This window comes from Peromyscus californicus, unplaced genomic scaffold (genome assembly GCF_007827085.1).
Source record: "Peromyscus californicus insignis strain IS unplaced genomic scaffold, ASM782708v3 Scaffold_9__1_contigs__length_137607984, whole genome shotgun sequence".
In the NCBI taxonomy this organism is placed as follows: domain Eukaryota; kingdom Metazoa; phylum Chordata; class Mammalia; order Rodentia; family Cricetidae; genus Peromyscus; species Peromyscus californicus.
In genome coordinates this window covers 10,023,039-10,167,217 of record NW_026294617.1, presented here as the reverse complement: position 1 = coordinate 10,167,217, position 144,179 = coordinate 10,023,039, and the positions used below count along the sequence as shown (strand labels likewise).

Here is a 144,179-nt window from a genome sequence, read left to right as displayed (position 1 = left end):
GGCCAACTATGAGCCAAATGCTTTCATTTGATAAGGGGGAGGGGCCAGTGTCACATTTCTTATCCTGGGAGGTAGATCTGTGAGCTTGCTTTTAGGTTTTTTGTTTTTGTTTTTGTTTTGTAGTAAGCATAACTATGCACATGGAACATTCTTTTGAAGACAGGGTTCTGTGCATCCCAGGCTGGCCTCAGACTCACTATGGAGCTGAGATTGACCTTGAACTCATGATCCCCTTGCATTTACCTCCCAAGTGCTGAGGTTGTAGATATATACCACCATACCTGGTTTATACAATGCTAGGTATTGAACTCCAGGTTTCAGGCATGCTGGACAAGCACTGTACCAACCGAGCTACATTCCCGGTCCAAGAATGGTCGCCTTTAAGAGTAATGCCCCACACTTGGTATTTGCCACTGGTTGCCTAGAAAGCTAGTATCTAACTAGAAATAGAGCTAAAGTTTCTTTGTCATTGCTGTTCCTGTTTTGGTTTGTTGGTTTTTTGAGACGGGATTTCTCCATGTAGCCCTGGCTGTCCTGGAACTCACTCTGTAGACCAGACTGGCCTTGAACCCAGAGACCTGCCCACCTCTGCCTCCGCAGTGCTGGGATGAAAGGTACGAGCCACCCTGCCCAGCAGGATTAAAGTTTTTTAATCAGAAACCTAAATTTTTGCATACAGCTGGGGCACCTGCATCACCAACAGCCCTCAGGCTCTGTTTGCACGCTCCTCAGCTCTCAGACCTCCTTCCCACCCACCTGTGTGGCACCAACATTTTTCTCTGGTAAACTATAGACCTTTTCCTCTCCTTGGCAGCTACCCTTGACATAGTAATTCTCCTTACTGCTCCTGACACCGCTCTTCCTCATGTGGCTTTCCAGCCTTGTCACCGACCTTGGGCAGTCAGGATTCCTCAGTGGCACTTTGTCATGTGGCTCTTCCTCATGTGGCTTTCCAGCCTTGTCACCGACCTTGGGCAGCCAGGATTCCTCAGCAGCACTTTGTCACTCGACTCTTTTAAGTTTTGCAGAATCATCTCCATCCCACTTACACCCTCCATCCCCTCGAAAAGGAACTTGGAATAGTTTCTCAAGGACTGCCTAGATGGTATGTGAAGGACACCAGTTTGGGCTACTAAAAGGAACCCGTTCCCACAGCTGAAATGAAATCTCTGCCTTCTGGGGCTCCCCTCCCTCCTAGTCATCTTGCTTGGACATACTGCACTTCCCAGCTTGATCTACCATTTTATCCCAGCATCCTACGGAGAATTTGATCAAAAGAGAACCACAGCATATAAACCAGCCACACCTGCACATTTTATTACAAGTATGTTGTTTGCTTGATTCAGATGGGGAAGAACGGTGGGAAATGAAGAGCCATAGGAAAGCTGTCCTCACAGTCCAGCTCCTCTGCTGCCATGGGCTCCTTTCCAGTTGGTGCAAGAAGAGATCTGGGGCCTGTGTTTGCTTTTCTTGGCATCTTCAGAGCTGATGTCTGTAGCTGAAGACACTGGGGCCATTGCCAGAAGCCCTGCTGGAGCTGGGACTATGTGATTCCAGGTTCTACGATCTCATCTGCTCGCCACGATGGGGAACATTTTGATCTTGGCAGACACGCTCATGCCGGCACTCCAAATCCACCAGTTTCTTCTCCCTACTGCTCAGACCCCAAGCAGAGCAGCAGAGTGACCTCGGACACACAGAAGTGGGCAGCAACACCATCTCTGGAATTCCCCGTGTCTCCCTAGGGAACTTGTCACCGTGGACACAAACATGATTATAAACTGCTTGTGACCTGGCAGCACATTAACACACGCCCGTGAGGGGAAAGAAGAGCAAAACTTCCTCTCCTGGTAGCTGGCTCCACTGTCCTGCCCACTTCAGACCCAAGGAAGTAAAGGTTTCAGCTGTGCAGACGAGCCTAGCTGAACAAAGCAAAACAAAATCCTGAAGGTACAGTGTTCTTGTATTTACAGCCAAGAGCCTTGATCTATGTACATGTCTGTACTCTGGCCTGCTCTCTCTCCTGTCTCTGACACTCTTGTTTTGGATGTTTCTGCTATGCCTTACTTTTCCTCAGAACCTTGTTTTATTGTTTATCCGATTCCCATTGACTTCTTCCCCACTGCCCATTTTCATAACTGGCACTGGCTGCATAAAGTTTCCAAACTGTCTTTGATGAGAACAGACAGGAGGTATTTCTGAAAGAATAAGAACATAGATCTTTGAGGGTGGTCTTCTTCTGTAACTAAGAAAAGAAGAGTTATATTTCAGAGCATGGAGGCGGCAGCTTGCACGACATCCTTGCTTGTTTTAGTGTGCATAGTCCTTAAAGGATTCTGAGATCTTACCTCCTCATCATTATTCCTCCAGTTGCTAGTCCTCACCTTCTGTGCCATGATGAGACTGGCACCGCTATGTGGTAACTGAAGACTTCAGAAGACTTGGAACAAACCTGTCAAGAGACACCAGACCTAGCTGTGTTCTGGAACTTTCCACCTCTCGGTTGAGAGCTTCAGGGTTTTTTGTTTGTTTATTTTCACTTCTTTTTTATTTAAAATTGTCCTAAATAGGTATGTCTTCACATGGCTTAAATTCAAAAGTATGGGGCTGGAAAGACAGCTCAGTGGCTACAGCTTCTGCTGCTCCTACAGAGGACCTGGGTTTGGTTCCCATCACCCACATGGCAGTTCACAACCATCTAGAACTCCATTTCCAGGGGAGCCAGCGCCCTCTTCTGACCTCTGCTGGCAGCAGGCATGCATGTGGTATAGACAAGCACTCATACACATAAAATAAAAAGAAATCCAAAATGCATCAAAAGATATATTAAACAATCCCGTTACCCTGGCTCCCCCATCAAGTTTCCTGGGTGTTTTCATTCTACTTGTCTGTAAGTTTTCTTTGCTACAAAGCAAATTACCACAAATTTAGTGGCTACAAAGCAAATTACCACAAATTTAGTGGCTTAAAACATGCATGTTATCTCATAGTTTTTACAAGCCAGAAGTCTGAGCAATGTTACTGGTTTTCTGTTTAAGGCATCCCAAAGCTGAAATCTTGGCACCGGGTGGGTCCTCTCCCAAGCTCCCAGGTGCTGTGTGTGGAGGACTAAAGTGAGATCCTTGGGGCTTTTTGTTTGTCTGTTCTGTTGACTGCTTCATTAGTTACTCCCAGAGGCTACCCAAGACACAGAGCTGTCTCCATATGCAAGTTGACAAAAGGGCTATTCTCTTTTTTTCTAGCTCAGCAGGACAGCATCATATTGGCTGGTCCCACTCATACTCAAGGAGAGATCATACAAGGAATAGAATTCTGCTAGCAAGCTCCACTGATGTTGGGCTAGCTACAAGCCCAGAATGTACCACTTCTTGCTGTGGATTGGTCTGTATGTCAAATTGCTCTGATTGGTCAATAAATAAAACACTGATTGGCCAGTGGCCAGGCAGGAAGTATAGGCGGGACTAACAGAGAGGAGAACAGAGAAAACAGGAAGGCAGAGGGAGTCACTGCCAGCCGCCGCCATGACAAGCAGCATGTGAAGATGCTGGTAAGCCACGAGCCACGTGGCAAGGTATAGATTTATGGAAATGGATTAATTTAAGCTGTAAGAACAGTTAGCAAGAAGCCTGCCACGGCCATACAGTTTGTAAGCAATGTAAGTCTGTGTTTACTTGGTTGGGTCTGAGTGGCTGTGGGACTGGCAGGTGAGAGAGATTTGCCCTGACTGTGGGCCAGGCAGGAAAGCTCTAGCTACAACTTCTCCTTGAAACAATGGCACAGGCAATAACCTCCCTGTCTTGATTAACCACAGCAGTGTACACAGTCTTTGTACCCCTCACAGACTCTCAGTCCTTCATTACGTTGATATATTACTCTACCACTCCCTGACTGGTGGCCATTCGGATACAACCTGGTCTTTGCCCTACTATATAAAGTCATCCTATCATGCAAAGTGTTGAATAATCATTTCTTTTTCTGGGTCAAAGAAATTCACTGCGTATGAGCTCGCTTTTTGGAGCCCATTACCTACAGTGGGATGCCTTGCTCAACCTTGATGCAGCGGGGAGGGGCTTGGTACTGCCTCAACTGAATGTCTCAGGCATTGCTGATTCCCCATGGGAGCCCTTACCCTTTTGGAGGAGGGGATGAGGGGTGGGTTGGGGGAGAAGGCTGGAGGGGAGCGGGAGGAGAGATGAGAGGGGGATCTGTGGCTGGTATGTAAAATGTATAAAAAAAATTTCTTAAATGAAAAAATTCACTGCATAAATTCCTCTTTATGGAAATGGCATCACTTTGTTCCCCTTTCTCCCAAAAATTTTAGCACAGTTTTCATCTTTTGAGTCTTTCTTTGTGTGAATGAGGTTGTAGGACTTGAATAATTGAAGAGAAAAGTCATACTTCTTGTTCTGTGGACTGTTCATGTTCTTTGCTGATTCATGTTGATTTGTTGATATCCTCTCAATTTCTAGAAGCAGCTAGTCCTTTTTTTGTCTTGTTTTGTTTTGTTTCTTGAGACAGGGTTTCTCTGTGTAGCTTTGCGCCTTTCCTGGATCTCGCTCTGTAGTCCAGGCTGACCTTGAACTCACAGAGATCCGCCTGGCTCTGCCTTCCAAGTGCTGGGATTAAAGGCATGCGCCACCACCGCCTGGCCCCAGCTAGTCCTTTTTGTGATGAAAAAGAAATGTCAAATAATTTCCCAGTTTGTCCCTGTCTTTTGACTTCTAATGTTGTTTTTGCTATAAAGAAATTTCTCAAACATGCAATTGAATTTGATGATTTTTATCACCTTTGCATTTTGAACTACAGACTCAATTGTTTTTAAGGAGAGCTACCATGTTGTTGCTGTTGTTGCTGCTGCTGTTGTTGTTGCTGTTGTTGTTGTTGTTGTTGCTGTTGCTGTTGTTGTTGTTGTTGTTGCTGTTGTTGTTGTTGCTGTTGTTGTTGCTGTTGTTGCTGTTGTTGTTGTTGTTGCTGTTGCTGTTGTTGTTGTTGTTGCTGTTGCTGTTGTTGTTGCTGTTGCTGTTGCTGTTGTTGTTGCTGTTGTTGTTGCTGTTGTTGCTGTTGTTGCTGTTGTTGTTGTTGTTGCTGTTGCTGTTGTTGTTGCTGTTGTTGCTGTTGTTGCTGTTGTTGCTGCTGTTGTTGCTGCTGCTGTTTGCTTGTTCATCTTCTTGTGTCAGCAGTTTCTTTCTTTCCTTCTTTCTTTTTTGTTTTGTTGTCTTGTTTTCAAGATAGTGTTTCTCTGCATATCCCTGGCTTTCCAGGAACTCTTTCTGTAGACCAGGCTGGCTTTGGAGCGAGAGAGGCATGCGCCACCACACCTGGCCAGTTTCATTTTTTATATTTGAATCTTGGTGCCCTTGGAACTCAAGGTTTTAATCTAAAACTCCCACTTTCAAATCTCTTCCATCAGTAATGTTTTACTTCTTGGGAAAAGAGAGGAATAATGGTCACTGGAAGGCAGTGTAGAGAAGACCAGGAAGAGTTGTGGGTGCTGCTCTGCAGCATGGCTCAAAGTGTGGTTAGCGGGGCCGTGTGGATCCAGTGTCTGGCAGCATGCATATCAACAGCCAGACACTCGGATGGGCTGAACTTGAAGAACTCAATAACCAGGCAATGTGCAGTGAGAATGGGGGGATGAGTCACCGGTTTCCAAGCTGGCACTGTCTGCGGCTGGGCTGTTCGTCAGTACTGTGGAACGAACCTGGGGCCTCGAGCATGCTAGGGAAGCACTCTGGCAACCCTCTATGCTCCTATTTTTGAGAAAGATCCTCCTTGTCAGCAGAGGCTACAAAACTTTTACACCCTGGGGTCCTCTGGTTCTTTCCGAGTCTTCGTGAATAACCTCAATATTCTTTGAATCTTCAAGTTTTAAATATAGTAACATGTGCTTTCGCTAAACCATTTGTAAGATGTGAAAAATGCACAAACTTGTGTGATCACTGCAGCACTCATGCTACAGAATAGGCTGACAAGTCCTGAAACTCTCTCTCCAACTGCTGTTAGTACTTTTCAAAGCAGAACATCCATCTGCTCTTCACCCCAGAGCTTTGCCTGCTCCAGAATTATGTCATGCACATGGAATCCTGCTGCTGTGGTCTGTGTTTCTGTCCTCCCCATTCATGTGCTGAAATCTGACCCCCAGTGTGTTTGTGTTAAGAGGTGGGAACATGGGGAGGTGGTTAAGTCACAAGTGCAGAGAATTTGCATGTAGGATTAGGGTTCTGATAAAAGAGGCCCCAGGGCCTGCAAAGCAGCTCTGCAGGTAAAGGTGCTCATTGTCAGGCCAGATGGCCTAAGTCCCATCCTTGGTACCCACCTGGTGGAAGGAGAGAAGATGCTCCTACAGTGCTCCTCTGACTTTCAGAGGCAGGCCATGGCAGGCACACATGTGAGCGCACACACACATACCACATATACGCACACGGTAAATAAAAATGTAATAAAAGAAAACAAGTCCTGGAAGAGGTTCCCTCCTCTTACTGTGTGAGAACGCACACTGGTCATCATCTATGAGAAACCAACCTTCAGTGAACACTGATCTGCTCACACCTGGAACGTGGACTCCCCAGTCTCCTAAGCTGTGTGTATTAAATTTACATTGTTTATAAATTACTCCATTTAAGCTACTGTGTTATAGTCGCCCTCAGCCACCTACCGTACAGCCTTTTGGGTCTGGCTTCTGTCGCTCTACACAATGCTCTGGAGACCCATTCATGCTGATACCTGTAAAACAAGATCATCTTTTTCCTTCTACAGTATAGGGTGCTATTAGGTGGGTGTGTCGCTGTTTGTGCAGGCTGACGGTATTTAAGATGTTTCCAGTGACTGCAACATACAGAGCCTCTCTCTCTCTCTCTCTCTCTCTCTCTCTCTCTCTCTCTCTCTGTGTGTGTGTGTGTGTGTGTGTGTGTGTGTGTGTGTGTGTGTGTGTGTGTGTGTGTGTGTTCAGAGTTAGTTAGATATATACCAATATATGTCTCCTTTTTAGACAGAGTCCCGCTGTTCCACGCAGGCTGGCCTGGAACTCATGATATTCCTGCCTTTACCTTCCAAGTGCTAAGTTATAGGTGTAAGCAGCCACACCCAGCTTTCTTGCTTTCTCTCCTTTCTTTTCTCTATTTTCTCTCCCTTCCCTTCTCTTTCATTTTTCTTTCCTTTTTTAAAAAGACAATTAATACATTTTTTCACTGCTAGTAAAACACACAGTTGATTTTTCAAGATGTGTTTTTACATGTTTTGTACTAACTAAACTTACTTAGTTCTAGTGGCTTTTATAGATGCCTTCTTTTTTTTCAGATTTTGGAAATTATTTAATTGTGTGAATACGTGTCTGTCTGGTGGGGGGGGGGTGTTGCACACATGTATGTGGCTCCTGAGGAGGCCACCAGAGGGCGGCAGACCTCCTGAAGCTGATGGTAGTAAGGCGCCCTACAGTGTGCTGTGAATTAAACACCTGTCCTCTGCAAAAGTGTGTTCTCGTAACCACTGAGTCATCTCGCCAGCCTGCCTTCAAACCTCCTATGGAGACAATCATCTATTAGTAGAAACAGTCTCATTTCTTCCTCTCTTGCCATGCTTTAGCATCTTCTCCTTGCTCGCTGGGTAAGTTGGATGAAAGTGGATAGTCTGTTCTTCCTCGCCCCAGAAAACACTGTTCTATCATGAAGTGGAATGCTAACCGCAGGACTTTTGTAGATCCATGTAATAATGCTAAGTGGGTCACTTCTGTGCCCTGCTGGAGTACACTATAGCCTGGAACTGAGGACTGAGTAAACTCTGTCCCCTCAGTGCTCTTGTAAGCATGTTTTTTCACAGCAAAAGGAAAAACTGAAACACTTACTCAGTATAGAAAATTCTAGCATATACCAGAATTTCTACCACAATAGACACTCTGGCAAATATGGGTCTTCCAAATGGGTCTGAGCTTTTCCAAATGGGTCTTCCTCATCTGTTAATTTGTTCAGATGATTTTTATTCTTTAAGAGGTTATATGTAGTGGGTCACACTGAGTTTGGGATGCTGAACCTTCCTTTTGTTCCTGGTACAAACCCTACTTTATGATACATTGTCTTTTTATATGTTGCTAGATTCAATACTCTCTTATCTAGTGTTCCTGATGTTGGTAATAAGTGATTGTCTTAGTCATTGTGGGTCAAGAGTGGTGAAGGGTGGAGATTTTACACTGCTACCATGCTGAGATGTGAGGCATCCACAGCATTGTGGATCCCACTAGAAGACAAACATCTTTCTAATTCAGAGATGAAGTTCAGTTATCATTCACAAAAATAGCAGATGACCAAGCCCAGCTTTTAGCAGCAGTGTCCGGGATCTAGATTCCTATGAGACAATGCAAAGGGGTGATGACACCTGAGATTGTCAGCAATTGTCTTAAGGAGAGAAACACTATGCTTAGGCTCCAGAATCTTTCTATTGAATGAGTATCTTAGTTTTTCTCCTGTTGCTGTTGATAAAATACTCTAACAAAAAACAACTTAAAGGAGAAATGTCTGGTTCAGCTCACAGTTTCAGGCTGTAGTTCACCAGACAGGGAAGTCACAGAAGCAAGAGCTTGAGACAGCTGTCACATCACATCTGCAGACGAGAAGCAAGCAGTGGTGATTGTGCTAATTCTCAGTTCACGCTCTCTATTGCACGTAGTCTGAACGGTCCTGCCAGCATTAAAACAGGGCTTCCCACACCAATTATAATTAAGATCCCCCCCGTCCTCAGAGGTCCATCTCCTAGGTAATTGTAGATTCTGTCAAGTTGACACCATCCATGACAGCGAGTGTGTTCTTCCTTTGCTCCACATAGACATCATCTCGGTCACGGCAGACGGTAAGGATGCCTGGCCTCTGCTTCAGAAGGAAATGCTATCTTCCAAGGATGTGTGTTGACACTGAAGGAAGGTCCGTAACAAAGCATAGTTGGTGTCCTACTCAAAAGCCTCACAGAGCATAAGTCAGCACTTCTCTAGCATGCCTGAGAGCCTGGGTTCAATGCCCAGAACCTCAAAAAAGAAATAGGGAAGTGAACCATCCCCCATATAATTTTCTAATTCTCTGTCTAGAAATTTAGAAATTATATTAATCATTTCAAAACAATGGTTCAATTTGTGTTGCTTTAGTCTAATTTTTTTCTGCTTTTTGAGATGAGGTTTCATATCTAGCTCAGGCTGACCTAGGATTCACTGTGAAGCAGGCTATCCTTGAATTTGCTGCAATGCCCCAGACTACTAAGTTCTGGCGTTATAGGCATGTGCCACCATTCCCAGACGGATTTTTACTTTTTTCCTCTTTTGTAGTTTCATAATGGAATATCACTACTCACCTCTTTCACGAGAGATGAAACCAAGGCCAGGAAAGGGATCTTGAACTAGGGCTCATGATGTATTTACTTGATGTCCATATTTCACTAACTTGCAGACATGACACCTATATTCAAAAGCATCCCCACCACTTCGCGGTGTAGTGGCTTTCAAGTGAGGGCATGAATGAGTAATTACCTCAGTGGCAACAAGACAGAACTAGACATGTTGCACTCCAAAGTCTGTTCACAAAGGTAGTGTTTGGCCCTGGAATAAAGTCCTGATTACACTTGTTAGTACAGGAAGAAAATGGGGAACAGAAGCAAAAGAAGAGAGATAAGAAGCAAGAGATTTGGGGTGGAGTAAATAGATGAAAGAGTTATTTGCTGCAAGTTCTTTTGTCTCATAATCCTCCTACAGCCCCCTGGTGTTATGATTCACAAAAAGAAAAGTGAATGCGTTTGTCCAAATTTACACTGGGTAGACCTGAGCCACACAGCAAATGAAAAAAAGGATATGAGGTAGAGGAAGGGGTTGGGGGAAGGAAACCACCACCAAGGACATTTGAAAAGTCATATGGAAACCTACTATTTTATAAGGTACACACACACACACACACACACACACACACACACACACACACACACTGAACTGTAGTCACCCTACACAGGGGATAATGGTCCTCCAGAAGCCATAGGTTTCCAAATGGAAAGGGGAGGCATCTCACAGTTGGAACTGGGCTTTCCATTTGGAAACTTATGGTGAGGGTTTTCCTGGGATGATTTAAAGGGAAGATTGGGGATGATTATAAGCAAAGCACATTATGTGCATGTGTTTAGTAGTTAATAAAATATTACTTTATAATTGATAAAATTAACAAAATATTATTTTTTAAAAAAGGAAATGTGGTGTAATAGGAAAATGTGGCTGAGAAGTCAAGAGACATGGATTTGCCACTTACTAAATTTGCACCATTTCTCAGGCTATGGCACAGGAATTACAGCATGCTGAGGAAGACTTCATGTGGAAGCAGGGCCCAGGCGTAGCACACAGGGGTAGCACAGACCCTAAAATCACAAGCACCACCAAGGGCATTCTTGCTATTTTAAAAATGATTGTGCCTGCCAGGCGGTGGTGGCGCACGCCTTTAATCCCAGCACTTGGAAGGCAGAGCCAGGCAGATCTCTGTAAGTTCGAGGCCAGCCTGGGCTACCAAGTGAGTTCCAGGAAAAGGCGCAAAGCTACACAGAGAAACCCTGTCTCGAAAAAAAAAAATGCGTGTGCTTGTATATTTGTATACTTCTACTTATATAATACACTTGTATGTCTTCTGAGAATTGAATAACCAAATCATCTTTTACACTTTTTACTTATTTACCTTGTGTGTGTGTGTGTGAGGTGGGGGGGGCATGACCATGCCACCACATGAATGTGGAGGTCAGAGGAAAACTTAAGGGAGTTGGTACTCTCCTTCTACCATGCTTTTCCCTGGAATCTCACTCAGGCCATAAGACCTGGTGGCAAATGCCTTTACCTCCTGAGCCATTTTGGTGACTGTGAATTGTCTGATGCTCTTATGTATCATGGATATTAATGCTTGTCAGATGGACAGATCACGTCATTTCCTTCCATTCCCAGGTTGTCTTTTCACACTGGTGATTGTCTCCTTTGTGTTGCAGAAGCTTTTGAGTTCCATAGAATCCCATTAGGCTATTTTCACCTTTAATGTCTGTATTTTAGGGTCTCATCTAAAACATCTTTGTCTACACCAGTGTCTTGAAGTGTTTCTTCTAATAGTTTAATAGCTACAGGTTTTCTATGTGGGTTTTCCATCTGCAAGCTCAGTGATTTCTCAAGGATAAAATCATAAGGTAGGATCATCAAATATACCCAAAGCATCTCTAAGAGAACCAAATCATTTATGGGCAGTGACTTCTCTCATGCTTCAAACCTTTGCAACTGTAGAGCTCCTATTTCTTGTCTGTCTTTTCAGAACCCCTTAAGTTTTGAAGGAAGAGTAAAAGCCACAATCTAGAAGAACTACAAGCTAACAGCCATGGTTCAAGTATCCAACCTTGCTATCCAGCCTAGGGGAATGCATTTTCAAACACTTCCCATCTTTTGCCCTACTTATAAGGTCAATAGGAAAAGAATTCCACAAACTAACTGGGAAAACAATAAAGTTTTATTTTTCTATCAATAAATTTATAATAACTTTGATTAATATAAATATATTAATATCAAATTTAATGAAGATAAAACAACTCTGACCCAATGGCAACTGTCTAAAAATACAAAATAAAGCATAAGAATAGGATATCAGCTTGCATTCAACCTAGAACTATTCCCATTTCTTATCGATTGTGTGACCTTGGATCAGTTACTCCTATTGATAAGTCTTCCTTCCCAATATGGGAAAAGCAGCGGCTATGTTGCAGTTTGTTTAGTAACAGGTGACTATGAAGCCAAAATAGAATTACATCATTTTCCCCTTTCCGTTTCTTCCTCTGCACTCCACTCATCTATCTATCATCTGTCTGTCTGTCTATCTCTATCTCCTGCTACCTCCCCACCTCTCAGGGCCTCTTTTTAATTTTGTTATACACAAACACACATACACACATATATTGATATATATGGGGATGTATATACACATATTCCAAAATATATAAATATAACTTACACTGTCTGTATTATGTCACTTGTATGTATACGACTTGGGGCTGACCGTTTGGTATTGAACAACCAAGTAGGACTCTTCCTTGCAGAAGACTATTTTCGACTGCTCTCCCATCCCGGAGTTGCCTGTAGTTCTTTGCCTAGGGTTGGGACCCTGTGCCATTTCCCCCATTCATGTCACCATGTCTGCTGCTGTTGATCTCATTCAGGACTTGTTTAAGAAGCCATATTGTTGAGACTTCCTGGGTACAGCTTCCCTAACATTTCTGGGGGATGCAATCTCAGAGCAGACATCTTGGTCCTCTGGCTCTTACAGTCTTTCTACTCTCCTCTTCTACTGTGTCCCCTGAGCTGTAAATGCAAGAGTTGTGTTGTAGATGCAGCAATTGGAGTTGGGCACCACACAACCACTTATTATCTGCATTTTGATCAGCTGTGGTTTTCTGAAGTGGTTGGAACTCTTAAAAAGAGAAGCTTCTTTGTTGAGGAAGTGTACACATTGAAGAGCTACACTTATCTGTGGGCATAAGGATACGTATTGAGAATGCAATTAAAAATTATTCTGGTTTCGTAAAGTGGCAGTTGTGGGTTCTCCTCTAAGATTCACGACCTCACTCACTTTGGGCAATGGGCTGTTTCCAGTACCAGGTGTAATTTCCCTCTTGTTGAGTGGGCCTCAAGTCCAACTAGAGAGCTGTTGGTTACCCCTAAGATGTGAGTGCCATTACTGCACCCCTAGAGTTATTACACCATGCTTGTTATTGTTATAGTTCCACAGGCATTGTCTTAGTCAGGGTTTCTATTGCTGTGGTGAAACACCATGACCAAAAGCACCTTGGGGAAATGGGTTTATTTTGGCTTACACTTCTACACTGTAGTCCATCAATGAAGAATCTAAGACAAGAACTCAAGCTGGCCTGGAACCTGGAGCAAGGGCTGATGCAGAGGCCATGGAGGGGTGTTGTTTACCGACTTGCTCATCTTGGCTTTCTCAGCCTGCTTTCTTGTATAACCCAGAACACCAGCCCAGGAAAGGCACTGACCACAATGGGCTGGTCCCTCCCCCATCAGTAACTAATTTAAAAAATGCCCTACAGCCTGACCTTGTAGAAGCATTTTCTCAATTGACATTCCCTCAATTTCACATAACTTTAGCTTATATACAGTTAATGTAAAACTATACAGGACAGTTATCACAGCTGGGTAGGACTATTGGTTGCTTCTCTCCCTTGAAAGCTTACATGTTCCCTGCAGAAGGATTTCTTAAAACCCTGTCACCTATGACAGAAAAAAAAACTTCCTTTTTAATAACAGTTTTCCCATTTCAGTAGCCTTATCCATTAGAACAGACTGAGGGTGTCTGAAAGGACCTGAACATAGCAATGCAGAAAAGTTTGTCTGTAGTTGGCGATGAGCACTTGATGTCACTTACCATGATTGTTTAATTATTCCAGCCATGCTGTGTTGTTGCTGTACTGGGGTCACTGGAAAACTCAATCCTGTGGTACTTGGGATACAGAACATCTTCTGCTGATGGAAGTCTGTACCCTGTGGAAATGTTTTAATGGGGTCCTTGAAGCGTGTCCTAAGAAATGCTGTCAACATGTATTCTTCCTTGTCAGGCCTTTATTTTGTCAGGAATCTCTAGAGTTCTGTATTTCTGCCTGTGGTTTACCACCATGTCTCTTGTCTGCTCTCAAAGCTGGTATAGCTATGTTCAACAAAGCAGAGGTGGCCGACTTAGGGAGGAGCATCATCAACACTGCCTCTTGAGAGAAATTTCCCATCAGATAAATCACTAACACAGTCATCGTGTTCTGACATGCAGCAGTCACATCCTTACTACCTGATCATTCACTTGGAAAAAAAACAGTCAGTAGAGAGGGCAAAAGGGAGTATCCAATCAGCCATGTGGTGATGCTGTGGAGTTAATTGTAAAGCCCTAGCAGGGAGAATTTCAAAAGAAGAAAAGGATGACAGTAAAAAGCACAACTTACTCAGAACTCATACTGCAGGATGATTTTTTTAAATGACCAAAACATCTTTGACTCTAGTAAAAGATGACATAATCATCTAAGAATCCATAGCTGAGCCAGGCACAATGGAAGCATCATTTTGTAGCAAGCCCAGGACAGAGGCTAACAAGAACACTTGTGCATTAGTTCCATTTTACTGTTTATTATACGTCAGAATGCTCCTACAGAGGGCAAAAGTAGGAAACCCATCAAATTACAAATGAATATATTCTTGGCCTATCAATTATATGCACTTCCTGCAGATACACTCACATATGGGCAAATGACTCAAAGCAGATTGTTGAAACATTCTTTAAAATAGAAGATTAGCTAGAGCCAGGGGCAGTGGTGACATTAAAGCAAGTGAAGAAAAATGCAAGGGAAATAGAATTTACATTATATTGTGCATCCATGTGCAGTGCATATTTACAAAGGAATTGAGGCGAGTTCTCAAACATGACTCTGCTACCTGAATACCTTATCACTGATTCAAATTTGTCACACAACCAACAGGTACTACAACCAAGTGATTCATGTGCTGTGGGATGTCTTTCTGTATGCTGTGAATATATGTTGTTCCCATTGGTTAATAAATTAGCTGCTTTGGCATATGGCAAGGCAGCTTAGAGACAGGTGGGAAATCCAAGGAAAAAGAAAAGATGAAAGGCAGAGTCTAGGCAGACACCAGCACCACCAGGAGAAGCAAGACGTGAAAGTACCAGTAAACCACAGCCACGTGGCAACTTATAGATAAATAGAAATAAATGGGTTAAGTTATAAGATCTAGCTAGCAAGAAACCTGAGGCATTAGGCCATACAGTTTGTAAGTAATATAAGCCTCTGTGTGTTTACTTGGGTCTGAGTGGCTGTGGGACTGGGTGGGACCAGAGAAACCTTCCGACTACATTCATGTTTTCACATAAAGAAATACTATACAGGGAAACAATTGCACATTTGCAGGAAAAGGTGGCACAACGATGTCATTGGTCTTCTGCCATTGAAGAAATGTCATGAATTGCTCCACGAAGAAAAGTTACAAGCTGAATGTCACTTTAGCCTAGTGATGAAGGATTCTGAAGTAAGCCCAACCTACACTGGAACCACTGCATGGATGGCACAGTGACTTTCTTCATAAAAGGGACTTTCCTATCATACAATGGATTCTTCCTTGTAGGGTTTGTTTGTATATAAATGGATTAACACAGACTTCTGCTTAAGCTTGATGGGTGAATTCTACTTCCATTTTTAATTGTCTCTTCAATAAATGTTTCTTTCTATATTCAAATAGATATGCATGCTAAGAAAGAATACAAAAATAAGAATCCAAGATCTATAAGGAAAAGGGGGTACCTCTGAGGAACAGTTTGTGGGAGATGAAAATCATTCTCCTGGTCAAACACATCTCAGTGAAATAACTCAGTCCAAGACTCTGAGAACTTGGTGGATTCTTGCACCAATCCCTTATGAGTCTGCAAATATTTCAGAAGGGGATTAATTTACTAATTATTAATACTTAGCATTGCACATTGAAAAAATGCTAGTTTCATAAAGAGAGTTGGAGTTCATCATAAATAACTGTCTCCAGAGAAATACAGAAAGACAAAAAAAAACTGTTCTGCACAAAAAAAGAACCAGGACTTGTGGGTTTAGGACAATTGCTGTGGGATGTCTTTCTGTATGCTGTGAAAATATGCTGTTCCCATTGGTTAATAAATAAAGCTACATTGGCCTATGGCAGAGCAGGATGGAGCCAGGAGGGAAAATCCAAGAGAGGTAGTGAGAGAAGAAATGTGTGGAAGAGACACCAGCTGCTGCCCAAGGAGCAGCAAGATGCCAGCAGACCGGTAACACCAAGGCCACATGGCAACTTATAGATTAAAAGAAATGGGTTAAGTTATAAGAGCTAGCTAGCAAGAAATTTGGGCCATAGGCCATCCAGTTCATGATTAATATAAGCTTCTGTGTGTTTACTTGGGTCTGAGCAGCTCTGGGACCAGGCAGGACACAGGAAAATTTCTGACTACATTTTGGTGCCCAGATGTGGTAGCAAGAATTTCCACCCAAAACCTGAGAAAGCTTTAAAAAAAAAAAGATTCTAAAACAGAGCTAAAAACAGCTTCCTAATTGTGTCTCTCAGGCAGTGACACAAAGACACTGCAGCATTTGGGCTTGACCTACATACAACATGGCAGATTCCTGCCACAGTACACAAGGTTTCTCCAAGCCATGCAGCACACTGAATGGTGGGTTTAGCATTTACTCATACAGACAAAAAGGGTTTATAGGCCAGCTGCATGCTACCTGGTGGCAGCATGGACCCCAGAGTTGACAGGAAAGCATGACTCTCCTGGGTACCCCCACCATGTTGGGAAGCTGAAGTGGGTAGAGTCAGCAGCCAAAGCTGACTAGCCACATAGTTTAGCAGTTTAAAATCTCTCCTGGTCAGAGAAAGATCATAGATTCACAATAACACAGATTCAGATGGAATAAAAACAGTTTACAATGTATTTAAAAACGTATGTAGGCTTAAAAGAGAGAGAAAAGGAGCATAGATAGTTATATAAAGAAATAGTTTTAAAAAATAAAGTCTTTAAAGAGACAGTAAAGATATATATTTAAAAAAAGCCACGTAAAGATGGAAATCACACAGAGAGTCTGGAGTATATTATCTTTGGGATTTTTAACTGGAGAGAGACATTTGATTATAAAGGCTGCTGAGTTAAACCAATATATATATAATTTTTAAAGATATCTTGACTTCAAAATTTGTGTCATAGCATGTGTTGCTTTGGAAAAGAGAGTCTGCTTTTGTTTCCACAGAAGATAAGAACCTGTGGATTCCTTCCAGATTAATATGGCTCCATCAGGGAAGACCCCCTGAGAGGTCTCCAGATGATCCAACATCCAAAATAGCTTCAAGACAACTAGCTCAGAGAATACAGTCTCACAGACTACTCCAGTCAGAATTTGACCATAATCTTAAAATTTTCTTTGTGTCTCCATAAGACTACCAGCACCCGCAATCAGCAGGAAGTAGCCTAGAAAACTATACCCACATTCCTAAAAAATGAATTATGGATGTTTGTCTTTGTTTAGGGGGTTGATTACAAATTGTTATTGGTCATAGTCAATATCTTTCTAAAAGAAAAAAGGGAAATATGATATAGAAATATATGATATAGATATGATAGAATGGAAGGGTAGATTATTGAATCTACTTTTACAGAGCAACAACTTGTTTAAAATTTTTTACATTGCTATGGATTTTAGTTTGTTGATACAAATTTAAAGTTAATTTTGTTATACTATATATATTTCTACTCTTGTTTAAGGTATTATGTTTATGCAACTCATTTAAAATTGTAATGTACAATTAAGAAATACAGATTAATAATTAGTCATCTATGATAATCACACTTATAGTCATATTAAGTTTTCTAGGTATATATAGATATATTTCAGTTAGGTAGATAATCTTCAAACACTTCAAAGACCTACAGAATATGGCATTTAAAATGTTTTAAAAACTAGGCTTTTCTGGACAATGAGATATGTCTGCTCCTAGCAGCACCAATTACTTCAAGGAGGATGATGGGCATTGAAGAAACTCATTATGGAGTTTGCTTTGTTTGTGGCAAAAGTTAACCACTGGGCAAAAAAGTGCCCTTGTGTTGACTGATTGACAATATATTATATAAACTGGACATGCAGGACCCATAGGAAAGTGACCACTAAACTTTGCAAGATGAGATGGTCCTTCAGGTTCCTGCTTCACAGAGGAGACTGCCAGACATTCTGCGAGACCCAGGGAGAAGCACTAAAAATTCCAGGCCTATGGCTGATGTGGAGGGGAGCTTGCAATCTTAAGATCTTAGATCCACACTCACCTTTGGAAAGTTGAAGCCATAAAACTAGATGAAGAGTAAAGGCTGTTGTGCAACAAGATAGATGTGCTATTAAAAAAATCCAAGCCATTTCCTATGATGAGAATCATGTAGACATACATGAACACCAAGGGTGTCCTTAGTGGGTCTCAGTGCATTCAGCTATAGGCATCTTAATATGATGAAAGAAATGAAATTTGAGATTTTGCCTAAAGTAAGATATGTTATAAATAGTAAAGGCAAAATGACCAATGATCCTAAAAGTAAGTACCCTTGAGCTCTGAAACCAATTGCCTCACAGGAAACAATGAGAGAAACACACCTTTCCTCTATAGAAAACAGCCACACAGAAAGACCGAAAATAATTCCCTTCATTTAACTATAAACCCATCAAAACTTCATGGGATATGATCACTTCACTTATGTAGTACCTATGTTTAGTAGATTATGCATTCTGTTACCTTCTCAGAATTTCATGAGTTCTTAGTCAGAAACTTAAAAAATCAATGTAAACCTTCAGAATTCTAAAGAGTTTTGTATAGAAATTAACAGTTGCCAACACCAGCAGATCTAGAAATAGATCCAATCTTATTCCTCCTTGAAATTCCAAAACATTTACTCTTGAGGCTGTAGAGATGGCTTAACAGTTAAAAATGCTTACTGCTCTTGAATAGGATCCAAGTTTGATTTCTAGCCCCTATGAGGGACAGCTCACAACTGCCTGTAACTCCAGCTCCAAGGGATCTAATGTGCTCCTCTGGCCTCCTAAAACACTGAACACACACACATACACACACACACACACACACACACACACACACACACACACACACACACACACTTAAAATTAAAATTAAAAATAAAAAAAATATTTAAGGTTGGAGAGACAGCTCTGCTGTGTGAAGTTCTGTATGTTAAATATGTTGCTCTGATTGATTAATAAATAAAACACTGGTTGGCCAGTAGCCAGGCAGGAAGTATAGGTGGGACAAGCAGAGAGGAGAATGCTGGGAGGTGGAAGGCTGAGGTGGAGAGACACTGACAGCTGCTGCCATGATAAGGGAGATGTAAGGTACCGGTAAGCCACAAGCCATGTGGCAAAGTATAGATGAATAGAAATGGGTTGATTTAAGATACAAGAACAGCTAGCAAGAAGCCTGCCAGAGCCATACAGTTTATAAGTAATATAAGTCTCTGTGTGTTTACTTGGTTGGGTCTGAGTGGCTGCGGGACTGGCGGGTGAGAGAGATTTGTCCTGACCTTGGGCCAGGCAGGAAAACTCTAGCTACAGAGCTCAGTGGTTAAATGAACTTTTTGCTCTTCCAAAGGACCCAGGTTCAATTCTCAGAACTCATGTGGTGACTTGCACCATCTGTAACTCCAGTTCTAGAGAACTCAACAATGTCTTCTGGCCTCTTGGGTCACTAACCACAGACATACATGCAGGCCAAACATCCATACACATAAAATTAAATTTAAAAAATTAAAATATTTTAAAACATTTATCCTTAAAATCTAGCTATTTAACATAAACCATTTTGTCCTTTAAAATGAACCCAAAATGAATATAGTCATATTTATTGGTTCTGAGAGTCTGATTATCAACTACAGAAAGAGAGGAATGAGAAATGATCCAGCATCATTTGCATTAAACGCCTTTGAAGTCTTAATCAGCATGATGTCATGGAAACTGTGTTAATTTGATAACATCGGTTATGACCCACCTCTTCTTTTCATTTGTATTTTGTGTATAGTTTGAAATTCGGTAGGTCCCCTGTCCACCCACACTCTCAGCATCCCTCCAGGAAGCCACTGCCTGTCTACAATGCAGTGGAAGTTTTCTGTTTTTATGGACTTGAAAACATTTATATCTCTTCAATCAAAATTTTAAAGATGAGATCACTGATACACAAACCATTTTCACCTTCAATTTGCAATGTTAAATGGACCAATTTCACTCTCCTGGGTTCCAGGGAGAAAAAAATCAAATCCTACAGCTATTGGAGTAATTGCAGTTTTTGCTACAGGTGAACAGATATTGCCATCTACTGTTGAGAAAAATAATGGTCGAGCCAAAAGGTTTCAGCCTTATTGAAGTTTTAGACATATTATACAATTAAAATGAGAGAAAATAGCTCAACATAGTCAGTTTCTTCTCATTTGTATGGACATTTAGTATTCATAAAGTAATTTGAGAATAAAACATAATAGAATATGTAGTAAATGAGGAGAGCTTGCCCTTAAAATCAGAAAAAATGTATGGGTAACTATTCTTACTTTTGATTAAATATTGAAAGCAAATCACGTTTTATTGGTTTCCATCTGGCTCACCATATTTATTACTACAGCATAGGAAAAGAAATGTGCTGGGCTAGGCCTGGTGTCGCACACCTGCAATCCCAGCACTCGGGAGGAGGAGCCAGAGGATCTCTGTGAGTTCAAGGCCAACCTTTTGTATAGTAAATTCCAGGATAGGCAGGGTTCCACTATAAACCTGTCTCCCTCTCCCCCAAAAATATAAGTAGTATTTCTCTTTTTAAAATAGTATAACTTCATTTAAAATAAAAATGTAACTTCACACAGGTCAATTTATTTTCTATTTTTTCTCATAAAACCCACTGGAAGTGCATATGACAAATGTAATTTAATTTTATATTCACTTATGAATTTGTTTTACTGAGAAAAATAAGATCGTTATCACTTAGCCTTTGTTAGACCTCTAACAATACACACTAAGCTCAAATACAAAGGAAACCACTGTAGAAAAAACAAAAGCTGCCATAAAAGTAACCCATCCAAGTCAGAGAATCCAGCCACATTCCATGTCTGCTGCTAGTCAAGGGAGATGGAGTTCTGAGCCCTCAGATCAATCAACGTGAAGAGCAGCCTGTCCATACTCGGAAGGCGGTATTGAGCTGGAGGAATGGTTCAGTGGTTGAAGTTCAGTTGATGTGGCACATCAAAAAGCATTTTCCCCTTTAAAGAATATTTATTAAACTCTGTCAGCAGCCAAACATATCTCCATTTTTAATTTTCTATTTATTATTCTTATCAGTGTGTATTTTTATTATTGGTTTGTGGGGGTGGGTGGGGGTGGGTGTACGTGTGTGTCTGTATGTCTGTGTGTCTGTGTTTGCCCACATGCCTATTATTCACTAGGTATCCAGGGGCATTTCATGGTTGCTGTTGGATGAAGAGACATTTTCTTCAGTAGTGTAGCCCCTGGTAAGCCGCCCACAGGCCTGTAAACAGCCCTAGTGGAACTCTAGGGTCCCATACACATGGCATAATTAGCTTCTTTACATACACATGTATACACTACCCCCAGTGCTCAGCCTGATTTCTGTACTTGGCACCACACACCACAAAACTTAAAGATCTCTTTTCCTCACACATATCCACACAGGGCCTTGCTTTGTACAATCCATGCATCACACATTGCATTTGTCTCTGTCTTCTAGGAGGGAGCTGACACCAGAAATGGAGTGATCTGTGACCTCTGATCGGTCAAATGCACTTCAGTGGATGACCTCACACCCACGGGTACATAGACAGAATGAACTGAAGTGAGTTGTTTTTAAAAAGAGAAGATGAGCTGGGCAGTGGTGGTGCACGTCTTTAATTCCAGCACTCAGGAGGCAGAGGCAGGGAATTTCTGTGAGTTTGAGGCTAGCCTGGGCTACAGAGTGAGTTCTAGGAAAGGTGCAAAGCTACACAGAGAAACCCTGACTCAAAAAAACTAAAAATTAATAAATAAATAAATAAAAAGAGAAGATGAAATTATGATGGGTGTTGGGTGTGAATCTGGGAGGAATTCCAGGGAAAGGTGGGGGATATGGTCAAACTACACTGTATACGTGTATGAAATTCTCAAAGAATTAATAAAAAATTATAATTTTAAAATTTTATCATCTTAACTATGTTAAGTATACAGGTCAGTGGAATTAAGTACATTCACCTTGTTGTGATATAATTTCCTAAGGATTATTTCTTGTAAAAAAGGAAGAACTTCTTGATGAAAAAGAAAATTTCAATTAATTAATGAAAATACTATATTTAAAGAAAATATGTGTCCTAAACATCAACTGTGTGCCAGGTTTTCACATGCATCAGAAATACAATTAAAAAGAAATCACGTCCAGGACACAGCTCAGTGTAGAGTGCTTGCATAGCGTGTGCAAGGCTTGAGCCCGTCCCGTCCCGTGAGAAGAAAAGCAGCCATCCTCCCAGGAGCTTCACAGTCCAGAGGTCAGCAAGCCTCACAGCTGGATCTGAAAAACAAGTTAGAAGTTCTGTGATAGAAGGAAGGTTGCTCTGTAAAATAAAAGGTGACAAACTGGTTTCTGCTTAGAGGGACATAGCAAGAACCTTGGAATAGGCCAGGCGGTGGTGGCGCACGCCTTTAATCCCAGCACTCGGGAGGCAGAGCCAGGCGGATCTCTGTGAGTTCGAGGCCAGCCTGGTCTGCAGAGTGAGTTCCAGGAAAAGGCGCAAAGCTACACAGAGAAACCCTGTCTCAAAAAAAAAAAAAAAAGAACCTAGGAAGGTGTGGTGACAGAAAACCGAATAGCTCCTGATTGGCGGGGAAAGGATGTTTTCTTAGACCCTCGGGTCAGTGACGAATGTCACATGCTCAGTGGGCACCAGCCACAGAGTCTGCTGAGAAGTATCATGCAGAGCTGTCTGGGCCATCTATGCCTGGTGTCACACAGGGAAGGCAGCCCACAAAGGAGGCAGAAGGGAGCTAGTGCAGGCCACACTAGAGGAACTGACACAAGGTGGAGGCCGAGAAGATGTGGAACACAGAAAAACGGACAGACACCACAAGGCAGTGACATGGACAGGATGGACCACACGGCTCAGAGAAGAGGCAGAAGGAAAGACAGAGTCTAACATTGCCTGGTCTCCAGAAGAGTAACAAGATGGGCTGAGGAAGGGACGATAGAGACGGAGATGAGAAAGTAAAGCTTTTTTACTTTTCGTTAGTTCTTTGAGTTTCATACAATGTGTTTTGATCATCTCTACCACTTCCTCCAACTTTTCCCAGATACACGCCTACACCCATCTTTCCCAACCCACATAACTCCGTGTCCTCCGCTACCTTTTCCAGACCAATTTGTACTGCCCAGATAGTCTGAGCTGTGTGGTCTTCCACAGGAGTATGATCAGCTTATCATGGGCTACTCGCTTAGAGAGAACTGTCTCTCCCTCCTCAACAGCTAACAACTGCCAATGACTTCACAGCTAGAGGTGGAATTGTATGCCCAACTCCCTCTCCATGCTGAGACTCGGTCTGGCTTGGCCTTGGCCAGGTCTTTTACAGGCTGGCCCAAACACTCTGAGTTCATATGTGCAGCTGCCCTGGATGAAACTTTTTTTTTTTTAAATCTTTTACTCATCAGGATTTTTTGATCCTTCTAAGATTTAACTATTCCAGGTTGTGTGTCATCTGCACTTTTCTAATAAAGTTTTTACCATTCAAAAACTCTTTTTGAAATACTTAACAGATTCATAGGAAGTTGCAAGGATAACAGAGCAGTTCCATGTACTCTTTGCCTAGTTTTCTTAGATAACTATAGTCCAACGTCAAAACCAAGAAATTCACATAGTGTGTGTGTGTGTGTGTTTCTTTGTCTTGTCATGTTGTGTAGACTTGTATAATCAACAGTGAAATTAAGACATAAGACTATTTCATCTACCCCTCCATAGTTAATTCTTTATCTTTCTTCACCAAACTTACCCCTGACAACCACTGATCTGTCCTTCATCTCAAGAATTTTCTCATTTTAAAAATATCACATCAATAGGATCATATGGAATGCAATCTTGTGTAACTAGCTTGTTTCATATTTGATCACATAGACCAGTGGTTCTCAACTTTCCCAATGCTGCGACTTTTTAACACAGTTCCTCGTGTTGTGGTGACCCCACCAAAAAATTATTTTTATTGCTACTTCATAACTGTAATTTTTCTATTGTTATGAATGATAATGTAAATATCTGTGTTTTCTGAAGGCCTTGGGTGACCCCTGTGAAAGTTCTTCCACCACCAAAGGGTCGCGACCCACAGGTTGAAAACCACTGATGTAGCTCAATTAGAAACAAGCTAAGATGTATCCACATTATTAGACACTGTGTCAAGTTCAGTCTTCTTTATTCCAAGTAATATTTTAAGGAATGAATACAACATAGCTTGATTCATCACTGACCCACTAAGGGACGTTTTGGTTGTCCTCAGTTTTGGGATGTTAAAAAATAAAGCTGCTTCCCTATTTGCAGATGACATGATAGTATACTTGAGCGACCCCAAAGATTCCACCAAGGAACCGATACAGCTTATAAACACCTTCAGCAACATAGCAGGATACAAGATCAACTCAAAAAAATCAGTAGCCCTCCTATATACAATGGACAAAGAAGCGGAGAAGGAAATCAGAGATACATCACCCTTTACTATAGCCACAAATGACATAAAATACCTTGGGGTAACACTAACCAAGCAAGTGAAGGACCTATATGACAAGAACTTTAAGTCCCTGAAAAAAGAAATTGAAGAAGATGTCAGAAAATGGAAAGATCTCCCATGCTCATGGATAGGCAGGACTAACATAGTAAAAATGGCAATCTTACCAAAAGCAATCTACAGATTCAATGCAATCCCCATCAAAATACCAACACAATTCTTCACAGACCTGGAAAGAATAATACTCAACTTCATATGGAAAAACAAAAAACCCAGGATAGCCAAAGGAATCCTGTACAATAACACAACTTCTGGAGGCATCACGATCCCTGACTTCAAGCTCTACTATAGAGCTACAGTAATAAAAACAGCTTGGTACTGGCATAAAAACCGACATGTGGACCAATGGAATCGAATTGAAGACCCTGACATTAATCCGCACACCTATGAACATATAATTTTTGACAAAGAAGCCAAAAGTGCACAATGGAAAAAAGAAAGCATCTTCAACAAATGGTGCTGGCAAAACTGGATATCAACATGTAGAAGGCTGCAAATAGATCCATATCTATCACCATGCACAAAACTTAAGTCCAAGTGGATCAAGGACCTCAACATAAATCCAGCTACTCTGAACCTGCTAGAAGAGAAAGTAGGAAGTAGTCTTGAACGCATTGGCATAGGAGACTACTTCCTAAATAGAACACCAGTAGCACAGACTCTGAGAGAAACAATCAATCAATGGGACCTCTTGAAACTGAGAAGCTTTTGTAGAGCAAAGGATATGGTCAACAAGGCAAAGCGACAGCCTACAGAATGGGAAAAGATCTTCACCAACCCCACATCTGACAGAGGACTGATATCCAGAATATATAAGGAATTCAAGAAATTAGACATCAAAATGCCCAACAGTCCACTTAAGAAATGGGCTATACAAACACCCTAATTGTTGTGCTAGAAACCTCATCCAACTACTGAGGGATCTGGATGCAGAGATCCATGACTAGGCCCTGGGTGGATCTCTGGGAGTCCAATTAACGAGAATGAGGAGGGTTTATATGAGCGAGAATTGTTGAGACCAAGGTTGGATAAAGCACAGGGACAAATAGCCAAAGGAATGGAAACACATGAACTATGAACCAATGCCTGAGGGGTCCCCACTGGATCGTTTCCCTCCGAATGGGTGAGACAGTTGATTGGCTTGATCTGTTTGGGAGGCATCCAGGCAGTGGGACCAGATCTTGTGCTCATTGCATGAGTTGGCTGTTTGAAACCTGGGGCCTATGCAGGATTGTTTGGCTCGGCCTGGGAGGAGGGGACTAGACCTACCTGGACTGAGTCTACCAGGTTGACCTCAGTCTGTGGGGAAGGCTTTGCCCTGGAGGAGATGGGAATGGGGGGGGGGCGTTGGGGGGAAGGTGAGGGGGACGGGAGGGGGGAGAACAAGGGAATCCGTGACCGATATGTAGAACTGAATTGTATTGCAAAATAAATTAAAATAAATTAAAAAAAAAAAAAAAAAAAAAAAGAAATGGGCTATAGAACTAAACAGAGAATTCTCAACAGAGGAAACTCAAATGGCCGAAAGACATTTAAGGAATTGCTCAACATCCCTAATCATCAGGGAAATGCAAATCAAAACAACTCTGAGATACCACCTTATGCCTGTCAGAATGGCTAAGATCAAAAACACTGAAGACACCTTATGCTGGAGAGGATGTGGAGCTAGGGGAACTCTCCTCCACTGCTGGTGGGAATGCAAGCTTGTACAACCACTTTGGAAATCAATATGGCGCTTTCTTAGAAAATTGGGAATCAATCTCCCCCAAGATCCAGCTATACCACTCTTGGGCATATACCCAAGAAATGCTCAACCACACCATAAGAGCACTTGTTCAGCTATGTTCATATCAGCATTGTTTGTAATAGCCAGAACATGGAAACAACCCAGATGCCCTTCAACTGAAGAATGGATAAACAAAATGTGGTACATATACACAATGGAATACTACTCAGCAGAGAAAAACAATGGCATCATGAGGTTTGCAGACAAATGGATGGATCTAGAAAAAATCATCCTGAGTGAGGTAACCCAGACTCAGAAAGACAAACATGGTATGTACTCACTCATAGCAGGATACTAGACATGAAACAAGGATGACTTGTCTGCTACTCACATCACCAGGGAGGCTACCTGGAAAACAGGACCCCAAGAAAGACACAGGGATCGCCCAATGACAGAGAAATGGAAGGAGATCTACATGAATAGCCTGGACATGAGTGGGGGTAATGAAAGGCGAGGGTTGAGGGAAAGAGAGCTTGGGGGAGCGGGAGATCCCAGCTGGATCAAGAACAGAGAGGGAGAACAAGGAATAGACCATGGTAAATGAAGACCACATGAGAATAGGAAGAAACAAAGTGCTAGCGAGGCCCACAGAAATCCACAAAGATACCCACACAACAGACTGCTGGCAATGGTCGAGAGACAGCCCGAACTGACCTACTCTGGTGATGGGATGTCCAAACACCCTAATTGTTGTGCTAGAAACCTCATCCAACTACTGAGGGATCTGGATGCAGAGATCCATGACTAGGCCCCGGGTAGATCTCTGGGAGTCCAATTAGCGAGAATGAGGAGGGCTTATATGAGCGAGAATTGTTGAGACCAAGGTTGGATAAAGCACAGGGACAAATAGCCAAAGGAATGGAAACACATGAACTATGAACCAATGGCTGAGGGGTCCCCACTGGATCAGGCCCTCCGAATGGGTGAGACAGTTGATTGGCTTGATCTGTTTGGGAGGCATCCAGGCAGTGGGATGAGTTGGCTGTTTGAAACCTGGGGCCTATGCAGGATTGTTTGGCTCAGCCTGGGAGGAGGGGACTAGACCTACCTGAACTGAGTCTACCAGGTTGACCTCAGTCTGTGGGGAAGGCTTTGCCCTGGAGGAGATGGGAATGGGGGGGGGGGGGGTTGGGGGGAAGGTGAGGGGGACGGGAGGGGGGAGAACAAGGGAATCCGTGGCCGATATGTAGAACTGAATTGTATTGCAAACTAAATTAAAATAAATAAATAAATAAATAAAGCTGCTATGGACAGTTGTGTGTAGGTTTTATATAAATGTGTTTTCATTTTTTTCTAGGATAGTGTTCAGAAGTGACTACTGGGCCATCAAGGAAGTAAATGTTCAGTCTGTCATTGTTGCCTTCCTACCCCCACCCCCGTACACACATGATATTGAAAGGATAACTTTCCAGTTAATATCATTTAGTCCACATCTTAAAAGTAAGACACAAGAGCTGGGAGTGGTGGCACATGTCTATAATCCTAGAATTTAGGAAACTAAGTGGGAGGATTTCAGGTTTGAGGTCAGCTTCGACCACATGAGTTCCAGGCCAGCCTTAGCTGCCTAGTGAGAATTATCTCAGAAAGAAATAAGAAAGGGAGAAGTGGGGTTAGAGAAGAGAAGATGGAAAGAGGAGAGAAGGTGGGGAGGAGAAAGTGAAAGGTAGAAAGAAGAGAAGGAAAAGAAATGAACAGGGAGTAATGGCCATTAGCGGCTTTGGAGATAAATAGACTTGGAGTTAAATCTGGTATTACTGTAATCAGCGTTGGACTTAGGAAATCAATTAACCCTGCTATAGTTTTGTCATTTTTTTCTCAAGTGAAAATGTCTGTAACCTCTCGATGACTACAAAATAGTGCCTAACATTAGCATGGTAATTTCCTAGTTTAGTGTTTACAAAACCAGCCTAATTTCTAGGCATTAGAGGCACAATTCTGCTGATTTTTTAAAGTGAATAGGCAATGGAGCTAAGTAGAAAGTGCAGGAGAAGATGGCACACTTAATACTCAGTCAAGAGAAGCAGGGAGCTAGGCAAGTGATACCAAGTACTCCTGAGGCCAAAGCAAGAGGCCAGTTGAGCCTAGAGGAACTTAAATCTAGCTTGTACAACAGCCAGAACACATAGGAGGGTTAGCAGGGACATACTGGAAAGTGAGGTGGGAAACCGAGGACTTAGCCACCATTTAGAACTGAACAACTGAAAGGGGACCTAAAATAAAAGTCTCAAGACTCACACAGGAGAAACAACAACAAAACTCAAGACGGTGTAGCATGTGGTTGCTAGTTTCAGCCCGATGAGTTCTGGCTCCTGACAGTTTCCTATGCTACAGGGACTGTGAACACTCAGACACAGAAACAGGAGGAAGGCCAAACCGTTTTCATATTTGGTTCAGCAAACACTGACGCATCCTCTGCACGAGGTCTAGGACTAAGCTTTAAAACAAAGGTGCACCATGCTGGGGTACAGATGGCAATGGGGTGAGGTCACTGAAGAGAGGCCAGGTCTAGGTGGGAGCCTAGACAGGTAGAGAAGATCAAATAGATGCAAAGATTTTTTGACATTGCATGTCAAGTTCAAGGAGACCAACAAAAGATAAAGGGCAGAAATATTCCTAGATCCTAGTACATACAGTGATGGAGCAAGTGGTGTGGATAAATTTCTGATTCTAAACAGGCTTCTTGAGGGTGGAGAGATGGATCAGCACATAGAGGTGCTTGCTCCCAAGCCCAGTGATTTGATTTTAATCCCAGGACCCACAAATGGAAGAAGTCAACTGACTTCCACAGTTGTCCTCCCACACAAACTTCATGGCATTCACACTACCCCAGATAGATAGATAGATAGATAGATAGATAGATAGATAGATAGATAGATAGATAGATTGATAGATAGATGATGAATAGATAGATGATAGATAGATAGATAGATAGATAGATAGATAGATAGATAGATAGATAGATGATAGATATAGATAGATAGACAGACAGACAGACAGACAGACAGACAGACAGACAGACAGACAGATAGATAGATAGATAGATAGATAGATAGATAGATAGATAGATAGATAGATAGATGATAGAGAAAGAGAGAGAGAGATGACAGTGGTTAGATGGATGGATGGATGGATGTGGATGGATGGATGGATGGATGGATGGATAGATGGATGGATGTAATAAAACAAGCTGTGTTCTGCCATCTACGTTCTGTCAACTGCTGCTTCTATGAAGCCCCAGGACCACTGAGTATTCCAAAAGAAATCAAAGACTTGCTATAAATGATTTGAAAAATGAAAGAAACACACCTCCTCCAACAAAGTCACACCTCCTAATCCTTCCCAAACAGTTCTACCAACTGGGGACCAAGTATTCAAACATGTGAGACTATGGGGGCCATTCTCATTCAAACCACCACAGATGGATACACACACACACACACACACACACACACACACACACACACACACACACACACACACACACATTTATTGTCAGCTTATGTTAAAATAGAAACAAGTGAATCCTATCTGAGAGGCTGTTAGTTGCTTGGTCCTTGAGGCTAGGTAGCTCAGCAGTTGGAGTAGTCCCACGGGTACTGTCTCTTACTTGGGAGACCAAAAACCAAGTAGTTGCTCAATCTACAAGGTTGTGTGCATCACCAGAAGGTTTCTGGGTGACTGGTGGTCTTTGGTCTATGAAGGAAGCCTGGAAACACTGTTTCTGGTAACAGGAAAAGAATCAGCAGCAGCACCAGTAACTAGGAAAATCAACTCAGGCAAAAAGTAAGTAAAGCCAGTGATGCCGGCCCAAACTTACGAGTGTTTTCTCTGGTTCTTTGGTCTTTTCTCTGATGCTCCCTCCTTGGCATGTGGCTACTCGTCTGCCTTGTGACTGGACTCTACGCTGACCTAACTCAAGTATGGCTCTTTCTCACTCTGTGGTCCCAGCAGCTTGTCTGCCCTGAGGTTTTTCTTTAAACTCTGAGAAAATTGCCCTTGAGCTTAAAAAGGGAGACAATCTGTTTGAAACACTTGGGCAAAATATTGTTCGTGAACTAGTCTCTGATGTCACAGAAAAAAAGTAGTCACAAGGTATCTACTTTGTTTTCTATTTCAGTGATAAAACACTGACCAAAAGCAGCCTGGGGAGCAATTTATTTGGTTTACACTTCACGGTGCATCACTGAGGCAAGCCAGGACAGGAACTAAAGGCAGAAACCTAGACACAACACAAGAACTGAAGCAGATCCCATAGAGGAATGCTGCCTACTAAATTACTCTCCACGGCTGGCTCAGCCTACTTTCTTATACAACCTGGGACCACCTGCCCTGGGGTGGTACCACCCACAGTGGGCTGGGCCCTTCCACATCAATCATTAATCAAGAAAATATCCCCATAGACTTGCCTACAGACCAATCTGATAGAAGCATTTTCTCAATTGAGGTTCCCTCTTCTAAGCTTAAGATGACTGACCAGCACACTTCTATCCCTCCAATTTCCCATAAATTGTCAGGTGGATCTATATCTGGTGACCAATGTCCTTGCCTCCTGCCCTCCTCTTTCCCAAAGCCTGTGTGTCTTCTGCTCTCTTCTTGGAAGCCTCTCACTCCAGGATCAACCCTTTTGGTCAACAGTCTCATCAACTTGGCTTCTCACTCTGCTTGTTTCTTCCCCTCACAGTCAAACTAAAGAACTGTCTGTGACCCGCGCCCCCTTCTCCATGACTTCCCACAGTTCAATTCTCAGAACCCTGCATTCTGGCCCCTTGTCATCTTGGTTCACCAGAACTGCTGTTAGGAGTCACCAGAGTGACTGTACTGCTCAAACTAAGACCTTCAAGAAGGAAAAGGGACGTTTTTAAATATTCAGGAATGGTAGGAGTTGTGCCTGCCCCGTATATAAATTAAGACCTAAGGCCACTCTATGTGTCTTCACTGGGGTGTTCCAAATTTCACTCAGGATGAAAACAACAAACCACCCATTTTCCTGCAAACAGGACTGTCTTGTGTTGAGGGAGCAATGTGTGTTCAGCCACATGGGGCTGATGGTTGTGATGGAACCAAAGAGAGCTGTTTCTAGAGAGACTGCTGTAAAGCCTCATGCCCGCTAAGAGTAAAGAAAGATGTTATTGGTGATATTATAGAAGATACAGAAAAATGTAATTTGAGAGACTACTTTGGAAAGCATGGCAAGATTGAAGCCATCCAAGTTATGGAAGACAGGTAGAGTGGGTAAAAAGAGGATTTGATTTTGTAACTTAAAAAAAAATTTTTTTCATTTTATGTGTATAAGTGTTTTGTTTACACCTCATGCCTGTGCCTGGTGTCTGAGGAGGTCAGAAAAGGGCATTGGATTCCATGGAACTGAAGTTATGGATGGTTGTGAGCTCCCGTGTGGGTGCTGGGAATCAAACCTGAGTCTTCTTCAAGAAAACAAATGCTCTTAACCACTGAGCCATCTCTCCAGCCCCTGCACTTGAAACTTTTGATAATCATGACACAGTTGATAAAATTGATGTTCAGAAATACCACACGATTTTTTATTCTTTACATACACTATATCCCTACCACAGTTTCCCCCACCTCCACTTCTCCCAGTCATCCCCTTCCTTCTCCTCTCTCCCCAAATCCACTCCTCCTCCATTTCCCTTAATTAAAAACAAAAACCAAGCAGGCCTTCCAGAGATATCAACTGAACACAGCATAACAAATCACAATATAAGGCTAAGTACAAACCCTCTTATCAAAGCTGGATGAGATGACCCAGTAGGAGGAAAAGGGTCTGAAGCACAGGCGAAAGGGTCAGAGACACCACCTACTCCTACTGTTAGGAGTCCCATAAGAACACCAAGCTACACAACCATAAGGTATATGCAGAGGACCTAACTCAGACCTGTACAGGGTCCATGACTGTCGCTTCAGTCTCTGTGAGCCCCTATGAGTCCTGACTAGTTGATTCCGTGGGCCTCTGCATCTGTATCTGCTGTGGGTCTCTGCATCTGCTCCCATCAGAGAAGAATGCCTCCCTAATGACAACTGGACAAGGCACTGATCTATGAGTAAAGCAGAATATCATTGGGAATCATTTCATTGACTTTTTGGGTTTTGTTTATTTTCTTTTGTTTTTGCCAGTCATATTTGGTTCTAACCTGGGCCTCTGGGCTTCCCAGCCTCTGGTTCCTGGCCATCCATGCAGCATCAGGCATGGACCCCCTCTCCTGGTGTGGTCCTCAAGTTGGACTGGTCATTGACTTGCCACTCCCACAAGTTCTGTGTCACTATGAACCCAGCACATCTTGCAGGCAGATTAGATTGTAGGTTGAGGGTTTTGTGGCTGGGTTGATGTCCCAATCTCACTGCTGGGAGCCTTGCCTGGTTATATAAGCTGGCCAGTTCAAGCTCCCCCATTCCTAGGAGACTTTGCTAGGGTCACTCTTGTAGATTCCAGGCAGTTTCCACTGCACTAGGTTTCTACATCACCCCCCAAATGCCTCCTAATTCCAGTCATCCCTCCCAGTACTCTCTCCCTCCACTCACCACCCCTGGACCCTCCTATTCCCATGCCCTCTGGCTGGAGTCCACTCAAAAAAATATATTCTATTTCCCCTTCCCTGGCAGATCCATGTGTCCCCATTGAGCCTTCCTTGTGACTTAGCCTCTCTGCTTCTGTAGATTGTAGTGTGATTATCCTTTACTTAACAGCTAATGCCCACTTATAAGTGAGTACATAACATGTTTGTCTTTCTAGGTCTGGGTTACCTTACTCAGGATGATTTTTTTCTAGTTCCATCTATTTGTCTGAAAATTTCATTGTTTTTAATGATTGAGTAGTACTCCATTGTGTAAATGTACCACATTTTCTTTATCCATTCTTCAGCTAAGGGACATCTGGACTGTTTCCAATTTCTGGCTATTATGAATAAAGCAGCTATGGATGTAGTTAAGCAAGAGTCCTTGTGATAAGATAGAGAGACCTTTGGGTATGTGCCCAAGAGTAGTATAACTGGGTCTTGAAGTAGATCAATTCCTAGTTTTCTGAGGAACCACCATATTATTTCCATAGTGGCTGTACAAGTTTGCACTCCCACCAGCATTGAAAGAGTGTTCCTCTTACTTCATATCCTAACCAGCATGAGCTGTCACTTGTGTTTTTGATCTTGGCCATTAGGTGTAAAATAGAATCTCAAAGTAGTTTTGATTTGGATTTCCCAGATGACTAAGGATGTTGAACATTTATTTAAGTGTTTCTCAGCCATTTAGAATTCCTCTGTTGAGGATTCTCTGTTTAGATCTGTACCTCATTTTTTTTTAATTGCTTGATTTTTTTATGTCTAGTTTCTTGCATTCTTTATATATTTTGGATATGAGTTCCCTGTTGGATTCAGAGTTGGTGAAAATTTTTTCCCATTCTGAAGGCTGCCATTTTGTCCTGTTGATGGTGTCCTTTGCCTTACTAAAGATTTCCAGTTTCATGAGGTCCTATTTATTAATTGTTGATCTTAGTACCTGCATCATCAATGTTCTGTTCAGGAAATTGTCTCCCATGCCAATGCATTCAAGGTTTTTCTCCATTTTCTCTTTTTTCAGGTTCAGTGTGTCTGGTTCTGTGTTGAGGTCTTCGATCCACTTGGACTTGTATTTTGTGCAGTGTGATAGATATGAATCAATTTGCATTCTTCTATCCGGTTTGATAAGTAACATTTTTTGAAGATACTTTCTTTTTCTGATTGTATACTTCTGGCTTCTTTATCAAAAATCAGGTATCCATAGGTGTGTGGATGTATGTCTGGGTCTTTGATATGGTTCCACCAATAAATTTGTCTGTTTTTATGCCAATACCAAGCTGTTTTTATTACTATAGTTCTGTAGTATAGCTTGAAATCAGGGTAGTGATACCTCTGTATGTTCTTTTCTTGTAGAAGATTGTTTTAGCTATTCTGTTTTTTTGTTGTTGTTTTTCCATATGAAGTTGAGTATTGTCCTTTCAAGATTTGTAAAGAATTGTGTTGGAATTTTGATAGGAATTGCATTGAATCTGTAGATTGCTTTTGGTAGGATGGCCATTTTTACTATGTTAATCATACCAATCCATGAGCATGGGAGATCTTTCTATCTTCTGATATCTTCTTCAATTTCTTTCTTCAAAGACTTGAAGTTTGTGTCATATGAATCTTTCACTTACTTGGGTAGAGTTACCCTAAGATACTTTGTATTATTCGTAGCCATTGTGAATGGCATTGTTTCCCTGATTTCTTTCTCAGTCCATTTGTCATTTGTATATGGAAAGGCTATTGATTTTTTTGAGCTAATCTTGTATCCAGACACTTTGCTGAAGGTGTTTATGAGCTGTATTCTACCTGGTAAAATTTTTAGGGTCATTTATGTTTAATACTATCTGTGAATAGTGATATTTGACTTCTTGCTTTCCAATTGTTATCCCCTTGATCTCCTTCAGTTGTCTTATTACTCTAGATAAAACTTCAAGTACTCTATTGAATAGATATGGAAAGAGAGGACAACCTTGTCTTGTTCCTGATTTCAATGGAATTGCTTTGAGTTTCTCTCCATTTAATTTGATGTTGACCATAGATTTGCTGCAAATTGACTTTATAAAGTTTAGGTATGTCCCTTTTATCCCTGATCTCTCCAAGGCTTTTATCATGAAGGGGTGTTGGGTTTTGTCAAAGGCTTTTTCAGCATCTAATAAGATGATCATATGGTTTTTTAAAAGTTTGTTTATATGGTGATTACATTGATAGATTTTCATATGCTGAACCATCCCTGCATCTCTAGAATGAAGCCTTCTTGATCATGGTCGATGGTCTTTTTGATGTAATTTTGGATTTGGTTTGTGAGTATTTTATTGAGTATTTTTGTATGGATGTTCATGAGGGAAACTGGTCTGTAATTCTCTTTCTTGGTTGAATTTTTGTATGGTTTGTATATCAGGGTGACTGTGGCCTCATAAAATGATTTTGGCAATGTTCCTTCTGTTTCTATTTTGTGGAATAATTTGAGAAGTACTTGTAAGGAGCTCTTCTTTGAAAGTCTGGTAGAATTCTGCACTAAAACCATCTGGTCCTGGGCTTTTTTTGTTGTTGTTGTTGTTGGTATTATAGAATATTAGTTAAAGATGTGTTATATTTGTTTATGCTGTGGAACATTTGTTTAGTGATGCAAAGATGTGTTGCATTCTTTTTAACTCTGTGAAGCTATGCCTATCTAAAATACCTGATTTGTCTAATAAAGAGCTGAACAGCCAATAGTAAAGCAGGAGAAAGGATAGGTGGGGCTGGCAGGCAGAGAGAATAAATCGGAGGAGAAATCTGGAAGGAGCAGGATGGAGGAATGAGAAAGAGGAGAGGAGGACTCCAGGGGTCAGCTACCCAGCCACACAGGAAGCCACAGAGAAAGAAAGAAAGGTATATACAATAGAGAAAGTTAAAAGCTCAGAGACAAAAGATAGATGGGATAAGTTAAGAAAAGCTGGCAAGAAACAAGCCCAGCTAAGACCAGGCATTCATGAGAAAGAACAAGCTTCTGTGTGATTTAGTTAGGAGCTGGGTACTGGGCCCCCAACTGACCAAAAGAGTAAAAAAACAACAACTACAGGTTGGGAGACTTTTGATGACTGCTTCTGTTTCACTAGGGGTTATAGGTCTATTTAAACTGTTTATGTAATCTTGATTTAACTTTGATAAGTGGCACCTATCAAGAAAATTATCCATTTATTTTAGTTTTTTTTTTCAGTTTGGTAGAGTACAGGTTTTTAAAGTATGTCCTTATGATTCTTTGGACAAAATAGCACACTATTAATGGGCATAATTGTGAGGTGACAAAAGGCACTTTCTAAAGGCACAGAAAGTGCAGCCTGCTGAGTCACAGAGAGGTCATGGAAGTAGATCTGGCAACTTTATTGGTCATGGAGGAAACTTTGGAGGTGGTGGAGGTAATTTTGGTAATGTTAGAAAGTTGGTAGGAAAAGAGGCTATGGTAGTGGAGGTGGCGACAGCAGAGGTAGTTGTGGAGGTGCTGGTCATTGATATGATGGATATGGAGGTGATGGTGGCGGCTTTGATGCTGGTCCTGGTTATACTAATAGAGGAGGTTCTGGTGGTGGTGAGTATGATGTGGAAACCAAGGTGGTGGATATGGAGGTGAAGGAAGAAAACACAATTATTACAATGAAGGAATAAATTTTGGTGGAGGTAACTATGGTGGTGACGGGAACGCAATGATTTTGGAAATTACAGTGGACAAGAGTGACCAAATTATGACCCTGTGTGGTAGAGGATGCTCAGGCAGTCCCTATGGTGGTGACTGTGGATCTGGTGGTAGAAGTGGTGGATGTGGTAACAGAAGGTTTTTAAAACAGCAGGAAGGAGCCACAGTTCACAGCAGGAAAAGGAGGAGGTCTCAGGAAAGCTGCAGGTTACTCTGAGATAGCCGGCTCAAATGCACTGGAGGAACTGTAAAAGTCTGCCACAAACGTCACTGCAGCCGGGAGGCAGAGCCAGGCAAAGCTCTGTGAGTTCGAGGCCAGCCTGGTCTACAGAGCAAGATCCAGGACAGGCACCAAAACTACACAGAGAAACCCTGTCTTGGAAAAAAAGAAAGAAATGTCACTGCAGCTGCAACAGGAAACCCTTCCTCTCAGGACTGTCACAGGCACGGTTTGCAAAAAGTGCAGCTATTGACTCACAGAGTGTAGCATCAATTAGATGTACATTCCTGGCATCTTTCCTGTTGTAGCTTTTCCTTCGTCTTTTTCTTTTCATTGTGTTGAGCATATCACCCTGTAAACTGTGGTAGTGATACCAGGAACTAAAAAAGAAAAGAAAGAAAAAGAATTTTTAACTATTCAAAAATTAACTTACAGATCAAAATTATCTTAGAAAATATTCTTACCTCATTTATAAGAGTATTCATAGGAATCCCTCTGTAATAAACAGTCAATCGAATATGGTGGGAGCCAGTGCTAGGAAAAGAGAGAAGTGGGCAGGAGACAAGGGGAAGAGTATGAAGGTGAGCTGTCATCTATCTAGATTCCAAATATGGAAGAAAGTATGACATTCCAGTCATTTCCTGTAAACGTTCTTATTTCATCTTTCTTTATGGCAGAATAAAATCCCATTGTATATATGAACTGCACTTGCTTAATGCATTCATCTGTTGATGAACATCTCAGTCACTGTAAATAGCACAGCAGTAAATACGGCTGAGCCAACAGTGTGTGGAATGTAGCGGCTGGTGGAGTCAAGTCATATTGTGGTTCTGGCTTTAGCGCTGTCTTCTGTACCAGCTGACAGTCTCATAAGCATAAGGGCTCTGCTTTCTTCACATTTGCTGGCATTTTTCTGATGACAGCCATTCTGCCTGGGGTGAGAAAAACCCTCAAGGAAGTTTAATTTGCATTTTCCTGATGGCTAAGGATGCTGAATGCTTTTCAAAAATCTATTGGCCACTCATATTGATTTTGAGAACTGTGTATTTATGAGTCCATTTATGGATTGCACAATTTATTTTGGTGTTGAATTTTTGTGTTTCTTCTTATATGGTCTACATATTAATTCTGTCCGATATATAGTTGACAAATGGTTTTTTTTTTCCATTCTGTAAACTGTCTTTTTTTTTCTTTGTTGTGTGTATGTGTGCATGGGTGTATGTGAGTTATGAAAAGAAAAAAGAAAAGATCCTAAGAGAGGGAGAGGGGAAAGAAGGTCGTGGATGGATACATGTGACATGAGAACAGGAAGGAGGCCTATGGTGGGCTGCAGCCTGATGGGACTAGGAAGGAGATGGAAGGCAGTGAGGGAGAGGGATGAGTAATAGAATGTTATAGGTGCATGGGGTTTCCATAATGAACTCGTTGCTTTAAATGTGAACTTAATAAAAAAAGAAAACAAAAATAGATAAAATTCACTCATTCAGTAAACTTCACTCATCTTCTCCTTGACCCTGTCTTCTGTAAGTGTTGTTCCTGGTGAAACACACAGACAGCATCAACTGTTCGATGTCACTCAACAGGTTTCATCTGTGCTAGTAGAATAAGAAATGATACTAGATGGTTTGTGCTTTCCTCAACAGTGCTCATTCATTCATTCGACAAACAATGTCTGAGCAAGGCTATAGTTTGGATCTGGAAATGTCCCCCATGGCACTACTTTAAGAAGCAGACCTAATGAGAAGTGTTGGGTCACTGAGGTGATTATGGGACCCAAGTTCCATCACCGTGCTTATGTCATGATTGGTTTTGACAAATGCTGCTGTGTTGCTGTGCCTCAGACTCCAGAACAGAGGGGATTGTAACCCCTAAAACTATGAGCCAAAATCGACCTTTTCTTTTTATAGATTGGTCAAGTCTCAAGTGTTTGTTATAGTAAAAGCAAGCTGACACAAACACCTATCATATTCTGGGCTCCAGGATCTGTCCACGAATTAAATGACCTACTTGCTGTGGGATGGTCTGTATGTCAAATGTGTTGCTCATTGGTCAATAAATAAATCACTGATTGGCCAGTGGCCAGGCAGGAAGTATAGGCGGGACTAACAGAGAGGAGAATTGAGAGAACAGAAGCTGGGTGGGAGAGACACTGCCAGCCGCCACCATGACAAGCCACATGTGAAGATGCCGGTAAGCCACGAGCCATGTGGCAAGGTATAGATTAATGGAAATGGATTATTTTAAGCTGTAAGAACAGTTAGTAAGAAGCCTGCCATGGCCATACAGTTTGTAACCAATATAAGTCTCTGTGTTTACTTGGTTGGGTCTGAGTGGCTGTGGGACTGGCAGGTGAGAGAGATTTGCCCTGACCGTGGGCCAGGCAGGAAAACTCTAGCTACACCTACTTATAGTCCTGTTTAAAAAAAGAAAAACATAGAAAATGTAAAAATAATTTATTACAAACTAGGAAAACAAATTATGGTGGTAACTGACCAAATAGCACAAGAGGAAGGAGACCTTGCTTTAAAACGATGTCAGCAAGGCTTCTAAGAGGGAGCCAAGTTGAGACTTGAGAATGGAAAGTCTTAAGAATTGCCAGAGCCAGTGGTCCAGAGGGTGCCTGGACTGGTCTACTCTGGTGACCAGCCTAGCAAATAACCTAGCTGTCATCATAGAGCCTTTGTCCAGTGACAGATGGAGGCAGATGCAGAGATCTGCGGCCAGGCACCAGGCTGAGCTCCGGGAATCCAATTGATGAGAGAGAGGAGAGATTCTGCAGGCGAGGGATGTCAAGATATGCCGAGATCATGATGGGAGGACGTGCAGAGATGACCAGCCACACTAGTGGAAACCCATGAACTGTGGACTGGTGGCAGTGGAGCCCCCATGGGACTGGACTAGGCCCTCTGGACACGGAAGATGGTTGTTTGGCTCGAAGTGTTTGGGGGAGCACCCAGACAGGGGGATCGGGATCTGTCCCTGGTGCATGGGCAGGCTTCTGGGAGTCCGGTGCCTGTGGTGTGATACCTTGCACAGCCTTGGTGCAGTGGGAAAGGGGCTTGGACCTGCCTAGGCTCAGTGTGCTGGGCTCTGCTGACTCCCCATGGGAGACCTCAATTGGGGGGATGTGGGGATGTGGGGTGGCTTGGGAAAGAGGGCTGGGGCGTGGGAGGAGGGAGGAGGGGGTCTGTGGATAGCATGAGTGAGTAGAAAATTTCTTAATAAAGAAAAATTTAAAAAAAATTTAAAAAAAGAATTGCCAGAGCAACATAAGCAGAGAAATTCAGGTGAGAGGGAGCTTGGCAAGGCCTGAGAAGTCAAAGGAGGAGGGAGGTATGACAAGAAAACAATGTAGAAAGTGGACAGTTAAAATGAGGTTGGAGATATACGTAAGGACCAGTTCAAGCCAAGCTGTGAGGAGAATCCTGGACTGTATTCCAAGAGCCCCAGGAAAGGTTGAAGGACTGCATGGAGAGGTATGAGTCACCCTACTTTTCAGTAAAGCCATTCTGTCTGCATTGCGAAGAACCAATTGACGGCAAGTTGAAGACTAGAAGTAGGGAGACTAGAGGGGACATCTTTGCAGAAGACAGTGAACCACAGTGAGGAGGAATCAGACTAGAAGTTATATATTTTCAAACATAGCAAAAGATGTGTTGGACAGAGGGGAGAGCAAAACACTGGGCATGATGTCAGACTACTGGATTAAGAGCTCGATGTATGGCATCTACAGAAAAGTAAAGAAGAAATAGGTCTGGAAGTTTAAGTGGAGGGTGTAGGGGTTTAAACAACACAGAACTGTGCCGTGTAATCTGTTCAGATAATCTTTCTATCCAGGAAGACCTTCAGAGATAGCCTCAACATTTTGAACAATATAATAGGCTGCAGAGTAAGTTTGCAGCAGGGCTTATAACCATGCCTTTTGTAGGTATTTGTGGTAAATGTGTATGTGCACACATGTGTGCACTCATGCAGAGGCCAGAGCTCAGCACCAGGTGTCCTCCTCAGTTGCTCTCCACCTCATTTTTTGAGACCTCTTTCACTGGAGTTAACTGATTTAGCTAGACTGACTGGCCAGCAAGCCCAAGGATCGTCTTTGTCTCCCCAGCCCTGGGGTTACAGGTGCACACCACCATGCTCTCTTTGTGGGGTGCTGGGAATTGAACTCAGGTCCTCATGCTCCCACAGCAAGCACCTTGTCCACTGAGCCGTCTCCTTGGCGCCTAGAGTTATGCCTTTTAGTACTTCTGATATAGACAGTAAGAATAGACTTATATCATCCATATAATAACCTATCCCCTTCAAGACAAAATACACTAGTCAAGTATCTAAAGCAACAATTTTTATCAGATATTCATCAAGTGCATGGTTTATGTTTTGTAAAAAAGTTGCCAAACTGTAGCTAGACTTTTTTTGGTCCTGCCTGGCCCACGGTCAGAACAAATCTCTCTCACCCGCTAGTCCTGCAGCCGTTCAGACCCAACCAAGTAAATGTTTACACAGAGACTTGTATTGCTTACAAACTGTATGGCCGTGGCAGGCTTCTTGCTATCTAGTTTTTTTTTTTATCTTAAATTAACCCATTTCTATTAGTCTATACTTTTCTACATGGCTCGTGGCTTACCAGTACCTTACATCTCGCTTGTCATGGTGGTGGCTGGCAGCGTCTCTCTGCCTCAGCCTTCCACTTCCCAGCATTCTCCTCTCTGCTTGTCCTGTCTATACTTCCTGCCTGGCTACTGGCCAATCAGCATTTTATTTATACAGAGCGATATCCACAGCACTTCCCCTTTTCTTTTTTTTTGAAAAAGGAAGGTTTTAACTTTTACATAGTAAAATTACATATAACAAAACAATTATCAAGCAAGAATTACAGTTACAATATCTAGTCTATTTATAATAACTAGTCTATTTGTATTTGGCAAAACTAAAGAAGATATTCTATCTATCCTATATTTGTGAGTCTAAGGTTTCATATCTAACTTGTCTCTTATCATAACTAAGGAAATTATAACTATGTAGTCTTCAACTACACCAAAGACCTCAGAAGGATATACTATTACCTCAGAAACGGGAAAAGGATGCAAGCAACTTTTGGGAGTCTTGCGAGAGTAGACAGAAACAGCTGGCAGCCTAGACAGCTATCCAAAGTTCCTTTGTAAAGTTGGGGCACCTGTCTTTAGCCCATAGGCCTAGAGTCTCTCAGTCATTTCTCTCTGTGTCCTGTAGAATGTCTGGCAGTTTCCTCTGCGAAGCAGGAACCTGAAGGACCATTTCACCAAGCAAAGTTCAGTGGTCACCTTCCTATGGGTCCTGCATGTCCAGTTGATCAAGCAGTCCAGGCAAGAACAGTTTCTTGCCCAAATGGCTATTTTTGTCAAGGTGAAAATAAACTCCCTATGTCTTCGATGCCCATCCTCCTCTCTGAAGTGAATTGGTGCTGCCAGGAGCAGACATGTCTCCTTGTCCAGAAAGTCTAAATTTTTAAAACACTTTAAATGCCATATTCTGTAGGTCTTTGAAGTGTTTGAAGATTACCTACCTAATTGAATTATAACTATGTATACCTATAAGTTTGACTGTCATAGAAGACTAATTACTAATCTGTATTTTTTAATTATCCATTATAATTTCAAATGAGCTCCATAAACATAATACCTCAAACGAGAATAGAAATACATATACAGTATAACAAAATTAAGTTTAAACTTGTATCAATAAACTAAAATCTATAACAATGTAAAACATTTCAAACAAGTTGTTGCTCTTTAAAAGTAGGTTCATTAATCTATCCTTTTATACTGTCATATCTATACTATCCCCTTTTTTCTTTAGAAAGAGATTACATTTATAATCAACCTGTTTTAAATAAAAATATTGGTTTTTCTCTGTCCCACACCAGAGGGCTCTTCTGATATGGGACACAAGAATCTCTCACCTTTTATTTTAGGAATATGCTTGGGTTTAGAGAAGGAATGAGCCAATTCCATCTCCAAAGCCAGCTTGGTATTTTTGGGAATTTGGGCCTAGCTTCTCTTACTACTTCCTGCTGGAGGGGAGCACTGTATCTTATGGGGACACAAAGAAAATTTTAGGATTATGGAGTAGTCCGTGAGGCTGTATTGTCTGAGCCAGCTGCCTTGAAACGGTTCTGCATGTTGGATCATCTGGGCCATGGTGTCATCGGAGACCTTTCAGGGGGTTTTGGCTGGTCAAACCCGATGTATCTTAATCTGGAACAACTCCATAGCCGCTGGCTTTCTGTGGAAACAAAAGCAGAGCCTCCTTTCCAAAGCAATATATCCTTAGATCCAAATTTTGAAGTCAAGGTATCTTTAAAATATACATACTGGCTTAACTCAACAGCTTTTACGATCAAATGTTTTTCTGTAGTTAAGAATCCCAAAGACAACACAATGCACATTCTCTGTGTGATATCCATCTTTATGTGGCTTATTTTTATGCTACCTTTACTGTCTCTTTAAAGACTTTATTTTTAAAAACTATTTTTTATATAACTGTATTTGTTTTTTTTTTCTCTTCTAAGCCTACATACATTTTTACACACATTGTAAAGCATTCAAAGTCTTGTTCCATCTGAATCTGTCTTATTGTGAATCTATTATTTTAAACTGCAGCATTACTAGGGCTAAAATAGCAGCTTTGGCTGGTGGCTCTGCCTCCCTCAGCTTCCCAACATGGCGGTGGTATGTTTACCACCAGCTCTGGGCCACCGCCAGCTCTGGGAGCCATCAACTCTTAGAAACAGTGATTTTATGCTTCTCTCAAAGCAGCATGTAGCCCAGAAATCATTTTGTTTTGTTTTGTTCTGTTTACTAGTAGAGGCTACATCCACCATGCACCAAGTAAACACAGAGACTTATATTGCTTACAAACTGTATGGCCGTGGCAGGCTTCTTGCTATCTAGTTTTTTTGTTTTATATCTTAAATTAACCCATTTTTATTAGTCTATACTTTTCTACGTGGCTCGTGGCTTATCAGTACCTTACATCTCGTTTGTCATGGTGGCAGCAGGTAGCGTCTCTCTGCCTCAGCCTTCCACTTCCCAGTATTCTACTCTCTGCTTGTCCTGTCTATACTTCCTGCCTGGCTACTGGCCAATCAGCATTTTCTTTATACAGAGCGATATCCACAGCAACAAACTACCATGACTGCTACCTTTCTCCACATGTACATTACCTACACGCCCAACACAAATCAAAACCACTTCCTTGTAGAGTAGCTACAACACTGCTGAGAAATCTTTAATTGAAAAGTACAGAATAAGAGACCTCTCCCCCTGCATAATACCAATTGTTCTTAAGTACTACTTATGTATTCCCCACTTTCACCCTTCAAGGGAAGGCCAGGTATATGCATTGGACACCCGTGTGATCTAAAATTGAGTCACTTATAGGCTAAAAGGACTGGACCACATGGACCACAGTGGTGTCCTTATGACTACTTCTTCCTGTTCCCCAAAACCCCAAGGAAGAAACAACATAAGTCAACACAAATGAAGATGTCACACTTAGATATGTCTTGTGGTTGGTTATTTTTTCTCTTTTGGGGGGCCTGCCACCCAGCTCCCAAATGAATCACTCACAGAGGCTTTTTCTTCATTATAAATGCCCTTCCATAGCTTGTCTTGTTTCTTTCCAGCTTTTCTTAACTTTAATTATCCCAATCTATCTTTTGCCTCTGGGCTTTTACCTTTTTCTATTTCTGTATATCTTCCTTTCTTACTCCATTGTTGGTTATGTAGCTGGGTGGCTGGACTCTTGCGCCCTCCTTCTTCTCTTGCTCCTCCTTCTTTTCCTCCGAGATTTCTCCTTCTATTTATTCTCTCTGCCTGCCAACCCTGCCTATCCTTTCTCCTGCCTTGCTATTGGCCATTCAGTTCTTTATCAGACCATCAGATGTTTTAGACAGACAAAGTAACACAGCTTCACAGAGTTAAACAAATGCAACATAAAAGAATGCAACACATCTTTGCATCATTAAACAAATGTTCCACAGCATAAACAAATGTAACATGTCTTAAAATAATATTCTACAACATGTCCCCAGAAAAGAACAGGTATGGGGAAATGGCCTCATTTCCATGAAGTGATGGTAACAGTCTCTTCACCACTCAAGACAGACTGGACTCTGAAAGAGAGGCCTATCTTCCAGGAAGAACCAGTGAACAAATGTCCTAGAATCTATACGTGGGCAAGGAGTGCTGTTATTTCAGAACATCTGTCTTTACTAATAGCCCAAAAGGCCTATTTTAAAAAATACCAACAACATAGCCTCCTCTCAAATACCTTTACCTTGGGGAAACTGAAACTTAGTAGTGTCCTCCTGTCTGTGGAAACCATTCCTGACTTACAGTTCACTGGATTTGCCAAGGTCAAAGGCCATGAGCTCATAACTTATAATGGGCCAGACAATATCTCAAGGGGTTTTTCAGTTTTAAAACGTTATTTATTCTATGTATATGGATATTTTGATTGTCTGTGCCCCACCTGTATATCTTGTGCCTGAAGATGTCAGAAGAGGGCACTCTAGAAACAGAGCTACAAAAAGTTTCAAGCCACTGTGTGGGTGCTGAGAATCAAACCCAGGTCTTCTGCAACAGCAGCCGTTTCTCCAGCCTCTTGAAGGGTTTTTTTGTGATGGTCCATCTGCAGTAACAGTGGACACCAACAACCTGAGGTGGTCTACACTTCTCCAGTTGTAGGAATAACCTTCGGTAAGACTTCCCTGCTGTGGGATGGCCTTCTGCACGCTGTGAATATGTGTTTCTCTCATTGGTTGATAATAAAGTTGTTTTGGCCTATAGCCAGGCAGAATAAGGCTGGGCAGGAAAGCCAAATGGAGATTCAGGGAGAAGAAGGGCAGAGTCAGGGCAGACAGTTTTAATATACAGTTTTAATATAAATTGTTGGATGAATTCAATGGCCTTTCTTACAATATTATGTAGTAATTTTGCCAAAACATTTGTAATTTTTCTTTGGAATGCTTATAAGACATTAATTAGAGTGAGGTTTTCAAACCTAGGAACTAAACAGTGGGTTTACCTTAAATTTAATTTTTTGCCCATGGTGGCCCATTCCTATAACCCAGCTCATTAGAGGCTGAAGCAAGACCACAAGGCAAAACAAGCCTCGATATATACTAAAACTATCTCAAACAACAACTCAAAATTTTTTAATTAAACTATTTTCTTTTTCTAAATTCCTTTTAATTTTCTTTACTTCTTTCTTTCTTCTCTTTCTTTCTTTCTTTCTTTCTTTCTTTCTTTCTTTCTTTCTTTCTTTCTTTCTTTCTTTCTTTCTTTCTTCCTCCTCCTCCTCCTTTTTTTTAATTAAAGTCATTCATAGTCTATGGCTATCCTTTCCCTCAAGGCCTAAAAAAACAGTAGTAATTTTCTGACTGTGGAGACTCAAAGGGACCACTAGATGGAGCAAGAAGAAAAGACATCTTTATCTGCAGTCCGGGAACTCTGCCCTTTTGGGTCTCATCTTGAAAGGACTTAAGGGCAGACAGAGGCAGGAGGATGAGGAGCCCAAGGCCAGCCTCAGGACCGGGGATGTAGCTCATTTGAAAGTGTTAGCTGAGCTGACAAAGCCCAGCACAACAGAAGCCTGCTCGTGTACTGTGCACCTATAATACCAGCACTCAGGAAGTAGAGACAGACAGAGTTCAAGATAATTCCCTACAAAACAGCAAGTTTGAGGCCAGATGAGACATGAGACTTTGTCTTCCTTTCTCCTTTCTTTTTTCTTTTCTTTTCTTTTCTTTCTTTCTTTTTTTCTTTGTGTGTGTGTGTGTGTGTGTGTGTTTTGGTTTTTGGTTTTGGTTTTTGGTTTTTTGAGACAGGGTTTCTCTGTGTAGCCCTGACTATCCTAGAACTCACTCTGTAGACTAGGCTGACCTTGAACTCACAGAGATCCACTTGCCTCAGCCTCTGGAGTGCTGGGATTAAAGGCGTGCACCACCACACCCCCTGAGACTCTTTCTTTAAAGGAGGAAGGAAAGATAGTGGCTATTGTAAGTGCTGCCAATTTCAGTCCTGTTTGAGCTCTAAGCACAGTGAGTTCAGGCTAGGCGAGGCTAAAGTCTGAGACCTTGTGTTTAAAGAGTTTTAAAAAAAATAGTTAAAAAAAAGAAAAAGAAAAAAGAGGCGCTTAAATCAAGAACATGTAAAAGTGATTGGCACTTATCTGGAGATCACAGGACAGAGCCAGCCACTAGATCACACGTAGAGGCCAGGCAGTGGTGGCACACACCTTTAATCCCAGTACTGGGAAGCACACACGCCTTTAATCCCAGGAAGTAATATGGCAGGACACAAAAAGGTACATAACGCATGAGGAAACAGGAACTGGCTCTTTAGACTGAGGATTTCATAGAGGTAAGAACATGGCTGACTTGTTCTGTTTCTCTGATCTTTCAGTTTTCACCCCAGTATCTGGCTCTGGGTTTTTGGTTGGTTGTTTGTTTGTTTTGTTTTTTAATTATAAGACCTTTTAAGATTTGTGTTACAGGCACTAGCACATCATGCTTCCCATGCCCAGTGCTCTTCTCCACAAATGCTAGCAGATTCTTACAGAACATTACAAGAAACCAGAGTTTGCGATCTTACAAGCTTCTTCATTTTTGTGTGTGTGAGCGTAGGTGTTCTCAGCACTAAGCACAAGGATCCTTGTTGATCCTTGCTGCTTAAGCCAGACCAGCTGGTCTTCAAGCTTCCATTTGCCACCTCCATGAGAGCACGCACAGTGCTGGGATCCTAAGTGGGCACTACCACATCCAGCTTCGCTTGGGTTCTGGGGATTGGAACTCAGGTCCTCACACCTAAACAGCAAGTATTTTACCCACTGAACCATCTCTCCAGACCTAAATTTTATACACACACACCCCACATACATGTATGTCTATGTGTGTGTTGGTTTTTCTTGAGGGGGGAGCTGGGTACTGAACCCAGACCCTTTGGCAAGCTGTCTTCTACCCCTTGAGCTACAGCCCAAATCCTTTCCCCGGTCTTTATAACATAACACTAAGAAATATGTTAGCTGCCCCGGGCCTGTTTCGGATGCCCGAGTTGCTTTATGCATTTAGCACACAAAATTGATTCCACTCGATCTCTTCAATGCTTTTATACTCGGATCCTGGCTAGCACCTCGGCAAAGTACTCCAGGAAATCAAGACACTGAATTAGGATGAAACGGTCACACACACGGAGCTACTTTGGGGGGACTCGGTGGGCAAACCTGGACTGGTACTCTTCTTTCGGTGGGCTCATTTTCCTTTTCTTTTGGGGGAGGGGATGGGAGAGGGGAGAGAGAGGGTTGGAGACAGGTTTTCTCTACATAGCCCTGGCTGTCCTGGAACTCGCTGGAAACCGGGATGGCTTCAAACTCACAAAGATCCGCTTGCCTCTGCCTCCCAAGTGCTGGTGCACTATCACCACCCAGCTCATTTTCTTTTCTGAAAAGAAACAAGACTCAGTGTGCGAAGATGGGCGGGAGAAGAAGGCATCCATTTATTTCTCGAAACTTCTTTCTCAGCCTCCATTTAATGCTTTGCCTCCAAAGACAGACAAAGAAAAGCAACATTTTGTTTTAGAAAAGTACTAGATTTTCTAATTGTTCACAAATGTTCAAGGTCCTCATACACAAAAGAAATACCCCACAGGACGGGAAAACCCAAGACGGACATTGTTCGCTGCATAGCTAGTTGAGGGCCAGTCCACTGTAGCAAAACCTGCGGGGCAGAAACGTGAATGCAAAAGATGGAGGCTGGGAGTGACGGCAAAAAGCACTTTGGCTGGCCACGCTGGCCATGTGCACCCACCCGGGCGGGCGGGGGCACTGCCCCAGCAGGGGTGGGGGCTGTGGGAAGCGCGTTCCGGGGGTGCACGTCCCACAGCTCAGGGAAGCCACCGCACCGGACCTGATCCGTTTCTCTGCCTGCGGCGCTGACCGGGCCGGCCCCAGCTCCCGCGGCTGTCAGAGCATAGCTCTTCACGGCGGCAGCGGGGCCGAGGGCCCCAGGCCGGCCGCGGCCTCCGGGCGGGTGCGGGGCTGGGCGGCCCGGCGCCGCAGGCTTCCAGGCTCGCGCCTGCCGCTGACTTTTTTTTTTTTTTTTTTTGTGCAGAGGAACACAATGACCCGTTGCGAGGCTGGCCTTCCGGCCCGCTGGAAGTCAGCGAGAAAAACAGCGGGCAGGGAACGGAGCAGCCGGCCCGCAGCCGCCTCTCTTTAGGGTTAGAGGAGCGCCTGCCGGCCCGCCCGCCCTTAAATACCCCGCCGCCGCCGCCCGCCCCGCTCTCGCCCGCGCTCGCACTCTCGCGCGCACTGGCACTGGCGCGCTCCTCCGGCTCGCTCGCGCTTTCTCGCGCGCTCTCGCGCTTTCTCGCGGGCTCTCTCCCTCTCTCCCTCCCCCCCCCCCTCTGAAATATTTTAGAGACATCTTGGTTTTCCTTAAACCCCCCACCACCACCACCACCGCCGGGTTTGGTGGCACTTATCTTTAATCCAAGCACTTGAGAGACAGTGGATCTCTGAGTTTGAGGTCATTCTGTTATACATAGTCAGTTCCAGAAAGAAAAAGGGAAAGAAAGAAAAAAAAGAATTTGAAGGGTCGGTGGCACAAGCCTATAATCCCAGCATTTAGGAGGCTGCGGCAGGAGATCAGCGGCTCAAAGGCACGAAAATTAAAACTCTCCTCTTCTGTTGTCCTGTTTTCAGGCTGAGTTACTTGCTGCCCATCCTTTTCACACCTCAGTTTTGTTTTGCTTTTCCTCAACAGTTGTCTTCAGGGCAGGGAGGGTCTAACCAACTCGGTGTCTACCTATCTCCTGGAGAGGACCGCAGAAGACATGGAGGGTACGGAGATGGAAAGAAAAAAAACTCATAGTCCTTCTAAGAGCACCTAGTGACAAGAAGGACAAATCAAAAGATCCATCTGCATAAATTGGCACGGTGGCTCCTCGCTGCAGGATTCAAAACTGACAAACAGTGCCCGCCCGGGTGACTTCGGTTCAGTGGGTAAAGGTGCTGAACAGCAAGCCTAAAAACCTGAGCTCCATCTCTGGAAACCACATGGTAGAAGGCAAGAACAGAGTCCTACTAAATAAGTAAACAACGAACAAACGTGTTAAAAACGAACACACAAGGGAAAAAAACCTGCATAAACCAAATGGTCATCAGAAGTCTGATATAATATGGCTAGCACAGAGATGTCATTTTGACGCTGAAGAGGGAGTGCTATTTCAACTAGACCTGTAAATTAATCTTATAAACAAAACCCCAATATTTTGTCGTCCTTTTATGTGGCTTTAAATCTATTTATTCCAGTTGAATTTCACAATGACCTTGAAAGTCCCACCTTATCAATGAGGAATCTTAGCTTCAAAAGTTTAAAACAGTTTGCTTAAGTCAGCTGGTGCAGAGTCCAACCTAAATGTCAGGGTCCAGATGATCTGCAGTTCCCTTCTCAAGCACAAATCTTGACCCAACTGTGGCCCAAGGACCACAGAAAACTACATGCACACTCAAAGCCTAGGAAGAATGTCCTCCGGGCCAAACAAGGCAAAGTGCAGAAGGGTAAAAGACACCCTCTGCTCAAGCTCTGCTTGCCTTGCTGCTGCGCTCTCTCCAGCAGCTACCTACACCATATATGAAGAGCAGCAGCAAACATACAAACTCTTCACTCTTTTGTTTTGTTTTTCGAGACAGGGTTTCTCTGTGTAGCTTTGTGCCTTTCCTGGATCTCGCTCTGTAGACCAGGCTGACCTTGAACTCACAGAGATCCGCCTGCCTCTGCCTCCTGAGTGCTGGGATTAAAGGCGTACGCCACCACCGCCCAGCAAATTGTTCATTCTTAAAGTAAAAACCTGGTGTTTTGTGTCCTTTCCAGCTCACTGTGGCACCCATGGCTGTGTTTACCACAGCACCTAAATTCAGTTGGAAAGGCACTCTTCATCATATGTACCTTTGGCTGCCTCGGAACTCACTTAAGTGGACCAGACTGACCTTGAATTTGCTTCAGTCCTCTACCTCTGCTTCCCTTGAGATTACAAGGAGCTGGGTAAGCCACCACACCCAGCTTCTAATGTGTTTAAATTTTAACCATCCTTTAAGCCTAGCCTAAGAGCCAAACCTCCCAGAGCCTTCCGTATGCATGGACTTGTATTGGACCCTGTGATCATTTTATGGTTAAGTACACTAAATCAACTCTTTACTAGAATGGACATTTAATGTTGAATGCTGCATTTCTTATTAGACTGATGGGGTTTGGTTGTTTTGTTTTTTGACAGTTTCTGTATATTGTGGGGAGTGGAGGAAGCCCTGAATGAGTGAAGCTGAGTAAATGTATATTATTGACTGGGCACAGCTATGACAAAGACCACGTTAGCATTTAGACATTACCTGGCCAGCCCCTTGGGAATCTTGCCAGTAAGCAGGCAGCACCTTGGCCCACTCAGGGTCCTGACAACGTCATCCTATGTAGTCCCATTTGCATAGCTCGTTTGTGCATGTGCCAGTAGTCAGAAGTTTTCTTGTGTCCAGCCCGGCCCCACAGCCACTCAGACCCAAGTAAACACACAGAGGCTTATATTAATTATAAACTGGATGGCCTATGGCCCCAACTTCTTGCTAGCTAGCTCTTATAACTTAACCCATTTTTATTCATCTGTAAGTTGCCATGTGGCCGTGGCATTAACAGTCTGCTGGCATCTTGCTGCTCCTTGGGTGGTGGCTGGCATCTCCCCTTACCCTCCTTTCTCCTCTCACTCTCTCTCTTGGATTTTCCTGCCTGGCTCCATCCTGCCCTGCCATAGGCCAATGAAGCTTTATTTATCAACCAATCAGAGCAATACATATTCACAGCATACAGAAAGACATCCCACAGCATGAACCAAGCCCCCTTTAAGAGGTAGGCTCCACCCGCCTTTCTCTCTCTCCCCTCTCTCTCTCTCTTTCCATGAGGCTGCATCTGCACCCTCTTTCTGCCCCCTTTCCTGTCTTTTCCTCTTCTCTCCTCAGCTCCCCTTTCTCCCTTCTCCCCCAATAAAACTCTCCATGTGGGTGCTGTCTGTATGGCATGTGTCTCACTCTCTCTCCCCCACTATGGGGCACCTTGGCTCCAACTTACCAAAGTCTCTCTCCTGACGCTTTACAAAACCTATGTCTCAGACCCATGGCAAATTGGCAAAACCATTTTCCTACATGAGCCTGGCTCGTTCGTCTTCTGGTTCAAGTAGAAGTGTTTATAGAATCAAAATCCAACTTATATGTGAAAATTTATTGTTGGACCTAAACTAAATAACAAAAATAATTCTAATGAACTCCATACACAATAGCTAAGACCCAAACTGGCATCAGATACCCCATTATGCTTAGCATTAAATCTTAATAATTCACTAATGAAACTATTTGCCAGAGAACTACTAGCTACAGCTTGAAACTCAAAGGACTTAGCAGTACTTTATACCCATCTAGAGGAGCCTGTTCTATAATCAATAAACTTTTGTACCTCACCATCCCTCTCTAATTCAGCCTATCTACCACCATCTTTAACAAAACCTAAAAAGGAGCAACAGTAAGCAGAAGAATAGCCATAAAATTGTTAGTGTAACCTAGGTGATGGGAAGTCAAGGGGTAGTCTATGAGATGGGAAGCAGTGGGCTACTTTTTCTTAACAAGAACACCCACGTTACCCTTTATGAAACTTGAAGGACTAAGAAGGATTTAGTAGTAAATTAAGAAAAGAATAGAGAGCTTAATTGAATAGAGCAATGAAGTACCACACACTACCTGTCACCCTCCTTAAATTAGATACATGATATCTGATATATAACCACCCATCTACTGTTCTACACAGAAGCAGTCAGCCTCACATCTGAATCATCATTGTTGGCAAATTTGGTGAGACAATTGGGATTTCTTAAAGGAAGAAATTAGTTAAAAAATATTTTTTCCACATTAAAAAATGGGAAACAGTTTTACAATGGAAGGAATTTAGTCTCTGTTTGATAATACAATTGATGGTCTGAAAATGGGACAATTAAATGAGAGGATAATTAATGTTGATGGGATAGATGTAATATAAATTATAAATATTATTTGTTTGATCATTTAAAAAGTTGATTAATATGAGTGCCAAGATAAAAATTTTAGAAAAACTTGTTAAACAGATCACAGAGAAATTCAGACCCAGACAGAGCAATTTAAAGGTGAACCAATCTCAATATTACATTATATACATTTACAGAGAAACAGCCTAAGGCTTTCAAACAGCCAACCTTAATCCATCTGGTAACATTACAGGAACTGTCAAATGCTCAAGGCTGTGTAAGAGCTGACTGGACTTCTGTGCAAATGTTAGATTTGAGGAGAGTCAAAGAAGCTATAGTGTCATATGGTATGCATTCCCCATTTGTGAAGCAGATGTTAAACTTGTGGTCAACTTTTAATAGAATTATCCCTCAAGATTGGAGAGATTTGGTTACAACTGTCATAGAAGCTGGTCCCCAATTACAATGGAGGACCTGGTAGGAGGATAAGGCTAAGACCATTGAACAATGAAGTAGGGCTAGAGGTATGGAAATCTCCCAAGATCAACTTCTTGGAGAGGGAGATTATGCTAATGTAGAAAGGCAATCTCTACATGATGACCACACCCTGGCTTTATGCGAATGGTGGCCTTGAATGCTTGGGACAGAATTGAAGTAGGAAAGAAAGTTGAGTCATTTACAGAAGTTATACAGGACCCACAAGAAACCTTCACTGATTTCTTAGAAAGGCTGTCTTCAGCAGTAAATAGAATGATACCAAATTCAGAAGCTAGATAGATAATAATTGAATCTATGGCTTTTGAAAATGCTAATATACAATATGAAAGGGTAATTAGGCCATTAAAGGCAAGATCAGCACCCTTGGAGGAATGGATCTGAGATACAGTGAATATTGACCATGATGATGCATGGATAGGAGAGGTGATTTCCAGAGGTTTGAAGGAAAATAATGTCAGATGTTTCAATTGTGGTAAACAAGATCACCTAAAAAAGGGACTGGAAACAGGGCATTCCTACAATGTTTTTTCAAGGTACAATGGCAACAGAAATGCCCCTCCCTTCTGGATTAGGTGTGGCTAAGGCAAACATTGGACTAAGGAATGTAGATCAACAAGGAACAAGGTAATCCTTTGCCTTTGCCATCGGGAAACTTCCCCAAGGGGCCTCTCACAGGCCCCCATGACAAATTCTGTTCAGTCCTTTCCTGTCATCATGGAAGAAACTCCTTCTCATAGCAATTAAAGAACCTAATGTCTATTGTAAAAAAAAAAAAAATACTGCTCTGGATGATAGAACAGCTATAAAAGAACAAAAAGTTCAGGAGAAACCATAAACCAAAATTTATAAAGATTAGATTTGGAAACTCCCCAAAGTTAGGCTTGGGGAAGGGTTTTGTTTTTGTCTTTCAGGAAAATAAAAACAACCATCTTGAAGAATTTAAAGACCTTTGAACAAATAAGCAAAGAAGAGAGAACTACCCGGAAAAAATTACCAAGGAAAGGAATAGTCTGACCCAATGTGATTTTTAAAGTCTCCAAAAAGATGATGGGATCTCACAATGATGATTCCATCAGGATGATGATACCACTAAGCTGACCAACACCACCCAAAGATCGGCTTTGGACTACAAACTGCTCAGGACAATTTTGAGATAGCTAGCTTAGATGATCCAGCCTCACAGATTACTCAAGCAAGGACTTGAGACAAGCCCTGTACTTTCAAATTATGCAGAGACTAGACAACAAATGATACAGTTACCTCTCCCAGAACTTGACAATTAACCCAAAATTTTTCTTTTCAGGATCCCCTAAAGATGCCTTTGCCCCTAGACGGGAGGAAGTAATTTTAAGAACACGATATCCACATTCCCAACAGGTGGAGTGGGTATTTTTGGTCTTTCAATAGGCTATGTATAATTGTTATTGTTTAGGATGGTTGTTGACAAGTTGTTAATTGTTAATGGTCAGGAAAAAAAGCTAAACAAGGGAAATTAGATTCAGGGTTCTTGTTTAAAAAAAAAGAAAACAAAAAAGAGGGTATAGATATGATAAGACAAAAGGTAGATTATTGAATCTACTCTCAAAAAAGATATAAACATGATGAATAAAGGTAAGATTATTGAATCTACTCTGAAAAGAAAAGAGGATATGGATATGATAAGATAAAAAGGTAGATTATTGAATCTACTTTTAGAAAGTAACTACTGGTTTTAAATATTTTACATTGGATTGGATTTTGTATATTATGTACAAATTTTATATATTGGTACAAATTTGAGATTAATTTTGTTAGAAAATATTGTATATATATTTCTAATCTTGTTCAAGGTATTGTACCTATACAGCTCATTTAACAACATAATGCAAATTGCTAGTCCTTAAAAGTTGTTATTATCAACTAAATTGGATATAAAGAAATACAAGTTAATATTTAGTCACCTATTACAATTGAACTTGTAGTCATATTAGGTATGTTTTCAAGGTCAAACAGAAATATATTTTAGATAAACAGGTCATCTTCAAACACTTCAGAGATCTACAGAATATGGCATTTAAAATGTTTTAATAACAGATTCTTTTTTTCATGACAATGAGATATATCTGCTCCTGGCAGCACCAATATACTTCAGAGATGATGATGGGCATTGAAGAAACTCCATATGGAGTTTCCTTTCATTGTGGCAAAAGTTAACCACTGGGCAAGAAACTGCCCTTGCCTTGACTGCTGACAGTATGTTGTCTAAAATGGACAAACAGGACACAAAGGAAAGTGACTGCCGAACCTTGCCAAGGTAAGGTAGGAAGTTCCTTTAGAAAATCCTGCTTCATAGATGAGTCTGTCAGATATGCTAGGTCTGTAAGCCAAAGATGGATGCCCCAGTGTTGCAGAGAAACCTTGGGTGACTGTCCAGGCAGCCAGCTGTTTCTGTCATTTCTCACAGTTTTTGGAAGTTGCTTGTTTGCATTTCCTGCTTACTTAGGTGATATTATTTCCTTCTTGGGTCTCTGAGGGAGTTGAAGATCAGGTAGTTATAGTTTTCCTTGTTAATAAATTCAGAAAAGAAACTCACTAAAGAGGTGTAAAGTATAAGTTTGAAAGATATCAAAAGATCTGGGCATAACACATATATCTAGAAATGAGCTCAAATTGTGTTGTATTTTAAAAATGGTGTGCTGCAGGCATGACAGGTGGCAGCCACAGCGAGAGATGCACCATGCAGACCATACTCACGTGGAGAGTTTTATTGAGGGGAAGGGAGAGACAGGAGCTGAGGAGAAAAGAGGAAGGAAAGAGACAGGAGAGGGGGCAGAGAGGAGGTGCAGATGCCACCTCATGGGAATAGAGAGAAAGTGGGCAGGGCTCCACCCTTTTATGAGGGGATGTCACACAATGTGCAGAGCGACCATGTAGCAATGAGTGTATGATGTCAGGACTGTGAGCGGGCCCAGGTATTGTCTGCATGTTGGCCAGGTTCCCGAGGGGTGGGTCTGAATGCTAACAAGTTGGACTATAGGAGGATTTTTGGTAGTTAGACAAAAGCCAGCATTCTACAGGAACCTGTGAAAATGGTTTTCTGTCTCCAGGAGTCCCTCCCCCCAGCTGCTCATCTTCCTTATGGTGTAAAGTGAGGACATAACCTCTCAAAGATATGAGAAGGTCTTGCTGCAGATATGAGGGACAGAACAGCCAGAGGCATCTGGAGGAGTCCAGAGCAGGGAGAGAAGCGGTACACTGCACATGGCCAGCGGAGTGGACCGGGCCCTGAGTAGAGGGGTGGGAGAAGAGCAAGAGTCAAGAGTGAGGGGACCAAGAGTGGAAGAACAAGGGAGCACATGGCTGAAACTGCAGCAGCGTTGCACAGGAATGAGAAGCTGGGGGAGGGAAGGCCATGACTGGCAAAGTTTAGGGTAGGGGGCAGGTAAGAAGAGCTGAGAGGAGCCACAGGTGCTGAGTGAGCCTAGAGGCCAGCATGCACTTTGGTATGCTGATAGGCACCATGGTTAGCCATTTGTCTACCCCTGCTCTCTCTCTCTTGCCTCTCTTGCAGACAGCCCTGGCCATACCCAGTCGGCTTCTCTTTCTGCTTTGGACTTTTCCAGAAGCCTCTGGATATTTTCTCTCTCTTATTCACATAAAAACCTTCCCCCTAATGGAGTGGCCATTTTGCCAGTTTCTTCACTGCGTTCCATCTCGTACAATACTCACCATTATTATTACTGAATGAAAAAATAAGAAAAAGAAAGGATGGACATGATTGCTCCCAGTATGGTGGAGGAGAAAGTTTATTGTAGATAAAAGGGAGACATAGCCAGAGGCAGAGACATCTGGGAGAGTCCAGAGTGGTCATGACCCCGAGCCCTGTGAGGGTAAGGGCAGAGAGTATAATGGGTGTAGCAGTCAGGAGACCCAAAGAGAGCAGGGGTAACCAGAATGGTTGGATTATATAGGGAAAGGCAGCTGAGAAAAAGAGAATGAGAAATGTAGGGGAGGGGTGGGGTATGCGAGCCAGGAGGGCCCTGTAAAAGGTAGGTGAAAGATTTACAACAAGCCCCCACGGTCAGGCGTGTCTGCATATGCCTGGCGGACACTTCCACCTAGCTAGGTCCAGGTCCAGATAGCCATTTCCGGGTCAGGGCATCTCGCGTGACCAAGATCCATGACGTCCGTAAATCTTTCATCCCTGACTCTTCAGACACGCCTGACCGTGGGGGCTTGTTGTAAATCTTTCAGTAGGGATTGAGGGATGCAGAGAGAACCTGGCAGCCCGAGTCCACTTTGATACATTAAATAGGCACCTCAGCTGTTTGCTCTGGGTTTGAAACCTAACAATTGCATTGTTTCCTTCCCTGTTATATTGAGAGCCAGGCCCAAAGTTGCAAAACGCTAATTCCAGCTACCTGGGAGACTGAAGTGCAAGGATTACAAATTGAAGTCCAAATTGGGCAATTTAGCAGGAGATCCTATCTCAAAATACAAAGCTAAAAGAGGGCTGGGGAGACAGGTCGGTGGTAGAGTGCTTAGCGTGTGTGAGACTCTAGGTTTGATTCCCAGAACAACCAAAAACATTTTTAAAAAGTAAGTATAACAGAAATGTTTTTTGTTCTCCCAGAATCAGAATATCCAGTCTTTTGTTGTGTATACTCAAAACAGGTTTTACTCATTGTTTTGTCTGCATTTTAGAAGCATCTTTGGTGTACTATATTGGGTCCAACTTCTTCAAATTCTGCAGCAGTGATCCACATGTCTTGGAAGGCAGACAAGGATGCAAGAATAGAGCCCCCCATCCACACTGATATTTTCCTTTCTGGGGGAGCTATAACCTGCACAGCGGTATTGGCAGGTGCCACCTTGGCCACATCCCTAATGAGTCGCTTATCCAAACCAGGAAAAGAGGTCGATCCTCCAGCAAGGATAATATTGGAGAAGAAGGAATTCCTGAGATCTGTATCACATCTCATTATGCTGCTGAAGCACATCTTATCTACGCCAGGAGCATCAACATTCACAAGCCATGGAGAGAAGAGAGCCTCTGGGCAACGAAAGACCTGGTTATGGAGTCTGAGTGTCTTCCCATCAGGAAGTGTGTACACTTTTTCTAGGCCAGGTTCCTTGGCCATTTCCTCCTCATAGTTCATTGCCACATAACAAATATTCTCCTTAATGTCTGTAATGATCTTCCTGTCCCCAGTTCTGAGCAGCATGACACCATCGTCCTTCAGCAACATCATGAGGTAGTTGGTGAGGTCAAGCCCCGCCACATTTAGCTGTTTCACACCATGAGTTAGACAGTAACCCTCAAAGACAGGCACACACTGAGTAATCCCAGCCCCTGAACTCAGCACCAGGCCAGTGGTGAAACCAGCAGCAAAGAGGGCCAACACAGCCTGGACAGACAGGTAGAAGGCAGGAACTCCCAGGCTTTCAAAAAACACTTCAGAGATGCGCTGCCGGTTTGCCAGTGGGTTCAGTGCCGGCTCTGTGACTAAGACTGGGCCATCACTGGGCTTCATGCTCAGGTTGTAGTCATAAATATGCTTCCACATGGTCTCCATGTCCCCCCAGGAAGAAACGAGGCCCCGGTCCACGGGATAGCTGGGGGGGAGAGCAATGAAACATGTAAGTCTTGTGCTTCTGTGGTTGTTGTTAGGTTGTTAGTGGTGATTTTTAGATTTGGCTTTTAAATACACACACACACACACACACACACACACACACACACACACACAATTATTTGATAGTTCTTGTTTTGAGACAGAGTTTTACTGTAGCCCTGGCTAAGCCTAGAACTCAATGTGCAGACCAAGCTGGTCTGGAATTCAGCCCCCTGCCTCTGCCTCTGCTGGGATTAAGGGCTCCTAAGTCTTTAATTCTTACCCTCTCTGCTTTTTCACCTAAATAAGTATCAGTATGGTTTTCTGGTCGGAAGGTAAGTACCGGTAAATGGCGCAGCTACCTTTCTCTTCAGTCACATTGCTTGGCCAGTTTTCTCCTCTTTGGAGAATGTGACTTCAAAAAGTTGGGAAATTCCTACATTCTGGTAGAGTTGTAAATAGTTCAAGTGACCACGCCAAATGACAAAAGCTATAAATTAAGCCACATTCTTAGGCGGACACGCATAGCAAGAACGATCACTATATACATTTGAATACATCTGTGTACAGAGTACAGAGGTTTTTTCTAAGGGGTGGGGCTGGCTGAGGCCTTCGGGTTCCTCTCCCTGGTCGTTTCACGGTGGCTTTAGCTCTGGACTCTTCGCCCTCTTCCACACCCACCCAGGCCGCAGCATCCCGCGGTACCTGATGGACAAGAAGCTCCTGCGCTCCTGCGCTTGGTCACCCACACACAGCTCCAGCGCGCAGTCCACGGCAGTGTTGTGGCCCTTGGTCCGGCCTAGAATGTTCGGGTAAACGAACTGGGGCTCCCGGGTCCCAGCCAGGCCGGCCTTGATCATTTCCGAGCCGTTGTCGATCACCACTGGTAGCTGGTATCCGCTCATGCCGCCGATGCCGCCGCCTCTGTGGCCTGGGGGCCGCTGCTCCCGGGCTGTGCCGGGACAGGTGCCTGGAACGTCACAGAGGACCCAAGCACCCGCTGGCCCGTGCGACCGCTTCTGGCTCTGCCCCGGGAACTCGCAACATTCAGACCAGAAAGCTGGACTTCCCTCGCAAAACATACAAAACTAACAATTTGCAAGGGACTTTCTCGAAAACTATGAAAAGCTATTTTATTTTATTTTTTTAAATGGCTGTCCCAAAGCTCTAGAACTCTAGTTAACAGGAGCGTTTCAGAGCCAGGGGGAAACTAGTGATTCCCTTGAAACGGGAGAAGGGCCTAAGAATATTGCAGGAAGGCATGGTCTTGCTCTGAAACGCTCAGCTTGGGGGGGTGTGTGTGTGAAAGGAGTTTATGTACTGTATGTATAGTAGATAATGCCACGTCTTTCCTGCAGTTTCTAAAAATGTGCGCAATTTAAAGGACAGAACCTTTTTAGTTGGTTTGTTAAAACATTTTAGCACAGGCTGGCCTCGAACTCACCAGAATTCCCCTCTTCTGCTTCTGAGTTCTGGGGAGTTCGACTCCCCCTCCTCCCTGCCCTTTCTCCTTCCTCCTCCTCTCTCTCCTTCCCCATTCTTCCTTCCTTTTCTTTCCTCCTCCTCTTTTTCTTCATCTTTTTTGATTATCTCTCTAGGGCCTCCGAAGCTAATTTTCATTTCCTAGGGCTGATTTTTAAGAATAAGGACATGTCTGCCACTTGGTAAGAAAAGAAATTCCTTAGATCATTATGAAGTTCAGTTCAGAAAGTACATTGTGCGGCAAAACGAGCGTCTTTGGTGTCTGATCTCCGGCATCCCTGGTTTAGGGGCTTTAAAACTGGTACAGATTAGAACCTTTGGTAGGCATTCGGAAACAGGATGGGAAAAAAAAGTAATTTACACGTCCTCCGACTAGAAGCCTGCCGAGGCGTAGTTCTGCGCCCGGGCTCTGGCAACTGCGCGCCACAGCTTCCCCAGCAGGAGAGCACAACCTGCCGGAACTGAGAGGAAAATGGACCAGAGGGCCTGCTCTCCAGCGGTGCACCGGCGGGCTTTGCAAGAAGTTTGCAAACAAGTTCAGACTTTTGAAACAGTTTCAGCGCTAGACAGTTAACTATATGCTCCCCCACCCCACCCCCCAGTTGAAAATTACATGAGTCTTGAAACGTTTGTGAAGCGTGTGTGAGAACATCACATACCAAGAACTTTTCAGCCCTCACGCTCAGCCAAGTTTCCGTAGTGTAGTGGTTATCACGTTCGCCTAACACGCGAAAGGTCCCCGGTTCGAAACCGGGCGGAAACATGATTGCTATTTTAACCAATATTGTCTGGATTCACTTTTCAAAAGCTTGGCTCTCAAAACCTTGAAAACAAATCCTGTAAGTGGCGACTTGAAGAAATATGTTAAAAGAACTGTTTTCACTCAGCTGTGTTAATGTTGGAAACACCCTTATAGCCAGAAGAGAACACCAAACAAAAAGAGCTGATAAGGTAGCTATTGATCCTAGAAGGATCAAACGAAACCAACTGTTAGCGCTATCGTCTCTGGAGCATTTTTATATAGCCCTTAGCTCTCCCTCTGGAGTTTTCCATTTTCCCTTCCATGCCAGGCTATGTTGTATTCTTAATCTGTGTGTCAAGTTCACTATATATCGAAAAGGGCTCGACAAAAAGGTGAAATTAAAAGTAAATTTATACTCAGAAATATAAAATAAAGAAGTAGCCTCAACGTTATTCTTATAAGCACGACTGTGGTTTTATTCACAAATTCTTACAGAGACGTTATAATGCAAAAAGATTCCGGTAGGGGGAAAGTCTCCTTTTTTGAGACTGTCTTTTCAAATAAAGTCCCGGGCAAATTCCTTAAGGTCCAGAAACATAACTTTTGACAGCAACAAACATTTAAGTTGTGGTTTTTAAGATTTATGAAACGTCCGCAGGTTCTAGGGAGGAATCTACCCGAACACATCAAAACTTTCTGGCACTTTCGTATAGTGCAGCGATAACTCTGCGCTTCTTCCTTTACGGCACGAAATCTGACTTCGATGTAAATAACTGCCAAAATTGTTCTGGTTCAGGCGCAGGAAAACCTTTTTCCGGTAGAAAGCCCACCTTCCTCTCATGTTGCGCATGCCCAGTGTGCCCTGCTGCTTTGCTTTGCTTTCGTGCATCTCCACCTTCTGTCACCAGGTAAGGGCATCCTGGAAGATGAGCTTCAGTGGCCGGGCTCAAACAGAACTCTGGGGGTCCCAAGAGCTTTCGGGTATGCAAAAGAGGAAGCACATCCCTCCCAGCCGCCACGGGCAAGAGCCAGGGTGCACAGCGCCGTAATCTCCACTGGAGGGGCGCTAATGAAGAGAAGATGACAGGAGAGGAAAAGAACTACAATTCCCAGCATGCAGTGCGCCGCGCGGCTCCGGGAGAGGCCGGCTGTGCACTCGAGCGGGGTCTCAGCCCAGCATCCGGGCCCACGCCTGCGGGCTGACAAGGTGAGCATCTGGCCTAGGATGTGAGTGAGCCCTGAGGTGTGTTCCGGCGCCCCGGGCATGCCGGGAAGTTAGGCCTCCGGGAGCCAGCTCGCCCGCCCTGGCGGACCTCTGCAGTCCCATGGCCGGTGTCCACGCTGGACCACACACCCGGACGTGACGCTACAGCGGAGGAGGAAGGGAGAGGCGGAGCGTCGCGGTGACGTCCTCCCAAGATGGCGGAGAGAGAGTGAGGAAACTGTTTCCCTTGGGCGGCTACCGGTGAGTGCCGCCCTCTGCCTGGCCTGCGGTCCTCCGCTCTTGGATCCCGGGGTCCGACGTGGCCTGGCGCCTTGGAGATCGAGCGCGCTTCGGGCTGGAGGAGGGTGTCCTGGGAGAGGCAGCGTCGGCGGTGGCCGGCGCTGCAGCCCGTGGGAACTGGCGGCAGTGCGAGCTGGGAGGAGGGCAGGGCAGCGGAGGCCGGGCGGGCTGGCCGGGGCTGTCACTCCGCCGCTGCCCGGCTTGCAGCGGCCAGGCAAGGGGTGTGTCCTCCCCTGGGGAGTGACGGAAGCTCTGACAAGCCGCGTCTGGTGGGGCGTTTCCGCCCCCTTGCACCTGCCCAGCGCCGGGAAGGAGCCGCACCGGCCAAGCCTCCAGGTTTCAGTGATCAGAGAGCAATTTAACCAACTCGTGTCCTGTTCTTATCCCCGCTGCCTCAGGGAGTCAGTTCTTAGTTTGTTCAAGCACCTCCAGATAAATATCCCTCCTGAGCTTGAAAGTTTGAGGGGTCAACTACAAAAGCTTAGGATTTTAAGACCCTTCTTACAACTCATGAAACTGGGTTCCTTCATTTATTGCATTAGTGTCCTAGTGCAGTAACACAAAGAGAGGCACTTAATCACCATGTGTGTTTGATGAGGCTTTGGGGCAGGGGGGGCGGGAAGTGAGAACTCCATTCTTCCTGTTTAGTCTTGTCCCTTCTCCACTCTCCCGTCTCTGCTTGGGTGGATATCGGATGAGAGCTGATGGTTATTGATTCACTGTTTCTTTTTATCTTTTAGATCAAGGGTAAAATTCCATTCTGATATCAAAATGCAGTATTCACACCACTGTGAGCACCTTTTAGAGAGACTGAACAAACAGCGGGAAGCAGGATTTCTTTGCGACTGTACCGTCGTGATTGGCGAGTTCGAGTTTAAGGCGCATAGGAATGTGCTTGCCTCCTTTAGTGAGTATTTCGGTGCGATCTACAGAAGCACTTCTGAGAACAATGTTTTTCTTGATCAGAGTCAGGTGAAGGCTGACGGATTTCAGAAACTGTTGGAGTTTATATATACGGGAACTTTAAATCTCGACAGGTAAAGTACACGTTTTTACTCAGTTATAAAAGCTAGTCAGTCTTCAGAGCTAAAATAGATTCATATTTTTTTCCCATTCAGTCTCTACACTCATTCTCAGTGTTGACATGCACTATTATATGCATACACATGTGTTTGTGTGTGTGTGTATGTATATACATATATCTGTACATATACATACTATACACAACACACATCACACACACACACACACACACACACACACACACACACACACACACACACACGCACGTAGCTTCAATAGCTTTGTTTAGGATGAAAAGATGTTTGATAACCACAAAAAAAGCCCTTAAAATCAAGAATTCTGTCAGACGTACTTATTCACTTGGGGAAAAAAAGCTCTCTATTTGAATTTTGCAAATGTGAAGTTTTAAACAGTGACTTCTAAGTGAATTTGAATTTCCCGTTGCTTTTGGTCTTGGTGTTCCTTGGGCCTTCTCCCTCACTCTGCCCCTTGCTCCTTATGAGGTTTTGGAGTAGTGTTGAAAGAACTACCTCATGTCCTAGTGTCTTCCACTGCTAACTCCTGTAACAATGTGCACCACTTCCTGATCATGGTTCTAGCAGGTAACTGTGGGAATATGAGTAACAATAAGTCTGTTACTGTTGTTAACCTACCCAAAGCTCCAGTCAAGCCAGAGGTTTACTGTGCTTCTCTTCAGACTCTAACTCCTGGCCCCAGTGACGCCTCCAGTGGTCAGGTGCTTGCCATGCAAGTGTGAGAACCTGATTTTGGATCCCTAGCACCAGTATAAAAGCATTTGTGTAATCCCGATGCTGCTGGGGTGGAGCTCACTAGCCAGCCAGCCTGCCCAGCAAAATCTGTGAGCTTCAGATTCAGTGAGAGCACCTGTCTCACATAATAAGGTGAAAAGTCACCAAGGAAGATACCAAGTCAGCTGTGGCCTCCACACACAAATACACGTGCATCTGCATGTCCATGTGCACATGAATGCACACATACTGCTATCTCCAAAGATGCTTGCTGCTGCCCCTTCAATAGCAAGTAGGTTTTCAGAGTCTCAGAGTAGAGATATATTGTTTCCTCTATATGAAAATTAGACTAATAGTGATACATTCCTAGTTGTAGGAGAAGAGGTAGAGAGGGCAAAACCAAAATCTGGTCACATTATACTTGCCTTCTTTCCTTCATTTAGACTATTGACTGATAGAACAGATTTACAGGTCAGTCATGGTGGTGCAGGCCTTTGATCCCAGAACCTGGCATGTAGAGGCAGGTGTATCTCTATGAATTCCAGGCCAGCCAGAACTACCGAAAGAAAAAATTATAGACATTGGAATTGTATCTCTCTGGCTGGCTGATCATGTATCTCCATTAATAATGCCTCTCTGGGCCTTAATCTCCTCATAAAAGTGAGTAGTAGTAACTATTGGTGTTATTTTAAAGATTAAGGGAAGACTTACTTGAAGCCCCCACCTTGCAACAAACATTAGTTTACTTTATATTTTATTTCTTTACTCTTTGCCCTGTTTAGGTCTACATTTGTTAAATGAAAATTAGAAAGGGGAAAAAATCATGAGCTTCTGCTACCTACTGATAAGCACTGTTTTCGTACATAATCTTTTCCAGACCATCTTAATGGATGTATGCATATACACAATTCAGATCCTTTCCTTGTGTCTTGTAGCTTATTGTGGAATATACTTCTTATACATGCTAGAATCAAGATGCCTCTTGATTGTAATAAGGATAGATAAATTAATCTCCTACAATTATTTAAATATGGTAAATAAGCACTTGGGAGGCAGAGCCAGGCGGATCTCTGTGAGTTCGAGGCCAGCCTGGGCTACCAAGTGAGCTCCAGGAAAGGCGCAAAGCTACACAGAGAAACCCTGTCTCGAAAAACCAAAAATAAATAAATAAATATGGTAAATATTAGTAGTAACTTCAGAGTAGTGGATTTTGGTAGACTCTTTGATTTTTACCTTTTAGGGTTTTACCTTAGATTTTACCTTTTTAGTTTCAGTTTTCTTTTTCTTTTCTATTTTTTTGGAGACAGGATCTCTTTCTGTAGCTTAGACTGACCAGAAACGAACTCTGTAACTGAGGATGGCCTCAAATACAGTCCCCAGACTGCTAGGATTACAGATACAAGCCTCAGTCTCAGTACTGGGATTAAAGACACACATCACCATCACCCAGCTGGTTTCTCTTTCTTAATTCACTATTTGTGAAAAAAATCTTAAATTGACTTGAACATCCTGGAAGCACATTCCTTTGTGCCTTCATGCAAAGAGCCAATGTAAAGAAGAACAAGTGTTTAGTTCCCCCACCCTCCGCCTGTGTGTGTGTGTGTGTGTGTGTGTGTGTGTGTGTGTGTGTGTGCGCGCGCGCCTGCCTGTGCCTGCTGTGTCTTTCCCGGTGAGTAGTTAAATACTGGTGTGAACCTAGCCTGAAGTCTAAACGATTTATGCTGAAATGGGAAGGACAATATTTAGCAATTGACTTAGCAGGGCTGGACTCTACCAGGTCCAAGCCCTTCCCCCCTCTGTCTCTCTTGCTAAACCATTAGATTACATTCCTCAAGCTAGTCGCCAAGGTCCAGTCCCTTATTTGGTCACTTCCTTATGCCCAACTCATTCCCGAGGCTGATCACCAAGGTCCAGCAACCAAAGTTCATTATTTGTCTACACTGGCTGACCTGTCCAATCAGGACTCACCAAGTCACCCTAGCACTGACTTCCCTTTGTTCCTTAAAAACTCACTCTGCAGAGACGCCTGCTGATGTCTTTACCCCATCCAAAGGAAGCCCCCGCCCCCCGCCCTGCCCCAATCTCAGGAGTAATAAAATCTCCTTTGTGCTGAGAATTTGGTGTCTGGGTATGTTCTGTGCCAACTCCAAGGCCGCCCACTTCATTGATAACATAACTCGGATTGGTTTATAGGACCACCCACCACCACTCAGTTCTTGCACTTTCTGGACTATCTGGCACATGCTGCCTTCATACAACAGTGGCTAGTTGGTGAGTTTCCCTTTACTAGCCATCTTGAACATTCCCCAAAACATCAGGTGATGACTGTTGATCGTCCTACGTCCCTTCTCTGTCTTGTGGGGTGGCATGTTCCCTGAGATGGCTGCCAGGCACATTCCATTCAGTTCAGCTTGGTTGGAGGTTTTCCGTTTTTCTTATCAAGGCTTTTCTGCTGAAATCTGGTGTCTGTTCCTAACAGTCCAAAAACCCCATCAACAGGTCCCCGGCTTTCTCCTCAGACCATTCTGTCTCCCTCTTGGTGGCAGAACTTGGGTGACAATCCCTCCTTCCCAGAGACCTCCCTATTAGCCATCAAGACCCTCACTCACTAGCCACCATTAGTGATGAGATGGCCTCAAGCAACTCCAACTCAAACCCGACATTACTGGTGCATCTTAGTACTCAAGAATGGCCCTTATACCCCCTAGACAATCAGACAGAAAGGACCTTTACAACTTTTGTGCCCGTGGAAAGATGGAAGGAGATCCCCTTTTCTTCTTCTCCCTTCCAACCTTCCCTCACTGGATTCTGTATGTCTGCCCTTGTTCCAAGCCTTCTTCCCCTTACACTTTCTGTTCCCATCTCATGTCCTGTTGGCCATCAAAATTAATTTTCTGTTATGTTGCTTCTTTCCTCTCTCCCTCCCTCCTTCTCTCCCTTCCTTCCCTCCTTCCTTCCAGAGAGAAAGAAAGACATTCATTTTGGGGAGCTATTAAGAGCCGAACTAATCCTTTGGTCCCACCAATGAACACCTTCCCTGCTTCCATCCTCTCCCCCATCATAGCTACCTTCCTTCTAGTCCTTTCACCTCCCCTCTGCCTCTCATCTTACCCAGGCTTCTCCTCTTGGTTGGCAGCTCCCCACCTCCAACTCAGGTTCATGTTCACTCTGGACTCTACAGATGTCCCTGCCTCTGACTATGTCTCCCTTTTATCTACAGTAAACCTTCTCCTCCACCATACCTAGGAGCAGTCAAGTCCACCTGTCCATCCTCCCTCCCTCCCTCCCTCCCTCCCTCCCTCCATCCATCCATCCATTCATTCATTCATTCATTTATTGTCATTCAACTGCTCTTGCAGAGGATTCCAGTTAAGTTCACAGCACTCAGGGTGGCTCTAGAGGAATCTGAGTTTCTGTGGACATCTGCACTCATATACATTTTTCCCAACACATACACGTGCACATAATTAACAAAATGTATCTCATTAAAAAATATTATTTCATGTATATGGGTGTTTAGCCTGCGTGTATGTCTGTGCATCACTTGCATGCCTGGTGCCCATGGAAGCCAGAAGAGGGCGTTGGGTCCCCTGGAACTGGAGTGAGCCACTATGGGTGCTAGGAATGGAACCCAGGCCCTCTGGAAAACATCCAGTGCTCTTAATTGCTGAGCCATCTCCAGCCCCCCAAAATGAATGTCATTCTTTCTCTCTGGAAGGAAGAAAGAAAGGGAAGGAGGGAGGAAGGAAAGGAAGAAAGAAAGAAGCAACAATAAAAAATAAGTGATCTTAAGAGCTAGATTGCTTTGGTTATTTCTTGGTTCTAACAAGTTACTTAAATTCTTTGGCTCTTTTGGGGGAGAGAGAGTGAGAGAGAATATGTGTGCATGTGTTTGTATTGATTAGGATTGAACCCAGTGCTTCATGTATGCTAGACAAGCATTCTCCCACTGAACTTCCCCAGCCACAGCCCTTGAGAATTCTTATACTTAATTAAATAATCTGCAGTGACTATTTAAAGGGTAAAAATGAATTTGGAAGCACTGTAGCTTGATGCATGTGAAGAAAACCACATTTAACAAAGACTCGCTTCACTAATGTTTTTCATGTAGTTATACATGTGTGGATGCCCTTGGAGGCCAGGAAAGAGCACTGGGTCCCGTGGAACCTGAGCCACCTGATGGAGGTGCTGAGAACTGACCTGTGCTCCTTTTTAAGAGCAGTGAGAGCACTTAACCTCCTCAGCCCCAAGAAGATCAGTTTTTCAAGTAAAACTATGATTGCTTTTCTTCATCTGGTGTCTTCATTGAGATTATAGGCTGCGGAATAGTTTGTGGAAATTATTGTTTTGGCATTGTACAGTTAGTATGTGACTTAATGCTAGTTTTGTTATTTTTAGAGTTTATTTCACCCTGTTATCTGTTTGATGGTTCATTTGATGGAACACAAAGCACAAATATACTTTGAGACCAATAGCTTTATTTTAGTTAAATGTATTAAGTGGTAGAGCAGATTTTATTTTTATTCTACGAAAATATATATAATGAATTGTTTATTGTCAGTGGTGATGCTGTAACATACATTGTAAAGTACAGTTTGTATTAGAGAATACATTTTCTAATATATGTAGAGAATTAACTCAATTGTAAAGATTCATGATCTATTCTAAATCTATTCACAATGAGCCTATAAGAAAATATCTTGAATAATATTTTCTTATCTAGGGATGAGACTCAGACACACTATATACCAGAAGTTGATATGTAGTAAGTTTAAAAATTTGAATGGATTTTCCCAGAGAATAAAATATTTTCGGCTGGTGAATAGGTTTCCAAATTCCATACAGCTCTTTAGCCTACAGTGAGTTGAAAATCATTGTCATAAAAGACGTTTTAGACAGCCAGGAGAATAGTAAATGAGGTAAAAGTACAACTCAGTGGCACTGAGACAAAGGTGTGACTAGATGGTGGTCAGCAGTCGGTAGAGAGCAGTACACATGCAAGATTGTCTTGGAGATCCCAGACAGTCAATATTCTGGTTATTTTTATTTTGCTTCAAAGTTTATTCCCTCTTAAAAAAGCAGTAACAATATTGTCTTTATTATATGTTATCAACTATAATTGGAACCTATTTCTGACTTACAGGGAAGAAAACAGAAGAGAGCTATGTTAGTGAACCAAGTAACACCTGGCAAAATGGCCAGCAGGAAGTTTACTTGTGTGTATCTATATGCTTGTATTAGCTCAAGATGTCACACTTCAGTCTTATTAGCGGTTTATTAATACCAACTAAACTCTTGTTTTTACAACTTAGGAATTTTAAGCCAGTGATGCTGCCTCACCCTGGTGAATTCATAGAATGCTGGATCCAGTGCTAAATATACCAATCACCTCTTTTCTATACTGTAAATGTCTAATAATACTCCTCTTGGTACCACTCTTGGTGGATAGTAAATATGACTGGAATGTTGAACAGTGTGACTTGTCTTTCTATACAAAGCTAACATGATAAGCTTTTCTGACAGTAAGCTGAGCTAGAGAGAGGTTAGCACATTATGAACTCTTGTCCCTCCCAATTGTAATCCATGGGCCAGCTACATTGACCTAGCAGGGAGTGCAGTACAGTTGCAGATTGTCTGGCACTATCATTGATGACTGAATTTAGTCTTTCAGTCTTCATTAAGACCCCTCCATGATTCCTATTGACAGTAAAGTTTGAGAAGCATAGATAAAAGGAGCTCAGAGTGCAGAACAGGAAAGTAGGAAATATTTCATTGAACTCTGTTGCCAATCCAGAAAACTTGATTGATATCTGAAGAAACCTTGGAGGAGATGGGAGGAAGCAGTGTATTGTCAACAACATTAAAAAAAAAAAAATAGCAAGGCATGGTGTGCATGCCTTTATTCCCAGCACTCAGGAGGCAGAGGCAGGTGAATGCTATGAGTTTGAGGCCAGCCTGGTCTATAGAGTGAGTTTCAGGTTAGTCAAAACTACATAGTGAGACCCTGTCTCAAAAGAAACAAAACAGATGTGTGTGTGTGTGTGTGTGTGTGTGTGTGTGTGTGTGTGTGTGTGTGTGTGTTTGTGAGTGCACATGTACATGTGTGTACCACAGTGTACATGTGGACATCAAAGAAACAAAACAGATTTGTGTGTGTGTATTTGTGAGTGCACATGCACATGTGTGTACCACAGTGTACATGTGGACATCAGAGGACAGTTCTGGGGACTAGTTTCTCTTTCTTGTTGAGGCAGGGTCTTGTTTCTGTGTCTGTCTCACACCTTGGTGTAGGAACACTTGAGATCCCAGGTACGTCGCTCTTATGTGGGTTCCTTGGCTCTATAGGCTTGCTCAGCTAATGCTTCTACCTGTGGAGCCAGCTTGCTGGCCACCCAACAACCAGTTTTCAATACAAGTCTTTTTTTGCTTGTTTTTTAAGCAGCCAGAAAATTTAACATTTTGCTATTCCATAATGGTTCATCAACATCTATAAGTAGGCATTCTTTTCATCTTTTTAGTATCTATAAAATTGGAGATACCTGCTCAAATATTCTGTAAAATTACATTTTATAAATTTGTTACTTAGTTTAAATTTTTCCAGAATTCTGCTTCATTATTTCTTTAAAAGATATTCAAGTATATGTGCAGTTGCTTCAACTTTTCCTTTTGGTTGGAATATTGTCATCTAGCCTTGTTTCCTTACAGTTGGAATGTTAAAGAAATTCATCAGGCTGCTGACTATCTCAAAGTAGAAGAGGTAGTAACTAAATGTAAAATAAAGATGGAAGATTTTGCTTTTATTGCTAGTCCCTCTTCTACAGAAATATCTAGTATTACTGGAAACATCGAATTGAATCAACAGACCTGTCTTCTTACTCTGCGAGATTATAACAATCGGGAGAAATCAGAAGTGTCCACAGACTTAGTTCAGGCAAATCCTAAACAACGTTCATTGGCAAAGAAATCGTCTCAAAGTAAAAAGAAGAAAAAGGCTTTCAATTCCCAGAAACCAGGGCAGAATAAAACAGTGCACTATCCCAGTGATGTTTTAGAGAGTGCATCTGTTGAATTATTCCTAGATACAAATAAATTGTCCTCCCCTGTGGTTGAACAAGTCATCCAAGGAAATGATAATTCAGAACTTGAGTTGACCTCAGTTGTGGAAAATACTTTTCCAGCACAAGATATTGTGCAAACTGTTACCGTCAAACGGAAACGTGGAAAGTCACAGTCACACTGTGCTCTGAAAGAACACTCCATGTCTAATATAACCAGTGTAAAGAGTCCGTATGAACTGGAGAACACTGGAGAAGAGCTGGATCAGCGGTATTCGAAGGCCAAGCCAATGTGTAACACATGCGGGAAGGTGTTTTCAGAAGCCAGCAGCTTGAGAAGGCACATGAGAATACATAAAGGAGTCAAGCCCTATGTCTGCCACTTGTGTGGAAAGGCTTTTACCCAGTGTAACCAGCTGAAAACCCACGTAAGGACTCATACAGGTAAGACTGCTGTGCGATGGGTTTGTTTTTTTCTTTTCTGTTCTATTTTGGTACTAGGGATTGAACCCAGGACCTCACCTGAGCACACACCATACTAAGTTGTATCTCCAGCCAGTAGAGATGATATGAACATACAGCATTGACAGCCTTGCCACAAAATTGGCCATATTCTTCTATTTGTAAGACGTTTCAGCATTAGACTCTTAAACTCTTATTTGTAATTGTAACCAAGTATTTAACAGCTCCTTGTTATAATTGACATTTTAAGTTCTAGTGTATCAGGTCCTTACATCATTTTCTCTCATAACAAGCGTAAACTTGGTTCCAACCCCTGTCCCTAGCTGGGTATTGAACCTGGGCCTTAAGCACTCCCTGCAAGTACTCCCCCACTAAGCTATAGCCCTTCCCCTTCCCCATGTGACTTTTTTTTATTTTGAGACTGTGTCTTGCTAAGTTGTTCAAGATAGCCTTGAACTTGCTGTGTAAGTCTTGGATTTGCAATCCTCCTGCCTCAGCCTCCAGAGTAATTAGGATTATAGAGCTGTACCATTAGGCCTGGCTTGGTTCTAGCTTTTAAAGTATTTAACAGAGACAATTATTAAAACTCAGTCCAGTTTTCACATATTACCAGTACTTCTCATTACATGCTTCTAGACTTCATTAGTTTTTTGAACATCATTCTCTCTCAGCTTCTCTGTTATCTGTTTTGCATGACCTGCTGGCAAAGTGTGAGCATCCATTGGTACACGTAGGTTTGTGTTTTATACATTTTTCTTGCTGATCACCTGTCACTGTTAGGATTAATCTCTTTCCTCCTAGTGTTTTCAGTAGTCTGAAGGACTTCGCATTTGCCTTGGCTACTTAGAAGTTACCATTTTCTGGAAACAAAACCAGTACCATTGGCACTCTTAAAAGCCTTGAAAGTTTATGACCTTAGCAAGTTAAACGGGATTTTTTTTCCTTCCTAATACAAACGTTGTTGATCTTTTAGGGGAAAGGCCATACAAATGTGAACTATGTGATAAAGGATTTGCTCAGAAATGCCAGCTGGTCTTCCACAGTCGCATGCATCATGGTGAGGAAAAACCCTATAAATGTGATGTGTGCAATTTACAGTTTGCAACTTCTAGCAATCTCAAGATTCATGCAAGGTAAAAAAAAAAAAAAAAAAAAAAAAAAAAAAAAAAAAAAAAACCAAAAAACACGAGTTGTTTGACCTTTAAGTGAGTTAATTATTGTGACCTAATGAGTCCATTTTTACGAGTACCCAGAGCAAGCCTCACATTACCCCATGCTGATCATTTGATGCTTGCCCTACCAGGTTATCACCTTACTTTCATCTTCCTTGCATTCCCTCATTCCTCTCCTTTGGAATGGGAACTGTACCGTGGAATTGATGTAAACCGTGTTTTGATTTTTACAAATGCTCACAACTCAGAGTTGCCCCAAGTCTCGGAAACTTTAGACCTGGACTTTTGACACTTAGAGATGGATGGATGCATTTTCATGTGAGATGGGCTTGAACATTTGGGGCTAGAGGTAGATTATAGTTTGGATCTGAAATACCTCCCAAATGCTCATTTGTGGAAGGCAGAGTCCCCAGTACAACAATGTTGAGGTGATGTTTGAGGAAGTGGCTCTGACCTAATCAGAGAATTAGGGGAGGTGACATTTTTGGTGTTGAAACCTACTTAAATAACTGAGTCCGGAGCTTCTAGGGATTGTGTCTTGCCCTAGCCACCCTTGCAAGATCCTCCTCTGCCTCTTCTTCCTGATTGCTGTGATAGCTCCACTGTGGTCTTCCAAGGGAAGTTAGTGGCTGTGCCCAATGGACCATGACTACAATAGACTCCAAATGCCTGTATGGAGCATGGCTACAGTGGGCTATGTGGGCAGGGTGCCTAGTACTTTATTCTCAAGCAAATGAATTGACATTTTCATACCCCATAGCTTTTGATGGGTAAGATTTGGCCAATTTTTTCCTTTTTTTTTTTTTTTTGATTTTTCGAGACAGGGTTTCTCTATGTAGCTCTGGCTGTCCTGGAACTGGCTCTGTAGACCAGGCTGGCTTTGAACTCACAGAGATCCACCTGCCTCTGCTAGGATTAAAGGTGTGCACCATTATGCCCGGCTTTTTTTTTTTTTGGAGACAGAGTCTTGCTGTATAGCCAGGCTGGTCTCTAGCCCCAAATCCCCCTACTTCTCCCTCCTGAGAGCTGAGATTACAAAAATATACCATTGATTAGAATTATCATTTGTCTGTTTTGTGGTGCTAGGAATTAAAGTTAGGCTCCCAACGTGCTGGACACGTGCTCTCCAGCTGAGCTGTCTCCAGTCCTTGACTTTGTCCCCACTGTGCTCGTCTGTTCTTCAGCTGTGTCTTCCTTGGCCCAGCTTTACCCGCAATTCTTTTCTAGCCAAACCTCCAAGTTTTTCCAAAATTTCCACTTTGCTTTTACTCACTGTAAATCTGGCTAAAAGTAGCAAGTAATGCTTATAACACCTGTATACTGTGCAGCCTTGAAATGTCTTCCACTGGAATAATTAAGTCTTTAAACCCAGCTCAGAGTCTCAGAGCATGGATAAAATGTAAACAAGTTATTTGCCAGAATGCAAAATTGTTCTCAAGTTCAGTTCCTGGTGGCGTTATTTCCTTCTGTAACTCATGAGCACAGTCTGTATTGTCATTTTTCATTTGCTGTTATTCTTCCTCCCTCTCTCCCCTTTCTAAAAACTGTGTTCCAGTTGATCTCAACTTTTTAAGGTGTCCGCCTCAGCCTCAGGAGTGTTTTCACCATGTGTCCATCATTCCTACTTCTGGCTCCTATCCACATTTCTATCAGAATTATGGTCTTCTGAATTTACATCAGAATGACCCACTAAGCTCTGCTTGCATCTTCTAGAACTTCTCTAACCTGCATCTCTAAACTTTCCCTAGTTCCTCCTAAAGTCAGTTCTAAAAGCTCCTGGACCACATTGTGAGATACAACCACAGTGAACTCATCACTGGTACTACTTTTTTTCTATATACCCAGCTGTTACTGAGACAATATCTGAGGCAATTACCCTAAGATGGAAAGAACTATGTTGGCAGATAGTTCCAGAGGTTTCAGTCCAAGGTCTATTGGCCGCATAGCGCCTGGGCCTTAGGTAAGGCAAACCAATATGACAGAGAGGGCACAGTGGAGTCCACTGCTCATCTTATGGCAGTCAAGAAGCAGAGGCTGTCGAGGGGACTTGGAACAAGATATAGTTTTCCAAGGTGTAATCTCAGTGACCTAGTTGTTCTTCTAACAAGGCCCTACCTCCTAGTTTCCATCACCTAAAGGGGACCACGCCTTTGGCACTTGGCCTTTAGGGAGCATTGTAGATTCAAACTATTAACACCCGGAGTTAGGGGATTTGTTTTAGCTGAACTAAAACAAATTTGAACTGTCATTTGAACCTTCAAGTGACAGTCAGAAAGAGAACAAGATATATATGTACAGATGCTCTAGGTAGGGTGCTATGATATGGAACTTTTCCTTCTTTAAATTACATTTTTGTTTATTTTGTGTGTGTTTGTGTATACTTGTACTATGGATGGCATGCCTGTGGAGGCCAGAGGACAACCTGAGTGATCAAACTTAGGTGGCAGCAGGTACCTTTACCTACTGAGCCAACTCACTGGCCCCAAATTTTCTTCTGATTTAAGTTTTTCTCGGTAAACTATGAAGCAGCTGTCAGCTGGGTGTGAAGGTAGATGAGAAGGTGCTAGTAATTTGAGGAAGAACTTTTGACCAGTAAGGGACTGGCAAAATAATTGCTGTATTTGGGGTTTGGTGATAACTGTTGTATTAGTTGGTTTTTGTCATATGTAGGAAGTGGGAATCTTGGTTGAGAACATTCCTTCCATCAGGTTGCCTGTAGGCAAGCCTATAGGTCATTTCCTTGATTAACGATTAATTTGAGAAGCCCCCGCTCACTGTGGTTGGTGCCAGACATGGGCAGGTGGTCCTGGGTGTATAAGAAAGCAGGCTGAGCAAGCCATGGTGAGCAAGCCAGTAAGCAGCACTCCTCCATAGCCTCTAATTCAGTTCTTGCCCTGACTTCCCTTAGTGATGGATTATGATGTGGAAATATAAGCTGAAATGTACTTTCTCCTCCCCAAGTTGCTTTAGGTTATGATCTTTATCACAGCAGCAGAAACTCCAAGACAACTATATAATGATGATAGCAGAAGTTTTTTTAACTTCTTTCTCTGCTACTGTTTTGATACCTAAAAAAAAATTTTTTGGAGCGGGGGTTAGGGGATAGGGTTTTACGTAGAAACAACTATTGAATTTAAATGTGTAATCTTAGCCTGTTAAGATGAAATAAAATGCTGCATGAAAAATTATGTAAGAAATCCTTCATATATACATTGACCTCCAGATTACTTTACTTACTGTTATATTACTCTATATTTACTAATAGGAAGCACAGTGGAGAGAAGCCATATGTTTGTGATAGATGTGGGCAGAGATTCGCCCAAGCCAGCACACTGACCTATCATGTCCGTAGGCATACTGGAGAAAAGCCTTATGTGTGTGACACCTGCGGAAAGGCATTTGCTGTCTCTAGTTCTCTAATCACTCATTCTCGAAAACATACAGGTAAGAGATAATACAGAGATGGCTATAGTAAGGTTGTAGATAAAAGAAATGGGAATTGTTTCCTTACGAAAGGTAGATTGTAGACTTCTTAGTTAGATATCTGCATTGGTGTTTTTGAAGTTGTGTTCATGATTTTCACATAACTCTTAGATTAAAAATCTGACATTTTCTAGAATAATACAAGGTAGGTGAAAACTTACCTTGTAGCTTATACTTATTAAAGCAGGATAATTCTGAAGATATATAAATTGAATTGAGACATGTTTTTTATGACTAGAGAAAACCTTATTAGCCTTTTTTTTTTTTTTTTAAATCTCCTTTGAATAGGCGTGTGAAAGGGGAGTTAAGTAAGTGGGAGTTGGGTTGGGTAGGAAACTTGTTTTGTGGCTTGCTACCTCCTTTGCATAGACATTCTCAGTTTTGCAACACAGACATGCATTAAGTGCAAGTCACAGCTCTGAAACCCAGTGACCCTTCACTTGTACGGTGGATTGCTAAGTATGATCTTCTTAAATGTGCATGTTCATCTTGAGTAATAAAGTAGAAGCGAGATTTGAAATGTGGCTTAACTTAACATGCTCTTACTCTTAAGAAACACATTGTCCAGGTGATCTCTTCTAGGAGAGAAGAGACATTTGCAGAAGGAATGTTTTAGTATGTGGAAAGTATCAAGCTAGACAGATAATATAAAATAATAGTTTGTTATATTGGATTACTGAAAATGCCTCTAAGATACAATGTAGAAGGCTTTCCTATAGATGATATTTTTAAAAGATTACTTTAGATCACTTGTGATTGATAAATATTATATTGGTATAGTACACCACTTCGCTATCTTTTATTTTCCATCTAGGTGAAAAACCATACATATGTGGTATTTGTGGGAAAAGTTTTATTTCCTCAGGAGAGCTCAACAAACACTTTCGATCCCATACAGGTCTGTGTTTAGGGAGAACGTATTATTTTTTGTTCTCTCTTAATTCCTTTGTATGTAAACCTTAGCATTGAAACCATTGTGGGCTATATAGTATCTAGTCATTACTTCGTGATAAAAGTTTTTAATGTATACATATCAGGTTTTTATTTGTTCATTTCTTTCTTTTATCTTTTCTTAGTTGTTAAGAGTATAATTTAAATTTGGTTAAGAATTGTGTACATTTTCTAAGAAATATGCCAGATATCCATCAAACAAAAACACTTGGATTAAATTGAATAAATATATCAGAAATGAATAGATAATACCAAGGAACTATCAGAATTATAAAGTGGTGTTCTTATATGCAAATTTTCAGAATAGATTATAATATAAACATGTTTATTATAACATGTAATATATAAATAGTATGAAGAAAATATTGAAAATTAAAAATTAAAAGAAAGAAAAATACTACCCTTTGAATATACTGTCAATTTCTTTTCACAACCTGTTTTCATAAATCTTATCCAAAGTAATGTGAATAGGCAGGCTTGGGAAATTCACTGCCAGCTCCTGTATTCTCATAGTCCTTGGGTTTTGGGGTAAAGCATTAAATGGTTCTTAAGTCATCACCCGGCCCCATAGTGCTGGGGAGCAAACTCAGAGCTTAGCAGATGCTATGCTTGCAGTCTACCTCTGAGCTACGTCCCAGCCTAAACAGTTCTTATTTTAAAACAATTATATTGTAGAATATTGTCAGTCTTTCTTAGAGGATTTCCTCATCTGTGAGGTGTATGAGAACAAAAGTCATAATTATACTTTTCCCTAGCTCTATAGCCAGGTTTTAGCATACAAATGGCATCCAATATGTATCTGATAGCAATAAAAAAGATTATTTTTGAGAATTTCAGATAATGAGAATGCTTAATTTCTCCTGAAATTGGGTTATACTTTTTATGAAGTAAAGGTGTATCTGTGTGTATAGGATTTCTCATCTCACTGTCATAACAAGTGATTAAAATATTTTTTTGCTTTATTTTCATCAACATTTTGATAGTTTTGTGTCAGCTAGCAATTTTTAAAATACTGAGTTTTTAAAGTTCTTACCTTGTTTTTCAGGAGAACGACCATTTATCTGTGAACTGTGTGGAAATTCTTACACAGACATTAAAAATTTGAAGAAGCACAAAACAAAGGTCCATTCTGGTAAGTGCATGTGCAGAACATTTACTGCCCTATTGGCACTGGTCCTGAGCATGCTGAGATATGCATTTAAGAGTGTAAATTAGATGTATCTTTAAAACCAGGTGTAGGCAGATGTGGTGGTTCACACTTCAAATCTTAGTACTCAGGAGGCTGAAGCAGAAAGATCTCAAATTCAAGGCCAGCTCGGCTACAAATCTAGTTGCTGGCCAGCTAGAGCCACATAGCGAAACCCTGTCCCCAAAAGCAAACAAATAAAACAAAAAAAAATCCCCAACAAAACAGGACTCGAGGCTCCTGTGCTCAGGCCTAATAACCTAAATTCTATTCCCAGATCCCACAGATAACAGGAAAGAACAATTTCCTGAGAGCTGTCCTCTGAAGACACATATACACACTAACAAACACATACATACACCCAGTGAAGTAATTTTAGAAAATAAAACAGCAACGAAAACTTAGAGATAGATAGATATATATAAAGTAGCTTTATAATTTACAGCAAATTCCTCTTTCCACTTCTTTTGAAATATTGAACTTCATTAAAATAAACAACAACAACAACAAAACCAAAAACCTTCAGGGTCTGGAGAGGTGGCTCAGCAGTTAAGAGCACTGCTGCTCCTCCAGAGGACCCAGGTTAGAGTCCCAGCACTGTCATGGCAGCTCACAACTGTCTGTAACTCCTGTTCCTTGGGCTCTGATGCCCTCTACTGGCCCCACAAGCACCAGGTATACATGCAGGCAAAACACCCATACATATAAAATAATAATAATAAAATACTTCAGCTATTTCCTCCTTCAAAAATATGACTTGCCACAATGCATATGGCACATATCACACACAAAACTTAGGAGACAGAGGCAGGAAGAGTGTGGTTCAAAGTGAGCTACATGGACATCCCTTTCTCAGAACAAACCATGATTGTGAGTAGTTTCAAAAATGAAAGTAAATCTAACAAGCTAAGTAACATTATTCTCAGTAGTGCAGTCTGGGTGATTCAGACAGTAGTTAGGAAGAAAAGAGCCATCGTGAAGATCAACCTAGAAAAGTGGGAGGAAATAGGTAGCTCAAAAATGGTCTGTCAGTATAGGAAGCCATCCTGCAGACTGTTAGGCCTGAGACTCACTGTACTTATCATGGCGTTCTGCCAAGATGAAAAGTCTCACAAGCATGCAGATGATAATAGTGGGTGTGTAGAATGCTCACCTAGCATGCATGAGGCCCTATGCAACATCCAGCACCAAAAAACTAAACATGTTAATAAATACCATTGTAAGGATTGAGGTAGAAACATCTAAAACTGCAGTGAATCTGTTCAACGGTCCATTTAATACCTGCGGGGTCCACATAACTGCAGGGCATATGGAGTTGAACAAGAGCTTACAACCTTGATGTAACATCAGAGATCTAACTAAATTAAAATTGTCAGACATTGTAAATACAAGTGCTAAAGAAGATAGTTCTTCTGAAGCATTAGAATGGGCTTAAGTTTAACCTGGACATGGTAGCCCAGGCCTATCTATAGTCCCAGTACTCAGGATGCTGAGGGAAAGCGGCCTGACTGCAAGTTCAGAGCCAACTTGGGCTACATAATGACAGTATTTAAAAAAGGGGAGGGTTGTTAGGAAAGAAAAGACTTGTTTTTATAGACGTCTTTAAGAAGAGAGAAGAATTCAGAGGATGGAGATGGCAGGATGGGTTCATTCCAAGCAGAGGACATTGTGATGAGCCACTAAGACAAGACAGCACAGATTGTTCTTTGACTGGTTAAACTAAAGAACACATAGAATTGCACCTTAATGAAACAGATCGTGCACTGTTGGCTATCTAGTGCTGCTCCTGAAGTCACACGCAGTTTTGGTTGGCAGCAGACGCTGAAAGCAGTAGTAAAGTGAAGACAAACTGCATCTCTAGTCAGTGTGGAAACTTGTCTAGTCAAACAGTTTCTCACGTCTGGAGATAAACGATAAGTGGTGTACTACAGACTTGAAGCTACAGAGTAATATGAGCTGCTTATTAAAATATCCAGTGTACAAAGATTTATTTACTGCCCTTCTACATTTGGGAGGAATTGGAGAAGTCTAACTGAGCATTTACCCTCAAGGAATGCATAGCCTAGTTAAGGATTTGAGGCATGACTGAGTAGAGTGTTAAACAAGAATAAGAGGGATGGGTACCACAGGGCAGAATAGGAAATTTGACAGATATGTAATAAGGTAGATAAGAAAAGGTTCACCCAGGGTTAGAATGGTTAAATCTATTTATGAATGGCATTGGTGCTTGACCCTGCTCTTGAAGCCCAGACATGCCCAACACTAGTAGTATCAGCGCAAGCCTAAATCAGACACATTGGTGAGAGAGAAACAGGTGCACATGGGTGTGGAGGCCCAGCGTAATTTCTAGGACCTGTATGTGGATTAGCCTCCCTCAGACAATCGTTGTGTTTTGTATTGTTAAAGGCAGTGTACTTTCTGACTTCCGTTTCAGGTACAGATCAAACTCCAGATTGCAGTGTAGATGACCATGCTTTAAGTGAACAAGATCCCACACAAAGAAGTCCTCTGTCAGAAACTCTAGATGTGAAGCCTTCTGATATGACTCTACCCTTAGCGCTTCCACTTGGAACTGAAGACCATATGCTCCTTCCTGTCACCGATAGTCAGTCTCCTACGTCAGACACACTGTTGAGGTCAACTGTGAATGGATATTCCGAGCCACAGTTGATTTTTTTACAACAATTATATTGACTTTGAGGACATGGAATTGCTAAGACATCCCTAGTAGTAAATATAAACGTCTCTGGTAAGGTGCATATTCATATTAATCCCCATTCATTTGAGCTGTGTGAACATTATTTGTCACTCCTGGAAGTAAAAGCACCTGACCTTGCATCCATCAGTGCTCGTTTTGACTTTTGGCTTTTACTGTAAGCAGCCTTTCCAGGAGTGACGTCCACTGTGGCAGCACTATTTTGGGTGGGTAAGTTGTAGACACTGTTCAAGCTGCCTTAATTCCATTTTTATTTTGCATTTTGGACTTCTTTGTTCCTGAGATAAAATCTGACCTGTGGGTTTTTCATTGTTGTTCTCTTCTAACTGTTTAAGCAAAATCTACAGTAATATCAACTTCAAAGCGTTTCTGTTTATAAACCCTGTGGAGCAGTAGGTAAACTGTTGGAGGGGTAAAATTTCATATTTATACCTATGAAAATTTAGATACTAAGGAAGAATTGTGCTATTTATTAATATATTCCTTTAGAGGTAACTTTTTTAATGAAGCCAAAAGGAGTATTTCTCTTAAAACCCAGAAAAATGTATGTAAATTTTTGTTCATTTAGAATGAACTCAGTATTCTGGAGAAAACCAATAGTCTAATCAGTTTTTGTTTTGAGTTGAGACTATATTTTTTTAAATAGATATTTGGTGTTTTTAAGTGGTCAAAAGACAGTTTTGAAATTTGATTCATTTTATATTTTATTAGATTTGTAGATTATTGGAAGTGAATATATAACAGTTTGAAAATTTTTGATAAGCCTATCTTTTTATCGGTTATGCACTTTTTAAAATAAATGTTCTAAAAAGAATTTTCTAGATATAAAATACATACTAGAAATCACTTGGCTTCTAAATTTGATATATTACATAGAAAAATCAAGAAACTTGAGTAGCTTGCCTAAAGCAACACACGAACACACACAAATAGAATCACTATCCTAACTTCAATTATAAGCTACACTTTCTGGTTATCAGTTTATTTACCAGTTTATATTTGAGTTTTCTATAGGTATGGGTTTTTCAATTCTATAAACTACACTGCACCTTTGGGTTGTTGGCTGTAGCTTCCTAGTGGTCTTTCCATTCCAGGTGGATGTAGAGAATTGAGTGACACCCATCCAGATACCTGCTGCCACTTTCCCCATCTCTCTATCCCCGCATATTAATTTATTTCACTGCCTCACCTCTGCATTTTAACTCTCAGAGAGTCAGTTCCCATAGTACTGATAAAAGTCGTGGTGACTATTTCTCATTTCTGCCGTGAATTAGTTACGCTTATTTGTTTTCATGATTTAAACTACACTGAAATAAATTCAATGTGTTTACCAATACTGAATTCTTTAGTCATAATTCCCTGTTTGGGTCCAAGTCTCAGAAATGAGAAGATAAAAACACCCAATTCTTCCAGACTGAAGTAGTGATGCCATTTCTTAGAGCACATAGCGTTTTCACAGTAAATTGCCACCAGTGAGACTGACTTAGCTGGAGACGGTAAACAAATGCCTCCTTTGTATAATAAACTTACTATTTCATTATTTACCTAAGAAATCTGTGTGTCCATTAAATGAACGTACTGAGTTTGAATATAATTTGTAAGGTTATAAAATGGTCAGCTAGTCTATTCTGGTTTAAGATCAATGAAAATTTACTGGAATGTAACAAAACTAAAGAAAATTAAGAGCCAACCCTTTTTAACAAGTTGCCAAAGTAGAGAGATATTTAATTCACATCTTCATTAATCCAAGCATCTAACTGTAGTTGGCATTTTCTTTGGGCAGCCAGCTAGCTCCCAGATAAAGACATAGAGACTTATTATGCATGCTCAGCTTTAGCTTAGGCTTGTCCCACTAGCTCTTTTAACTTAATTTTACCTGTTTCTGTTCATCTTTGTTTGGCCTTGGGGCTTTTTACCTTTCTTTCATTCTGTATGTCCTACTTTCCTGCTTCCTCTGTGTCTGTCTGGCCCCTGGCATCTCCCTGGCATCTCTTTTTCTTTCTTTCCTCCCCCTCCCCGAGCCTAAATTCCTCCTCCTATTTCCTCTTCTTGCCCAGAAATCCTATACCTCCTCCCTCACTATTGGCAGTTCAGCTTTTTATTAGACCAGTCAGGTGCCTTAGGCAAGGTAAAACAGCCACGCATCTTTACATAGTTAAACAACTATTCTGCATCATAAAAAAATGCAGCACATCTTTGCATAGTTAAACAAATATTCTGCAACATCTAATGAACATTTTTCTTAAGTGCTATAGTTAGCTGGGCATGGTAGCACATATCTGTAATCACAGCATTCTGGAAAGTTGAGGCAAGAAGATTAAAAAATAATTCCAAAAATCACTATGATGATGTCATAGTTATATGAGGGCAAAAATTGTCCCGTTTCCTCAAATGTAATGATAGTCTTTTTGTTGATTTATCTTTTTAAATTTTGAGATAGTCTTACTTCATAGCCCAGACTGCCTAGGACTTCTGTGTAACTAACCTGAGGTATCCTCATACCCAAGGTTCTCCTCCCTCGCCCTCCAGAACATGCAATACAATAGCCAACTTGGTAATTAGCATTCTGAAAGCTTCCAAATCTATTATTTTCAGTATTATTTCATATAATTGCAATATGGAATAGGTAGGATTGGTTTTTTTTATTTGCATTACCTGCATATCTAAAATTATTTTAAGTTGATGTGGCTTTAGTTATCGTTTGCTCTTCCAGAATTACGTGTGAAGAAAGTTTAAAGACTGAATGTTCTCTCTTATCATTTTTTAATACTACAGTGTTACTTATTTGAACCTGTGTGTATTTTAGATGTGTCTGGTAATCATTCTAACACAAAGAATCACTGGGGTCAGTTGTTTATTTTGTTAAGATGCGGTGTTTTGGGAAAGATTCTTAAGTATTACAGAAGGTTTTGAAAGTCTTTAAAATGCTGAATATCTTAGAAACTATTTTCTAATATTGTTTTATAATTGTATTATTTTACTCTAGTGTTAGCTTTTAGACTTTTTAAAAAAGAAATTGTAGATTATATATTAAATGAATTTTGCTGTTGAATAGTATTCATGTTTAATTCCATGGGATCATTTCAATAGACAATTTTAGAAACCTTTTTCAAGATTGAAATTTCTGTCAGTTTATTGCAAAAATAGTTTAGCATTTCTGTACATTTTAATCCTACAGAAATGGCACTACCAGAGTAGTTAAAGCAGGTGGTTAATTATATACACTAATTTTTAAAATCTCCTAGGCCAGTAGTTGTAATGGCTTTACTGCTATCAGAATGGAGCTTAAGAATAATGACATTCGTACCCACTTCAGCTTACTGTACTGAGTCAGACAGTGCTGGGGCAGATGTATGCTAGAAAAGCCCTACAGTTGATCTCAACGTGTACCAGACATTGAGAACTATCCTCCTAAGCACTTAGGTGCCCTCTGTTTGAGAGGCACTTAAGATGGAATTCTTGAATATAATTTTCTATCTTTTACCTGGAGATTTTAGTCTATTATTTGGCTAGAAATACCACCAAATGAAAAGATTAAAGTCTGCATTTTTCACTCACTATTTTGATATCAATGAAATTGAGTTACTGGAATGTTGATTTGTTACTTTTTGTTTTAAGAGAAGGTTTTACTATGTGTCACTGTGTTGAGCTTGAATATATTAAATAGCCCAGATTAGGCTGGAATTCACAGTAATCTTCCTGCTTGAGACTCCTCTGTCCTGGGATTATAGCTATGCATCACCACACTTTGCATTAATCTCTTGAGACAATGGTGTAGTCTGTTCTCTTGCCCTCTTCAACCCCTCCCCCCGTTTATTGATGAAAGACTTGCTGCATTTAAGGATTTATCATGTAAACATAATAACCTTCCAGAAAATGTACAAAAACAAATAACTCTACCTACCTTACAGTTGAGCGAGAAAGATTAGTAACAGAAAAATAAGCCATAATGCTGTGAGTAGTATAGTCCAGGAAGTTAAGGAAGGAGGTTTGGGCAGTCAAGAGTATAGTGGGATAGGGAGAGGAAGGGCCATTTTCACCTAGACAGACAAGTGAAGTGACTGACGGTTACAAGTGGCTGATTGAAGAGGAGCAAGACAGAATGCAGAAAGTATCAAATGAGAAGGAGGTAACGGTCAGCTATGTCCAGCCCAGCGGCCACACTGACTTACTTGAAGTAGTTCTTGGACAGGGTGACTTAGCTAGCCACATTTATAACCCATGATGTCACATCCTGTGGTAGTTGACTGCTGGAGAGCAGAGATTAGGTTTGTAGCATGATTCCATACTAGTGACCTCAGGTGACCGAGTGCCTTACCAAGGAGAATCAGTCCTTAGGCTGGCAGCTGGTCACATTCTTAAGAATTGGGGCCGTGAAACGCAGCAATGTTAAGTAAGACATGTAAATGAAAAGGTCCTTCAGAATTGGCCTGGAAGTGAGTGAAGAAAGTCCCAGTGTGAAGGAAGTGAAGTGCACCCGAGAACCTGGTGTTTTAACAAGAGATCACGTCTCAGAGAAACAACACAGGACACAGCGAAATAGTTTCACAGAACAGTGTGAAAATGAGAGTACGGGGGTCACAACGGTCAGCATTACCAGGTTTGGTTTGGTTTTTCTGTTTTCATACTGTGTATTCAGGCCATGGTTTTCCCCTCCCTCACTCCTCCAAGATCCTCCACACCTCCCTACCTGTACCTAACTCCAGGCCCTTTCTTTCTTTCTCTCTCTCTTTAAAAAACAAACAAACAAAAGGAAAAAACATATACACAAATGGAAACCAAAATATACAGCAAAAGACCAGATAAGACAAAAAATACCCAAACAAAGCAATTTGAGACAAATTGTCTATAAAAAAGTACTTGAGTTCTTTTTTTCAGGACAGGGTTTCTCTGTGTAGCCCTGACTGTCCTGGAACTCACTCTGTAGCCCAGGCTGGCCTCAAACTCACAGAGATCCACCTGCCTCTGCCTCCCGAGTGCTGGGATTACAGGTGTGCCCCACCACCGCCCGGCCCATGGAGTTCCTTTTGTGTTGGCCATCTAGTAGTGGGCATGGGCCTGTCCTGAAGTGTGGGTAATCTACCCAGCAGGACTCCGTGGGGAAATTAGTATTTCTTTGGCAAGTAGATGCTGGTAGCAGAGAGCTTCTAAGTTAGCACTGTGAGCCCATGTCTACAACCTCTGTCAGCACTGGGACCCTGTTCGACTTGAACTTGTGCAGGCCCTGTGTGTGCTGCCACAGTCTTCGAATCCTTTTTTTTTTTTTAACCATTCTCTTAAGATTTATTTATTGTGTATTCAGTGTTCTGCCTGCATACCAGAAGAGGTCACCAGATCTCATTACAGATGGTTGTGAGCCACCATGTGGTTGCTGGGAATTGAACTCAGGACCTTGGGAAGAGCTGCCAGTGCTCTTAACCCCTGAGCCATCTCTCCAGCCCCCAGTCTTTGAATTCTTATGTACACCAGTCCTGTTATATCTGGAGGATACTGTTCCCTGCAGTCATCCATCCATCCTGGTCTTAGACTCTTTTCACCTCTTCTTCTGCATAGCTCCCTGAGCCTTGAGGGGAGGGTTTGATGAAGACATCCTGTTTTAGGACTGCATGCTCCAAAGTCCCTGTTTATGTTGCCCAGGTGTGGTTCTCTGTGTCAGTTCCCAGCTACTGCAAGAAGCTTCTGCGATGGCTGAGTGATAAATGCTACACTGATCTGTGGGTACAGCAGAATGCCATTAGGAGTCATTGTATTGCTGTGTCTCTTTAGCAGAACAGTAGTATTTGTTTTTCCCTGAGGCCCATGGCCTATCCAGTCTCAAATTCTTGACTACTCGAGTGTTGTCAGACATGAATTCCATCTCGTGCAGTGGGCCTCATCCACTCAGAGCTGGCTGGGTACTGCCCACTATGTTAGTGCCGCTGTTGAACTGCCGCACCTTGCAATTGCCAGTGTAGATCAAAGGGTTGGTAGCTGCGTTGGTGGTCATCTTTCTCCTGAAGTAGTGCATTCTGGTGCCGTGAATGCTAATCAGTATAAGTAAAGCCTTCAGCTAGACTTCTCTGTGTTCCCTCACATTTGTAAGTGTTCTCTTCAGCAATAGGGTCTTACCGTCAGTTTGTAGAGAGCAGCCAATAGTCTTGGCAATAGCTTGAGTTGTTTGGGGGTTCCCATAGGGTCCTTTGGTCAACATTTGAATTATCTGAAACCCATTCCTGGCACTGGAAGTTTCACCTGGTAGTGGAATATGTCTAGTTGAGGCATTCTCTCCCCTGTCGTTTGGATACATTTAGATTTCTTTCATATATGTATATATTTTAGGAAGCTTCTACAGTAGTGGGGTTCTTAGTGTTAGCTGTCCCTCCTTAGCCCCTCTCTTCCTCACCTCTTCCCATTTAGTCCTCCCACTCTAGGTCCTCCCCACCTCCATCTCTTCATAACAATGTATTCTATTTCTCCTTTCTTTGGGAGATTTCCTCCTCCCCACTAGTCCCTGACTTTGTACCTAACCTCTGGTTCTATGGATCAGCACACATATCAAAGGCTTTAAAGCTAATGTCCACTTCTGTGTCAGAGTTCTCTAGAACAATGATAGAATGAATATATACATATATATAGAGAGAGAGATTTGATATGCATATCAAAATATGTATATGGGATTTATTTGAGTGGCTTACAGGCTGTGACCTGGCTAGTTCAATAATGGCTATATCTCAGAATCCTGAAAACATGTTCTCTAATACCAGTGAAGGAATAAGCTTGCCAGCAAGAGTGAGTGCAAGCAGGCAAAAAGTAAAAGTGTCCTTCTTCCATGTCCTTTATATAAACTGCCACCAGAAGGTGTGGCCCAGATTTAAGGTAGATCTTCTGACTTCAAATGATCTAATCAAGAAAAATCCCTTATGGGTGTGCCTAGCTGCTTGAGGTTTAGTTAATTCCAGATGTAGTCAAGTTGACAAGCAAGAATAGCCATCATAACACTTAAGATAAAACATAGCATATTTGTTTTCTGGAAGTCTAGGTTATTTCACTCAGGGTGATTTTTTTTTCTTAGCTTCATCTATTTACCTGAGAATTTTATAATTTTATTTAACAGCTGAGTAATATTCTGTTGGATAAATACACCATGTTTTAATTGTCCGTTCATCCATTGATGGACATCTAGGCTTTTTTCAGTTTCTGCCTATTATGAATAGAGCAGCAACAAACATGGTTGAACAATGTCTCTGTAGCAGGATTAGAGTCCTTTGGGTATGTGCCCAAGTGTGGTATTGCCACCAGATCTTGAGGTAGATCTATCTCCAGCTTCCTGAGGAAGCACCACACTGATTTCCATAGTAGCTGTACAAGTTTGTACTCCCACTAGCAATGAATAAGTGCTCCCCCTATCCCACATCCTCAGCAGCATGAACTGTCATTTGTTTTAGTAATCTTGCCTATTCTGACTGGTATAAGATAAAATCTCAAGGTAGTTTTAATTTGCATCTCTCTGATGACTAAGGATGTTGAACATTTGTTTCTCAGTCATTTCTATTTTATCTTTAATTTCAGATTATTTTTAAAGTGTGCCCTTTAATTTTTTGCCTTCAGAGTTAGAGCATTATTAGTATAATATGATCCATGACTATAATCAGCTTTTTAAAGCAGTATCTTAAAAGACAATTGCTAAAAGGGAAGTAGAAGCCATATAATATGTTGTAATTTTATTCAGTGTAAGATGTACAGAGGAAGTGGAGTTCTCCTACAGAACTTGTGTGTCTCCTCGAGTCCTTGCCTAAGTAAGGATAAGTCTAGTGGAAAACAACTTCTTAGCCTACTCTCATTAGCCTGCTCATCTTTTGGAAGAATGCTTTCTACCTTATCTCTCAGATGGTATCCAGATGTATAAAGGGAACTAAATGACATAATAGCATCAGAATAAATGTGTCTGAGCATTGTGCTGGCCTCTGAGGCAGTAAACAATGACCTGTAAAACTGCATCATCAAACCTTCCCTAAAAAATAACTGGTTCCTTGTTAGAACCAGTACTTGTCTACTGAACTGGCCTGACCTCAGTTATGTGTGGACAGCTCATTAAGGCTCCATCTTTATTAGCCCAGAATAGGTCCAAATGCAAGTTGATCATGTACCTCCTACTGCAAGCTCAGGCAGACTTATTTGCTGTCCCTTCCCATCTTACCTGCTACACCCCCCCTTGTAAGAATATGTAAACATTTGGGCCCCACTGTAGCACACAGGAGTAGACTGAGACCCAAGAAAGCCAACTGCATTGCTAAGGGATGCTTGAATATCTAATCCTGAAAGACCATCTCTTTATAGACTCCTATAGATTCTTCCTCAGCATAGGATGGACTACTACTTCAAGGCAATAAGAAATGGACTGCAACTGCACTGAATAACATGGGTGAATTGCACTAATATTGAGTGAACAAGAGCCAGACACAGAAAGGGTGTATAAACTCAGGCTAGTCACTGTCTATGCAAGAAAACTTTTTATTTTCTTGTGCTATTGGTACTAACACCTGTCTGCAATACGTAAAAGTCTTATGTGGAATACTTTTGAACTTTAAACTTGGAAATCTGAAATCCTCGGGATATTTCCCAGCTGCATCCTTTCTACTATACCATTTGGTTAAGATGTCTGTTGTGACCTTTGCTTATTACTCCACTGTCTGTGGTTTTTGTGTTTGTTACTTGTTTTTCATTATAAAAAGAATTAGAGTGGTTTCTTCAGGGTTGACAGTGTAGTCTATATTAAGAATCAGTTTTTTCTCAACAAGGGGCAAGTACACAAAGTTTTAACAAATTTGATTTTAAAAAAAACTTGTTCTAATTTATAAAGAAAAAAATAGACTATAAAATATTAGTCTCTAAAAATGATGAGACAAATGTGTGAAAACTATTGGAGCTTGTTTCTTATAGATGTTGGCCGACTGGAACAAGAGCAAAGCCTGCAGTAGATGCGTGGTCATAAGCCTCTCCGTAAGTTGGCGTCCAGTAATAATGCCTTTTAAGGCCATTGGAGACTTCTGCAAGGTAGACATGTCCATCCACCACATATGGTTCCACATCTGTGTTATCTGGCTTTAGCCGGCCACTCTTCATCAAATCTGAATATGCCTAGGATTTTTAGAAAACTTTCATTAGGAATATAATTTATTTAATTTACAGTGGTTGGGCAAACAAATAATCAACTTAGCTGTGTTGTTTTGTAGATTGAAATAAAATATTCTTATTAACATTGCTTAATTTTAGTATTATTCCAGATAGTATAGGTAAATTTTATTATTTAGTTATACATAATGGAAATGTAATTTTATAAAATTGATTTCTAAGTTTTAACATATAAAGGATGTTTTCATATATAAGTCCTTTTGTGAGTCTCTGAGTTAATTCCCTATAATACCAATTTTGTGACCCATAGCCAGATGTTTTCATGTACTCTTAAGAGGTGGTAGTTGGCAGAGTGGGGAGTCCCGTGTGCTGGCACATGCCTGTATTTTCAGCACTGCAGAAGCTGAGGCAGGAGGATGGTTGAGTTCAAGATCAGCTGAGCTGCATAGCAAAATCCTATCTCCCTCAAATAGATCTGATGATCAGTAGGGCCTCACACCTCAGAATAAACAAATAAATAAACAGCTCCATATGGAGTTCAGTTAATAAGTTCCCTCAAGTCAATACAGAAGTTTAGTTTTAAAAAAGACAATTCCATAGTGTTAAATCACCATTTAATCACCTATCAATTGTTTTTTTACTGTAGAGTTTTCTTTGTGTATCCCTGTGGCTTCTTGGTGTGTATGTTAAGAGTGTCATACACACTTGTGAGCTGTTTTGTCAATGAAGTTGCTATTGTAGAACAACAGTGTTAAATCACCACTTAATCACCTATCAATTGTTTTTTTGCTGTAGAGTTTTCTTTGTGTGTCCCTGTGGCTTCTTGGTGTGTATGTTAAGAGTGTCATACACACTTGTGAGCTGTTTTGTCAATGAAGTTGCTATTGTAGAACAACAGAGGAGAACTTTTGACAGGAAAAGATTTCCAACTTTGGTTTTGCTTTCTGTTGTAGCTTTTCATTATGTTTGGTTCCATAGTCTGTATTCAGCTTGTGCTGTGTGGAAACCTAAAGAACATGAGTGTTTCTCTGAAAACTATGGGTAGTCTTTTAGGCCTGTTATTTTTGGCCCGTCCTTTTTACAAATCTTACGCTTTTTTTCTCCTCTCTTTTCAAATGAAAGCTTTTTGTCACTATGCTTTCTGTCTCTAAAGTAGTATGGTTCTCAGCAGCTTATAGAACTTTTTCCAAAACTGACCACATACTCAAGCACAACACAAGTCTCAACAGATACAAGAAAACCTGAAATAACATCCTGTATCGTATCTAACCACAACAGAAGCTATATTAACAACAGAAAGTTTCTAGGTTCATGGAAACTGAACAACTTGCTCCTGAGTGAAAAGTAGGTCACGACAGAAATCAAGAAGGAAATTAAAAACTTTTTAGAATTGAATGAAAATTAAAATACAGCATACCTAAACCTATGGAACACAATGATGGTGGTTATAAGAGGCAAGTTCATAGCACTAAATGCCTACATCAAAAAATTGGAGAGATCTCATTAGTAACTTAACAGCACACCTGAAAGCTCTAGAACAAAAGGAAAAAATAGTATTCAAAAGGACTAGGTGGCAGGAAATAAACTCGTGATTGAAATCAATAAAATAGAAACAAACAAACAAAAAACCACCACAAAGAGTCAATGAGACACAGAGTTGGTTTTTTAAGAAAATCAGTAAGATTGACAAACCCTTATCTAAAAGGTAGAGAGAGAAGATCCAAATTAATAAAATTAGAGATAAAAGGAGGGACATAACAGATACCAAGGAAATCCAGAGAATCATAAGGACACACTTTAAATGTCTGTACTCCACTAAATGGGAAAATTTAAGAGAAGTGGATAAATTTCTTCATATATACCATCTACCAAAGTTAAATCAAGATCAGATAAGCAATTTAAACAGGCCTATGACTCCTAGTAAAATAGAAGCAGTAATTAAAAGTCTCCTAAGTAGGACCTGGAGAGAGGGCTCAGCAGTTAAGAGCACTGGCTGCTCTTCCAGAAGTCCTGAGTTCAGTTCGCAGCACCCACATGGTGCTCACAGCCGTCAGTAACTGCAGTCCCACAGTAGGGCAGCACCCTGTTCTGCTGTCCATACATGCAGACAAAACAACCATATACATAAAATACCTAAAGAAATCAGTCTTTAAAAGAAAGTCTTCCAGCAACAACAAAGCAGCCCAGGGCCAGATGGATTCAGCACAGAATTCTACCAGACTTTCAAAGAAGGATTAATTCAATACTCAATCCCACTAAACAGAAGGACCATCACCTATTTCTTTTTACCCTGATAGCTAAACCACATAAAGACCAAACAAAGAGAATTACAGACCAGTTTCCCTTATGAACACAGATGCAGAAATTCTCAATGAAATACTTGAAAACCAAATTCAAGAACACATCACAAAGCTCACCCACCATGATCAAGTAGGCTACATCCCAGAGATGCAGGGATGCTTCAGCATAGGTATGTAGTGTGAAGGACTCAGGGTTTACATGCGTGAACACTAAGTGCTACAGAGCTTCTTACAGGTGTCTCTGATTCCTCTTCTTGACACATGAGGAACTTTGCTACATCAAATCAATTGTAATTTTTGTTTTCATTTGGAGGAATTGGAAAATTGTGTGGCTTAGTGATCCTTAATACTTGTATATAGCATCAGATATCTTTCCTAGCAGCTACTTTTTAGGGTTTAAGTTAAAAATTACCCAAAGTATAGTGTGACACCATTCTTTGAAACCATTTATGAAAGGAACTTACAAGTATTGCAGAGCCCAACAAAAGTCTGAAAACACTTACCACACACGTAGCATCATCAAATTTGTTCCCCCAAATGTAGATATTAGATAATATGAGGTTTGTTTTCATTGACTGTGAAAGAGCAACAAGCCCTTCTCCTTCTATCTTGTTGCTGACTACAGACAATCTGTAGAAAAGAAATATCATGGAATCCTGAAGTCCCACAAAGAATCTTAAGTCAGCATCAACACTTACTAAATCCATTTTATTAACATGTTTCAATGTGCTGATCTAAATATTGGCTGTAGAGGTCCATTTAATCCAAGGAACCTATTTTTTTTTTAATTGAATGTGTCATATACCCAGGAAAGTTTCCAATGTTTTAAAAATAGCCTGCTTGCTTCCCTTCCTTTCCTTTTTTCCTTTCCTTTCCCTTCCTTTTTCCTTTCCTTTCCTTTTTCCTTTCCTTTCCTTTCCTTTCCTTTTTCCTTTCCTTTCCTTTTTCCTTTCCTTTTCTTTCCTTTCCTTTTTCCTTTCCTTTCCTAAGATTTATTTATGTATTTGGGTGCTTTGCCTGCTTGTATGGCTGCACACCAGAAGAGGGTATCTGATCCCATTGTGGATGGTTGTGAGCCACCATGTGGGTGCTGGGAACGAAACTCAGGACCTCTGCAAGAGTAGCCAGTGCTCTTAACCACTGAGCCCTCTCTCCAGCCCCTATTTGGTAAATGTTTTGAGTAGATTACAAACGTAAGTATTGTGTTAAATGCTTATGAATTTTCTGTTAGCATTCAGGATAAATGAGAGTTTTGGGGGCTGGAAAGATGGCTTAACATCTAAGAGTAATTGCAGTTCTTGCGGAGGACCCAGGTTCTGTTCTCAGCACCTACCACAGGCATCTTACAACCATGTCTAACTCCAGTTCCAAGGGATCTGATTCCCTCTTGTGGCCTCTGTGTACACATTTGGTGCATGTATAAACAAGCAAGTGGACACACATATATATATAAATAAAAAGAGAAATAAAGGTTTTTTCTCATGAATTTGAATACACAATTATCCTATTAGAGCCACCCATTTTTTTAAAGATACTCCTTAGAATTTTTTTACTTATTTTGATTAAATATAAAAACCATACTAACGCTTTAAGACTCCTGTTGTGGGAAGTTAGAGTTTCACTGAGGTACTTTGCGCCTGTGTTTTCTATTCTGTTAAAAGAAAGATCTATTACTTCCAGGGTAGTATTGCTTTTCAGTACATCAGCCAAATACACCATTCCATCACGAGTTATTTTATTGCTGTGGAAGAAAGCATATTTAGCAACATTTTAAAAACACAAAGTATTGTTCTTGTATTCATAAGCTACTTGAAACCATATAGTAAACTCTCTATTTCCAGTTAGTTTGCTCAACTTCCAAGAATAACAATTCTCCATGAGGGGCTGGAGAGATGGCTAAGAGGTTAAGAACGCTGGATGCTCTTCCAGAGGTCCTGAGTTCAATTCCCAGCAACCACATGGTGGCTCACAACCATCTGTAATGAGATCTGGTGCCCTTTTTTGGCAGGCAGTCATGCATGCAGACAGAATGCTGTATATATGATAAATAAATCATAAAATAACTATCACAACATTGAAAAAACTCCAAGAAATAATGCTTCCATATGTCTAGCAATCAAGTTGTTACAGATATATTACTGTATAAGCTAACCTAATAAAGCCTACAGCTTATGATAAAAGTTCAACAACAGTTAGAATTTCTAGTCACTGAAAATAATGTCTAACACATATCTTACATACTCTGAACATTTGTGTAGACTAACCTCAAGACTTAATCTTTGCATTATCATGTAAATTACCACTTACCAGCTGACATCAAGGTAGCGTAGGCTGCTGTTCAGAAACAGCGCGTTGCACAGCTGTTGCATACCAAAATTTTTTATGCCATGTTTACACATATGCAGTTCAACAAGGGAGTGATTTTCTTTCAACATGTGGCCCATGTGAACTGTAGACTCTTCCTAAAAATAGGTAACGTCTTTTCTGAGTTTGAAGTATTACTTGTACATTTCAAGAGCATATATTTTCTTAAAGTTAGGTGGATTTTTGTTTTGTTTCTTGGTACAGGGTCTCGTTATGTAACTCGGACTGATCTCAACCTTGTCTCTGTTGCCCAACCTCCTGAGGACTGGTGTTACAGGTGTGTGCCACTACATCTGACCTTAAATTAGCTTGTTAAAAATACTGCATTAAAAACAAAACAAGGCCGGGTGGTGGTGCCGCACACCTTTAATCCCAGCACATAGGAGGCAGAGGTAAGCAGATCTCTGTGAGTTTGAGGCTAGACTGGTCTACACAGTGAGTTCTAGGACAGCCATGGCTATACAGAGAAACCCTGTCTCCAAAAACCAAACACCAAAACAAAACCAACAACAAAACACAAACAAAAAACAAGAAGTCTGGGTGGTGGTGGCGCACACCTTTAGTTCCAGTACGTGGGAGGCAAAGGCAGGTGGATCTCTGTGAGTTCAAGGCCAGCCTGGTCTCAGAGTGAGTTCTAGAATAGCCAGGGCTACATGGAGAAACCCTGTCTCAAAATAAATAAAACAATTTTATTAAGACTCTTAGTTTAGGGTTAAAGATACAACTCCCTGGGTAATGAGGACCTGAGTTCTATTTCCACTATTCACAGAAGCCAGGCATGGCTGCATATTCTTGGAACCTCATTGCTGGCTGTTAAAGACAGGCGGATCATGGGCTCTTATGTCCAGTTAATCCAGACAGTGAACTTCATGTTCATTGAGAGGCTCTGGTGAAGGCAGTAATGCCGAGAGTAATTGAGAAGACCTTTGGCTTCCTCCTCTGAACCTGCATGTACCCTTATAGGCATACACAGTCACATATATATATATACATATATATATATATATATATATATGCATATACACATATACAACAAAAAAGAGTATCATATTTGCACTTGGCATATCTTTTTTTTTAAATAAAACTATCATTACTGCCTCAAATCATATCTCGTGTGTGTGTGTGTGTGTGTGTGTGTGTGTGTGTGTGTGTGTAAGGGGAGCACAAGGGAGTGGACCAGGTCTCACCACGTAGCCTGGGCTAGCCTGGGAACTCAACATCCTACCTCAGCCTCCCAAGGGTACTGGGGTTGTGATGTGTACCACTATGTGTAGTTCCAAATGAAATGTGTACCTTCTTAGAAATAGGTAGCAGGAACTTGTAAAAAAAAAAAAAAAATGCAGTAACTCAGTGACTTACAAAGAGGATGGATAATTGGGTTTACAGTAACAGTAATAGTTATTTTAAGAGGAAAACTAGCAAAGCAGTTTTTTATATCTTAGTGTGTAGACTTCCCCATTCCCTCAGTGTGTCACCGGTCATCTTGATGGCTTAAGATACAAGGACAGTTCTCAGTGTTTTGAGACCCTCAGCTCTGCTTTGCCTGCCTGCCTTTTGTAGTGGTTTCAAGTTCTGGAATATGTTTGTTCATTTTTAAAGTTTACAGTCTAGCTGTTCCTAGGTGAAAGATACGTGTGTGCACGTATATTTTCTTCCTCAAAGGTAGTCTTGAGTTTTTATCCATAATCAAGCATAAGTGGGCCAAAGCAGTTTTGTTAAGAAGTCCCTGTAATATGCTTTGTGAACAAATCGTAGTATTTTACTCATCTTAAAAAAATTGTTTAGACTTATTTTATATGTATACGTGTTTTGTTTGCTGCATGTGTGTCTGTGCACCATGAGTGTGTCTGGTGCTTGCAGAGGCCAACTATGAAAAGTAGCACTTTAAAATATGCTTACTTCTCAGTGATAGGAAGGAGGAACAATGAGCCAGATAATTTTAAATTATGGACAATATCTGAAAGTTTGAGGTTTATGTCAACAGTGAACCTCTAAGTTCATTATTTGAACTAGATAAAATGTGCTGGGCCTTCTTTTCTCCTGTCACTGAATGAGTTCTTATTTATGAGTTTGTTTTTGCTTTTGTTTTTGTTTTTACATTTCACCGGAAGGGGTGAGTGTGCATGCACATGTCACAGTACACATGTGGAGGTCAGAGGTCAGAGGTCAGCGGCAGAAATCAGTCCTGTTCTTCCACCATGTAGTCCTTGAAATTGAACTCAGCTCATCAGGTTTGGCAGCAGAAGCTTTTTAACCCCTGAGCCATCTTGCCCGTCCAAATTTATTTCCTTAAGAAGAATCCCACCCAAAAGGCTGTGGAAACAAGAAGCCACATTTTCATCTCCCTCCAACAAGAACCTTAGTCTATAGAAGGGATCAAGTTCAGACTCACCAAACTTCATGCATGCACTTGTGTTGTGTTCCAAGATGTAATGGTCCAGCCATACCAATATAACAAACGATAAAACAGCCGACACTGGGCGTACAACGTGGCTTATGAAACTTTAAGCATACATATCTTCTTTCTGTCTTACACAGAACTTGAGTTTCATAAGCTTGCTGCTTAAGTAACAGCAGCTAAATGCATGTGAGTCACCAAGAAGTGACATAATTCTCCTTTAATACCTTCACAAGCTGCAGTTATATATAACAGGACTGTTCAAGAATGCAATGTATTCATGTACCATAAACCCCAGTTGGACCCTAGTCTTAGTCCTGTGGACACTGTCATCACTTGAATACTGACCTGTTCTCCATACAGTATAGGTCGGTTCAGGTTTATCCCCTTGATTGCTTGGTTTTGAGTCAGTACTGTAGAAAATGCTATCACACTTTGCAGTCCCTACAAACAGGTAAAATCCATTAAGGAAGTTAACAGTGTATTACTCTCCCTGCATAACAATTTCAAGATAATTATCTGAGTTCTGATAAAATTGTACAAAAGGTAAAACATCTCTTCTCAGAAGTGAATTGTTACCATATTCCTCCACCATGCCTTAAAGTCTGCAGCATGCATAGGGGGTTTCCCAATGTTTCAGTGCCTGTTTCCTACGTGTGACTCTGGGCTCGCTCCTCAGTCATTTAGGTTCTCCACAAATGAGGAGACAGCCCTGTGGGTCCCCGCTAAGTCTCCTGTACAAACACACTTGTGCAGTCATTCTTGTATATTCTTACTGGCAGTAAGTGAGTGCAACTAGGAAGGTTGTTAGACACATTTTTATAGCTCCTGTAGGTCTCCAACTCCGACTGGAAGGCCTGTCCCCCCTCATCTTTGTGAGGACGCCACCACACACACAGCCTGTTAGCTGATAAATGGCTTTCTCTTGCTGCCTGTCATCCAGTTGGTCATTAAGTCTAAACACATGCCTCCAAAAGATGTCTCAAATTAGTTCATCTCCAAATGTTTCTGTGGTGGTTCCTCCTGCCCAAGCTCCTCGTCTCAAACCTGGATGGCTGCAGCAGCTATCCCAATGGCCTGTTGGCTTCTTGCTGCCCTCCACTTCCCACAGAGAAACTGGTGACCCTTCAAAGCACTGATCAGATATCCCTCAACTTTAAGCCTTTCCATGATTTGCATTTATATCAACTTCCTCTTCTCTGCCCCACGATCTGTCCATGAACTTCTGTTCCTAAGGGCACTCTTAATTCTGCTCACACACTCACCTCCCTTGTGACCTGCCATAGTTCCTGTCCTGGGAGAAGTTTAGTACTGTTTTACTGTTTAATTAATACCATCCTGTTCATTTGGGTTTTATTTTTTTTCTGTACTGAGGATTGAGCCTAAGCTCTTATGCATACTAGGCGTGAACTCAAACTCAGCCCTTTTTAATTTTTCTTTTATTTTGAGACAAGGTCTTGCTAAGTTGTCTAAACTGGTCTTGAATTCATTCTGTAACCCCCAGGCTTCCTGACTCCGTAGTATTACCTTCTCAAGTTTCAGGCATCCATCTTATCAAATAAAATTACCTCCTCTCCAACATCAGAGTAGTTAGTTTTCTTGAAAGTACTTTTCTCTGTTGATTGACATTTCCTCCGAGTAAACTACAAAGCCTCGTGAGATCAGAGAGCATCTCATTCACTGTTGGAGCCTTTTAGTGTCTTATGTGACTGGTGTGTAGGAGCAGCAAATACTGACTCACTAATTCCTAGAATTGTACCAGCTCTATCTTGCCCTTTAAAAACATCTTTCCAAACCATTGCAGATTTTGTGTCCTACTGAATTGGCATTAATCTGAGTTTATGCAACAGATTTAAAGGTCTCAAGACTTGAAAGCATGATCAAGAAAAGTGCGATTTATAATTTGAAGACATGCAAAAATGCAGCTCTTGTTATCTGGGGATGAAGCTTCCAGAGCCACGTTTAGCACCATCACGACTTTCACAGTACAACATACTCACTGCAAAATATCTTCTATCAGAAGAAATTTATGTTAATACTTATGAAGTAGTATTTGTTGAATGTAAATGAGCATATTGTTTTCTGTAAGTCACATACAGGTTAAGATGAGTTATGCATAGAGTTTAGAATATCTTTATTATGCTAGTTATTGTCCAATTATTGTGTTTGCTGTACTATGATACTTTAAAACTTTACCTTATATACAAGTGTCTTGCCTACATATATGTATGTGCACCATGCATATGTAGTGTCAATGAGGCCAGAAGAGATAACAGATCCCCTAGAACTGGAGTTACAGATGGTTGTGAGCTGCCACATGGGTGCTGGGAACAGAACCAGAGTCCTCTGTAAGAGCAGTAAATGCTTTTAACTCCTGGGCCATTTCTACAGTCTCTATAATCTGATTAACAGTCTGTATCACTGCGTGAATGGAAAACCACACTTCCTGAGAGAGTAGAGTAAACATTAATGTCTTGTCAGGGTAGCAGCATATGTGTGCAGTTCCAGCACCTGGGAGACACAGGCGGGGGAGCTGTGAGTTAACTGGCTGGGGCTGCATGGCAATCCTTTGCTCAGAAACAAACAAGAAGAAACTGGTCTTCTAGCTCCTCCTGCTGTTTCCCTGGGAGAAGACCCACTGCACCAGTGACTTTCTCAGAACCAGCTCACCAGGTCACAGTCGCCCAGATCCAGTTTCTCCAGGGATGAGTTTATCTGCAGCATTGCAGCAAAACGCATGCCGCCTGCATTTTCAATCTTATTTCCAGTCATTCTCAAGTATTTGAGAGTTTTGTTTTTCTGGAAAAGAGAAACAGTCAAAACTTAGTTGCTTAAATTTGAATTCACAAAATTCTCAATTAAATGAGTCAGCAGGTTGTATTACTATTTGCAAACTAATTTTTACAGAGAAAGAGTAGGATATATTCTGTGAAAGTAACCTATAGTGCATTCCTGCTGAGCTCCTGGCTTGGCTCCAGAAAGTAGCACCTAGCCCTAATCCTTCCTTTGTTTAACCATACCTTTTTTTGTTTCTCTTAATTGCCCTATATGAATCTGGTCTGAGAGTCAAGGATCAGAGGGTCTCCCAAGGATCAAAGACCTATGCAAAACTTGATTCTGGAAACCCAGAAAACTGAGGTACCTGATAAATCAAGTAATTTGTACTTGGCATTTGGTCTCTGGAAGCTCCTTTTGGGGTGCTTTGAAGGTATGGAAATTAACTGGCTAAACTGTAATAGTAAATACAAATGCCCTAGGCAAAGGGAAAGTACTTCAGTCCTTTGAGGCTGGACCCCCTGCAACCATGAAAGGCTAGGTTCTTTCTTAAGATGCCTCTGAGTCTTCATTCATTGGACCCGAGTGAATCCACACACCTGTGTCAAGACCATTCAGTTACATTTGGTGCCCAACATGGGACTTGAAGAAGGACAGAGGATCTGAAGGACAGAGGAGCTGGCCATCTTAAGAACTGGAGAGAGCACTCTTAGGGTAAGAGGACTCCAGGATTGGCAGGGTCATGGGGAATTTAAACTCTCCATCTCAGGAGCAACAAAATGTACAGTTGCTAAATGCTTATCAAATAAAAAGCGGTAACTGCACAATCTTTAAAGATAGAAATACAGTGGCTCCTGAGACAGGAAATAAATAAAGGAAAAAGACCTTTCTCAATAGAGAAAAGGGAAAGAAAGAAAATAAAAAAGGAAATCTTCCCAATAGAGAAGGAAGGAAGGAAAGGAAATAAAAGGAAATTTCTCAATGGAAAAGGGGAAAATGTTTAATCAAGAAAAAAGGATTTTCCCAGTAAAAAGGAGAAAAATATTAAAACTAGGCCTAAAGAGTATAAGGCCCCGTAAAATAAAAATTAAAAAAAAAAAGCCTCTTCTCAGTAGTAATAGAAGAAGAAAAAGTTCTTTCCGATTATAAAAAATTTCAGGATAGTTAAAACTCTGAGCTCTTTCTGCCTGCGAGCATCTGAAATTACAAAGAATCAACAGGTGGGCCTCACTGCTGCTGGCTGAACAGCAAACACAGAGCTTAGAATTATGTCATCTGTTTGCTTAACTTTGGTTTTTAAATGTTTATTTTTCCCCCAGAGCAGGAATAACTCAACATTGAAAATCCCTTCGTTGGAAATGTTTTCTGTTTTTCACTAATGATGGGAATAACTCATTATTAATAGTCCTTTCATGGGAGAAAGAGGAAGTTTAAATGGCCCAACTTCTGGTGAAGAACTGTTGCAGTCAGGACATGGAATGCTAAGTCGATGCTGTTTGAATTTCCAGAGATATTAATCATTCAGTGTATAGAGGATGTTCTCTTCTTTAGATTGTCTAATAATATTTGGATGAATGTTTGATTTTCACGGTAGATAAACTAAAGGAACAGGATTCGTAATTTTCAACTATATATTGGATATTCTCTTGTCTGTTGATCATTCCTGAGAATTTGGCTCTGCTCTTTAAGTTGCTTTCTAGAAATTCTTGGTTAAACTCTATAGAAATATAACACCTGAAACAGATTGGGTTGTTAGCTTATTAAATAATGTGGTTGTTAGGATAAAAACTCACAGAAAATAATCTCTTACTGATAAAGAGGTTACAAAATTTTTTTTCCAGTAAATAAAATACAGATAAATTGTTTGATCCACATTGTTAATAATTGACAAGTTGCATTAACGTGTTACTTACAATCTATAAAAAAGGATCCTCTTTTTAAGATTTTATAAAAGTACTCCAGAGTATTGCCTAAAGTTACCTCTTAAAATCCTATAGAGATTGTATTTAATGTTTTTATAGATGATATATATAAAAAGGACCATGGAAATAGAAGCTGGTGATAAAATTGTTCAGTTATTCTTACTTCCATATCTTAAACGCAAAGTGGTGCCTATATGTAGAACTGGAGGCTTTGGAAGTTCAGGAGAAAAGGTGTTTTGGAAAACAGTTATCAATGATAAACAGCCTAAATTAAAAGTAAGATTACATGGGGTTGAGATTGAAGGATTATTGTATTCTGGTGCTAGATGTATCTATAATTTCACAAGAATCCTGGAATCCCAACTGGCCTTTACAAGAAGTCTCCACTCAATTTATAGACATTTGAACATTATCTCAAGTAAAGCAGAATGTAGAATGGATTAAATGTATATGACTGATACAGCCATAAATTTATGAGGAAGAGATTTGTTACAACAATGGGATCTCAAATTGATATTCCTACAATTTCAAAAACAACTTATAAATTGATATTTAAATTGGGATATATTCCTGAAAGAGGCCTCGGAAAAAATTATAAGGAAAAGTCACAGGCTATTCAGGTTGTACAAAGACAAGATAGGACAGGATTTGGCTATCCAAATTTAGAGTAGGGGCCACTGTCCATAGCCTAACTTTATATCAATATTTCGTAAATCAACCACTGGAAATGACTTGTAAACAATTTCCTTAGTCTATTATTTATCACTATATGGATGATATTTTATTGGCTGTCTCTGATACAGATACCTTAAAAAATGTTTAACATAGTACAAAAAAATTTTACCCTGTTGCAGATTACAAATTTCTCCTAAAAAATACAAAAAAGAGATTCTCTTAGCTATTTAGGCTATAAATTAAATAAACTGAGAATTCAGCTATGGAAAGTACAGATTAGGAAAGATTGACTGCATACTCTTAATGATTTTCAAAAATTATTGGGTAATATTAACTGGTTGCGGCCTACAAATAGCCTACTCAATAATTAACTAATTTGTTTCAAATTTTGCAGTGTGGCTCAGATTTAAACAGTCTAAGACAGCAGCTGAGGTTGAAAACAAATTAGCTCTGGTAGAACAAAAATTACTAACTGCCTATATGGATAGATTAGACCTTACAAAGAGGTGTATTTTAGTAATTTTCCCTTCAAATCAGTCCCCTCCTGGACTCATTATGCAGAGAGAGGATTATATTTTCATATGGATTTTCTTAGCTCACAAACAGTAAAAAAATTAAAAACCTATATAAAAAGTTTCTAAAGTAATCATAAAGGAAAGATTAAGACTTCATCAATTGTCAGGTATGGATCCAGCTGAGATTATGGTACCCCATACCAATTCTGAAATTAGGCAATTGTTGAGAGATCTAACCTCACCCAAAAAAAGATGCTTGTTAAACAGAAGGGGGATATGAGGACCCCAGAGATAGACTGCATAATGCCCTACTATTTTAAAAAGTTTTTAAATGCTAATGAAACAGGAACAACATTGAGTTATGGAAAGAATTGCTGAATCGAGTCAGCCCATGTATTATAAATATTTTAACACCAAAATAGTCCAGGGAAAATGTTAAGTTAGGGCAGAGGTTATGCTTATGTTTCCACAGGAGATAATAAATTGTGGATTCCATCGAAATTGATAAAAATCTGCCATGAGCAAAAGACATCTCCAAGATGCTGAGTTGCTGAAGTGGAGACACAGGAGACCTTTGCAACAAACAACTAATCCTCCCCCCCCCCCCCCCCCCCCCCGCGGGGACAGCCTCAGAGTTTGTGTGACAAAGGAGAGATGATACTTTGCATGATTCACAAGCCTCTGAATGCTACAAACTTATTTCTTGCCATGCTTTCCATGGTAATGGTGCAGGTAAAAGCGATGGATCCCAATTATGGGCTTATACCCCCAATCCTCCAATTAACATAGCAGTATGCTATGGGATGGTCTGTATGTCAAGTGTGTTGCTGATTGGTCAATAAATAAATCACTGATTGGCCAGTGGCCAGGCAGGAAGTATAGGTGGGACAAGGAGGAGAATAAAGCTGGGAAGTGGAAGGCTGAGTCAGAGAGACACTGCCAGCCGCCACGATGACAAACAGCATGTGAAGATGCCGGTAAGCCACGAGCCATGTGGCAAGGTATAGATTAATGGAAATGGATTAATTTAAGCTGTAAGAACAGTTAGCGAGAAGCCTGCCACGGCCATACAGTTTGTAACCAATATAAGTCTCTGTGTTTACTTGGTCGGGTCTGAGCGGCTGTGGGACTGGCAGGTGAGAGAGATTTGTCCTGACCGTGGGCCAGGCAGGAAAACTCTAGCTACAGCAGTAGGTTAGGGAGATGTGTATATTCCTTGCTACAGGTCACAGGAATATAAGAACTCAACTGGTGATGGCAAAGCCACTCACCACCTGAAGGGATCAAGGAATTCCTTCAGAGGAAGCCAAATTCCAAGGAGCATTTGGTATTATTTGGCTTGTTATTTATCAGCTGTCTTCTGTTATGAAAATCATGTGTGCCTTCATAGCTTTCCCAATTGATTTTTTCCTAAGAATTGCTAACAGTGTGGACTGACCACTATTTGGACATATACATTTGAGGTATTTGGAGAACAACCTCAGGAAAGACTTCCTTCCCTCAGGCCCATCCATTTCTTCTCCTTTTACAGCTGGAATCAGATAACTCCCTTAGTCACATTCAAGGACTAACAGAAATAACAGTCCAGACCACCACATGCTAGTCTCCTGATTTAAGGTAAATTCCACAAGGAGACACCGCCTAGGTCAGGTGGACCTTAAGTAATAGCTTTGCACAATTTAGCTCAGACTCTCCTTTTCTTACAGCCTTACTAGCTTTATAGACCTCTAACTCCTTACCTAACCACTTCTAGGAATATTTAGATAACCTTGTGTGCTGACAGCTATGCTCAGCCAGAACCCCAGTTCAAGCCTCCCTGTAATTATCGTCATTAGCATCATCTGGCCAGGTCCATCCCCAGACGGAGGAAAGTAACTTATCAGAGATACCTCTGTACTGTCTAAGAACAGACTTAAGCATCCAGACTACCCATTTGAGAAGGCCTGGCAGATGTGCCAATTAAGCTTAACTTTCTCTTTTCCCAAATCTTACCTCTAGTTCCATATCTCCCTTTAACTATCACCAGAGGCATCTAGCTGTACACAGGTTGCCTAGCGACCGAGCACACTTTCCCCCACCCGGCAGAAAAACAGCAGATAGCTTGGACAGATAAGGGTCAAAGGGATAAAAAGGCAGTTTTATTTTCAGAGAAGGTGGATAGAACTTAGAGGTATAAGGAGAGGAGAGGAAGAAAGGAAGGGAGAGCTTGAGGACAGAGAACTGAGAGGAATAAAGAGGATTTTGACCAGAGAGAACTTGAGGATGAGATGGAAGATGAGGAAGAGCCAGATGGGGAAGTACTAGCTGGGAAAGAACAAGATGAGAAGGACCTAGATGAGGCAGAATTAAGACGAGAGAATTAAGATAGAACTTAGAGGGAGCAGTGGATAAATATAGAGAGAAATCAGGCAAGAAAGGAGGTAGGCATGAGAACAGAACTGAAGCTGTGTAGATAGGATGTTATCTCAGAGGAATAAAGCAAATGGACTAAAGAACTCAGTGTACTTAGATTCATTTCCCAAAAATAATTCTCGCCACTCGTAGTTTTATCTTCTGAGCCCCTGGGAAGTATATTAAATAAGGCTGGTCCTTTATTAACATACAAGAATTCCTATACTGGTTAATGAATCTTCTTGGCTACCTGGTCCTTATGACAACAGAGGTCCCGCTCAGCTCATGGAGAAGGGCAAAGTGGCTGACAGTTCCACCATTGGAGTACAAGGAATTCCTATTTGCATGGGAAATGGAATTCAGTGCCTAAATATAACCTCTCAAGTATGGCTATCCATAGTCAATACTACCCAGGATTATGGTAATAAGTTTTATATGCTTCATGCATCCTGTTTTAAAGGACAAGAGATTAATACTACTAGTTCCATAAATCTACTGTTTTGTGAGATGAGGGTTACCAACAAGGAACCTGACTGGGTACATCGGCAACAGTGTCGGAGTGAGAAACCTCGAGTGCTAATCAGTATCTCCAATGGAGACATCATTGATTGGAGCTCTTACGGCTCCTCTCAAAGAAAATATTCTCACCTGGAGTTAAAATGGAAACAGTATAATATAAATGGAACTGTAGAAATCAGTGCTTCTATTAATGAACCTACTCGGTGGCATGGAGTTGGGATGGCAAGTCCTCTCCTACAATTTGGCAATTCAATTCAGACTAACTTGCAGAAATTGGAAAGTGCCTTCCACCCTCTTAAGGTGTGGGAAGGAAAAATAAACATTAAAGATAATAATAAGTACACTGTCTTTTAGAATAAATCAAAGCCATCCCATTATGGCATGTGTACCATTACCTTACTTGCTATTAAAGAGGCCTGTACAATGGCACCCAAATAATTACATACAGCATCACTTGTGAACAGTGCCCTTCATACCTGTGCTAATTCTAGTATGTTTTTAAATTTGACCTTTGAAAGTTTATATATTCTTAGAGCAAGGCCAACAATTTGGGTACTAATGAAGTTGTCGAGGTCATGGCATGATGATCCTGGTACAGAAGCTCATTGAGAGAATATTAAAAAGAACACGTCGTATGGTTGGACTGGTTGTTGCAGTCATTATGGGAATCATTGCATTGACAGCTACGGCAGCAGCCTCTGGAGTAGCGCTTCATAAAGAAATCCAAACCACTGAATTCATTAGAGATTGACACAGACATTCAGAAGAACTTTGGACTGAACAAAATAAGATTGATAATGAAATAGTAAATAAATTAGCTGAATTAAGGCAAGCTGTTGTGTTGTTAGGGGATCAGTTAGAGATTTTGAAGGAACAGGTAAAATTAAAATGTGATTGGAATGTTTCTTGTTATTGTATCATACCCTTAAGATTTAATGAAAGCAAATGTGATTGGGAAAAGGTTAGGATGCATTTGTTGGGTCACCCTAATTCTTCTCAAATGGTTTTTGATTTACAGAAAGAAATCAAAGAAACTTTTGAAAAAAAGTTACCTGATACGAAAGGAATGGACATTATGGAAAATCTAGCGGATACTACAGCCTCATTCAATCCTACTAATCACTTTAATAGATTTCTTATTCTAGCAGGTGTTGCCCTTGTTCTAGCAATAGTAACTTTATTGGCTTTAAAATGTGTTTTGGTCTATTACATAAGATTGTGAGACAAATAGATAGGAAGAAGGCTATATTTACTTAACCTTCGAGATAATTGTTTTTGTTTTTTGTTTTTTTAAGGAAAAGGGGAGTTTGTAGTGCATTCCTGCTGAGCTCCTGGCCTGGTTCCAGAGAGTAGGGCCTAGCTGTAATCCTTCCTTTGCTGAACCACACCTTTGTCTCTCTTACCTTTGTTTCTCTTATTGCCTTTTGTCTGAGAGTCAAGGATCAGGGAGTCCCCCAAGGATCAAAGGCCTATGCAAACAAAACTTGGTTCAGGAAACCCAGAAGACCATGATAACTGATAAATCAAGTAATTTGTACTTGGCATTTGGTCTCTGGGAGCTCTTTTTAGGTTGCTTTGAAGGTATGGAAATTAACTGGCTAAACTAATAGAGAGTAAATAAAAATGCCCTGGGCAAAGGGAAAATGCTTCAGTCCCTCAATGCTGGACTCCCTGCAGCCATGAAAGGCTAGATTCATTCTTAAGATGCCTCTGAGTCTTCATTCCACAGATCTGTGTGAATCCACACACCCATGTCAAGACCATTCAGTTACAGTAACCTCTAATGTCTCATAATAGCTGAATATTTTAAAAAGAATGACCAAGAAACAAATACCCAGGAAATAAAGGAGATTTTAATATTCTTTCATTGGAAATTCTATAAATTTGTTTCATAAGAAAAATGTATTACTGAGTTGAAATTCACATGGCAAGAACTGACCATTCTAAAATGTTCAATGGCATTTACTTCATTCACCATGTTGTGTAGCCAACACTGTAGCTAGTTCCCAAACACTTCCCACCATCCCTTGAGGCAGCCCTGTATCCAGCTATCATTCCCCATTTCGGGGGGTGGGGGTGGGGGTGGGATTGAAATCAGGGCCTCATGTGTGCCAGGCTGGTGGTTCTCAACATGTGAGTCACAACCCTTTCACAGGGTTCACATGTCAGATATTCTGCATACCTGATATTTACTTTATAATTCATAACAGTAGCAAAATTCAGTGATGAAGTAGCAACAAAATAATTTTATGGTTGGGGGTCACTACATCATGAGGAACTATATTAAGGAGTTGCAGCATTAGGAAGGTTGAGAATCACTATGTTAGGCAAATGTTCTGTCATTGAGATACATCCACAACTCCGAATTTTATTTTATGTGTATGGGTGTTTGCCGCATGTACATACACTGTGTATATGCCTGGTGCCCATGGAGACCAATAGATGGTATTGGATCCCCTGGAACTAGAGTTAAAACCAGTTATGAACTGCTATGTGGATCCTGGGAACAGAACCCAGGTCCTCTGCAAGAGCAGCAAATGCAGGCAAAATAAAACAAAAACAAATAAATCGTAAAAGCAAAAAGCCAACTGTTGTCTGAAAACAGCTCACCTCATTAGCAAAGGCACAGGACTGAACGTGGTCTAAGAAACAAGTGCACGCTGAAAGTAACATCAGAAACAGTGGCCCGCAAGCCAGTCTTAGAAGACAGAAGACCACCATGGAATCATAAAAGGAACACTCCACCAAGAAGATACAGTGATTGTAAGTGTATGTGTAACAAACACTACTGGACATAAAGTGGATACAATGATAGTCTATAGTTTCAATATCCTACTCTCATCAAATATATGTCAGAGAAAAAGATCAACAAAGAGACTGGAATTAAACTGCCATAGCTCAACATGGATTTAACAAGCCAGGCATGCCAGTGCGTGCACTCTGGGGGTAGAGGCAGGAGAATCAGGCATTCAATGTCATCCTTGGCTATACAGTGAGTTTGAGACCAGGTTGGGTTACACGAGACCCTGTCTCAAAAAAAAAAAAAAAAAAATGGGCTTCATAGACATCTATAAGATAATACTTCTAGCAGCTGTGGAATACCCAGTCTTCTCCACAGCCTGTAGGACTTCATGGGGCAAAGAAATTTTAGTCACAAAGTAATTTTCTATTTTTTTAATTGAAATAATGTCTTGTATCCTATCAGAACATAGTAGAATAAAACTAGAATTCATGGCAAGATAAAGTACAATGAAGTACAAATGCATGGAGATGAAGGGTACACTCATGAATGATAATGGGTCACTAAAGAACTCAAGTATTTAGAATTCCTAGAATCCAGTGAAAAACCAACCTCTCAGGACCTTAGGATATAACAAAGGCTGTTCTTAAAGTGTAGCCATGAGTACTAGCTTAAAAAAAGTCAGAGGAGCCAATAAGATGTCTCAGTGTGTAAAGGGACTTGCTGCCAAGTCTAACAACCTAAGTTGGATTCTGTGCTTGCTGGTTTTGTGTCCATTTATCACAAGTTAGAGTCATTTGGGAAGAGAGAACCTCAACTGAGAAAATGCCCCCAACCAGATTGGCCTCTGGGCACGTGTGTGGCACACTTTCTTAATGAGCGATTGATGTTGTTATTTTTAATCAGAGGACTCAACTAGATAATTATGCACCAGAAGATCTTAGAAAAATAAGAACAAAGGGGCTGGGGAGATGTTTAATGGATAAAATGCTCACCGTATAGGCAGGAGGACCTGAGTTCCAATCCTAATCACACAGGCACAGTGGTGCATCAGTGACCCCCACCCTGGGGAAGGTAGGGGCAAGACAGGCAGTTCCCAGGGACTCACTGGCTAGCTAGTCTAGCTAAAATGAGCTCCAGGCTCAGAGACCCTGTCTCAAAAAATAAGGTGGTGAGTAATAGAGGATGACATAGCATCAGCCTCCGGCCTCCGTACACATGGACACACGTGTATACAACACACACAAACACACACACGTGGGCGTACAAACACATGCAAAGCAAGAATGAACCAAATCTAAAAGTGGTGAGATGGACACTGAAAGGATAACCCACAGACTCCATTAGACAAAAAGTTGACTCTTTGAAAGGGTAAGGAAGAGTAACAAATCCTCAGCCAGACGAGCCTAGAGAATTCTTATCAAAGCTAGAGGTGGTAAAGGTTGTTACAAGATGAAATCTAAGATTCTTAAGGAACAGTTTGAAAGCATATTCCAACAAATTGGAAAATCTGGAAAAATGAATATGTTCCTAGGCACATGTGAGCCACCAAAATTAAATCCAGAGGCTATAAAGCAAGTAAGGAAAGAAAGGTAAAATCATCACACAGAACATGATCTTATACCATATATGGAAAGTCTTAAGTAGTCCACCTCCAAAAAGCTGTTCAAACTGATAAGTTCAGGGAGAGCGGAATGCAAGATTTACCTAAAAATCAATTCTATTTCTATATTCTAGAGATGGACAACCCCACGTAATGTTAAGAAAATAATTCCAAGCCAAATGTGGCAGCACACATCTTTAATCCCAGTACTCAGGAGGTAGAGACAGTCAGATTTCTGAGTTTGAGGCCAGCCTGGTCTACATAGTTCTAGGCCATCCAGGGCTACATAGTGAGACCCCCTTAAAAAATGAAACTGTTCCATTTTAGTAGAATCAAAATGCATAAAATATAAGGGATATAGTTAACAAAACAAGGATAAGATTTGCACACTGAAGAATGTAAACCACTATATATTTCAAAGGAAATGAGCTGAGTTGTCAGAACATCCCACGTTTGTGGACTAGAATAGCTGACATTGTTAAAACAACAGTATTACCCAAACTATCTATAGACTCAAATCATTACAGTCCAAACCCCAGCTGCTTTTCTTCCTGAAATTGACAAAGTGCTTTTAAAATTTGTCTGGAAATGCAATTGACCCAGAAGAATCAATATAATCTTGAAAAATTATTACAGATACATGACTCATATCTTCATTTTTAAAAACTACAATTAAGAATCAAGCCAGGCGGTGGTGGCGCACGCCTTTAATCCCAGCACTCGGGAGGCAGAGCCAGGCGGATCTCTGTGAGTTCGAGGCCAGCCTGGGCTACCAAGTGAGTTCCAGGAGAGGCGCAAAGCTACACAGAGAAACCCTGTCTCGAAAAACCAAAAAAAAAAAAAAAAAAAAAAGAATCAAGACAGCATGGAATTAGCATGAAGACACAGATTCATAGAGCTTGAAAGTACCACAGAAACAAGCCTTACATTTTTGTTCAACCAAGTTTTTAAAAATTAGTTTTTATTTGTTGAGATTATGTTATATTGATTCCCCCTTGCCTTTCCTCCCTCCAAACCTCATATACATACTTCTCCTTGGTCTCTTTCCCAACTGATGTTTTGAAAAAGGTACCAAGACAAATGAATGGGAGAAGGAATAGTTTTTTCATGTATGTCCTTGTGATAACCAAATATCCACATATAAAAGAATGAAGTTAGACTCCTACTTCTCACTATATACAAAAATTAAGTCATAGTAGGTGAATAAAAGAAAATTATTAGAATCAAATAGAAATGTAAACTTTGCAACTTTGGATTAGGCAAAGCTGCCTTAGATGGACCACTACAGGCATAAGGATCCTATCAACTAGATAAATGTGAGTTTTGTCAAAATCAAAACGTTTTGTTTCAAAGAACAGCAAGAAAATGAGAGAAGGGGCTGGAGAGATGGCTCAGCGGTTAAGAGCACTGACTGCTCTTCCAAAGGTCCTGAGTTCAATTCCCAGCAACCACATGGTGGATCACAGCCATCTATAATGAGATCTGGTGCTCTCTTCAGGCCTACAGGCATACATGTAGGCAGAACACTGTATACATAATAAATAAAGAAAGAAAGTGAGAGAAAATATTTTCACATCATAAATCTGATAGGGTCTTATATCTGGATATATGAAGAACACTTACAACTCCAAAAGACCACCAGACAGCTACAAGATGCACCACCCTAGCCCCATGTGCTCAGAAAACTGAAGCCAAAGAAGCCCTTGAGCAGAGGTTCAAGATTAACCTGAGCAAAATGGTGAGATATCATCTCAAAACAGACAAAATCTAGACTTTAAAAAAGGGCAAATGATTTGAACAAATGTTCCTCCAAAGGAAGAACACACAAAAACCATGGGAAAATGTGAAGTCCATTATTCATTGGGGCCTCCTCACACACACTTACTGAGATGACAAGAACAATTGTGCTGAGGATGGCAGGACCTAGAACACTCACGTTGTCGACAGAATGTTAAAAGCTGCAGCTACTTTGGAAAACAATTTGGCAGTTCCTCAAAATGTTTTACAAAGCTATAACATGGCCCAGCAATTTCACTCCTAGGTATATACCTGCTACAAGTTATTTGCACATTATGTGAAGGTGTGTTGCTGTGATTGGTGTAATAAAAAGTTGAACAGCCAATAGCTAGGCAGGAGAGCATAGGTGGGACTTCCAGGCAGAGAGAGAACTCTGGGAAGAAGAAAGGTGGGATTTTGCCAGCAGACTAGGAGCAAGTTGGAAGAGGTAACCGAGTCATGTGGCAGAATATAGATTAAAAAATATGGGTTAGTTTAAGCTAGTTGAGAAAAAGCCTAAGCTAAGGTCAAGCTTTCATAACTAATAATAAGTCTCAGTGTCATTATTTGCTGGCTGGCAGTCTCAACAAGAAAGTACTACTACATATACCCTCCACCAATCAAAAATATTTGCGTATGAACATGAAGGTGCAAAATAGCATTATTCATAACAGCCAAAAGTAAAAACCCAAATGTCCATCAACGGATGAACACAATGTGATATACCCACAGAATGGAATGTTACTGGACAATAAAAAATTTGATATGGGACTGAAGAGATGATTCCGCAGTTAAGACACTGGCTGCTCTTCCAGAGGATCTAAGTTTGATTACCCAAATAGCAGTTCACAACAATCCATAACTCCAATTCCAGGGACCCTGACACCCTCTTGTGGCCTCCTAGTGTACCAGGCAAGCATATGGTACACAGACATGCATGCAGACAAAACACACACACAAATAAAAAAGTTCAAACTGTGCTACAACATTGATGAACCTTGACAATATTAAGCCATCTATTATATGATTCTATTTATATGAAGTAACCAGAATAAGTATAAATGGTTAGTGGCTGAGGAGTAGAAGCAAGGCTTCACTAACAGGCGGAAGGGTTTTCTTTGGAGGTTATAAGAATATCCTAAAAACAGGGGCTGGGAGACAGCTTGGTAGAGAGAAGCACTGTTCTGCAAACATGAGCATGTGAGTTCAAATCCCCAGTACCCAGATAAAAAGCCAAGCATGGCCGCAATGCCTGTAAGTCCAGCACTGGGGTGCAGAGACACCTGAACATTCACTGCCTAGCCAGCCTAATCTAAATGGCAGGCTTCCCACTTACAAGAGACTGTCTTATGGCAATAATGTCGAGGTGATAAAGGAAGACACTGGACTTCCTGCTCTGGCTTCCACATGCAAGCATGCAGGCACATGCACCCACATATGCATGCAAACCCCTCCCCAAGTGAACACATATGTATACACACACATAAAAAAATTGTAAAATGGTGGTGGTGGTGGTGGTGGTGGTGGTGGTGGTAGTGGTGATTATGCAACTCTGTAAAGAAATTTATTTATACACAGGGTCTCACTATGTAACCCTGTCTGGCCTGGAGCTATGTATGTAAAACATACCAGCCTCAAAGTTACAGAAATCGCCCTGCCTCTGCCTCCCAAGATCTGGGATTAAAGGCATGTGCCACCATTCCCAGCCTCTCTAAACACACTTTAAAATTTTCCCTTGAACTGAAAACATTGAGAAAATATGTTTTGTATATGCAAATTACATTGCAACCAATTTTGTTAATGTTTTTAAGGAAGAAAAGACTTGTGTGGGCTTGCCGTTCAGTTTGAAGGTAGAGTTTATCATAGAAAGAGAGTGATGTGGCTGGTCACATTGCAACCACAGTCAGGAAGCAAAGAGAGATGAGTACTGGGGCTCATCAGGCTTTCTCCTTTCCCATGTTTTATTCACTCTAAATCCCATAACCCACATTGATGACCAATTTGCTTTCCTCAGTTAAACCTCTGCAAATGTCTGTTTTGACAGTGTCTACTGTGTGATCCTAAGTCCAGTCAGGTCGACAATGAACATAAATTTAAACATAAATCTACTCTTTATCAACTTGATACCCAAACATAATCACTTATAAACTACACCCACCACTGGTCCTCAGAGGCACATGGCCATCTTGTAAGCATCATGCACCAAGCTCAATTCCAAGATCCCCACTAAGTCTTAGCAGCTCCAACTTTATTCCATAGTCTAAGTTCAAAAGTCTGCTCTGAGACTCAAGGTACTCTTAACTGTGAACCCCTGTAAAATGTTGAAATAAGTTACACACTTCCAGTATACAACAGCACCAAGTACTCTCCCATCCCAACAGAGATATACGAGAGGACATGGAAGGGTCAGACTACAGCGAGATCGAACCTGAAGCCGCATGTCCAGCATCTGGTCTCCACTGGAGTTGGGTCACTCTGCCCTTCCAGCTCTGCCCCCTGTGGCAATTACGGCCTCTTTCAAGGGCTGGCTCCTCTTGCTGCCTACAGGTTTCCTTAGTAAACATCCCATATTTCTGGTGTCTCCAATACCCCGCCTTACTGTTACCACTTAGACCCCACCCCTCATGTCTTCATGCACAGACCAGAAGCTCCACGTAGGGATCTGACCCTGCTGCACCTTGTATGGCCTCAGTGTTATTCTGGAGCCTTGGTGCAAGTCTTTTCAAACCTCCCATGCTTGTATCTTGCATGCCTGCAAAACCTCCACTACAGGGAAGATGCCCCCTGAGTTCGGCTGCCAGCTCATGATATAACCTGGCCTCCTTAGACTAGAGCAGCCCCTGCATGCCGTCATAGTTGAACCTGAAGAGAAAACTTAGGTGCCCATTTTCCAACAGGGTACACTGAAGATTATATTTCTTTCAGGACATGTACTTTCAGATGAACTTGCCTTGTTACACCTTGGAGATTTCCACCCAACGGTCTTGCATTCAAGGTAATATTTCTACTGCATGGTGCAAAGTGTGAGGTTTCTCTTTATGATGGCACTCGCCTTACCAGTCACAGATGCTCTGTCAGCACCTGCTGTCTCCAGCCCTTTAGCCAAACTGTACCTCTCTCCAGGATTTCTGTTGTGTTTCACTGTAAATCTGACTAGGAGCCCTGACTGAGCAGTAACCGCGCACAGCCTGGACAGTATGTTGTCTTGAAATTGCCTCCACCAAACAACTTGGGCCATTACTCTTGACTTCAGCCTCCCTCGAGATTTTAGGACATAGAAGACAAGTAGATTCTTGGTCAGACTACACCACACGTGCTCTCTAAGGCAGTTCCTGGTGGAGTCTGTTGCCTTCATAAGCCCTGGCTCCCCGTCCTCATTTCTTTTTCTTTCTTTCTTAGATTTTATTTATTTTTATTTTATGCTTTTGCCTGTGTATATGTCTGTGCAGCAGTTGTGTGCTTGAGGCCCACAGAGACCAGAAGAGTGTGTCAGATCCCCTGGAACTGGAGTGATAGACAGTTGTGGATGCTGGGAACCTAGTCCGGGTCCTCTGCAAGAACAAGTGTTCTTAACTTCTGAGCCATCTTTCCAACCCCTTATTTTTCTATTACCATCATCATCATTGTGTGTGTGTGTGTGTGTGTGTGCACGCGCGCGCAAACATGTGGGCAGCAGAGGCCAACTCTTGGGAGTTGGTTCGCTCCTTCTACCATGGATTCCGTAGAACAACTCAGGTCACCAGACTTCCATGACAAAGCCATCCCGGTGTCCATATTTCTACCAGCACCCTGGGCTTCCAAACTCCCAACACAACGGCTCATTAAACCCCACTTACACCTGCGCAGGGTTCCAAATGCTTCTACATTCTTTCCACATACTAGTTCGAAAGGCCTACAGACTATAGAAGTTTATTACAGTAATACTGCCTCAGTAGCGATCTTCTGTATTGCTTATATCTCTCCTTGCCGTGACCAAATCCTTACCAAGAAGCAACTTGAAGAAGGCAAGGGTGGTGTCTGGTTCACAGATCAGGAAACAGCCTACCACGATGGGCATGGCAATGGGGATGGAAGGTGACTGGGTCAGACTGTACTGCAGGCAGGTGTCAAAGAAAGAGAAATGGTGGCATTCCTTCAGAGACAAGGTCTGACCTGTGTAGCCCGTACTACCCTTGATCTCAGCCACCCTCCTGCCTCTTCTTCCAAGTTCTGAGGTTCCAAGTGTGCACCACCATAACCAAGCAAAGCTGTTTAGTATTTTTTTTAATGAGTTCAAAGTTCTCAAGTAAGAGCCACACTTACATAAACTGAACTACACTAAAACTATATATTTAAGGGGCTGAAGAAATGTCTCCAAGGTTAAGAGCAATTACTGGTCTAGAAAAAGACCTGAGTTTGGTTCCCAGCACTCACATGGTAGCGAACAGTCACCTGTCACTGCAGGTCCAGGAGATTCAATGCCCTCTTCTGACCTCTACAGGCACCAGGTACACATGTGGTACACATACATGGGGGCTCATACACATAAAAAAATAAATCTTTGGGACTGGAGAGATGGCTCATCAGTTAAAAGAACTGTTCTTCCAGAGGACTCGGGTTCAAGTCCCAGCATCCATATGGCATCTTACAACCATATGTAACTCTAGTTCCTGAGGACCCGACTCCCACTTCTGGCTTCTGCAGGTACCAGGAATACATGTGGTGCATAGACATATATGCAGGCAAAACATCCATATACATTACACACACACACACACACACACACACACACACACACACACACACACTCACACACCTCCACACAAAATTGAAATGACATAAGCTCACATTAACTTTGGTTATGTTGTTTCCAAACTACAAGAAGTTAAAATTCACAAATGAAATACTACTTTGAGGTATGTAAATACTTACATGCAGTGCTTTAGCAATCAATTCTCCACCTTCAGGTCCAATATCATTAAACATAAGGTTTAAGTAAGTGATATTTGGCTGTTTCTATAATAAGGAGAGAAAAGAGCTATTGCATTTGTATTACAGGAAGTGAATTAATCTATGCACACAATTTATTCAATTAAAATTATCTCCATATAAAATCTAACAGAATTCCAACCAAGGCAATAACCATTTAAGGAGAAAAAGGAAGTCACTCTTCTCTTTCAAACACTGCAATCGCAGTGTCATTAAAGGAAAAGACTGAGTTCAGTTTCACCAACAACTGAATGTGTGGACATCTTTGAGCATTTAACCATGGTTTGCAAAAGACAACCCAGCTCTCCTGAGACCAAATCCAAGTGGATTTCCATATATTTCAAGAGCTACACCTAGAGCTGAGACTTGAGATCCTTGTGTTTTCCATATGTGGTGTTTGCCTGTATACCATTCACCTACATGGTTTCATCTCAGCAGAACAATGGATACGGACAGCTGGTATCAGTGCAATACCTGAAGCAGTTTCGAAGCGTAGTAGGCACCAACATCACTTATGCTGTTATACCTCACATCCAGACCTGAAACACACAGGTGAACAGAAACCGATAGTCCTGACAAAGAATGCTAAAAAACAGGAAAGTGAAAAGCAGGCAGTGTCTATTCTTAAGCAAACGTACCATGGATACGTGAATGGTTCTTTAAAACTTTGGTAAGAAGCCAAAAATCTTCACCTGTTACTTTTTGTACTGGGACTAAGTGATTGTTACCAGCAACGTTTAATGTGATTCCTCCTTCTGGTCTGGCAAAAATAAAAAGAAAAAGAAAGTGAGGAGGAGGACAATGTTGACACAAAGTTTGAAACCCTTCGAATGTGATCTTGCAAACCAGCTTAACATAGCTAATTTCCCCATCACTTGATTTCTCTCATGCACCCCACTGTCTTACTTTTATTTCTGTTGTAATAAAACATCCCCACAAAAAAGTAATTTAAGAGTCAGTCTCTGTTGGTGCACACCTTTCTTTCTTTCTTTCTTTCTTTCTTTCTTTCTTTCTTTCTTTCTTTCTTTCTTTCTTTCTTCCTTCCTTCCTTCCTTCCTTCCTTCTTTCCTTCCTTCCTTTCTTTCTTTCTATTTATTTATTTATTTATCTATCTATCTATTTATTTATTTATTAGTTAGTTAGTTTTATTTTTTTAGACAGAGTTTCTCTGTGTAGCATGCATTCTCAGTTGCTTCATGTATTCAGCTGGATTTCTCCAGTCTTATCCAGTTCAGCACCCCTGTGTCAGGAATGACGCTGCCCACAGTGGGCTGCATCAGTTCATGATAATTAACTTAAGACAATCATTTATAGACATGGGCATCAGATAAGCAAATGTAGGAAATTCCTCATTGTTCTCAAGTGATTCTCAGTGTCAGGTTGACAAAGCTAACCATCCAACCCACTTTAGACTGAGCGCTTTGAGAATGCTTCAGGTTTCTGCTGTGATAAACACCATGACAGAATCAAATTGGGGAGGAAAGGGTTGATTTCATTGTTCAACTCTTGGGTCATACTCCAATACTGAGGGAAGTCAGGGCAAGAACTTAGGGAGGCAGGAACTGAAGCAGAAGTCATAGAGGAACTCTGCTTCCTGGCTTGCTCAGTCAGGACCACATGCCCAGGGTTGGCACTGCCCACAGAAAGCTGAACCCATCTGCGTTCATTGTTAATCAAGAAAATGTCCCCAGTGGCCTTCAGACAGGTGATCTAGTGGACGCATTTTCTCAGTTGTTGTGTCTCTCTCCAGGTAAATCTAACTTGTGTCAAATTGACAAAAGAAGAAGAAACAACAACCACCAGGACAAAGGATGCGCCTGAATTCACCCAGCTCATGGGGACTGAGGTAACTACAGGCGCCCTGGCTTGAGGGCTCCTGGACCAGCACTCTCCCCGGGGTCAGACAGTGGACCTACGACCCCAGTGTCCCACCTCTACCTAGTTCCCTGACTCGAAAGCTATGTCTACTTTACCAAACCATCTTCAAACAGGATAAAACCACTGGATGATCTAGGATTTCACAGAAATGAGGATCAGTGGGTACTTTTGATACAGTTGAATATTTATCTTCCTTACCCCTTTTTAATTTCTTCATCCACTTTTTGGAGTATGTGCAGTATATAAGGATTAGTTTTCCGTACATTTTCTGAACAAAGCTGACTGTACTGTTCCTGGAGGGCGTCCATAGATGCTGGAGCTTTGGAAACATAAATGCATTCTCATCACATATAAATTATGCCCAAAGTTTCAACAACTAAATTTCTTTCAAAGGAGTGTGTGTGTGTGTGTGTGTGTGTGTGTGTGTGTGTGTGTGTGTGTAGTGAGGGTGAGGAAGAAAGAGAAAAAAGTTGGGAGGGGGAGCAGGGGGGTCAACCAGGTTATAAATGCACCAGAGAAGGTGGGCAGACTGGGGTTCCAGTCAGCACGCTAGCTGAAAGGGGGCGACTAACCTCTACCATGAATTGGGTAGCTGAGGGAGAAGTGTCCAGAGAAATTACTCTGGGCAAACTCAAGCATCTAAGGAAGTTCAAACTCAAGCTGAGTCTAAAGTCTTCCCAGGTGTCCCTTTGGGTTGCAATGATCTCACACTTTAACTAGGCTGCATTCTTAGAAGCTGCCTTCTATAATTTCCACATCTCAGATACGTCCATTGCTGTGGAGCGGCATCTGCACTATCAGAGTGTGCCACCCACAGCTGCAGAACAAGATTTAAGATCCGGTATAATTAAATTAAAAGGAAATTAATTTTTCATATATATATTTGGTTTTTCGAGACAGGGTTTCCCTGTGTAGCTTTGCGCCTTCCAGGAACTCACTTGGTAGCCCAGGCTGGCCTCCAACTCACAGAGATCTGCCTGGCTCTGCCTCCCGAGTGCTGGGATTAAAGGCGTGTGTGCCACCACCACCTGGCTTCTTATATTTTTTAAAGATGTATTTGAACCTTATTATTTATTTGTGGTGTGTGTGTGTGTGTGTGTGTGTGTGTGTGTTTAGACGGAATTGGAATCTTTGGTCTAGTTTTATACCTTTCAAATTAATGTTATACGGTGAGTAGTTCTTTCAAACATTACTCTCTAAAAAATACATCAGGAAGATGCCTCATGTGGATGGATGTACATGCATACTAGATTCCATCACCCCTTTTAGGAAACTTTTGGCTATTTAAATAATGTGGCACAATATTTTCCAAGATGATCAAAGAATCTTAGAAATGAGTTTAATTTGTCAACTGCTTTTGAAAAGTGCCGAATTAAGTGAAGGTAAACAGAGACCTATGAAGGACACTTCTCAGGACATGGAGATTCTCTGAATTGCCCAGGGGAAACCGGGTCAGAATGCAGCATCTCTGAGATGTATATGGAACACCATTACTAAGTGCAGTATTAGCATCCCGGAAACACAAACACTCTGGTGGTTTCTAAACCGACACCACTTTCCTGCCTCAGGCTACTAAGTTCTTGAGATGGTGTCTGCTCCTACAAGCGCCAGGGAGCAGACAGAAATTGAATCTCTAAACTGTACTTTCTTCAGAGGCCCAGCGACCGTGCCCATGGAAAGCAAACTGCATTATTTTCCCCTCCAGGGAGCAGGACAAGAGCAGTCAGGCGTTCAGCCTGAGTACACCTCTAACTTTATGCTTAATTTGTCAAATTCATGGACGCAGACATACTCAAAGTGCATGTGGAAGTATATGTATGAATAAAAATGTCGCAATCCTTCACCTTCTATATACTAACTTAAAAATGAAACCAAAATAGATGAAGAGGTTAAAAGAAAAGAAAATGTGGATGGTCTACAAGTGGGAACTCCGAAGTCTCAGGAGCTTCCTGCTTGTCTGGGATGGTTTCCTGGGGCACAAACTCGTGGACGCAGAAGAGCCCCCAGCGCACCTTCCCCAGACCCCAGGAGCAAAGCCACAGGCACTATCCTGCCACACCTCTCCTCACAAAGCCAGGCGAACCGGTGGTGCTCAAGGGCGTCCCAGAGTTCTGCCCCTACCTGGGGCTTCTGCAGATGGGATCCGCCGTCCTTCGGTTGGCCTGCAGCTGCAGGGCCAGGTACCCCTTACCCAGCTCGCCCCGCAGGTCCGATCGCTGAAGAGGAAGGTTGTGGCTAGGCTTTCTCTACAGACTGCTCCTGCTGGGTCCTCACCGGGCTGGGACCACTACCAGGCCAGCAACCCGAGTCGCTCCCATGGCAACCACAGAGCTTCCTTCAGAAGGAAGGGGGAAGAGGCGGGGCCACAGCTGAGAGGGCGGGGCACCCCGTAATCAGTAGGCAGTGATCGCTCACCTTAAGTTTACCTACTCTGGGTTATAGTCACTGAGAGGGGAGCTTCAAGGGTTGGGAGCCCAGCCTGCTGTGCTAGGGACCAACTACAAATCCTAGTGACCTAGCCTTTCTCCCCAAAAAGGACGCGAAAGGCTAAGCTCGGAATCTGGTGGTAGAACCTCCAGGTGTAAAGGCGTGGGGCTGTAATAGCTTAAAGGGTTTTGTGAAGGAGTGGAGCCCTTTGGAAGGGTTTCCTGGAGAAGGTGACTTCCACACTAGTCTGAGACAGCCTGCCCCAGGGCCAAGCTGCAGAGGCACAGGTACAGTCAGTACCTTGAGTATGGACGCAGGCAAGGTCATATCCATGTGGACTCTGACGTACAGTAGGGCTGTGAAGGGGTGGGGCAGGATGACAAGGACCTTCAGGTGCCGGTTGCAGACCCACCGATAGAGGGTGAATTTAGAGGACAGCCCAGAAGCGGGGCCAGAGAGAGCCTCAGAAGCCAAAAAGAGGCAATAAAGCCTCAACTCGCGCTGGAGACCAGGGGTGCCAAGGAGTATTACAGAGTGTCTCGGTCAGGATGCAGTATTGAATATGTGAGGAAGGCCAGCGAGAAAGGGGTGGGTTAGGGTTGGAGCCAAACAGATCCCTGGAGGGTAAGAGTAGATGAAGGCTGAAAGGTAAAAACAGTTACAGGGTAAAGAACAGCCTTTGTGGTGGCGCGTCCCAGCAATCGGGAGGCAGGGAGGGACCTGGAGCTCTGTGACTTCGAGGGCAGCCTGGTTTACAAAGAGAGTTCCAGGAAAGCCAGAGCTCAAAAAACACGCTGCATGCTGTGTGTGTGTGTGGGGGGGGGGGGGGGTGTATGTCGGGGGGGAGGTTGGGGGTGGAGTGTGTGGGTGTGGGTGTGCCTGCGCCACCAAGGGAGCTAGCAACACAGAAAGACTGAGACCAAGATCCGTCTTAGCGGGGCCTGCCCCTTCCTCAAAGCCCTCTTGGCTCTACCTAGTGGAGAACTGCCCCTGCACTAGAGAGTACTCCAGACTGGCGGAGCTGCCCCTCTCGACCCACATGTACTACCACAAATGGTTTTCTTTGGCAGGTTCTCCTGCCCCATGCTGGGTTGTCGTTTTGGTTGGCTTTTGTTTTGCTTGTTGAAGGCTGGCTTCCCTGTCTACCAGCCTCACCAGGCCGGAGGGGGCCTGCCCACTGGCCTCCCCTTCGGAGAAAAAGTGACTGAGAACTAGATTTTCACCCCTTAGCCTGCTTTACAGATAACAACTCTGGTGACTTTATGAAAATACGTAAGATACAAATTTTCCCAATATTTCCTGGGCGTGACGGCAAGGGCAATGATCTCTGGCAAACTTCCACAACTCATTTGAAACTAAATCAAAATAAGTATCTTAAAAGTTAATTTTTTCCTGTTGTTTTTGAGACTGGGTCTCACTGTGTACCTCTGGCTATCCTGGAACTCACTGGATAGACCAGGTTGGTCTCAAACTCACAAAGATACACCTGCCTCTGCCTCCCCAGTGTTGGGGTAAAAGGCATGCACCACTATGCTCGGCTTTGAAAGATTTTTTAAAAAATTATGCCTGTGTGGTGGGGTGGGGGAAGGTATGTACATATGAGTACGGGTGCCCACAGAGGACAGAAGAGGGTATAGGATCTCTCTGGAGCGGACTTACAGGCAGTTGTGAGCCTCTAGATGGGTGCTGGGACACCAACTGAGTTCCTCTGCCAGAGCAGTAAGTGCTTTTGAAGGCTGAGCCATTTCTTCAGCCCCCAAACAAGCCATGTAAAAAGACGAAATTCGGCAATCTGTGTGTTAACACACGTACACAAACTTCCTAGAAAGAGGTGTTCACACTTTAACTCTTACCCTAACATGAAATACAAAGAAACAGAAATTTCACGTTGCAAAATAGTTTCAGTCATTTGTCCGTCGTTGCCGTCACCCTCGCGTCCCGTTATTGAGTCTGGTTGTCAGGAAAATCTGATTTTTTTTCCCTCCCCTTCACAGTATTTCAGACTTGGGACCATGGAGCTTTTTAAACTCATGACAAAGGAAGTACTAAAACAAGAACATTTACCCAAGGTTCTTCAGAGAAGTGACCCCCAGCGGGTCACTGATAGAACGTTTTTCATGGATGGTTCCAATCAGAGTTTGAAAACCATCCCGCCAGACATTTTGGCATTAAAGGAATTAGAAGAACTGCATCTGGAGAACAACCAGATTGAAGAAATTCCCCAGGGCATTCAGCATTTAAAGAATGTCAAGGTCCTCTACCTGCACAAGAACAACCTGCAGAGTCTGTGCCCACAGCTGGGGGAGCTCAGCAGCCTGGAGTCGCTGGACCTGAGCTGCAACCCGCTGCTCTATTGCTCGCTGCCGGTACTCAGCTGCCTCCGCACCCTCCGGGAGCTGCGGCTCTACCGCACCGGCCTGAGAGAGGTTCCCACCGTGATCTGCAAGTCCCTGCACCACCTGGAGCTCTTCGGACTGTCAGAGAACCACTTGGACTCGCTGCCCAAGGAAATCGTGAACCAGACCAAGCTCAGGGAGATCTACTTGAAAAAGAATCAGTTCTCGGTTTTCCCTTCCGACCTCTGTGTGCTCTTGAACCTGGAAGTGATCGATCTAGACCACAACAAACTGAAGGCCATCCCGGAGGAAATCGGGCAGCTGAGGAGGCTGCAGAAGTTCTACGTGGCGTTTAACAACCTGCCCCTTCTACCCGAGTCTCTGAGCCAGTGCAGCAAGCTGTCGGTGCTGGATCTGACCCAAAACCTCCTCCGCTCCCTGCCGGCCACCATGGAGCAGCTGTCGGAGCTCACCGAGGTCGGGCTGAGCGACAACCGGCTGGACAAGGTGCCGCGCCTCCTGTGCCGCTGGGTGTCGCTGCAGCTGCTCTACCTGCGCAACACCGGCCTGCGCGCGCTGCGGCGCTCCTTCAAACGCCTGGTCAACCTGCGCTTCCTGGATCTCAGTCAGAACCACATAGACCACTTTCCCTTGCAGATCTGCACGCTCAAGAACCTGGAGATGCTGGCGCTGGACGATAACAAAGTGGGACAGGTACTGCTTCCCTTCCCGCTCTCACTCTGCTCTGCCGTTCCTTGATGTGATGCTGTGTCCAGCCAGCCTATTGAACCCGCTACCGCAAACAACAAACAAAAACAGGCGTATCAAAGAGATCCCACAAGGTGGCACTTTATATTCTTCCGTTCCAAATGATAGTAATTCTAACCTCCATCTAATGTTCACTAAGGACATGGGCCGCAGCCACTGGGGTGTTCCCATTCGCAAAGACACAAGAGACAAAACCGAACTGAGTTGTTTTAAAGATCAAACCAAGGGTTTGAACTCTAGGGTCTCTCCTAACGTAGGCCACCTGACAGTCTCCATAAGACTTAGACTTTACCCCCTGGCCCCTGGAAATACCTTAGTCCTTAACTTTCCATTCACGGAACACTGAAGAACAGGTTGGGGGTTTTTTGTTGTTTTTTCCTGGAGAAACTGTCCCATGGGTGCGGGGTGCACTTTGGAATTACTCATTCATTGTTGGGCATCTGAAGAATGGCAGACCACTAGAATGTCAGTGGGGGCATAGGCAGATAAGATGCAGGTTCCTTATAGAATTGGATCCGATACAATGAAAGCTAACTGAAGCTGTATGGGCCAGTGTGGAGACAACTCAAACCATGATGCTTATCGAATGGGGGGGACCCCGACCAAACAATATATGCATTGTTGAGCCATACAAAATTACAAGTATAGAGACCAGTCACATGGTCCACTGGGTAAAACTGCTTGCTACCAAGCCTGGAAACTTGAGTTTGATCCCGGGAAGGCAGGGGGAACATTGTGGAGAGACAGACCAGACTTCTGTAAGTTGTCACACAAGCCCACAAGCACAAACACACAAATAAAGAAACGCAACAAAATTTTAATACTACACATATACATAAACACACATATAAACCACTCATTTAAAGAATATTTATAGCAATAAAAGTATAAAAAGCAATAAAAATATAATGAATCGGAAGGAAAGTCACCAAGTTCCCCAGAGTGGCTACTTTTGGGAGGAGGGATCAAGAAAGGTATTAAGCTCAGTGCTTGTTTGGCATGTGGAAGTTCCTAGTTCAGTCACCAGGGCCATAAATAAGTAAGTAAATAAGCACAATAAAATAGGGGCATGGAGATAGGAAAACTGCCTGGAAGCCAGTGGGCAGCTAGCTGGGAATACACAAAATAGTGGGAACAAGAGAGACGGCCTCAAAAACAAGGTGGAAGGGAACTGACTTCCAAAAGCTGCCCTCTGCCCTCCACACTCACGTACTGATTGTGCCCCGACACACACACATGGACAGGGTGACCCGGAGAGAGTCAGAGAGAGACAGAGAATGGGGGAGAAATTCCTTTCAGTGGAGAAAGTGTTTCATTTCACAGTTGGAGTAACTCAAAATAGAATTATGTAGGAAGATTTTCTAGTTAGCTTTCTGCTGCTGTGGTAAACACCACGACCAAACACGACTGGAGGAGGGAAGAGGTTATTTCCTCTCACACTTCCTGGTCAGTCTGTCACTGAGGGAAGTCAGAACAGGAACTCAAACATCTCAGGGGTAGCACCCACGAGGACGGATCCCCACGGGCTGCTCCCAGGCTCGAATTTGGCTACCTTTCTGATACAGTCCAGACCCACGGCACAGGCATGTTTTGTACCATGGGATGGACCCTCCCACATCAATTAGAAATCAGGAAAATGCCCCCACAGACATGTTCACAGGCCACTCCGGTGGAAGCAGTTCCTCAAGTGTGGTTCCATCTTCCCGGTGTGTTCAGTCAAAACCAAAATTAGCCACCACAGAAGGGTAACACTGTCCTAGTCATGGCTAAGTCATGAGCAATAGCTAACCTTTTCTTGAGAGAAACTTTAGTTCTCAAAAGAGAGGCTCGCATGAATTCTGCTTGCTTACAAGAGAATCCCCAGCTTACCCTGTAAACCAAACTGTGCCGGAGTATAGACATGTAGACAGACATTACTGTACTGAATGTGAAAATCTTTATGAACTGTTACTTATAGTTTCCAGTTATTCTGATTGTATTTTTGCGCTTTGGTCCCTCCATGATCAGTTTTGTCTGATGCTATAACGTATAACCACCAGGCTTATTTCTCTTCTTCGTGGCATATGACTTTTAAGCCAGCTCCTTGCCTCTCCCACACACAGACTCCCCTGATGGGTTTCTGGCTCTTGGAGCCTGGTTGTAGCTTCTCCTTGCCTAGGTGGGTGTGAAAACAGCTTTCAATGGGCACCTAAATTGATTTTACTTGCACAGTAAATTACTATTAAAAGAGAAAGCAAAAACAGAGTATTCAACCTCAAAATGGTCAACTATGGTATCATAAATAATTGCTCCATGTTGATACTCTGCAGATGTCTGTGTCCAGATCTTTCCATTTTTATATTTTTTTTGTGTGTAGATGGATGCATGATATGTATGTGTGCCGCGGCATGCATATGGTGCTCAGATGACAACTTGGTGGAGCCAGGTTTTGCCTTCTACCTCTATGTGGGTTCTGGAAACGAAAGTCAGGCCAACACCAAGTGCTTTTACCCACTGAGCCACTGCACCAGGCCCTGTGTGTCTACATTTATTTCCATTATATGTTAACATGAATTGATGAACAATTACGAGGTCTTGAAAATCCTGGACAAAGGGTGAAGACTTGGGAGCATTCAATGTACTTTGAAAATGAAACGCTGCACCAGTGTGTTAAGTAAACAATGGTGAGGGTGGAATTACCAGGTTGTAATGATGGATGAGGCTGAAGTCTTCCTGTTTTCCATTTTATCAAATGCAGGTGTCTAGTGTTGAAGGGGAGCCAAGTGCCCTGTGAAGAATTTTTAAATAATGAAGACTTAAACTCAGTTTCTCTGGAGATCAACTTGATCTGGTTTTTTTAAGTCAATAAATAAACTGGGTTTGGTGACCTGTACCTCTAATCCCAGCTCTTGGGAAACAGAGGTAGGAGGATCAGAAATCAGAGGTCATCCTTAGTTACATTGCAAGTTCCAATTTAGCTTGGGCTACATGAACTCCTGTCTCAAAATAATAAAAGCAAACTAACAACCCCCGCCCCCCCACCAATGGAAACATTCTTAGCATTATTAGAAAAATAAACCTTCATCTTACATTAAAAAAAATGGTCTAAGAAATTCCAGTTCTGCAAAACTTTTACAGAAATTTAGTTTATTCTTATAGTATGCTTCCTTCTTTTCCGATTGTGAGAGGCACCATTCCCCACTGATGAGCTATAGAAAGGCACAGGGGAGGGTCCTGAGCAGTGCCGAGGTCTAACCAGAGTGGGAAGGAGGGCAGCACAGACTGCAGAGAAGGAAAGGGGAAGACAGGAAAATGAAGAAGGATTTCGCACCGGGAAGGAAGTCAGATAAAGGGGTGTGCGAGTTAAGAACAGTAATGGAAAGCATCTTTGCTACACAGTATGTGGGGTGGTTATGTAAGTTAGAGTAAGGTTTTTTTCCCCATGAGATTCTAGAGGACCAGAATGAGAGCATAGTAAGCCTGACAGTGCTGTGGCTTAGGAAGGATTTCTACTGGTGGTGATGCTCTTTGCTGTCTGGGAGGTGGTGCCACATGGCTAGGCAGCAACATATCCAGCCGCTGTGTTAGAGGGTTAGAACACAGAATCTTCTTAAGGATTTCCTTTGAAGTCTGGCAGTCTATAAAATAACCACCTAACTTCCAAATAAGGCGCAAAAGCCTTGGTGTTCAAAAGAAGGTAAAACATGGCGAGACGGATCCTAGTATCGACAAGGGGTGTCCTAATTAGAAACACTTTGACATGTGTTTGCTTCCAGCTGAGTTCAAAGGCAGTTTCAAAACTATCAGGTGAAAGACCTTGGGAGCTAAAAACCAGGTGTCACCAATGTATCAATTCCAGGAAATAAATGTATTACAAATATTATTATTATAGTATTCTATATAATTATAGTGCTCTTTCTTCCAACATTATCAAGCATTTGACATTCTCTAGGTAACACATTTACAATGAAGCAACATGAATGACCCAACTTGTGAAAAGCAGAGGAGTGGCAGTGTTAGCGTAGACAGGTCTGGCCTTGTGTTTTCAGAGTCCCAACTTCTCATCTGAAGAGCTGAAAATTAGAGCCCACACCAATTTACACAAGAAGCAAGATTATATCATTTGAGCAAAGTGATGGCACAGATTATAGGCAGATACACTATCAAGATCAATAGCAGACCACATGAGTAAGGGGTCTGCTATTCTGTGGGGTTAAAGAAAAGGAAGGACTAGTTACTTGGGGTGGAGGTAGTTTGGATGGCTCTTTATTTTGATTGATAGATTAGATCATACATTCAATTTTTTCCTACTGCACATGTTCCTTCCTATAATGCATCTAGTTTTAATTATGTCTCATTTGTTATACATATACATAAGCTAGTAAATAGAGGACTATCCCTAAATATTACTAGAGAAATTTTGTCTTACTGCACATGCAACCCTAATCTAGTTTAAGCCATGTTGGCCCTCCTATTCATCATATCTGGATACACTGGGAATATGCTTGAAAAGATACTGTCCAAATTGAATTGTAACCAGAACAGAACAATTTATACTTTTGTTTAGAGATGGGAGTACATGTGGCCTGATGCAGGTGGGAGTCCCAAGGGGCTCTGAGCTTACTAGGTGCATTGTTTGGAAAGGGATGTATGTGCACGGTGTCTGCAGTGAAAGAGCTAGGCAGCCAAGTGCATTATTACAAGAGAGGGACAATGTTGTAAAATATTATTTTAAGGTGTGTTACTTTTGTTTATGTTGGATTTGTTTAACTCTGTGAAGCTGTGTTACTTTGCCTGTCTAAAACACCTGATGGTCTAATAAAGAACTGAACGTCCAATAGCAAGGCAGGAGAAAAGGTGGGTGGGACTGGCAGGCAGAGAGAGAGAATATGTAGAAGGAGAAATCTTGGAGGAAAAAGAGAATAGCAAGAGAAAGAGGAAGGACTCCAGGAGCCAGCCACCCAGCTACATAGCAAGTCACAGAGTAAAATTTATAGAAGTAAGAGAATGGGAAAAGCCCAGAGGCAAAAGATGTATGAGCTAATTTAAAGTTAAGAAAAGCTGGCTAGCAACAAGCCAAGCTAAGGCCAAGCATTTATAATTAAGAATAAGCCTCTCTGAGAAATATTTTTGGGAACTGGGTGGTGGGCCCCCCAAAAGAGCAAAAACAAACAACAATAGGACAGGGTATGGCTGAACCCAAACCAAATACAGCCCTACACTTGCCTGCCTCAGCAGGAAACAGGTGGAAGCCCAGTCTGCAAACACGTATGGTAATTACGTAGTACACATATGAACATATACGGAAGTGTCCATTGCTGGGAGACACTGACAACCCTACTTTTTGTTTGACAGCTTGTTTCGAAGCCAAAACTCAACTTATTCCTTAGAATTCTCATCATAAAGTCAGTTAAATTTAGCACTGGGGATTTGTGTACAACTTTGGTGACACTAATGTCAGTATTGATAACCCACTACCACCAGACAACACAGACAACTTATTTTTGAGTGTTTAAAAAAATCTCAACCTTAACTTTAGCTTTTTGGAATACTTCCAGTTACCACCGACTGTGAGCTCACTTATAAAACTGAAGACACTTGGACTCACAGGAAATGACTTTTTATCCTTCCCAGAGGAAATCTTTTCCTTAGTGTCTCTGGAGAAATTATACATTGGACAAGACCAGGGATTCAAGTTTTCCTGTGTGCCAGAAAACATCAAGAAATTGCAGGTAAGCCCTCCCAAGGAACAGACAAGAAGTGCATGCCACCCTGCCCCAGAGCCTAATGCTGAGAGAATATGAGACAATGTCTCCCACATTGCATAAAGGATGTATTTGTATTGGATTTTCAGTCCCAAACCATGGATTTTACATTTTGGGACTCTCACTGTTACTGAATAAGTCCTACAACACTGTACTGTAGCTGTTATTTAGTATGTCTTGTACCTATTCTTTTTCTGTCCCACCAGCCAGCTCCCAAATAATAACACAGAGATTTATTATCAATTATGAAAGCTCAGCCTATAGCTTAGGCTTGTTTCTAACTAGTTCTTTTAACTTAACCCATTTATAGTAATCTACATTCTGCCATGTGGCTCATGGCTATTACCACTTGCCCTGCACATGCTGCTTGCTCTGTGTCTCCTGGTGTCTCTGCCTTTGTTCTTTCCAGAGTCCTCTCTGTCCCCAAAAGTCCTGCCTAATCTCTTCCTACCTATCTATTGGCCATTCAGCTCTTTATTAAACCAATCAGAAGGTACCTTGGCAAAGACACATCTTCACAGTGTAAATAAATATTCTGCCACAATGTCTTTTTAAAAAAGGTATCTTATAGCCGGGCAGTGGTGGTGCATACCTTTAATCTGCACTCGGGAGGCAGAGGCAGGCGGATCTCTGTGAGTTTGAGGCCAGGCTTGTCTACAAAGCGAGTTCCAGGAAAGGCACAAAGCTACACAGAGAAGCCCTGTCTCAAAAAAAGATACCTTTTGTTTATTCCCTGACAATTTCATATACATATGCAATGCATCTTGATCCTATCCCACCCCAAATTCCCTGCTTATTCCCCCAAGACACCCCCTTACATATCTGCCTGTCTTAGTTAGAGTTACTATTACTGTAATGAAACATCATGATCAAAAGCAACTTGGGGAGAAAAGAGTTTATTTCGCTCACATTTCCATATAGCAATTCATTGTCAAAGGAGCTGATACAGGTGCCATGGAGGGGTGCTGCTTACTTGCTTGCTCCCCGCATGGCTTACCTAGCCTGCTTTCTTATAGAACCCAGGACCACCAGCCCAGGGAGGTACCACCCACAGTGGGTTGGGTCCTCTATCATCAATCACTAATTAAGAAAATGCCTTACAGCTGGATCTCATTTTCTTAATTGGGGTCCCCTCCTTTCAGATAACTCCAGCATGTATCAAGTTGACATAAAACTAGCTAGCACACCCTCCAACCTTCAGGTCCATTCTTTTTTTTTTTAAATCCCACTGTATCCATTACTGCTGCCTGCTAGAATGCTGATTGACCATTGTGTGGCTTGATCTTGTGCAGGTAACCACAGCTTCTCCTAGTTTATAAGTCGTGTCCTTGTCCAGAAAACAGAATTTCCCAGCACTCCTCCCCATCCTCTACCTTTCTCTCCACCGCCTCTGCTATTACATTCCCTGAGGGGATCAACACTAATGCCATATACGGGTTATTTAAAATCCGATTATTTTCAGCCATTTGACCATTTTGAGTCTCCACATTAGCTGCTGCCTAATACAGAAAGAAGTTTCTCTGGCCAAGGTTGAGGACAGAACTAACCTATGGGTATAAATGTAAGTATTATAAAGGCAGTTGACAACATGAGCATTTAGCAAAACCACGGAAACAGTTTCTTCACTGGCACTTATGACCTCCCAGCCATGGGCTTTTGACCAGGTTTATAGTAGCAGGCACACATTTCCTCCTGTTGGGCCTCAAATCCTAGCAGAAAGGGGTTGGTTACCCCCATAACTTACATGCTGCTATTGCATCAGTGACTCTTCAATATGTCCTTCTACTATTGCATTGTGGTATTTTTATTTGTAGAAATTGACTCATACCATTTTCTATCTAATTTATATATTTTATAAGTATCCCCTTGAAAAAGACAGTGTTTAGAATTTAAAGTGTCCTATAAGTAACATGACTGGGAGCCTAAAATTTTGGCACCCGGGATCCCTATAAGGAGCAATGTGATCTGGCTTTCTTGCTTGGTGATGGGCAATCTGATGACAGGTCCATAGTTCTCTGCTGAATCCTGAATCAAGATAACTCCATCCACAGTAGTGTTTTTATACGTGTATTTGTGGAGAACTGTTTGTTCATATTCCTCTTCCCTCTTAATGATAATGATAGTAGCTCTGGTCTATTCATAACCTTTAGAACAGAACTGAGCAATGGTGTGTACAATACTGATAATTCTCACTGTGACACAGAGATCCTATTCTTTTTTTTTTTTTTTTTTTTGGTTTTTTCGAGACAGGGTTTCTCTGTGTAGCTTTGCACCTTTCCTGGAACTCACTTGGTAGCCCAGGCTGGCCTCGAACTCACAGAGATCCGCCGGCCTCTGCCTCCCGAGTGCTGGGATTAAAGGCGTGCGCCACCACCGCCCGGCTGAGATCCTATTCTTAATTCTCCATTACTCTGTCTATGCTCAAAGAACACCTTTCACCATCTTCTTCCTTGTACAAGACATACCATTACCATGGGGTTAAATGCAAATATTATTATTTTATTTTACCCAGTAAAGTTGAAAATAGGTAATCCAAACCAATTATCTATGTTTTTGGCTACTTTAACTTACATGATTTGGGGCACTTAGTTGAAGAATTATAGCAATTGCCAAAGATAACTAGCTATTGAAAGGGAGTACATGCTGTAATGACCCAAGTTACTTTTTTATGAGGTTTTGATAAAATTAAGTCCCAGTATTCTCATTTCCTGCGTAAATGGAAACTAAATCCAATGGCTTTACTCAAAGCAATTGTATTTCTTGATATTAATTGTGTAAATATTTACTAGTTATTGCTCTTGCCATTGGGACCAGTACACCTCACGAAACCATCCAAGGAAAGATGGGTTTATTTGGGCTCCCATTGGAGGGATTTCAGTCCTTCATACTGGGGAAGACATCATGGCAGGAGGGCTTTGTGTATGGCAGCAGGAATATGTGGCAGAGGTTCCTTAATCTTGGCAGATCAGGAAACAGAGCTAGACCAAAGCTAGGGGCAAGTATGGCCTCCCGTGGCCTGCGTCTGGCGGTTTGCTTCTGCCAGCTAGCCCACATCTTAAAGGCTCTTCCAACTTTAAGAAGCACTGAAGACTGGGGAATAGGTCCTGAAAGCATGAGGCTTGAGGGACATTTCAGATTCACACTACAGCAAACACGTTTCTCCATTGTTCCAAGGCATGATTTCCCTACTGCACAGGAATGGATACTCACAGATAAGTCTGGTTACTGTAACTCACTTATTAAGATAAGCGTCCTCACCACACCCTCTCATGTTATGGCAGAATCTTAAAGAACTATACATAGAAAACAACCTTCTGGAGTCCCTGCCTGCATCCTTGGGGTTAATGTCAAACCTGGAAGTTCTTGATTGTCGGCATAATCTTCTTAAGCAACTCCCAGATGCCATTTGCCATCTTCGAGGTGAGGAATTTCCTAGAGCTACAGCCTGGTAGAGTGAGCCCCACATTGCCCAGGAATGGCTTTCTTGACTTAAGAAAGACCAATTTCAGAGTTTGTAGAGCTAATTACAACCTTTTGTATGTAATTCCTGTACCATCAGCCACTGACAGGCTCTTTAACAATACAAGGGAAGCCAGGTGCCTCTATATTTGTATAGCTAAGAGTCTTAGCAGTTTATGATTTGAATGAAAAGAGAAGCAAATAGTGGTTGCTTAGAAAATTAGTACACATCCATACTTTCATTACACCACCATCAGCACACTTGACTGAATGAACACATGTGATATGGCAGCATTTAGAGTTGGGATCCTGATGTAAATGTTTATCTAGGTCACTAAGTCATTTGAATAAAAGAAAATTTTTTGACCCAGAATGATGAAATCAGCAAAGGGGATTTTTAGAATTGCATGATTGACTTGGAAAAAGTAATCACATTTGATTCCTAAACACTCAAGTAAATTGTTGGGCTGAGTCACGCCTTATCTATAGATCCATCTACCCTCCCACTTAGCAAGTCTTGGCTGAGTATTGACTGGGTTCTCTTCATGCTGTGGAGATCAGACACAGACAGACATTGGATTAGATGGTATTAGAAGCCATGGGTTTGCTACCTCCCTCCTCTCCAACCACTTACCAACGGATCTCACCTGGGCGGGTTTAGGCACTGAGATCCTGGGTCACATCAACCAATTAAAATGAGAATCTTTGCAGATTTGAGAGAGCTACTGCTGGAGGACAACTTGCTCGGCCGCCTCCCGGATAACCTTGATCATCTGGTGAAGCTCAAAGTCCTGACACTAATGAACAACCCCATGAAAGACCCGCCAATGGAAGTGTGTGTCAAAGGCAATGAAGCCATATGGAAATACTTGAAAGAAAACAGAATTAGGAAAATAATGGCCACAAAGGTAGACTCAGTACAGATTCTTTATTTTTTTTATTTGAAATTTTTTATTCTTGGACAACTTTTTGTATGTATATGATGCATCTTGATAACACTTGCACCTTATTCCCCTCACCCCTGCCCTCAGACCTCCCTCAACCTGTCCACCTTCATGTCCCTCCTCTTCATGCCTGCCTCTTTAATAACTCACCAAGGCCAGTTAATGCTGGCTGCATGCCCATGAATGTGGGGCAGACACTAGAGCATGGGAACCCTACCAGCAGTCACACCCTTAAGAAAATTGATTCCTCCAGAAGCCCTCAACTGCCAATAACCCTTCAGCAAGGGATGGGGCCTCATGAGCCTGTCCGTGATGGATTGTTGGTGGCTTGATCTTGTGTAGGTATCCACAGCTGCTGTGCGTTAATGACTGTGATGGCCATGTCATGTTTAGAGGGTGACTCACCCTCCTGGGATCTTATATTCTATTCTCTTCTGTGATGTTTTCTGAGCTCAAGGACTAGGGAATGAGCACTCACCACTTACATACTCTCAACTCTGACCAGTTCTGATTCTCTGCATTGACTGCCACCCACTGCTGTAAGAGGCTTCTCCAAAGAAGGCTGGGTACAACACTAGCTCATGGGTAATAGTCAGTTTCCCGATGGGCCCTGCCCAACCTGTCGAACAGTCCGGAATAAGGGAGTGAGGATTGAGAAATAATAAATAGGAAAAACAGAGACATAGACATAAAAGAAAAAGACAGAGACACAAGATAGCTTCAGGGGGGCTCTGAGTCAATACCACAGCAGCCCCAAGTTTATTTATCATAGCCTTTTTATACCCAAAGCAAGGGGGGCAAAAGACCTCTTCCTCTCAAGGACACCATGGTTCAAGGTACAAACAAGTGTACACACATCCTTAATTCTCAGGACATCTAGTAACCACACCTTTGGCAAAACATCCTGTTATCCAACCTTGAAGACTAAGACATCTGGGAAGAGTTGGGCAGGAAACAACACCAGTAGTGAAACCTTGAACCAGCCATTTTTAGTTTGGTGTGTAGCATCCTTTGTGCATTAGATAGCCATGATTGTTTGGGGCAGACATCTGACAGTTGAAGTTAACCATTTTCTTCTTTACCTTGGGCAAAATCTCCCTTCCTGATCATTTTAATTTCTGATGTAGAGGAAGGACCACCCTTTCATTTCCTAATCGATCAAAGGACATTTCTGTTTGTCATGTAAACTCTGAGTTGGGAAGAAATATTTTGCCGAAGGAACTGTTCTAACACCTATTCTGTGTTCTGGAGTGGTATAAATGGGCTTGAATAAAGGATTGCCAGGATTAGACATCTGGTAACCACGCCTTTGGCCAAACATCCTGTTATCCAGCCTAAGAGAGCAAAGACAAGCTTGAACTCTCTGACCTTGAGTCAAGAAGGAATCAAGGCACAATCTGGGGTCACTGTGGGATCCCACAATTCCCCCCTTTTATATTTATTTATTAAAGGTCCTCTGGACCCCTCAGATGACTGTGCCTGTCGTAGGTTGCCTTTTCAACCATCCAGTCTTAACCTGTCATTGGCATATGAATTCCATTATTCATGGCCTGTCTTAGGTTGAAAGGTGGTGAAAAGGACTTACCTGTCTTGACTACCAGCCTCTGGGAAATTACAAGGTAGAGTGCAGAGCTTAACTCTATGCAGCTCTGATTCTACCAAGAGTTCACAAATAGCTTGATAATCATAGGCAAGCAAATAATGTTCCCATGGTTGCAATACCTCCTAATACAAGAGTAAAGGATGAATAAGATGGAATGATCTTTTTACACTGGTCCAGGATGTCTACAGCAGTTTAGTTGCATCAAAATCCAACTTTTCCTTATTTAAAATCAGTAATCTCCTGATGCAACTTCATCAAATTTAAGGACTCATTAGCATCATACCAAATTCCTCTCAGATGAGCCCTAACCTTTTCCTATCCAGTAGCATTTTTATTGTAAACAGAAGAGGCTACACAAACCTAGTTATATTTAGCAGGGCATTCCAAGTGAAATCTTTCTTTAACTTTTGAATCTCATCTCCTAACAACTGTACTATTTCAAATAAAGCATTCGGCTTATACTCCATTTTTATATCAATATCTTCTCGAGTTCTTGAGGCTCATAAATACATTTTGAGACATTTGATACACATACTCTGCAGTCTGATAGATTGAGACAATGTTACTGCAGTGGTAGTGGTGGAACTATCAAGGAAATTAGGGCAGTAATTCTGGCAGTTGCCCTTTGTCATCATACCATGGTTCACTAGCATTAGCAGGTTAACACCATAATTCTAGTATGATTATTAACAATGGCCACACAATTGGTTAAATTACAATTCTCACAAACTTTTATCAAAGCCACATTTGAACTGCTCCAGTCCTGAGTACCAAATATCAGCAGCAAAACTTTTATCCTACTCCTACTCATCAGTACATTTTTTTAAAAATTTAAAATAAAGAGGGCATGATATGGTGACTGAGAATATAACTCCCCTTACTTATATTTTTTAAGCTGTATTTTGAGACTGCCATGGGCTCATAAATCAAAATGCCCATTGCTATTGAACCACTTCTGTCCATCCCATTTCTGAGATCTGAAAACCTATGCATATATTCAAAAAGCCAGTTCTGATATTAGTCTTAACATTTTTCATTGAAAACTCAGGTTCAGGGCCCAGTTTGCCAGCTTCCCTGAAGTCCTTGTATGCTGCTCAAGCCATAACACAAACCATTCCCTTGCACCATGAGCATTGTGTTTTTCATTTTTGGGGGTTTATCCAAAAATGCACCCATGCTTAGTAATGAATTGGGGAGGGGGGCAAGGTCTCAAGGGCTCTCCAACCACCTAGCCACCCTTATCACTCCCACTGCTGGCTCATCTTCGAGGGATCCCAGTGTCCTGGGGCCTGAAGGCTGTCAACTGCCTCTTACCCCATGGGCTCAAGTGGCTGCCCCGGTGTCACCGCAGTCCTCTCTATTCAGCACCCCAGGTCCCAGAAGAAGCCCAGCCTCAGTTGCCATACCCCAGCTCTGTGACCTGCTCTGCCTATGCCCTGCATCCTCTGCCCACTCATCCTTGCCCAAATGGCCAAATGCCAACGCCATCCCTCAGCAGCCCACAGTTACTCCCTTACCACTGCTCCATGGATGCTCACAGGCAGCCCTGCAGCTCTGCCTCATCTTGCCACTGGGAGCCTGGTTCAGTCAGCATCAGCAGCTCCCGAGCTTCCTCCAGCAGCATGGTTCCTCAAGGTTTCGGAGTGCAGCCTCCAGCCATGCCGGTCAGGTTCTCACCGACATCCCGGCTGTCTGTGTTCTCCCTGTCCAGGCTCCTTCATGGCAGAAGGCACATACAGACCCCCCACTACCCACACTGCCTCTCTCAGTACCCACTGCGATGCCTGGCAGGTCTCAGAGATGCCGGACCAGGGCAGCCACTGTGCTGCTGCTGCTAGCTGTGGTGAATTCTGAAGTAGCTGCTCATTCTCAGACTGCTGGGTTCTTGGTGGGTGCTCATGGTGGGTACTTGGTCCCAGACTGCTTCCTAGTTCTCCTCCATATATCTGTATCCAAGGTTTTGGATATGTATCTTTTTGTTGTTGTTTTTGTTTTGTTTTTAAGATGGAGTTTCTTTGTGTAGAACTCACTCTGTAGACCAGGCTAGCCTCGAACTCACAGAGCTCCTCCTGCCTCTGTCTTCTGAGTGCTGACATTGTTCATGCATCTTATCAGTTCTTGAGAGGCAGAGGCCAGTGGATTTCTGAGTCCCAGGACAGCCTGATCTACATAGTGAGTTCCAGGCCAGCCAGGGATAACTAGTGAGATCTTATCTTAAAAAAAAAAAAAGTAATGAGTGTTATTTGGGGGGAAAAAAATCAAAGTAAAGGGAATTGAGATTACTAGAAGATTTTCCTTCTTTAAAAGATTATTATATTTATTCAGTGTGGGTGGGTGGGTAGATGTGTGTGAAGGCACATGGGTCCCACAAGTCAAGACTGAAGGTCAGAGGGAACGCGGAGAGGGGGAGAAATAGTCTTCCCCAGGGAAGAGCACATCAACTGGTTATCCAATACCAAATGGGCAGTTCTGAAAACATACACACAGGTAACGTCATACAGACTGAGCAGGTTATATTTAGGAATATCTATGTATATACGTGTACATATATGCATGTTACAACAATTAGTGCAAAAAGAGGCCATTAATTTGAAAAAGAGCAAGGGACATATATAGGAGGGCTGGATGGGGAAATGATGTGATTATATTATAATCTCAACAATAAAAGAAAAAGAATTGAAAACAAGTGTGGAGGTCAGACAAGAATGTGCATGGCCTGTTCTCTTCCTTCCAGCAGGTGGGTCCTGGGGATCCAACTCAGGTCACCAGGCTTGGCAGCAGCCCTCTGTAGCTGTGGAGTCAGTCCCTCACACTCCGGTGTTCCTCCCTTCCTTCCTTCTTACCTCCCTCCTCACTCTTTCTTTCCCTATTCTTGTGCGTGTGCGTGTGTTTAGGTTGAGAGAGGGTGTTGATTTGCCTGGGTGATCAGGGAAGATCTCTTTGCAAGCAAGATGCCTGTCTTGGCTTGGGCTGCAGTAACAAATAGCACAGAACAGAGGGCTTAAAGGCCTGGATTTTACTTCCTCCTAGTTCAAGAGATGGGGAGTTTGACATCAGGCTCCAGCCTGACTGGGCTCTAGTGGGCTCTCTTTTCCTGGCTTTCAGATGACTTTCTTCTGTGTCCTTATTGATATTTCTTCTGAGTCCTCATGATCTTATCTAAATTTATTCACCCCTGCTGTAACTCTATCTCCAAATACCATTCCACTGGTGGGGGGCAGGGCTTCAGCATAAACGGGGATACAGGTCAGTCTGCAGCAACAAGTGAGCAAGCTCTGGAGAGGGTGAACCATCCGAATATTGGAAAGAAGGCTTGAGGCAGAGAAGCCAGTTGATGCAGAAGCCCAGGGTTAGCCTGGCACCCGGTGTATCCAAGCAAGAGAGAGGCCCCTGTGTCTGGAGCAGACGGCAAGGAAAGAGGAGCTAAGAGAACCTGGAAGTGAGAGGGTGGGGTCAAGTCAGTGAGCCTTGAAGCCATGGTGAGGACTCCAGCTTTTGTTCTGAGAGAAATGAGGAGCCAATCATTGGAGGCCCTGAGCAGAGTGTGCCAGGAGAGGACAGGCACTCCCACGTAGGTGGGCAGCAACAGCCTCGGGGGAACAGTGGGAGCTGGGTTTTAGTAGAAGCCAAGACAATCCTTCAGCAAGAGGGAGGCAGATGCGTACACAAGATTTCTCAGCTCTCCATTGCTGCCATTCCCCATTGTCCTTATCATTTGTGAACTCATACTTTTACTTATTTAAGGCAGGGTCTCATGCAGCCCACTCAATATAAAGTCAGGGGTATCCTTGAACTTCTGATTCTCTTGCGTCTATCTCCCAAGTGCTGTGATTTCAGGCATGGGCCACCAAACCAATTTATGTGGTATTGGGTATCAGACCTAGGACTTCATGCATGCTTGGGCAAGACTTTACCAGCGAGCTCCACCTCAAGCGTGCAGTCATACACTTAGTGCCCTTCCCACTACTGCATATGGCCTTCAGAATCCACAGCTCTCTACCCAATGGCCTTGAGACAAGGTCTCTTGCCCAACTGAAGGATACCATTTCATCTAGACTAGCTAGCCAGTACGCTCTTGGAATCTGCCTGCTTCCACTGCACAGTGCTGGAGTTACAGGCATATTACAAATCAGGAGCTGGAGATTTGAACTCAGGTTCTCATACTTGCACAGCAAATGCTCTTATCCACTGTGTCACCCCAACCCTTCAACATGTTTTGAGGGAAGTAAGCCACAGTAAGAGAATAGTAATCATGATTCAAGCTAACACTGAGTTTGGGTCTATCTTGTTTTCAGATTCAGGCGTGGTGGCGTGGAACCATGGTGCGGAAAGGATTTGGGTCTTTCGAAGAGCTACTAAAAGCCAGAAAAAAAGGAAAAAACTCTCCAAAAGATAAGAAAGGCAAAAAGGCTGCAAAAGGAAAACCTGCAAAAGGAAATAAAAAATAATTGTGTAAATGAATGAATGACGATAAGGATCACTAACAGAACAGAAAGGCAACGTGTCTAGGGACCAGACAACAGCCACACTAAAATCCACCCAATTCAGGTTACTGTAATAACAAAAGAGGCTTAATTTTACTGCAATGTTCATGGGAAGAATGACATAATGCCTGGTAACTGCTTCAACATAGCATGCTAGAGGATAGATATGGGGACATGGGTTCGGATGAAGCAAGGCAGGACCCGCTGTGAATTAACAACTGCAGAAGTGGGCGAGGAGCATGTGGCGGTCCCTGCGTTCTCTTGTCTACTTAAAAACATCTGGGGGAATCACAGATTTACAGGAAGTTCCAGGGAAATATACAAGCATGTCTAATCACCCCCGACCTGTGACAGCTTTGCACAACACTAGTTTGAAAATAAGACTAAAAAACACATCGGTTCAATCAACAGCACTCGCTCAGATTCCATCAGTTATATGTGCACGTGTGCACGTGTGTGTGCATTGTGTAGTTCAAGGCAATCGTGTCACACATAGCTTTGTACAAACACCGCTGTAGTCAAAGGCACAGGCTGCTCTTCACAAGTCTCCATTGTGACATTCTTTTGTATTCACACGTCTCTCTGTGTACCAAATCCTAGCTTACCCTCCATTTCCCATCAAATGATAGGGACCTGCAACTTCCTTCAAACTTTTCATTATTTTTATTTTCTCTCTCTCTCTCTCTCTCTCTCTCTCTCTCTCTCTCTCTCTCTCTCTCTCTGTGTGTGTGTGTGTGTGTGTGTGTGTGTGTGTGTGTGTGTGTGTAAACGAGTCTGCCTCAGCACACAGAAGGAGGTCACTTCATTTCTCTCTGTCCACCATGTGGGTCTTGTGATCACACTCAGATCAACAAGCCTCATGACAAATGCCTTTATTTCACTGGCCCTGGGACTGACTTTTTTTTTTTAATTCATCAAACTTTTATTGATTCCTTGCAGATTTCATATCATTTATCCGATCCCACCCATCTCTCAATCCCTCTGAATTCATCCTCTGCCCTTGCAACCTCCCCTCAAAACAAAACAAAATTTAAAAGAAAAACCAAAACCAAACAAATCAAACAAAACAAAAAGGAGAAGAATCTCGTCGTGGAAGCTGTGGTGTGACCCCGAATGTCACACAGTTCACCCCTTAGTCCTTTCATCCTCACTTCCAAGTGTTCACGGCCAAGAGTCGTTGGTCTGGTTCGAGGTCTCTGGCCCCTGCTACACCGTGGATAATGGACTTTCCTGGGGCTCCTCTTGGACATCCTGTTGTCCTTTGTCACAGAGATCCTGCAGTTTTGGATCTGTAGGTTTGTTTTCTTCTCAAGCTCTAACAGTTCATAGAAGAGGGGGATGTTGAGATGGGTCAACTCAGCCCTGGTTCTGGATTGGGTGGTAGCTGGGCTGGTCAGCCCGCCAGCAGCTCTCCCTCATCGTCACCACCCAGGTGAGCTCTCCAGCACTACCTCAGCCAGGCCACCCAAGGCAGCCTACAGCAAGGGGCGGGGCCCGTTCGCCTGCTCTCAGGCCCTCAGATTCAGTTCACCCAGACTCAAGGCCAGCTCCACTGTCTTTTCCCAAGCAAGGTGGAGGGCCCTCTCTCCCAAGGATTGCTGTAGAGGGGGGTGGGGGGAGGGGCGGTAGGGTCAGCTCTCCTGCTCTCAGGGCTTGCTCACTTGCGCCACCACCAACAGGGTCAGCTCTAGTGTGCTGCCCTGGTGGGGTGCAGGGTCCATTCTCCTGTGTGCTGCAGCTGGTGAGGGTCGGGCTAGTTCTCCAACTCTCGCGATCCTGGGGCCAGCCCTCTCACCTGCTGAGGGTAATAAAGGATGGGCCATCTTTCCCTCATCCATGCCACCACATGGCAGACAAGGGGGGTGGGGTCATCTCTGCTGCTCTCATGCCCTCAGGGCTGGCACACCTATGACCCAGCTCTAGTGTGCTGCCCAGGTGAGGTACACACCATTGTGAGGGGTGGGGCCATCTTTCCTGATTGTGGGGTCCAGCTCTCCTGCTGCAGTATCCAGCAAGGGGCAGGGGCAGTGAGGGGCAGGGCCAGCTCAGCAGGGCCCTCTTTGAACACAGCATGGTTCCTTATCCCCCATGGTAACACAGGCCATGGACATCAACACAGACCAAGCTGTAGCAGGACCATGAACCCAGACATGGTCCTCTGCAGCAGCCCTGGCCTGGATGACACCATGGCCCCAGGTGACAGTGCTGGCCACTCAAATTGGCATGGCCCCAGCAGTGACACAACCCTCAGACACCAACATGGTCACAGGTTGTGGCCTAGACTCTGGGCATCCATGTGGCCTTTGGTGGCAACATAGGCCACCAAACATTAATACAGATCCTGGCTGTGGTAGGACCACAGATCCAGACATGGTCCGTGGCAGCAGCCTGGGCCTAGATGTCATCATGTCCCCATGTGGTTGTGCAGGCCGCTCAGATCAGCATGGCTCCATGAGGCAGCATGGCTCTTAGACACCAACATGGCCCCAGGGGGTGGCCCAGACTGCAGGACTCTGCACATCCCTCAGTGGCGGCAGACATCAACTCAGGCCCCCTCAGTTGCTTCAGGGCCTCAGACCAAGATTGGCTCTTGGCAATAGCCCAGGCCCAGACTTCACCTTGGACTTGGGTAGTAAGCAAGCCATTTACATTAGCATTTGTAAATAAATTTTTCTTTGGGTTATCAACTCACAAAAAGCAACACAGAGACTTATCAATTATGAAAGCTCGACCTATAGCTTAGGCTTGTTTCCAACTAGTTCTTATAACTTAAATTAACCCATGTCTATTCAGCTACATGTTGCCATGTGCCCAGTGGCTTTTACCTCTCCTCTTGCAAGTCTTGCTTCCTCTGCATCTGGCTGGCGACTCCACCTTTCTTCTTCCCAGAGCTCTCTCTGTCCAGAAGTCTCACCTATATCTCCTGCCAGCTATTGGCCATTTTGCTTTTTATTGAACCAATCACAACGACACATCTTCACACAGTGTAAAGGAATATCCCACAACAAGCGTGTTCCTCACACCCTCACCTCTTCAGATTCGCCTCTCTCCCTAGCCCACGAACAGCTCCACCTCTCTCTCTTCCACATCCCCACCTTGTGCTCGCTCACTGCAATGGTGTCCGACTGTCGGGTGCCTCTGTGCTTGGTTG

At 42.2% G+C, this 144,179-nt stretch overlaps 4 protein-coding genes and 1 non-coding gene across 8 annotated transcripts; 3 read left to right on the top strand and 2 right to left on the bottom strand.

Moving 5' to 3' along the window:
- Positions 1-57,311: 57,311 nt before the first annotated feature.
- Positions 57,312-59,847, bottom strand: Actrt3 (actin related protein T3). The gene is made up of 2 exons (XM_052731663.1): positions 59,509-59,847; positions 57,312-58,804 (listed from the first exon to the last, which is right to left on the bottom strand). The coding sequence occupies exons 1-2, from the start codon at positions 59,706-59,708 to the stop codon at positions 57,889-57,891; spliced, it is 1,116 nt and encodes a 371-aa protein (XP_052587623.1). The 5' UTR covers positions 59,709-59,847; the 3' UTR covers positions 57,312-57,888.
- A 1,128-nt stretch (positions 59,848-60,975) lies between these two features.
- On the top strand, positions 60,976-61,048 carry Trnav-aac (transfer RNA valine (anticodon AAC)). Its single transcript has one exon. It is a non-coding gene; the product is annotated as a tRNA-Val (tRNA).
- A 456-nt stretch (positions 61,049-61,504) lies between these two features.
- Positions 61,505-85,022, top strand: Mynn (myoneurin). 4 transcript variants are annotated; one of them, XM_052730438.1, is made up of 8 exons: positions 61,505-62,234; positions 63,272-63,568; positions 71,009-71,802; positions 72,794-72,953; positions 76,258-76,436; positions 77,290-77,373; positions 78,472-78,558; positions 81,047-85,022. In XM_052730438.1, exons 2-8 carry the CDS (start codon positions 63,303-63,305, stop codon positions 81,304-81,306), a joined length of 1,830 nt encoding a protein of 609 aa, XP_052586398.1. In that variant the 5' UTR covers positions 61,505-62,234; positions 63,272-63,302; the 3' UTR covers positions 81,307-85,022. The 4 variants fall into 4 exon arrangements, with proteins under 4 accessions (XP_052586398.1, XP_052586397.1, XP_052586399.1 ...); XM_052730437.1 differs by having other exon boundaries at positions 61,505-62,492; XM_052730439.1 differs by lacking the exon at positions 77,290-77,373 and having other exon boundaries at positions 61,505-62,492.
- Positions 85,023-86,593: 1,571 nt separating this feature from the next.
- Positions 86,594-121,583, bottom strand: Lrrc34 (leucine rich repeat containing 34). The gene is made up of 11 exons (XM_052730441.1): positions 121,385-121,583; positions 119,462-119,582; positions 118,024-118,145; positions 117,860-117,924; positions 117,329-117,412; positions 100,172-100,300; positions 97,850-97,945; positions 95,047-95,201; positions 94,325-94,480; positions 93,243-93,369; positions 86,594-90,445 (listed from the first exon to the last, which is right to left on the bottom strand). The coding sequence occupies exons 2-11, from the start codon at positions 119,569-119,571 to the stop codon at positions 90,242-90,244; spliced, it is 1,248 nt and encodes a 415-aa protein (XP_052586401.1). The 5' UTR covers positions 119,572-119,582; positions 121,385-121,583; the 3' UTR covers positions 86,594-90,241.
- Positions 121,584-123,702: 2,119 nt separating this feature from the next.
- Lrriq4 (leucine rich repeats and IQ motif containing 4) lies at positions 123,703-141,354 on the top strand. Its single transcript, XM_052731093.1, has 5 exons — positions 123,703-124,740; positions 130,332-130,505; positions 133,820-133,958; positions 134,709-134,905; positions 140,840-141,354. Exons 1-5 carry the CDS (start codon positions 123,703-123,705, stop codon positions 140,990-140,992), a joined length of 1,701 nt encoding a protein of 566 aa, XP_052587053.1. The 3' UTR covers positions 140,993-141,354.
- The last annotated feature ends 2,825 nt before the right edge of the window (positions 141,355-144,179 follow it).

Coding starts and splice junctions, on each gene's coding strand:
- Actrt3 (XM_052731663.1), bottom strand. CDS start 59,708: ATGAGCGGATACCAGCTACCAGTGGTGATCGACAACGGCTCGGAAATG. Junction 58,805..59,508: donor AGGAGCTTCTTGTCCATCAG/GTACCGCGGGAT, acceptor TCTCCCCCCCAG/CTATCCCGTGGACCGGGGCC.
- Mynn (XM_052730438.1), top strand. CDS start 63,303: ATGCAGTATTCACACCACTGTGAGCACCTTTTAGAGAGACTGAACAAA. Junction 72,954..76,257: donor AATCTCAAGATTCATGCAAG/GTAAAAAAAAAA, acceptor ATTTACTAATAG/GAAGCACAGTGGAGAGAAGC. Junction 76,437..77,289: donor TCATTCTCGAAAACATACAG/GTAAGAGATAAT, acceptor TTTTCCATCTAG/GTGAAAAACCATACATATGT.
- Lrriq4 (XM_052731093.1), top strand. CDS start 123,703: ATGGAGCTTTTTAAACTCATGACAAAGGAAGTACTAAAACAAGAACAT. Junction 130,506..133,819: donor AAAACATCAAGAAATTGCAG/GTAAGCCCTCCC, acceptor ATGTTATGGCAG/AATCTTAAAGAACTATACAT. Junction 134,906..140,839: donor GGAAAATAATGGCCACAAAG/GTAGACTCAGTA, acceptor TCTTGTTTTCAG/ATTCAGGCGTGGTGGCGTGG.
- Lrrc34 (XM_052730441.1), bottom strand. CDS start 119,571: ATGGACGCCCTCCAGGAACAGTACAGTCAGCTTTGTTCAGAAAATGTA. Junction 118,146..119,461: donor GATGAAGAAATTAAAAAGGG/GTAAGGAAGATA, acceptor TATTTTTGCCAG/ACCAGAAGGAGGAATCACAT. Junction 97,946..100,171: donor ATCTGGGCGACTGTGACCTG/GTGAGCTGGTTC, acceptor ACCTGTTTGTAG/GGACTGCAAAGTGTGATAGC.